The sequence below is a fragment of the Pan troglodytes genome, chromosome 10, assembly GCF_028858775.2.
Source record: "Pan troglodytes isolate AG18354 chromosome 10, NHGRI_mPanTro3-v2.0_pri, whole genome shotgun sequence".
NCBI lineage: Eukaryota > Metazoa > Chordata > Mammalia > Primates > Hominidae > Pan > Pan troglodytes.
In genome coordinates, this window is record NC_072408.2 from 130303918 (window position 1) to 130424715 (window position 120798).

Sequence of the window (120798 nt, forward strand, 5' to 3'; positions counted from 1 at the left end):
CCTGGCTAATTTTTTTGTATTTTTGTAGAGATGGGGTTTCACCATGTTGGCCAAGCTGGTCTTGAACTCCGGACCTCAAGTGACCCACCTGCCTCGGCCTCCCAAAGTGCTGGGATAGCAGGCCTGAGCCACTGTGCCTGGCCTCACCTAATGGTTTCTTAGCAAACTTCAGTAGAATGTTTAGAACGCGGCCCTGATAAACTTGAGTGCTGGTAGGAGGTGCTACCTCGCTCAATCTGTGAGCAACCAGCCCTGTGCCCTGGATGCTTGGTGGGTGGAGAGAAAGACAGTGTTATGTGGGCAAGCCTCCAACTCACCAGTTGCAGTAGAGCATCTGGCTCTGTCTGCTGCTATAGCCCTGTGAGTCAGCCAGACGTGTGGTCCCCAAGCCAGCTTCCCACCTAGCACCCTTGTTCTGCTACAGCTCCCCCACCTGCCCTCCTGCATTGCCTAGGATCCCACGCCCCGCTTTCAGTCTGCTCTGGGACATCTGTCTTCTTCTTTGCAGGGGACTAAGTATACGACTTAATGAATCCTAAAAGGAAAAAAAGATGTCAGGAAAAAAAAGTGCACACAAGAAATGTTGCAACATCTCATCCTTAGCAACTTTGTTTGGTTAGTACTGCATAACTCACAGCAGATTCCAAGGCACCTGCCTTGAACATTGCTACATGCTCTAGGCATTATCAGGAACGCAGCCAGGGCGCCTGCAAAGTTGTCTCCAGTTTCTGGGTAAGAGGACCATCATCCATATTGTCTGTGGCTTTGTGTCTGAGTTGGGCTACTGAGCCTGTGACTTCAGACCCCTTGTCTGCCTGATGGATACATTCTGTATAATACGTTACCATCACAATTTCATGAATGTAACTAATGAAGATCTAGCCCTTCCATGCCTCCTGCTGAACTATGTCACCTGTGATAATAAAACCTCTACACACAGCATTTTATACAAAGCAAGTCAAACAGCAATGATAGTGGCAAGTGATGTATTTGGCTTAAAGAAGCTTGTGTTACTGAAGTTAACGCAGAAGTCTGGCCTCCGTTTGTGGGATTATTAAATATATATCCTACGGGATCAGAGTCATCTATTAGAAACAGTGATAGCCCTGGGTATAAATAAACATTTCTTTAGAGTTTGGCGTCGGTTTTTCAATGTCCATCCTCAAATCAGACAGTCTGTTTGAGGGGTCAGTTTTCAGGGTGCGTCTGCACCGAGCGGCTTGAGGCAGCAATGACCCCTGGGCTGCAGTTCGGTCGCAGGCGCTGGTGGCGGGCAGTCCGGGTTGGAGGGTGGAGATGGGCCAAGGTCACAGATGCTGCAGGGCTTCCTGTCCTTGCTCTGTGTAACCGTCATCGCGGTGGGTGTTTGCCCACTGTCCAAAGGACTCCTGGATGTGCACGTTTCTCTGCGTGTTGGCCAGGCGCTTCTTATCTCGGGAGAAGAAGCTAAACCTTTGGAAGGGAAAGCAAACACAGAAATGAGAGCTGACCCTTTGCTGTGCACGTCACGTTTTTTGCAGTGCCGGAGACATATAGCAGCAAACTTAGAAGGGAGCAAATCAATTCAAGGTGTGAAAGACAAAGTTGGGGGTGCAGGTCAAAGTTATTCCAAGAAAGCAGCAGGGTATTCTGCGTGTCATTTGGACACGGTACGTTGGAGGTCACGCGGTATGGGCAAGGCATGCATGCTGATGTGATGTGTGAGGTGTCTTCCACGTTAGCCGCTATGGAGGATTTATCCCGTTACCAGTGGAAATCAAAAGCTGCTGAAACAAATCTTGGGTTTCTTTAATTACCCTAATGACGCAGAGAAAGGAATACTTGAAAACCGTGTGGAATATAAGAGGATTCTGTTGTAAACGGATGAGTATTTCTAATTTAAATAGTTCTGTATTTGTTTAATGTCAGTCAGGAAACTGTGGCCCAGATTTCATGGACATTACTGCTTAGATGAGGCTAAAGGAAGTACTTAAGAAAAATGAACAATAAAAAATATACTATGGGCTGAGCGCGATGGGTCACGCCTGTAACCCCAGCACTTTGGGAGGTCGAAGCAGGCAGATCACTTGAGGTCAGGAGTTCGAGACCAGCCTGGCCAACGTGGTGAAACCCCGTCTCTACTAAAAATACGAAAATTATCCAGGTGTGGTGGCACACGCCTGTAATCCCAGCTACTTGGGAGGCTGAGGCAGGAGAATCGCTTGAATCTGGGAGGCGGAGGTTCCAGTGAGCCGAGATCACGCCACTGCACTCCAGCCTGGGCAAGAGAACGAGACTCTGTCTAAAAAAATAAAATAAGTATATATATATAAGTAAAACATGGTACGCATGGTTCTCTGATATAAAATTAGGGAAACATCCATTTGCACTTTCAAAAATAGATCTAATGGTGAAAGCCTTTAGGCCGTATCACTGTAACCAGCTACACAGCCACAGTGAGTCTGGCCTCAGACTTTAACTGAGGTAGACAGAGGTCTTTTTAAAACAGCTGTGACTGTTGCATATTGATCAGAGAGAGCCATCAGGAACTTTCAGATGCCTGAAAGATAAAGGCAGAAGTCACAAGCATACTTGAGTTTGTTACCATAGAAAAAAGAAAGAAAAAAAAAGTCACAAGCAAAAAGCCTGCAAGGTAGTCCATTTATTTTTATTTTTATTTTTTATTTTTGAGATGGGGTTTCGCTCTTGTTGCCCAGGCTGGAGTGCAATGGCTCACTGCAACCTCCGCCTCCCCGGTTCAAGTGATTCTTCTGCCTCAGCATCCTGAGTATCTGGGATTACAGGCACCCGCCACCACACCTAGCTAAGTTTTTGTATTTTTAGTAGAGATGGGGTTTCACCATGCTGACCAAGGTGGTCTCAAACTCCTGACCTCAGGTGATCCACCTGCCTTGGCCTCCCAAAGTGCTGGGATTACAGGCGTGAGCCACTGTGCCTGGCCAAAGTAGTCCCTTTAAAACAAGGTCTGCTTTGAGGTCATGTAAACAAACTAGGACCCTGGTCAGTGAACCTGAAATTGGCCTACCTTGAGGAATTCCCAAAAGCTCTTCCTGAAACTGTCCTTTGATACTACCAGGCTCTATTAAGATTCCTTCTGTTGTCACCAAGTTCTACTCTTTTTTTTTGAGACGGAGTCTCGCTCTGTCGTCCAGGCTGCAGTGCAGTGGCTTGATCTCAGTTCACTGCAACCATTGCCTCCCAGGTTCAAGCGATTCTCCTGCCACAGCCTCCCAAGCAGCTGGGATTACCGGTGCATGCCACTGCGCCCAGCTAATTTTTTTGTATTTTTAGTAGAGACAGGGCTTCACCATGTTGGTCAGGCTGGTGTCAACCTTCTGACTTCAAATGATCCACTTGCCTTGGCCTCCCAAAGTGCTGGGATTACAGGCATGAGCTGCCGAGCCCGGCCATCACCAACACCTGGGATCACAGGCGTTAGCCACTATGTGAATTATGGCTCTGAACTTGGTAAGAGATATCATATAATAGCATGTTATGTTTCCTGGGAGGCAAGAATAGGAACAAAGCCACTGCGAAATCAAAGCTTTGGATAAACTATTTTTGGTTCCCTCTGTTTGCTGGTTGCTAGTGTTGCAGCCTCCAGAGTTTAGTTTTAATCACATCTGGGTGAAAATGATTTCACTCTTCTGTGGTTACTGGATCCTACAATCACTTTCTACCAGGAATAAACTGATCTTTCATTGCAGAGCCACGGCAAGCCAAGTTTATCTGATGAAACTCTCCCTAGCGACTAAGATGCCTTTTCTCTGTGACAGGTAAGTGTGCTGGTGAATGAAGGCACAATTCTCACACTGGGTTATTTGTGAGCTCCTTCCATAGGGTAATCCAGGCAATTAGCTGGCGAAAAATACAGCAGCAACACCTCACAGTTACGCTTCACCTCTCTCTGACTCAGGTAAACAGGAAGGCCACTTAGCACTTCTGACACAGACAGAATCAAAACACTGGTCCCCTCCTCTGCCTTTCTTTTTAAAACAAGATCAAATGGCTGACTTGAAGATGGCTTGGAAAACAAAGCAGTTTAGAAAGCTACAGGGTGAACATCAAAAACATAGGGTTAGTGTCACTCGGGGACCGCAGTGGGCGTTGATTACTGACCCGTCACTTAAAGGACCTTCTTTACTGGATCATGGGCAAGGTGGTTTTAAAACAGAAACAGAAGAGACAAAAAGAATTATCGGTGACAGAGCCGAGAATTCTGAGGCTTCGCTCGAGTAGACCGAGCGCAGCCAGTGGCACAGCTGAAATCACACTCAACATCCACGTCAAATGGAGCACACAGGTGGCGGCCATGCAGCTTAAGTGGCCAGGGGGAGACAGGTCAGCCCCAGCAGTAGCCGAAGCAGACATTCCAAGGGAGCAGCTCAAACAAAACCCAAAACACACACAGTGCCTACAAGGGAAACAAGTCGTCGGACAGGCTGCAGTGTGGGGTCATCTATTATCAGTCCCGCTGCTACCATGGGCATTATGGCTGTAAAGATCCTGGTTAGAGAAGTACAGATAGACACAGAGAAGATAAAAAGGGGAGGCATGAAAAAGAAACAAACTCCACAGACACCAGTGGAAGGGTTTGATTAGGGTCTAAGTTAGCGGTTGAATTGTGTCACCTGCCTCTAAATTCACTTAAAATTTTTTTTTTTTTTTTTTTTTTTGAGACGGAGTCTCACTGTCTCGTCCAGGCTGGAGTGCGGTGGCGCAATCTCAGCTTACTGCAACCTCCTCCTCCCGGGTTCAAGCGATTCTCCTGCCTTAGCCTCCTGAGTGGCTAGGGATTATAGGCGTTTGCCACCACGCCTGGCTAATTTTTGTATTTTTAGTAGAGACAGGGTTTCACCATGTTGGCCAGGCTGGTCTTGAACTCTTGACCTCAGGTCATCTGCCCGTCTCAGCCTCCCAAAGTGCTGGGATTACAGGTGTGAGCCACTGCACCTGGCTATTTGTAAAAAAAATTTTTGAGGCCAGGTGCGGTGGCTCATGCCAGTAATCCCAGCACTTTGGGAGGCCAAGGGGGGCAGATCACCTGAGGTCGGGAGTGCAAGACCAGCCAGATCAACATGGAGAAACCCTGTCTCTACTAAAAATACAAAATTAGCCGGGCGTGGTGGCGCATGCCTGTAATCCCTGCTACTAGGGAGGCTGAGGCAGAAGAATCGCCTGAACCTGGGAGGTGGAGGTTGCGGTGAGCCGAGATCGCGCCATTGCACTCCAGCCTGGGCAACAAGAGCAAAACTCCATCTCAAGAAAAAAAAGAAAAAAAGAAATAGGGTCCTTACAAATGTAACTAGTTAAGATGATGTTATGCTGGAGTAGGGTGGGTTCTAATCCAATATGACTGCTATCCTTATAAAAGGGGGACATCTGGACAGAGATAGCATGTGAGGAAGGTGGAAGTGGATATTGAGGTGAGGCTTCTGCAGGCCAAGGACTGCCAAAGACCCCCAGCAGCCACCAGAAATGGAGAGAGGTGTGGGGCAGATTCTCCCTTACAGTCCGAAGAAGGAGCTGACCCTGCTGATGCCTTTATCGTGGCCTTCTGGCCTCCGGAAGTGGGAGACAATACCTGACTGTTATTGAAGCCCCTGAGTCTACAGTATTTTGTTACAGCAGTTCTAGAAACTGATGCAGTATATGACAGCCAGCGAGGGATGACAGAGTGGCTCCCCAGGGCTAAAATGTAGGGCTGTGTGTGGGGAACGAAGAAGGCAAAATACGCTGTGGGAGGTGGTGGTGATGCCCTGGCAAGGGGGCCTTTCAGTGTCCTCCCCAACTGCGATGAGCTGCAGGCGCCATGACCCTAAGCGCCAGGCGAGAACCAGGAGAGACTGAAGCAGAGGGGCCAGGCAGGACGAGGGCTGAGGCAGAGCCTGCAGAATCATCAGATATTCTGGTCTAAGCCCACGGTAAGTAAATGCTCATCTGTTTCTCAGCTGGGCAGAGGAAATGAAGATGAAACTCCAACCATGCCACTACAGCTTATTTTGAAAAGCTATAATTTTTTTAAAAAGTTGGTTGGATAAAGATAAAATAATTGTCTCAAATGAGGTTTGGCGATGTTCCAGGTATTTGGATTACCTTTGATGTGCTTCACAGAGTAGCTAGGAGTTAGGAGTTGGTATCTTTTCTTTCTTTCTTTCTTTCTTTTTTTTTTTTTTTTTTTGAGACAGTCTCGCTTTGCCACCCAGGCTGCAGTGTAGTGGCACAATCTCTGCTCACTGCAACCTCCACCTCCTGGGTTCAAGTGATTCTCCTGCCTCAGCCTCCCCAGTAGCTGGGACTACAGGCGTGCACCACCCTGCTGGGCTAATTTTTGTATTTTTAGTAGAGACGGGGTTTCCCTGTGTTGGCCAGGTTGGTCTTGAACTCCTGGCATCAAGTGATCCACCCGCCTTGGCCTCCCAAAGTGCTGGAGTGAACCACCACGCCTGGCCAGGAGTTGGTGTCTTTGCAGAACCTCCTGGATGGTTTCTCACGATGACATGGAGAAGATGAGATGCCTTCTGCTAAGTGAATGGGCCCCAGAGGCCAGACTACCGGACACAGTTAGCTTTCTAGGGGCTCCAAGCAACACCATTTTGTACCCACCTTTGCCAGGACACCCAAAGAGGGTGCCCACAAAGATACAGTCATTGTGTGGGAAGTGGCCTCAAACACAGGGGGGACATTTTGCCTCAAGAGATGTTTACCACCGGGAATGCTGGACTTCATTTAGGGCCTTTTCAGGGGGTGACCGATGCTCGGGGGCCTGGGACACCTGGAGTGTTCTGACTGAGTTACTCCATCTGTATGTCTTTTTTTTTTTTTTTTTTTCAGAGACAGGTCTCGCTTTGCTGCTCAGCTGGAGTGCAGTGGCGCAATCTGGGCCCACTGCAGCCGCGACCTCCTGGGCTCAAGTGATCTTCCTGCCTCAGCTTCCCTAGTAGCTGGGACTACAAGCGTGTGCCACCATGCCCGGCCAATTAAAAAAAATTTTTTTTCCTCGAGATAGGGTCTTGCTATGTTGCCCAGGCTCATCTCAAACTCCTGGCCTCAAGCGATCCCCCCACCTCGGCCTCCCAAAGTGTTGGGATTACAGGCATGAACCACCGCGCCTGGCCCTGTCTGTGTCTTGCTGTGCTCACTGAGCAGATGGCCCTTTCCCTTACTATTCCAGGGGCTGCCCTGCAGAAGCCATCTCCTCTAGAGGTACAGCCATTTCCATAAAAAGATTGACTTGTTTTGGCCCGAAGTTTGTCTTGAATACCCTGTAGCTGGTTTTAACTCCCCGCTCCCCGCCAAATATTTCTGGAAGACTCAAACCAAATGAAGTTCTACCAGTGGCATTTCAGGCAGTGTAATGGGCGGCTGTGAAGAAGCTATTCCTGGGCTGGAGCGAGGGGGGTGGTGGGTGGGAGGACAGGGATAGAATGCACTGTCATTGCTACCCCTGGACACCTGGGTGGCCACCCACTCCAAAGCCAACCTTTCCAGTCCTCGAGGCCAGTTCTCATCCCTTGCTTCCCCGGTCCCCCCTCTATACCCACCTGTCTTCTTATCTCCTGATCAGCCCCTAGCCCCCGCCCTGCAAAAGGCAACTGTGTGTGCGTCCATGGGACCATGACTGAGAGACAGGGACCACGCAAAAGGGGGCACTGGTGCCTGGTGTTCACTGGGGACGAGGCTGAAGTCACTCCAGCACTCCCTCGTGACCTTCCTGGGCAGTGCCAGCCTGGCCTCTCTGGACAGCAGCTGCTCAATCACAAACTATTCTTGGAACATCTTCCGGGCACACTGTTTTGACTGGCAGCAAAACAGTTCCCTTGTCCGGTTCAGTCTAGAAATGTGAAGTCTGACGCCTGTGACTCATGGTGCACTGTGCAGACAAGGGGCCACCACCAGAGACTCGGGGAGGGGAGCGGGAAAATGGTGGCGGGGGTGGGAGCAGAAAAGGAATGGGTTCAAATCTGAAGACAGCCTTCCCAGCAGTTTGATCTAAATGTCAGTGGGCTTCTCTGGGCCTCAGTTCCCTCATCTGAGAAATGGGGATAATTACCCCAGCTCTGGGTCCCTGACAGGAGGGAAGATACTTTAGTTCAAGTGCTCTAAGCTGCCAAAGCCCCTGAACCCTCCTTGGCGGCTGTGAATTGCTGCAGGAGGAGGGGTGGGAAAAACCAGTTAACAGTGTGAAGCAGAGCTGAAGAGCCGCCCTGAGCAGACCGCATGGCTAATACTCCCTGGAGGAAGGACGGAAGAGACCCAGCAGACCAGGTAGGTGCAGGAGGAATGAAGGATGGAAGGACGCTCAGAACCGCCTCAGAAACTGTCATTCCCTGCGCCAGCCCAGGGAAGATCTGTCCCTGCCCAGGCCCCTCCCAGCCTCTGGGCTCACAGGCTGCACTGGTACAGCTTCCAACCAGCAGTAGAGGTGGACAAAGGCGACCAGTGTCCTGCCTGCACTGGTCAAAAGCCCTTTGTGCCAGTTTGCTCTCCCAGTTATCCCCCAGCAAGTGGGGCTGCCACGGGACTGGTCACCCGCACCCTGTGGCTGGGAGGTTCTGGTCTCGCTCTCTCGTCTTTCTCTGAGTCTGTCCCTGCCAGGCTCAGAGACCCACACTTTCCTGAGCAACCAGAAGCCAACCTAAGTGGGGAAGAGCTCTGAAAACAGGGCCCCAGGGTCCTTTCTGGAACAATCTGGAAAAGAAGGACAGACACCACAGCCTATTCAGGTGTGGGCAGAAGAACTAGTAGAAAGATTCGTTGGCTAATTCTGATAACTTTCCTCTGGATTTCACCCAATACGAAATTTGCAAAGCCAACTTAATTGTCTGTTTAGAGAAAGGGGCCCAGAGTAGAAAATTACAGTTAGAAAAACTCGGCTCTGGAAGGAATTTTTAGAATTACATATGACCGTGGGTGCTGGAGGCTCTGAATGCAGTACATTGGAAGTGAAAGTGAAGGTGCTAGAAAGGCTGATTCTTTTTTTTTTTTTTTTTAAATGGGGTATCGCTCTGATGTCCAGGCTCGAATGCAGTGGTGTGATCTCGGCTCACTGCAACCTCCGCCTCTGGAGTTCAAGCAATTTTCCTGCCTCAGTCTCCTGAGTAGCTGGGATTACAGGTGCCCACCACCACACCTGGCTAATTTTTTTGTATTTTTAGTAGAGATGGGGTTTCACCATGTAGGCCACACTGGTCTCGAACTCCTGACCTTGTGATCCACCCGCCTCAGCCTCCCAAAGTGCTGGGATTACAGGTTGAGCCACCGTGCCCGGCCTGAAAGGCTAATTCTTAACGACCTGGGAACAAATGGCTGAAGGATGCAGAACACAAGTCTCTTGATCTCCCCCTCCCTCAGCCCATGCAGAGACTATCTGGGCTCATGAAGCTTCTTGCAGTTTCTCCAGGCCTGAAACTCAAAAGCTGTAGCTATCAAAGCATACAAGATAGATTCTGCTCATCCTCACATAGGAGTGGGGCTGGCGAGTGAGTTGGAGTTTAAGCAAAGCCAGTCCCATTTCCTACCAAGCACTGGATGAGAAACCTTTCCTGGGCACTAAGTACTGCAGAGAATCAAGACTGAAGGGCTTCCTCCTCCCAACGTGAGGCTACCGTGGGCACCCCGTATTTCTGTCTATCTAGCACTCTGATATTGCTTGGGGACCCATCCCTTCCCCTACTTTCAGGCCACTTGAACTGGATGGAGGTAAAAGTGCTCTGAGCGTCAAGGGTGAGGAGTCACAGACCCGGACGATCAATGTGCTGTCCTGTGATTGGGTTAGGGATAGTCATGTGACCCAGCTGGAGCCAATGGGACTCATTTCTGTGACTGATGGAAATCTTGGGAACAGAGAATCTGCACTGGAGTTTCAGACAGAAGAAAATGAAACCTGGGCCGGGCGCGGTGGCTCACGCCTGTAATCCCAGCACTTTGGGAGGCCGAGGCGGGTGGATCACCTGAGGTCAGGAGTTAGAGACCAGCCTGGCCAACATGGTGAAACTCCGTCTCTACTAAAATTACAAAACTTAGCCAGGTGTAGAGGCAGATGCCTCTAATCCCAGCTACTCGGGAGGCTGAGACAGGAGAGAACTGCTTGAACCCGGGAGGTGGAGGCTGCAGTGAGCTGAGATTGTGCCACTGCACTCCAGCCTCGGCAATGGAGTGAGACTCCGTCTCAAAAAAAAAAAAAAAAAAAAAAAGAAAGAAAATGAAACCTGAGCCAAGGGCTGCCATGCTGCCATCCTCAGGCTGGACTGGACACCCAAGAATGGAGCCCACAGAGGAAAACCAAGCCAGGGGTGGAGGAAACAAGGCCTGGATCCAGCTGAGCCCCACGCTGTGGCAAGTTGGAACTTTTAGTTCCTTAGCCAAATTTGTTTTCTTTTTTTTTTTTTTTTGAGGCGGAGTTTCACTCTTGTTGCCCAAACTGGAGTGCAATGGCACGATCTTGGCTCACTGCAACCTCTGTCTCCCAGGTTCAAGCGATTCTCCTGCCTCAGCCTCCCAAGTAGCTGGGATTACAGGTGTGTGCCACCACGCCCGGCTAATTTTTGTATTTTTAGTGGAGATGGGGTTTCTCCATATTGGTCAGGCTGGTCTCAAACTCCCGACCTCAGCTGATCCACTCGCCTCGGCCTCCCAAAGTGCTGGGATTACAAGCCTGAGCCACCGAGCCCAGCCCCCAATTTTTTTGTTTTCTTTTTTCTTTTTTGAGATGGAGTCTTGCTCTGTCGCTCAGAGGCTGGAGTACAATGGCACAATCTCAGCTCACTGCAACCTCCGCCTCCTGGGTTCAAGCAATTTTCCTGCCTCAGCCTCCTGAGTAGCTGGGACTACAGGCATGTGACCACCACGCCCAGCTAATTTTTGTAGTTTTAGTAGAAATGAGGTTTCACCATGTTGGCCAGGTTGGTCTTGAACTCCTGACCTCATGATCCACCCACCTAGACCTCCCAAAGTGCTGGGATTACAGGCGTGAGCCACTGCGCCTGGCCTCCAAATTCGTTTTCTTAGGTTACTTTGAGTTGAGTTTCAATTGCAAATGGAAGTTTACTACTGAATCCATGATCTAAATGGTGTTGGGATCTAGAGGAAGCTTTTCTGGTGCCATGCTTCTTCCCTAGGAAATGTTTATCTCTAACCAGAACTGGGGCCACACTCCCTCCCCAGTGCATCAGGGACCTGGGGCCAAACTCCTAAGCAGCCTGAATGAAGCTGGAAGGGAGTCGTGCACCAGCCTGTACTCTCTAGCAACATCCGGCTAATTTTAAATTTTTTTGTAGAGACAGAGTCTCACTACGTGGCCCAGGTTGGTCTCAAACTCCTGGCCTCAAGTGATCCTTCTGCCTTGGCCTTTCAGAGTGCTGGGATTACAGATGTGAGCTGCCATGCCCAGCAAAGGGCATCATTTTCTTTCTTTCTTTTTTATCCCTCTCTCTCTCTCTCTTTTTTTTTTTTTTCGAGACAGGGTTTCGCTCTGTCACCCTAGCTGGAGTGCAGTGGTACAATCTTGGCTCACTGAAGCCTCAACCTCCTGGGCTCAAACAATCCTCCCACTTCAGCCTCCCGAGTAGCTGGGACCATACCCAGCTAATTTTTGTATTTTTTGTAGAGAGGTGGTTTCACCATGTTGCCCAGGTTGGTCTTGAACTCCTGAGCTCAAGTGATCCTCCCACCTCTGCCTCCCAAAATGCTGAGATTACAGGTGTGAGCTACCGCACCCAGCCCCAAGGGCACCATTTTCTAAGAGGAGAGGGCCCAGCAGTGACAAACCTGCACGGTTCTGCATTGTCTACTCACAGGGCAAGAACTAACCAAGAATTTCCAAACATAACTGGATTTTAAAGGTTGGGGTATATGGGTAACACTCCACTTCCTCTCCCTACACAATCCGTCTGGCTTTCCAACCCACACGCCCTGTTTTCACAAAGTTTCTTGTGGGTTTTGGAGGAAAGAACTGAAACCTCTTCTGTACTAAGCCTTGGATAGAACTGGAAGGCAGGCCCAGAGCCTGGAAGACCGTCTCAGGGGAGAGAATGCAGCTCCAACACTGCAAGCACAAGGCTGTCTTGCAGAGAGCTCACAGTGTGGGCTCTGGGGCCAGGCTACCTGGGTTTGAGCCCTGGTTCTGCCTCTTATTAGCTGAATGACCCTAGGCAGGTGCCTCTGTTTCCTTAACTATAAAATGGGAATGATGATGCTTCCACCCCACAACACCATGCTGAGGACTCAATGAGATATTCTGTGGGAACAGGACCCAGCACGTGTTAGCTTCTTAGTAGATACTGTCTAACAAAACCAGAGGTGTTAACCCTTTATCTGAAGAGTCTTAGGGGTCCATGAACCTCCTGAAATTGTTCACAAATTTTACAGATTTCTCTGGGGGAAATTTCAGGAGGTTTTATAACAACCTCAAAGGAATCTGTTGATGCCAAGAACCACTGAAGTAGCTTAAAGTCTAGTTGAGGGCAGGGACTAGGTCACTCTTTTTTGCGGGGTTCTCCTGCAGCAACCAAGGCCTGACTCTGCATGCGTTATGCAGTAACCGCTGCTTAATGGACAGAGGGCTACATGGATGAGTCATCAGAGAACTGCATAGATGGGGTGGACCCAGGGCCACCTGACATCTCAGAGCTGAAGTCTCAAGCTTCAGATGCACAACCCACCCCTACCTCGCTACCCTTATTTCCTGTCCTTAAAGGCCCAGAGATGCACCCCACCCCCATGAAACACACTGCAGCAAGCTCCTGAGTATCAGCCACTGGCCCAAGCCTCTCCCCTCTCGCCTCCCGCACTCCCCAAACCTCTCTGCCCAGAGACCCCCAGGAGGGACTCAGCATTCAGGAAGGGAGATGAACTCAAAGTCGGGGGCCAGGCCAGACGTCTCAGCAGGATGTGGTTAGTCATAAGCCTGGCCCTGGGAGCAGGTGCCAAGGAGGAAAAGTCAAAGGACACGTGAACCGCCAGGTCAGCCGAGCGCAGAAGCCGGCAGCGCATCACTTACAGTCGCTTGATGCCCGACTCCGGCTGGGGGGACGTCCTCGGGTGGGCGATGGGTGGGGGTTGGGATATTCGGTTTTCCTCTTCCATTTCTTCACTGGAAGGAGATGAGAGGCGTGAGATAAAAAAGTCAAAAGTTCCTTGAGAACTGGAACATTCCAGAAGAGAAGTGTCTGATGGTCTGAGAGGGTGCATGCTTTTTAGGGGACCCGCATCTGTATTTCCAGTTTATTCTGAAGAGTCCAGCCAAATAGAACCACTCCCCGTTTCCTGTCCTTACACAGGCTTCCCTGTCGCCACACCTCTGTGGTTTCTTCTACCCAGAATATACCCGTCACTCCTCAACATCTCCCATATCTAAATACTACCCTATCCTTTCAGGAAGGCCCAGTTCAAATGCTGCTTCCTCCAGGAGGCCTTCTGATTTCCACCCCATCCACAAACTCGAAGTGATCTCTCCCACTCTCCCATCTTTTTTTTTTTTTTTTTTTTTTGAGACAGGGTCTCATTCTGTTGCCCAGGCTCGAGTGCAGTGGCACAAACATACAGAGCTCACTGCAGCCTTGACCTTGGGCTGAAATGATCCTCCTGCTTCAGCCTCCCAAGTGGCTGGGACTACAGGGTGAGCCACCATACCTGGCTAATTTTTAAAAATTTTTGTGTAGAGATGGGGGTCCCACTACGTTGCCCAGGCTGGTTTCGAGTCCTGGGTTCAAGTGATCCGCCTGCCTCGGCCTCGCAAAGTGCTGGGATGACAGGCATGAGCCACCGCGCCCGGCCTCTCCCATCTTTGAACATCCAGTATACAGTCAGTAAACCTTTCAATAAAAATGTGTGGTATTATATTTTTTATGCATCTCTTATCTTCCCCACTGGAGCAGGAACCACCTCTGGTGCATGGGTCCTTCCTTCCAGCTTTCTATTCAACAGATATTTGTTGTGCACCTACTGTGTGCCAAGCTCCATTCTAAGTGCTGGGAACTTAGCCATGGACAAGATAAATAAGACTTCTGGTCTCATGTTGCTTGTGGTCTCGTGTGGAAACCTACAATAAAGCAAGCATGAGAGTGAACAGGATAATGTAGGAGGTGAAAAGGGCCACATAGACCATAACACCGGGGCCGGGTTTCATTCATTCATTCATTTAAAAAAAGAGATGAGGTCTCGCTTGGTTGCCCAGGCTAGTCTCGAATGCCTGGGATCAAGCAATCTTCCCGCCTCGGCCTCCCAAAATACTGGAATTAAAGGTGTGAGCTCTGGTGCCCGGCCTGGGCCCAAGAGTTTCAGAAAGGGGTTGTGAGCTTGTATGTAAGTTCTTTAGGCCAGAGAGGGTACCCAAAAAAACACTGATGAAATGCTTGTCTTCCAGGGGGTAAGAAGGTAACTGTACAGAAACTCTGGCTAACCTCAGTAAGGAGCCAGCTCGGGCCATCCAGCCCCAGGGACACTTGCCTCTTATAGTAAGCCAGCTCCTCCTGCAGCAAGAACACCTTGGACTTGAGCTCGTTCCTCTCGTGCAGCACATCCCGCAGCTCCTGCAGGGTGAACCGGGGGCGGTTGGGGTCCTTGAGATCCATGGCCACCTTCTCTGCGTCGGAGATGCTCTCCTCTCCAACCGGCTCCGTCTGGAGGAGGCAGAGATGCTGCTAATGAATTCTTGGCAGCCACTGCCAGCACCCACTCTCTATCCTGAAGGAGCCCAAATTCTCCCCCTCCCGGGGTGCCAACAGCCTGTGGAGGGTGCTATTTTCAGCACTCGCGGGCGGCCCTTGCTCACGTTCTGTACAGTTTCCCTCTGGAGGTGGAAGCCAGCAGCCACCTGTTCATTGTTCGCCTTCCCAATAGCCGAACCCACGGACCCCGCACCTCCCCACCCGACTTGGGGTTTCATTACAAACATGACAAGGCATCCAGGGAGGAGCTGTCACACCTCCCCTGCCCCCACCCTCATACATCTGCTGCTTCCCCCTTTCCAGGCCTCCTTTCATCTCCTTACTAAGACCATTGCTAATTTGGCCAGAGTGGCTGGAATCTCAGCCTACACACAATTCTCCATTCCTTTTTCATTTGACAGTAAGTCATATCCATTTTCCCTGTTGTTATGGGCCTTCTGGTTAGGTCCTCTCCTCCCCAGTGGCTTTGAGTATCTGGAGTTCAGTGGAAGCCCGGCGGGGGTGCACACTCGGCCATTTCTCTGTGATGCGGGTGACTGACAGATCCCAGCATCATGCTAAGTCACCTGCCCCAGGTCACACCCACACCCATCCTCTCACCTTCTTGCATAGCGAGGGAGCCTTTTTAGAAAAATGTGGTAAAATATACATCATCTAAAATTTACCATTTGAACCTTTTGAAAGTGAACAATTTGGAGGTGACATTTAGTAAACTCACATGTCACACAACCACCACCTCTGTCCAGTTCTAGAACATTTTCTTCACACCAAAAGGAAAACCCATACTTACTATTTTATTTTTTTCTGAGATGGAGTTTCACTGTCACCCAGGCTGGAGTGCAATGGCATGATCTCAGCTCACTGCAACCTCCACCCCTTGGGTTCAAGCAATTCTTGTGCCTCAGCCTCCCGAGTAGCTGGGATTACAGGTGTGCACTGCCACACCCGGCAATTTTTTTTTTTTTTTGAGACAGAATCTCTCTGTCACCCAGGCTGGAGTGCAGTGGCACGATCTCAGCTCACTGCAAACTCCACCACCTGGGTTCAAACCATCCTCCTGCCTCAGCCTCCTGAGTAGCTGGGATTACAGGCGCCTGCCATTATGCCTGGCTAATTTTTGTATTTTTAGTAGAGACAGGGTTTCACCATGTTGGCCAGACTGGTCTTGAACTACTGACCTCAAGTGATCCGCCCGCCTTTGCCTCCCAAAGTGCTGGGATTACAGGTGTGAGCCACCGCACCCGGCTGAAAACCTGTACTTATTAAGCAGTCACTCTCTACTTCCCTATCCTGAGCCCTTGGCAAATGGCAATGTAGTTTCTGTCTATGGACTGCCTACCATGGACATTTCCCAGAAACAGAATCATACATTAAGTGGCCTTTTGTGCCTGGCTCCTTTCACTTAGCACGGTGTTTCCAAGGTTCATCCACGTTGCAGCACACACCAGCACTTCACTCTTTTTTTTTTTGAGATGGCATCTCACTCTGTCACCCAGGCTGGAGTGCAATGGCACGATCTCAGCTCACTTCAACCTCTGCCTCCTGGGTTCAAGCGATTCTTCCGCCTCAGCCTCCCGAGTAGCTAGCTGGGAATACAGGCACCCGCCATCATGCCCGGGCTAAGTTTTGTATTTTTGTAGAGACGGGGTTTTACCATGTTGGTCAGGCTGGTCTTGAACTCCCGTCCTCAGGTGATCCACCCACCTCAGCCTCCCAAAGTGCTGGGATTACAGGGGTGGGCCACCCCGCCAGCTCACTTCACTCCTTTTGATGGCTGAGCCATATTCCACTGTACAGATGTACCACAGTGTGTTTATCCATTCTTCAGCTGATGGACATCAGAGTGGTTTCCACTCTTTGGCTAATGTGAATAGCAATGCTAAGAACTGTATTAGTGTGGACACTTGTTTTCAGTTCTTCTGGTTGTATACCTGGGAGTGGGATTGCTGGGTCATAGGCTAATTCTATGTTTAACTTGTTGAGGAGTTGTCAAACCGTTTCCCACGGCAGCTGCTCTATTTTACATTCCCACCAGCAATGCACAAGGGTTCCAATTTCTCTACATTCTTGCCAACAGTTATTTTCCTTTTTTTTCTTAATCACAAGGAAGCTTTTGCAAGTCAGCCAGTCAATCTACAGGTAGCCCACACTCTCAAAGGAATGGAGTGTCCCCAACACTCCTGAGCCACCAATGTCCCATGACCAACCAGGAGTAGACAGAGGTCAGGACAGCAGTGAAAAAGCTCCAGAACAGGGAAAGGGAGAGGAAACAGACGTCCCTCCCAACCTCAAGAAAAACTCCATAGGCCCGGCACCGTGGCTCACACTCCTAATTCTAGCACTTTGGGAGGCTGAGGCAGGAGGATCACTAGAACCCAGGAGATTCAGACCAGCCCGGGCAACATAGCAAGACCTCATGTCTACAAAAAAGAAAAGAAAATTAACTGGGCATGGTGGCTTGCCCCTGTAGTCCCAGTTACATAGGAGGCTGAGGCATGAGGATCACCTGAGCCCAGGAAGTGGAGGCTGCAGTGAGCCAAGACTGTGCCACTGCACTTAAGGCAGTGTCTCCAACAAAGTGAGACCCTGTCTCAAAAAAAAAAAAAAAAAAAAAAAAGAAGAAGAAGAAAAACCCCATAGCAGCACAGGGAGAAGGGGACTAACTCCAGCCTGAATGTGCCCTGGACAGGAGGCTGAGGGATTCCAGAAGGCAGAGCCGAGAGGCTTCACACCCTGGGGGAGGCTGCAACCGGCTGTTCTGGGAAAGGACGTGTGAAAGGAGACACCACCCACTGCTGGGGCACGTCAGGTGACAGCAGAGCCACACACAGCAGGCCCAGGTTGGGGGAGCAAGCTGACCCTGCCCAGCCTTGGGGTCGGAGTCAGCACGGGGCAGCAGAGGAGGGGCCTCCATGCAGTGGGAAACTGAAATCTGACCCCGGCCGCCCTCGCAAGCTGTCTGGGCAGCTGAGGGGCTTCTTCCCACCCAAGAACAAGGGGAGGAAATGTTGGAGGATTTAATTTCCAAAGAAAGTATTCTAGGCGTCTGCTGATGCCACAATTTAGGTGGGCTGTGTCCTCAGAGGACATCTTCAATGTCCGATCTCCTCTGCAGCGCCTCCAGGGATGCTCCGGAACCACCCGGCAGCCACACACTCCATGTCTCCACCCAAGACCACATACAACAGGTGGCGGATATGCGGCCGGCATTCAATCACGCCAGTTCTCCTCTTTCCCTGGCCCAGCTTCACCAAGGAGCAACCCTGGATGTCTAGTTATCCAACATTTACTGAGAGCTAACTTTGTAAAGCCTTGCTGGCCGTGGAGCTCAGCCCTGGGAACAGAGTCAGACAGATGGGGCTGAAGAGAAGATACACATAAATAGAAACTTAAGGCCAGGTGTGGTGGCTCACACCTGTAATCCCAGTACTTTGGGAGGCTGAGGCAGGCGGATCACCTGAAGTCAGGAGTTCGAGACCAGCCTGGACAACATGGTGAAACGCTATCTCTACTGAAAATACAAAAATTAGCTGGGCGGCCAGGCACGGTGGCTCACGCCTGTAATCTCAGCACTTTGGGAAGCTGAGGTGGGTGGATCACGAAGTCAGGAGATCAAGACCAGCCTGGCCAACATGGTGAAACCCCATCTCTACTAAAAAACACAAAAATTAGTCAGGCATGGTGGTGGGCACCTGTAATGCCAGCTGCTCGGGAGGCTGAGGCAGGAGAATTGCTTGAACCCAGGAGATGGAGGTTACAGTGAGCTGACACGGTGCCACTGTACTCCAGCCTGGGCGACAGAGCGACAGAGTAAGACTCCATCTTAAAAAAAAAAAAAAATAGTGCACAGACACAAGATCTAACTGGAGAGAATCAGGGAAGATGTTAATCAGATGTGGTCTCTATGCATGGGGTATTGACGAATGTGTAGGAGTTCACCAGGAACTCTGGGCATTAGTAGTATAGACCAGAGGTTGCAAACTAAGCCCTTAGACCATCCCAGTGCTGCTGGCCCACATTTTGTTTGGCCTTCACTGTGTTCTAAAACTCTGTTGAATTAGCTGCGAACTCTTTAAGATTAGGACATTTCATATTGAAGTTTGCATTTTGGGCTTCCTGTGGAAAGTGCGCTGGAAGATCAGGCCCCACTGGCAACACCGGGCTGTTTCCGAGCAGCAGCTGCTCCCTTTTCCATCCCCCTTCTCCTTCTCCTGCCTGGACCCTGCAGGCAGCAGTGGCCCCTGCTATGGACCCGAACCCCAAGCTCCCTCCGGTCCCTTCCTCCTCAGACAGCTCGGGTCCTGCCTTTCATAGCAGGTCAGGGCCTTGCCTCTCCTGTGTCTCTGGGAGGGACCATCTGACAGCCGTCCCCACACCCTGGGGAAAGAGCAAAGCCCTTCAAAGGAACTCCCAAACCCCCACCTCTCGAGAGGCCTCTGGGCAAAGCCACCCGCCCCTATGTCTGGGCTTTCATCTCCCTTGATAACTTTCATCTGGGCTTTCATCTGGGCTTTCATCTAGCCCTTGATAACCCAGAAATATTTCCAAGGGCCCTTCCCACCCAGGTACCTGGGGATTTCTGTGAACACACACTTTCAAAGCCACAGGAATTTCCTGCTCACCCCTATTGGGTTTTAACTGCCCAAGACATTGAAGGGCTTCCTTAGAACCTGAGTTCTTTTTTTTCTGGAGAAGGGACAGTTCATTTTTGGGGAGGAATGGTCTGATTCCTTTAGAGTTTGGGGAAATCCCAGCAAGGTATGCAAAAGTCCTTACTCTCTTTTTTTAAATTTTATTTATATTTCATTAGAGATGGGGTCTCACTTTGTTGCCCAGGCTGGTTTCGGACTCCCGGGCTTAAACAATCCTCCTGGCTCAGCCTCCCAAAGTGCTGGGATTACAGGCGTGAGCCATTGTGTCTGGCCCCAAAGTCCTGACTTTTTTTTTTTTTTTTTTGAGACAGAGTTTTGCTCTTGTTGCCCAGGCTAGAGTGCAATGGCATGATCTCAGCTCACTGCAACCTCTGCTTCCCGGGTTCAAGTGATTCTCCTGCCTCAGCCTCTCAAGTAGCTGGGATTACAGGCATGCGCCACCATGCTTGGCTAATTTTGTATTTTTAGTAGAGATGGGCTTTCGCCATGTTGGCCAGGCTGGTCTTAAACTCCTGACCTCAGGTGATCCGCCTGCCTCGGCCTCCCAAAGTGTTGGGATTACAGGCGTGAGCCACCATCCCCGCCCTGACTTCTAATACTATTGCCTGAAAGTACAGGCAGGACAGCCCTGGGCTCCAGCTTCTCGAGAGGCCACCAGGCAGTGACCGCAGGGCCACGGGCGGCCCAGGACTATCTGGTTCAGACCAGGAGGGACCAAGGAGGCTCTTTTCAAGATGGCAATCGAGCTCCATCGGCCGTGGTCCTCCTAGGCTTACTCCATGCGGGACCGGGAGGCGGCTCGGGTTAGCTGAGATAAGCTGCGGCCTTTTGTGGGTTGTCTGCTGATCCCTGGAGGTACTCTGGGCACAGCTTCAGAGCGATACCCTGAGGCCTCAGCTGCTTCCCAGGAAGGCCCAAGAGACCAACTAACAAGCCACGGGGCTGCCCAGAGGCCTTAGGGAGGCAGCATCCTGGGTCAGGGCCTCCATCCCGAGGCCTTAGGAATGCTCCTCACTGCCTGGGTGCCTCAAAGCACCCTGCCCTCCCACGGCAGCCCCTTCACAGTACTTCTGAGCAGCCCCTGGCCCAGCAATGGGGAACGACTGTGCTCTGGTCACACTTGGCACCACCAGGCCTAGCATAAATTCAATGCATAAATTCTGCCCGCCTTTCAGCCAGCATACGCCTGTCTGCTTTCCCTATGCAGGCAGCCTGCACTTTGCAAAACAAAAACAAAACCTGTTACGAAATCAAAACGTGTGGCCGGGCGCGGTGGCTCACACCTGTAATCCCCCCGGGAGGCCGAAGCAGGCGGATCATTTGAGGTCAAGAGTTCGAGACCAGCCTGGGCAACATGGTAAAACCCTGTCTCTACTAAAAATACACAAAAATGAGCTGGGTGTGGTGGCGCACACCTGTAATCCCAGCTATTCGGGAGGCTGAGGCACAAGAATTGCTTGAACCCAGGAGGCGGAGGTTGCAGTGAGCCAAGATCGTGCCATTGCACTCCAGCCCGGGTGATGGAGTGAGACCCTGTCTCAAAATAAATAAATAAATAAAATAAAATAGAGGCAGGCAGATCATTTGAGGTCAGGAGTTCAAGACCAGCCTGGCCAACATGGGCAAACCCTGTCTCTACTAAAAATACAAAAATTAGCCTATCATGGTGGCTTGAACCCGGGAGGTGGAGGTTGCAGTGAGCTGAGATTGTGCCACTGCACCCCGGCCTGAGACCCTGTCTCAAAAAAAAAGAAGAAAAAAAATATATATATATATATATATATATACACATATAATCTGTGAAAGGCAGGAAACCTTGAGTTGAAATATGAGAACCTGGATTAACAAGAAAACACGCTAAGTGAAAGAAGCCAGGCAGGACCACATGTTGTAGGATCCCACTGATGCCATGTCCCGAACAGGTGAATACACAGAGGGAAACAGCCTGCTGGTGGCCAGGGGCTGGGGAAGGTAGGAGGCAGCTACCGCAGGAGCAGGGATTTCTGATGGGGGTGATGGGCATGTTCTGGACAGTGGTGATGAGCACACAATAGCTGAAGTGCATGGCATATGAATTACATCTCAATAAGGAAGTTATAAAAATAGAAAGAGCCTTGTCTCCTGGTGATCACACTGCAATGACAGTGACACAGCTTAGAAAGAACTGCATGGCAATGATGAGATGTGGGGAAAAGCAAGAGAGATCAGATTGTTACTGTGTCTGTGTAGAAAGAAGTAGACATAGGAGACTCCATTTTGTTCTGTACTAAGAAAAATTCTTCTGCCTCGAGATTCTGTTAATCTATGACTTACCCCCAACCCCATGCTCTCTGAAACATGTGCTGTGTCCACTCAGGGTTAAATGGATTAAGGGCGGTGCAAGATGTGCTTTGTTAAACAGATGCTTGAAGGCAGCATGCTCCCAGAGACACAAACACTGCGGAAGGCCACAGGGACCTCTGCCTAGGAAAGCCAGTTATTGTCCAAGGTTTCTCCCCATGTGATAGTCTGAAATATGGCCTCGTGGGAAGGGAAAGACCTGACCGTCCCCCAGCCCGACACCCGTAAAGGGTCTGTGCTGAGTAGGATTAGTATAAGAGGAAGGCACGCCTCTTGCAGTTGAGACAAGAGGAAGGCATCTGTCTCCTGCCCATCCCTGGCAATGGAATGTCTCGGTATAAAACCCGATTGTACGTTCCATCTACTGAGATAGGGAAAAACCGCCTTGAGGCTGGAGGTGGGACATGCGGGCAGCAATACTGCTTTGTAAAGCATTGAGATGTTTATGTGTATGTATATCTAAAAGCACAGCACTTGATTCTTTACCTTGTCTATGATGCAAAGACCTTTGTTCACGTGTTTGTCTGCTGACCCTCTCCCCACTATTGTCTTGTGACCCTGACACATCCCCTTCTCGGAGAAACACCCACGAATGATCAATACATAAAGGAACTCAGAGGCTGGCGGGACCCTCCATATGCTGAACGCTGGTTCCCTGGGTCCCCTTATTTCTTTCTCTATACTTTGTCTCTGTGTCTTTTTCTTTTCCAAGTCTCTCGTTCCACCTTATGAGAAACACCCACAGGTGTGGAGGGGCAACCCACCCCTTCAATGAGACAGATTCCTTTCTAGCTCTGCAACCCTCCATAGCTCTCATGTCCTCCAAATCCTGCCCTGGGACAAACCCCTGACCCCAGCCACATGATGCACGTTCTCCGGCCTAGCTCACTGTTCCCCCTGCCTGGAATGGCCTGTCCATAGTCCACCCTGGGACACGCTACTCATCCACAGGACCCGGCCCAATGCCTTCAAGATCTGTCCTGAGGCCCTGCCTCTTTTTTTTTTTTTTTTTTTTGAGACGAAGTCTTGCTCTGTCGTCCAGGCTGGAGTGCAGTGGCTTTATATCGGCTCAATGCAACCTCCACCTCCCGGGTTCAAGTGATTCTCCTGCCTTCGCCTCCTGAGTAGCTGGGATTAACAGGCACCCACCACCACGCCTGGCTTTTTTTGTATATTTAGTAGAGACGGGGGTTTCATCATGTTGCCCAGGCTAGTCTCGAACTCCTGACCTCAGGTGATCCACCCGCCTTGGCCTCCCCAAGTGCTGGGATTACAGGTGTGAGCCACTGCGCCTGGCCCTGTCCCTGCCTCTTGACTTCACCAAGCCCTCCTCTGATCTTATACTCCTCTCTCCCAGCTGCGCGAAACAGTGAACCTACTGAGTCAAGCTCATTCCCCTCACTTGTCAGATGACGAAATTGACCACCAAAGAGAGGGACAGGCCCAGGTCACACAGCGGCAAGTGATGAAACCACCACAACCTGCAGCTCCCCTGTGTGACTGACAGGCATCCTGAACTCACAGAGCTCCAAGGGATAGATGCGAACCCAACAAAGCTGCCCCGAGCCTGGGAAAGCACACTGCAAAGCAGCCTGGCGGGTTCACATTACCGCAGCCTGATTTTACTCCCTCATTTCTTCCCTGCCCCATTGGCTGCCAGACAGGGAAGCTGAAACTGACAGGCAGTCGCGCCAAGGTGGTGTGAAATGTCCCTTGCTGCTAAAGAGTCCTGGAACAGCGCTGGGAGTCTCGATGTTCTTGAGACCCCGGTGTGGGCCAGGCCCTGCCTGGCCAGGAGACCAGCCTGAGCTCCTGTGGGGCCTGAAGGTTGGAAGGGGCGCACTAGGAGCAGGGAGCAGGGCAGAGGTGGCGACCGCCCCACCCTCAGCCTGGAGGTTGTCTTTGGCACCAGCTTCCTTCCCACTGTCATAGATTGAGTTCAGCCCTCACATTCTCACCTGGGTTATTGCAAAGGGCTCCTGACAACCATGTCTGCCACAAGCTCCTTCCCTGTCCTCCAGTGAAACAGCTGAGTGTATCGCTCGCCTGCTGAACCCCTGCGAGGGACCCGCACCCCTACTACTCAGAACTCTGTGTGGTCCCTGGGTGCCGACTCCCCAGCACTGCAGACGACAGCTGTTGTCTCTGCCTGGCCTTTATCCTTCCCTCAGGTCTTTGTGCTAAGTCACTGCCGTTTTCTTCTGGAGAAAGACCTCCCTCCCACTTTTAGTCCATGTGGCTTGAGTCGCAGCCATGTGACTCAGGAATAAACATGCATATTCTAGGTCTCTGGCCACAGTAGTTGTTTCGGTGATAGCCCAATGAGGATTTCCTGAGGCTTTTGCTGGGACTCTAGGGAAAGAGGCCATTTCTTTTGACTGGGGTTGCTATGCTGGTCAAATACTAGTGGCAACTGTAGGCAAGAGCCTGGCTGAGAATGACAACAGCACAGAGGAAAGCAGGGCCTGAGAAGGTCAGAGCCACATTCCTGAGAGCAGCTCATGGACACCTGGAGCCAGCTGTACCTGAAGCTACCCCTAACTCAGAGCTTTTAGTTACAGTCAATAAATTTGTTTTTTCCCTCTTAAACATTTTTTTTTTTTTTTTTTTTTTTTGAGACAGAGTCTCACTCTGTCGCCCGGGCTGGAGTGCAGTGGTGCGATCCCGGCTCACTGCAAGCTCCGCCTCCCGAGTTCACGCCATTCTCCTGCCTCAGCCTCCCGAGTAGCTGGGACTACAGGTGTCCGCCACCATGCCTGGATAATTTTTTGTATTTTTAGTAGAGATGGGGTTTCACCATGTTAGCCAGGATGGTCTCAATCTCCTGACCTTGTGATCCGCCTGCCTTGGCCTCCCAAAGTGCTGGGATTACAGGCGTGAGCCACCGCACCTGGCCCCATTTTTTTTTTTTTTTTTTTTGAGACAGAGTCTCGCTCTGTTTCCCAGGCTGGAGTGCAGTGGCACAATCTCAGCTCACTGCAACCTCCACCTCCCAGGTTCAAGCTATCCTCCTGCCTCAGCCCCCCTAGTAGCTGGGATTACAGGCACGCACCACCATGCCCAGCTGATTTTTGTATTTTTAGTAGAGACGGGGTTTCGCCATGTTGGCCAGGCTGGTCTCGAACTCCTGACCTCAGGTGATCCACCCACCTCGGCCTCCCAAAGTGCTGGGAATACAGGAGTGAGCCACCACACCCGGCCATTTTTTTTTTTCTTGAGACAGAATTTCACTCCGTTGCCCAGGCTGGAGTGCAGTGGTGCGATCTCAGCTAACGGCAACCTCCGCCTCCTGGGTTCAAACAATTCTCCTGCCTCAGCCTCCCGAGTAGCTGGGACTACAGGCGCACACCACCATGCCTGGCTAATTTTTTGTATTTTAGTAGAGACGGGGTGTCGCCACATTAGCCAGGCTGGTCTTGAACTCCTGAGCTCAGGAAATCGGCCTGCCTTGGCCTCCCAACTCTTAAACCATTTTAACTTAGGCTTATGTCGTTTTTAGCCAAAAGCAGCCCTTAACCACTCCTTTTTCTTTTTTTCTTTTTTTTTTTTGAGACAGAGTCTCACCCCTGTCGCCCAGGCTGGAGTGCAGTGGCGTGATCTCAGTTCACCACAACCTCCACGTCCCGGGTTCAAGCAATTCTCCTGTCCCAGCCCCCCAAAGTAGTTGGGACTACAGGTGTGCACCACCACGCCTGGCTAATTTTTGTATTTTTAGTAGAGATGGGGCTTCACCATATTGGTCAGGCTGGTCTCGAACTCCTGACCTCAAGTGATCTGCCTGCCTCAGTCTCCCAAAGTGCTGGGATTACAGGTGTGAGCCACCATGGCTGGCAACTACTCCCTTTTAAGACTTCTCTCCCTGACCTTCCTCATTTGTATCCCAGATGCCTGTCCTGTCCTACAGCAAACCTGGAAGTAACTACCAAATTCACAGGATACCTAATGACTACTGGGACTTGAACCCACCTGACTGTGAGCTTGTCTGTCCTACCTCCCCTACCTGTAACTCAGGTTACTAGTGCAGCATCTGCAAACTTTCAACAGCTCATAAACATCTGCTGGGAGAAAACACAAGCCTGAGTGTGTCCCTAAAGTTCACTATACTTTTCTGAAACAGCATCTCCATTGTCCACATTTCTATCTGTCAAAGTCTCAGCGTTGTTAACACTGACGCCCGGCTTCGGGAACAGCTCTTCCCTGAAACCCCACCTCCCCACCTCTGCCAGGATGAACGATCTCACCCTCTGTGTTCCTGGCACAGTCTGGGGGCACATTTAAGGAACAGACACCGCTAGTGCCCACTTTGTAGCCCTGGGCCTACCTGGATGTTAGCTGCAGCTGTGATGGACAGCTCTGGCCACACGGACAGTAACATGCACAGTGTTGTGCGACCATCACCGCTCTCTAATTCCGGATCATTTCCATCGTCCCCAAAGGGAACTCCATGCCCATCGGCAGTCACTCCCCATTCCTCCCTCCCCCAGCCCCATTCGGACACCAGTCTACTTTCTGGCTCTATGGATTTGCCTGTTCTGGGACATTTCATGCAAATGGAGTCACACACTGGCCTTTTGGGCCTGGCTTCTTTCACTCCGCGTGATGTTTTTGCAGCTCATCCGTGCTGCCGCGTGGCCAGGGCTGCATTCCTCTTTAGAGCTGAATCATATCCCCCTGTATGGAGAGACCACTGTTCACCCATTCATCTGCTGATGGACATGTGGGTTGTTTCCACCTTTTGGCGACTGTGAATAGTGCTGCTATAGGGTCTCACTCTGTTGCCCAGGCTGGAGAGCAATGGCTCAATCATGGCTCACTGCATCCTCAAACTCCTGGGCTCAAGTGATCCTCCTGCCTCATCTTCCCAAGTAACTGGGACTACAGGCATATGCCACCATACCTAAGATTTTCTTTTTTTGTTTTTTGAGATGGGGTCTGACTCACTCTGTTGCCCAGGCTGGAGTGCGGTGGTGCTGGAGTGCGGTGGTGCAATCTCAGCTCACTGCAACCTCTGCCTCCGAGGTTCAAGCAATTCTCCTGCCTCAGCCTCCCAAGTAGCTGGGATAACAGACGCCCACCACCACACCCAGCTAATTTTGTATTTTTTTTTTAGTAGAGACGGGGTTTTACCATGTTGGCCAGGCTGATCCTGAACTCCTGACCTCAAGTGATCTCCCACCTCAGCCTCCCAAAGTGCTGGGATTACAGGTGTGAGCCACCATACCCAGCCCAAAAGCAAGTTTTTAATTTTTAAAGAATTTTTTGTAGAGATAGGATCTCGCTATGTTGCCCAGGCCAGTCTTGAGCTCCTGGCCTCAAGTGATCTTCTTGATCCCCTTGCCTCAGCCTCTCAAAGGGCTGGGATTACAAGTGCAGGTGACCACACCTGGCCTTCATATAAAAGTTTGAACACCTGCTTTCAATTCTTTTGGATATGTGCCTAGGAGTGGAATTGCTGGGTCATATGGTACTGTGTGATTAATGACTAAGGTCTGGACTAACTAATGTCTGCCTCCCATACTAAACTGTAAGCTCCATGTGGACAGGGATCATGTCTGTATTTTGCTCGCTATTTTATCCTCTGGGCCGGCTACACAGTCAACAATCATTGGTATGAATGAATAAATAAATGGCAGGTGCCTAATAACCATCACTGAGATGGGAGAATGCTGGGAGTCTGGGGTTCCAACCCCTCAGCTGTGTGTCCTCAGGCCAGTAGCTTGTTCTCTCTGAGCCTCTCGTTTTTTCTCTCTCTCTCTCTCTCTTTTTTTTAGACAGGTCTGGCTCTGTTACCCAGGCTGGAGCGCAGTTGTGCAATCATGGCTCATTGCAGCCTTGAACTCCTGGGCTCAAGTGATCCTCCTGCCTAAGCCTCCCAGGCAGCTGGTACTACAGGTGTGCACCACCACGCGTGGCTAATTAAAAAAAATGTTTGTAGAGAATTGGGGTCTTGCTATGTTGCCCAGGTTGGCCATTTTCTGAAGTATAATGGGGAAAACAAGGCAACCCTGCCTGCCTTAAGCCAACCCCCAGACTGACCCTCTGCTACCACCTCTGCACCCAGCTTCCTGCTCACCTCAGGCTCCTCCTCCCCATTCTGGCTGTGCTCCCCCTGCAGCCTCTCTCGCAACTTCCCCAGCTCTGCTCGCAGGCTGCCCATCTCCTGCTCCTTGGTCTGCAGGTCTGCCTCCAGCTCCACCTTCTGTTCGATCAGGGCTTTCCCCTGGGCCTCCACCACCGTGACCCGGTGCCGAAGGTCATGGTTGATCTTCATCAGCCGTGTCTGCTGCTGCTGTAACTGTAGAAAAAGGGAGACCATTGTGCGGGGCTGCCACCTGCGGTAGCTCAGGTTGTGCACTGCACAACGGCAAACCATCCATAGGTGTGCCATTTACATTGCAGACATCTTTGTTTGAAAGTTGTTCGTATTCTTATAGATGATGATGCTAGAGATGGGCAATTTGTGTATTTACTATGATAATTTTATGGCAGATGGAAGGGTGTCTTGCTAGAATTAATACATTATGAAAATTTCCCAACAAATGGAAGAAACATGCCTTCAGAAAGGGGCATTTTTTTCTGATTTACACAGAGACACTGTATGGGTTCCTGGAGCACGCTGGACCCTGCTAAGTCTGCTCACAGAGGGGCATGAAGTGGTGGGGCTGGAGGAGGCCTTGGGGTCAGAGCAAAGTCTGCCCAGGCCTCGGGACCTTCCCAGGAGGCGGGAGGAGCCTGCTCACCGGGCAGTGCCACGTTTCCTCCTGCTCTGCCAGTGAAGACTTGAAGTTTCCAGGCTGGGCCCGCCAAGCCATGAGCAGGATCCACACCCCACGGAGCCCCAAGAATGAGAGTGAGGGAGAGAAGGGGCCTGCTGAGTGGAGGGTCTGGTCTCTGGCTGGCACCTACTGGCTGGGAGGGTGGACACAGGTCAGGGGTGTGTCACTCACAGCCTCAACGTCCTCATTTTTCAGGCCCAGCTCCCTGTCCTTGGCGCGGATCTCGTCGCGTTGCTTGTCCACCACCTCCTTCAGCTTCTTCATCACCTGTCGCTCCCGCTCTGACATGCCTGGGTGGGCAAGTGAGACCGGCAGGTGAGCCCGCCTTACTCCTATGTTGAAATCATCCACCACTTCTGCTGAGGATGAAACTGAGGTCTTAGTGGCCCCCGGCCTCCTCCCCAGCCTCATCCTCTACACTCTCCACTCACGCCCTTCGCCCTCCCCAGTGCCTGCTTTTATTCCTTGATTCCCCCCGAGGTCATTCCCACCTTGAGGCCTCTTCCTTGCCCATCAGTCCCTTCCTTCTCATCTCCCTGTGGCTGGCGTGCTTCATTTTTCAGGCCTCAGCCCAAACGTCACCTCTTCACAGAGGCCTCCCTTCCTCTGACCACTCAATGACAGCCTCTACCTCCCACCCACCTCATTCGTTCGCTTCTCTCCATCCCTGACCCACCATGTATTACCTTTTTTTTTTTTTTTTTTTTGAGATGGAGTCTCGCTCTGTCACCCAGGCTGGAGTGCAGTGGCGCGATCTCGTCTCACTGCAAGCTCCTCCTCCCGGGTTCACACCATTCTCCTGCCTCAGCCTCCTGAGTAGCTGGGACTACAGGGCCCACCAACACGCCCGGCTAAATTTTTGTATTTTTAGTAGAGATGGGGTTTCACCATGTTAGCCAGGATGGTCTCGATCTCCTGACCTCGTGATCCGCCCACCTTGGCCTCCCAAAGTGCTGAGATTACAGGCATGAGCCACCACGCCCAGCCTCATGTATTACCTTTATGGCACTTTTTACAGTTCCTATGTGTACCTTACTTTTTTTTTTTTTTTTTTTTTTTTGAGACAGATTCTCACTCTGTTGCCCAGGCTGGAGCTTAGTGGTGCAATCTTGGCTTTCTGCAACCTCTGCTTCCTAGGCTCAAGTGATCTTCCCACCTCAGCCTCCCAAGTAGCTCGAGGCAACAGACATGTGCTACCTCGCCTGGCTAATTTTTGTATTTTTAGTAGAGACAGGGTTTTGCCATGTTGACCAGGCTGGTCTCAAATTCCTGACTTCAAGTGATCCGCCCACCTCGGCCTCCCGAAGTGCTGGGATTACAGGCGTGAGCCACCGCAACCAGCCTCTTACATTCTTTTACCTGACGAAAGATGACACTGCACAGGGATTCAGGCTGGGCTCAAGCTCAGACACTGGCTCTCCTATTTATCAGCAGTTTGGTTTGGAGCTAGCCTCTTTGTGCCTCAGTTTCCACCTCTATAAAGTAGGGTGATAACAGTCCCCACAACTCATAGGGCTGTTGTGAGGGTTGATTATGTCAACCTAAATGATGAACAGAGAAAGGTTCTCTAAAATAAGATGGGCCAGGCGTGGTGGCTCATGCCTGTAATGCCAGCACTTTGGGAGGCTGAAGCGGGTGGATCACCTGAGGTCAGGAGTTTGAGACCAGCCTGGCCGACATGGTGAAACCCTCTCTGCTAAAAATACAAAAAAAAAATTAGCCGGGTATGGTGGCGGGCACCTGTAATCCCAGCTACTCGGGAGGCTGAGGCAGGAGAATTGCTTGAACCTGGGAGGTGGAGGTTGCAGTGAGCCGAGATCGTGCCATTGGACTCCAGCCTGGGTGACAACAGCAAGACTCTGTCCCAAAAATAAAAAGTAAATAAAATTTAAAAATAAAATAAAATAAAAGATGTCCATGCATCTTGGCTCACGCCTGTAATCCCAGTGCTTTGGGAGGCTGAGGCAGGAGGATCGCTGAGGCTAGGAGTCTGAGAGCAGCCTGGGCAACATAACAAGACCCTCTTTCTACAAAAAGATTTTTTGTTTTTTAACTAGCCAAGTGTGGTGGTGTCCACTTGTAATCTCAGCTACTTAGGAGGCTGACGAGGGAGGAACACTTGAGCCCAGGAGTTCGAGGCTGCAGTGGGTTCTGATTGCACCACTGTACTCCAGGCCTGGGTGACAGAAGAAGACCCTGTCTCAAAACAAACAAACAAACAAACAAAAAACCTCAGGCTGGGCGCCGGTGGCTCATGCCTGTAATCCCAGCACTTTGGGAAGCCGAGGTGGGCGGATCACAAGGTCAAGAGATCGAGACCATCCTGGCCAACACTGTGAAACCCTGTCTCTACTAAAAATACAAAAATTAGCTAGCCCTGCTGGTGAGCGCCTGTAGTCCCAGCTACTCGGGAGGCTGAGGCAGGAGACTCGCTTGAACCCGGGAGGTGGAGGTTGCAGTGAGCCAAGACCACGCTACTGCACTCCAGCCTGGGCAACAGCTCGAGACTCTGTCTCGAAAAAAAGAAAAGAAAGAAAGAAAAAACAACCCCCAAAAAACAAACAAAAACTGTAATCCTAGCACTCTGGGTGGCCCAGGCAGGCAGATCACCTGAGGTCGGGAGCTCGAGACCAACCTGACCAACATGGAGAAACTCTGTCTCTACTAAAAATACAAAATTAGCCAGGCGTGGTGGCACATGCCTGTAATCCCAGCTACTCGGGAGGCTGAGGCAGGAGAATCACTTGAACCTGGGAGGCGGAGGTTGTGGTGAGCTGAGATCATACCCCTGCACTCCAGCCTGGGCAACAAGAGTGAAACTTTGTCTCAAAAAAAAAAAAAAAAAAAGGAAAAGCTATTTATTTGGGAGTAGAGCGTTGCAATGGGAATCCGCCTGCCATAGTAAACTATGTGTATTCAGGGAGGTAAAGGAAGACAAAGATTTTTAAAGGAAAAAATAAGGAGGGTTACATAATTGTTTTGAAATATTAATAATTATCCTTGGCTACAAAGATCAATAACAAGGGTGACTGTAGTCTGAGGCTGGACCGGCCACTGCCGGGCAGACGTCCTAGCAGAAGTCTTTTTGTGTAAGGTTACAAAGGCCTTTGTGCAAAGCTGTCGTTTTTCCAGAGTCTTTTTTGTTATCGGGCATGCAAGCGTGAAAACCCTCTCTTCATGGCTTTCCCGGGTTCCATTTGTCAGGGTTTTGGGTAACATTGGTGACCCCATTTTGATTCAGACAACTTTCACAGTTAATACACACAGAGCCCTGAAGATGGTGCCTGGCACACCGCAGGCGGGCGAGGCCCACCCCTCATCCCTAACCCTAACTAGACTGTCAGCCACAGGAGGGCAAGGCCCTGTCTGCCCTAGTCACTGTTACATTCCCTGGGCCCCACATGGTGCCTGGCACACCGCAGGTGCCCGTTAAGTTATTGCTGAATTAATGACCTGTGAGGATGGGTGCTATGTCAGTTTCCTGCACCTGCTGTAACAAATGACCAATAATTGTGGTATCCTAACACATCAGAAATTTATTTTCTCCTAGCTCTAGAAGCCAGAAGGTCCAAATGAACCTGAAATCAAGGTGTTACCAGGGCCATGCTTCCTCTGGACCTCTAAGGGAGATTTTTTTTTTTCTTTTTTGAGACAGTCTCACTGTGTCACCCAGGCTGGAGTGCAGTGGTGAGATCTCGGCTCACTGCAGCCTCCCCCTCCTGGGTTCCAGTGATTCTCCTGCCTCAGCCTCCCAAGTAGCTGGGACTACAGGCACCCGCCACCATGCTCGGCTAATTTTTTGTATTTTTAGGAGAGTCAGGTTTCACCATGTTAGCCAGGATGGTCTCGATCTCCTGACCTTGTGATCCACCTGCCTTGGCCTCCCAAAGTGCTGGGATTTACAGACGTGAGCCACCACGCCTGGCCGTTTTTTTTTTTTTTTTTTTTTTTTTTTTGAGACAGAGTCTCACTCTGTAGCCCAGGCTGGAGTGCAGTGGCGCGATCTCAGCTCACTGCAACCTCTGTCTCCCGGGTTCAAGCGATTCTTCTGCCTCAGCCTCCCAAGTATCTGGGATTACAGGCACCTGCCACAACCTGGCTAATTTTTTTGTATTTTTAGTACAGATGGGGTTTCACCACGTTGGCCAGGCTGGTCTCAAACTCCTGACCTCAAGCGATCCACTTGCCTCAGCCTCCCAAAGCGATGGGATTATAGGCATGAGCCACCGTGCCTGGCCCAGGGAGATTTCGTTCCTTCCCTCTTCCAGCTTCTAGTGGCCACCAGCACTTCTCGGCTTGTGGTGACATTTCTCCAGTCTCTGCCTCTGTGGTCCCGTGGCCTTCTCCTCTTCTGTCAGTGCCAAATCTCTCCCTGCCTCCATCTTACAAGGACACCTGTGATTACATTCTGGGCTCACCCAAGTAAGCCAGGATAACATCCCCATCTCAAGATCTGGCCGGGAGTGGTGGCTCACGCCTGTAATCCCAGCACTTTAGGAGGCTGAGGCGGGTGGATCACGAGGTCAGGAGATCGAGACCATCCTGGCTAACACGGTGAAACCCTGTCTCTACTAAAAATACAAAAAATTAGCCAGGCATGGTGGTGCACGCCTGTAATCCCAGCTACTCGGGAGGCTGAGGCAGGAGAATGGCGTGAACCCAGGAGGCGGAGCTTGCAGTGAGCCGAGATGGCACCACTGCACTCCAGCCTGGGTGATAGAGCGAGACTCTACTCAAAAAAAAAAAAAAAGAAAGATCTGGAATGAAATAACACAACTGCAAAGACGTTACCACATCAGGTGACATCCACAGGTTCTAGGAACTAGGACCTGATATTTTGGGGCCATTATTCAGCCTTCCGTAGGTGCTGGGGCTGCCAGTGCACACCTGCTCCATGAAGCCTGGGCTGGCCTGCAATGGCCAGGCTCAATCCCAGGTGAACGAGGGGGAAACGTCCCTCCTTAGCCCCCGGGACTCAGGACATGCAGCCAGATCTAATCCCATGAGGAGAAAGCACAGAGGCGACCCCTCAGCTATTTCTTTGGCATGACTTTCCCCCCCGGGTGCGCCATTGCATCAGAGTCCTTGCCGCTGACCTCCTCTCTCGTCTTGGTGGTCACCACCATGAACAGGCATCTCTGGTGTGTTTCCAGAACAGCAGGCGACGCTGCCAGTGCCACAAACCCAGGTAAGGCCTGGGTCCTGAGCTTGAGCTTGGGATTTTATATGATCGTCCTAGAGGCATCAGCCTGTCTCATTCGTCTCTGTGTTCCAGGGCCCCACACATGGCAGACGCCTGAGGCTGGCCAGTGAATGGGAACTGGTTCTTCTTCTGCACTCCCAAAGTGCAATGTACTCCTGCCAAGCCCAGGAAGGATAAACTGCTTTACACCCTGGACCTTATTTCATTCTCATTCCCAACCACTGGAAATGGGTCTTATTATCATTACTGTTGTTTCTAACATCAGTCTCATTTTACATATATGAAAAACTGAGGCCCAGAGATATTTTTTTTTCTCAAAGTCTTACAGCCAAAAACTCAAGCCCAGGTTTTCTGACTCCAGATCCCGTGTCTTCTCCGTGATACCAAGCTGCCTTGTCACCAGGACACGAGATGCAGAAGGCTCTCTTAAGGTCACCAGAGTGTGTCACCACGGGGCAGACTCTAGTCCCCACTTTCTCCCAGACAGAGCCACCTTCTGGGGGTGCCCTCACCTATTTTTGCATATGTGTACCCCCATCAGAATGTTCACCCCTCAAGTTTTTTTTTTTTTTTTTTTTTTTGAGACGGAGTCTCCATTGCCCAGGCTGGAGTGCAGTGGCACAATCTTGGCTCACTGCAACCTCTACCTCCTCAGTTCAAGGACTTCTCCTGCCTCAGCCTCCTGAGTAGCTGGTACTACAGGCATGCGCCACCATGCCTGGCAATTTTTGTATTTTTAGTAGAGACAGGGTTTCACCATGTTGGCCAGGCTGGTCTCGAACTCCTACCTCAAGTGATCTGCCCTCCTCGGCCTCCCAAAGTGCTGGGATTACAGGCGTGAGCCACTGCGCCCAGCCTGTTTGTTTGTTTAGAGACAGGGTCTTGCTTTGTCACCTAGGCTAAAGTGCAGTAGCATGATCACAGCTCACTGCAGCCTTGACCTCCCAGGCTCAAGTGATTCTCCCATCTCAGCCTCCCCAGGACCTGGGACCACTGCGTGCACCACCACACTTGGCTAATTAAAAAAATTTTTTTTTTAAAGTCTCACTGTGTTACCCAGGCTGGTCTTGAACTCCTGGCCTCAAGCAATCCTCCCACCTGAGTCCCACCAAGTGCTAGGACTACAGGTGTGGGCCACTGTGCCCGGCCACCGAGTTTTTGTTTTCTGTTTTTTTTGACCCGGGGTCTCTGTCACCTAGGCTAGAGGGCAGTGGCAGGATCACAGCTCGCTGCAACCTCCGCCTCCTGGGCTTAAGTGATCCTCCCACCTCAGCCTCTGAGTCGCTGGGACTACAAAGATGCACCACTACAGCTGGCTCGTTTTTGAATCTTTTTTCATAGAGACAAGGTCTTGCCACGTTGCCCAGGCTGATCTCAAACTCCTGGGCTCAAGCGATCTTCCCACCTCGGCCTCCCGAAGGGCCCTGATGGCAGGCATCAGCCACCACACCTGGCCATCAAGTGTTTATTGAGCACCTTCTGTGTACATGACACCGAACTAGTCATGAGGGTCAGCGTGGTGAATAAATGAAACCTGATTCTGCTCTCACTGGTTTACAGATGTCAGACAGGCACGTGCCATTACAGACAAGTTGAGCGCCGTGAAGGATGTGACAGGGGCTGAGAAAAGTGACCAGAGAGACCCCATGCAGACCATGGGCGCAGGGCAGGCCTCTCAGGCAGGGATCATTTCCACTGAGACCAGAGGCCACAGAGGAAGGGAGGCCTGGTGGCAAGGACAGTGCAGCGCAGGCAGCAGTGAGTGCAAAGGCCCTGGGGGAGGGGCTGCATCGGGGGCTGAGGGCAATGCGGGCTGAGGCGCAGAGGCCATGGGGGTGATGCACGCATGAGCTAAAACAAGCCCAGGCCACACAGTGCCTTAAGGCTTGGGTCAGGGGTTGGATTATCCCCTGCAGGGACAACAGGAGCCTCAGGGTCTCAACATGTAGGGGCTGTGCAAGGCAAGAGGGTCAGGCGGAGGAGACCAGGAAGGGGCAGCCAGAGAGGACAGACTTCCAGACTTCCAGCAGGGGTGGGCGTCCTCTGTATGCACATGACATGGCTGGAGGGAAAGGACCCTGCAGTGCAGGGGATTATGGGAAATGTGGACAGGGCACCAAGGCACTGGGAGGCCCCGGAGAGCGGTACAGAAAGCTGAGCTCCACCACCTGCTGCCATCGAGCCTCACGGCTTATGACTTCTGAAGTGATGCTCACCTCTCTGAGCCTCTATTCACTCATCTGCAAAATGGGCACGTGAATTATTTTTCCATTCTCCACCTTTCTGATGATGCTGTTCATGTAAAGTACATATAGTAGAAAGCTACACAAAGCCATGAAACTGGATGGTGCATCCTCCCACCGATGGCCATGGGGGGCATGAGTGCAGCCCTTCAAGCTGAATGACCACTCGGGTTTCTTCTACTACCTCCTGGGTCCTGCTCAGCTCTGAGGCAGAGAGCTGCACAAAAGCCCTAAGACCCCACAGAGACATCAGCCCTGGCTGGTGTGCGGAGGCAGGGATGAAAAGAAGGGGCAAGAATCCATTTAGCCACCAGAATGGTTAAAATGAGAAGGACTGACACCACCAAGTGCTGGTGAGAAAGTGGGGCAGCTGGAAGACGTGTGCCTTGTTGCTGGAAGTGCCACTATGGAAATTCGTTTGGCCTTACCTGCTAAAGCTCACACACGCACTCTAGCAACTGTATCGTGGGGGGCCCTCAACAGGCAGGTGTGCCCACATGCCTCAGGAGGAAGATGGTGAAATTAACCACTGTACAACCCACACTGTGCAGCTATTTGAAAGACTGAGGCCAGGCACAGTGGTTCATGCCTGTAATCCCAGCACTTTGGGAGGCCAAGACAGGAGGACTGCCTGAGCCCAGGAGTTCGAGACCAGCCAGGGAAACATAGGGAGACCTCGTCTCTACAAAAAATTAAAAAATACTAACTGGGTGTGATGGCACACGCCTGTAGTCCCAGCTACTCAAGAGGCTGAAGCAAGAGGATTGCTTGAGCCCACGAGTTCGAGGCTGCAATGAGCTATGTCGTGCCACTGTATTCCAGCCTGGGTGACAGAATGAGATACTGTCTCAAAAAAAAAAAAAAAAAAGACAGGTAATACGATGTATGTGTGTATGTATGAGGATTTGGAGAAATTAGAACCCTTATGTACTGCTGATGGGAATGTAAAATGGTACAGCTAGGCCGTGCACGGTGGCTCACGCCTGTAATCCCAGCACTTCGCGAGGCCAAGGTGGGCGGATCGCTTGAGGTCAGGAGTTCGAGACCAGCCTGGCCAATGTGGTAAAACTCCGTCTCTACTAAAAATACAAAAATTAGTTGGGTGTGGTGATGCATGCCTGTAATCCCAGCTACTTGGGAGACTGAGGCATGAAAATTACTTCAGCCTGGGAGACGGAGGTTGCAGTGAGCCAAGATCTCACCACTGCACTCCAGCCTGAGCGACAGAGCAAGACTCTGTCTCAAAAAATAAAATAAAATGGTACAGCTGCTGTGGAAGACGGTGTGGTGGTTAAACACAGAGTTACCATTTAACCCAGTAATTCTACTCTAGGTATAGACCCCAAAGAACTGAAATCGCATGTCCACATAAACACCTGTACACAAACATTCACCGCAGCCTTATTCATAATAGCCAAAAGGGGAAACAACCCAAATGTCCCTCAACAGATGAATGGATCAACAAAAAGTGATACATCTTTTTTTTTTTTTTTTTTTCCTCGAGACGGAGTCTCACTCTGTGCCCCAGGCTGAAGTGCAGTGGCATGATCTTGACTCATTGCAATCTCCACCTCCCGGGTTCAAGCGATTCTCCTGCCTCAGCCTCTTGAGTGCTGGGATTACAGGCATGTGCCACCAGACCCGACTAGTTTTTGTGTTTTTTAGTAGAGATGGGGTTTCACCATGTTGGCCAGGCTGGTCTCGAACTCCTGACCTCAAGTGATCCGCCCACTTTGGCCACTTTGGCCTCCCAAAGTGCTGGGGTTACAGGCATGAACCACCGCGCCCGGCCATGATACATTTTTACAACAGAGTATTATTTAGCCATAAAAAGGAATGAAGCACTAATTTATGCTACAACATGAATAAAGCTTGAAAACATGATGCTGAGTGAAAGAAGCCAGGCACAAAGGGCAAATGTTGTACGACTCCATTCACATAAAATGTCCAGAATAGGTCAGTCCACAGAGGCAGAAGGAAGACCAGTGGCCGCGCTCGGTGGCTTAGGCCTGTAATCCCAGCACTTTGGGAGGCCGGGGTGGGTGGATCACCTGAGGTCGGGAGTTCTAGACCAACCTGACCAACATGGGGAAACCCCGTCTCTACTAAAAATACAAAATTAGCTGGGCGTGGTGGCGCATGCCTGTAATCCCAGCTACCCAGGAGGCTGAGGCAGGAGAATCCCTTGAACCCGGGAGGTGGAAGTTGCGGTGAGCTGAGATCACACCACTGCACTCCAGCCTGGGCAAAGAGAGTGAAACTCCATCTCAAAAAAAAAAAAAAAAAAAAAAGAAAAGAGACAACCAGTGGTTGCCTAGGGCTGGGGGGAATAGGGGGAATGGGGGATTGCTTTTGGGATGACAGAAACTTCCAAAGATCAGACCGTAGTGATAGTTGGACAACTCTGTGAATACTCTAAAAACCACTGAGTTGGACCAGGCATGGTGGCTCATGCCTGTAATCCCAGCTACGTGGGAGGCTGAGGCTGGAGAATTGCTTGAACCTGAAAGGTGGAGGTTGCAGTGAGCTGAGATCGTGCCACTGCACTCCAGCCTGAGTAACAAGAGCAAAACTCCGTCTCAAAAAAAAAAAAAAAAAAGGAAGGAAATCCTGTCACATGCTGCCACATGGATGAACCCTGAAGACCTTATGCTTAGTGAAAAAGCCAGGCACAAGGGACAAACGCCGTGTGATTCCACTTCCAGGAGAAGCTCCCTAGAGAAGTCAGACCACAGACGCGGACGTCGTTTTCGTCAGCAAGATGAAAGGGGTCCAGCGCCCTGCTGCCCACCCTCTTGCACACAGTAAACACCGCTGCCCTGTGCACTCACACAGGTTACAGAGGGGCAATTCTGCGACGTGTTTTCCACCAGAATGCTTAAAAGGAAAAGATAAGAAACACTAGCTGGCCAAGGGCCCTACTGGTACAATTCATCTCTGCCTGCTGATGGGGGAAGATGAGGACAGCCAGTCCCTGGAGCCGAGGCCTGGCATGTGTGGGGCAGGGGCTCCCGATGAGGAAGATGGGGAAGACAAGGGAAGGCCCCCCCGGACCCTTGGGGAGCCCGGCGGCAGGGCAGGGTGTCAGCAGGTGGCCGCAGGAGTTGCTCTGCGTCCACTAAGCACAGAACCGGCGACCAAGCCGGGCCCCCTGCTTGCAGTTGTGAAGTGGACCCTCTCCCCGTCAGCTCTGCTCTCCTGCCTCCGGCTGTGGGTCCTGTGAGGGATTCCCGGGCCATGTGGGGGCCCGCCTGTGCCCTCTCTCCTCTCTATGCCCCAGGGCCACTGCTGCAGAGCAGTGCTGGGTTTAGCTGGTGGGACCTGGGGACACGGCTAACGCTTCCCAGAAAGGCGACCCTTGGGCATGTGGGGGGTGTGGTGTGAGGTGTGAGGTGTGAGGTGTGTGTGGTGTGTGAGGTCTGTGTGTGGTGTCAATGTGAGGTCTGTGTCTGGTATATGTGTGAGGTCTGTGTGTGTGAATGTGGGGTCTGTGTGTGTGTGGTATATGTGTGTGATGTGTGTGTAGTGTGTGAGGTCTGTGTGTGTGTGGTGTGTGAGGTCTGTGTGTGGTGTGTGCGTGAGGTCTGTATGTGTGTGTGTATTGTGTGAGGTGTGTGTGGCGTGTGTAAGGTTTGTGTGTATGTGATGTGTGAGGTCTGTGTGTGTGTGGTGTGTGAGGTCTGTGTGTGGTGTGTGCAGTGTGAGTGTGTGTATGTCTGTGTGGTGGCATCTGTGTGTGTGTGGTGTGTGGGGTCTGTGTGTGTGTGAGGTCTGTGTGTGTGTGGTGTGTGTGTTAGGTCTGTGTGTGTGGTGTGTGAGGTCTATATGTGTGTGTGTGAGGTATGTGTGTGTGTGGTGTGTCTGAGATCTGTGTGTGGTTGTGTGAGGTCTGTGTGTGTGTGGTGTGTGCAGTGTGAGTGTGTGTATGTGCAGTGGCATCTGTGTGTGTGTGGTGTGTGAGGTCTGTGTGTAGTGTCAATGTGAGGTCTGTGTGTGGTGTGTGTGTGAGGTCTGTGTGTGTGGTGTGTGAGGTCTGTGTGTGTGAGGTCTGTGTGTGTGTGGTCTCTGTGTGGTGTGTGTGTGTGGTGTGTGAGGTCTATATGTGTGTATGTGGTGTGTGTGAGGTCTGTGTGTGGTGTGTGAGGTTTGTGTGTGGTGTGTGAGGTTTGTGTGTGTGGTGTGTGAGGTGTGTGTGAGGTCTGTGTGTGGTGTGTGAGGTTTGTGTGTGTGTGGTGTGTGAGGTGTGTGAGAGGTCTGTGTGTGGTGTGTGAGGTTTGTGTGTGTGTGGTGTGTGTGAGGTCTGTGTGTGGTGTGTGAGGTTTGTGTGTGTGGTGTGAGATCTGTGTATGTGTGAGGTCTGTGTGTGGTGTGTGACGTTTGTGTGTGTGTGGTGTGTGTGAGGTCTGTGTGTGGTGTGTGAGGTTTGTGTGTGTGTGTGTGGTGTGAGATCTGTGTATGTGTGAGGTCTGTGTGTGGTGTGTGAGGTCTGTGTGTGGTGTGTGAGGTTTGTGTGTGTGTGGTGTGTGTGAGGTCTGTGTGTGTGGTGTGTGAGGTCTGTGTGTGTGTGGTGTGTGAGGTCTGTGTGTGTGGTGTGTCTGAGGTCTGTGTGTGGTGTGTGTGTGGTGTGTGCAGTGTGAGTGTGTGTATGTGCGGTGGCATCTGTGTGTGTGTGGTGTGTGAGGTCTGTGTGTGGGGTCTGTGTGTGTGGTGTGTGAGGTCTGTGTGTGTATGTATGTCTGAGGTCTGTGTGTGTGGTGTGTGAGGTCTGTGTGTGTGAGGTCTGTGTGGTGTGTGTGTGTGAGGTCTGTGTGTATAGTGTGAGGTCTGTATGTGTGTGAGGTCTGTGTGTGGTGTGTGAGATCTGTATGTGTGAGGTCTGTGTGTGTGTGTGGTGTGAGGTTTGTGTGTGTGTGGTGTGAGATCTGTGTGTGTGTGAGGTCTGTGTGTGGTGTGTGAGGTTTGTGTGAGTGTGTGGTGTGTGTGAGGTCTGTGTGTGGTGTGTGAGGTTTGTGTGTGTGTGTGGTGTGAGATCTGTGTATGTGTGAGGTCTGTGTGTGGTGTGTGATGTTTGTGTGTGTGTGGTGAGTTCTGTGTGTGGTATGTGAGGTTTGTGTGTGTGTGGTGTGAGATCTGTGTGTGTGTGAGGTCTGTGTGTGGTGTGTGAGGTTTGTGTGTGTGTGTGAGGTCTGTGTGGTGTGTGAGGTTTGTGTGTGTGTGTGAGGTCTGTGTGTGTGGTGTGTGCAGTGTGAGTGCGTGTATGTCTGTGTGGTGGCGTCTGTGTGTGTGTGGTGTGTGAGGTCCGTGTGTGTGTGGTGTGTGTGAGGTCTGTGTGTGTGGCGTGTGTGAGTGGGTGTGTGTGTCTGTGTGGGTGTTGTATGTGTGTGACGTGTGTGTTTGGGGGCTGAGGTCCCATGTAGACAGAAGTCAGTGCCAAAGCCACAAACTCCTCCCGACCCCCTGCCTGCCGTTTGAACACTTGTCCCGACATGCCCTGTCCTGGGGCGCCAGGACCTACTCACTCATTTACTCCTTGCTGGGGCTGCCTTGGCTCCCCGAGAGGTGGGCGGGAGGCGAGCATGAGGAGAGAGGGGCGGCTGGGTCTATGCGGAAGCCCGGCAGCCTCATCACCTTCCTGGGCGGCAGCCGTAGGAGCTGTGAGACCGAGGCAGGAGCCTGGCGCCTGACTCCTATCCCGGCTTCGCCTCTTAGTTGCTTTCCCTTCAGGCCTCGGTGCTCTCGAGAGGCCTGTGCATGCTTCATCCATGTGAAGTGCTCACAACAGAGGGGCCCAGGGCCAGAGTGTCTAAGTGTCTCTAAGTGTCGGCTGTCATTTTATCCTGATACGGAAAGACCGGGCCTCCCCGCTTCACAGGTCACTGCTAAGAGAAAGTACAAGAGTGCTTTGGAAAACTAAGAGAAGGCCAAGTATTCTTAACAGACACTGTTAAAAGCTGGGAGGGTTGTGAGCCATCATACACACCCAGCAATTCAGGATCTAGGGACCTAGATTTTAAGAGACACTTGGGCAGGGGCACCATGGAGAAGCTCGTCCGTGGCCAGCCACAGCAGCCACACGTGTGGGAGTGAGAATCTGGCAGTGAGCTACTGTCCACCAGCAAGGCACTGTCCAGGCAGTGGGACACCATGAGACACGATGTGCCGTCGAAAACACTGAGATAGACTGTTAAGTGACAAAGTTCACAGCAGCACTATCTGTAGCAGATGAAAGATGGAAGCCACCCAAATGTCCCCCCGCTGAGAATGGATAAGCACAACGTGCTCCGTCCACACAGTGGAGGACAATTCAGCCATAACGAGGAAAGCAGCTCTGACACGCCACAGCACGGATGAACCTCAAAAATGATGTGGGGTCTAAGACCAGACCCCAAGGTTGCATACAGTGTGATTTCATCGATAGGAAATATCCAGAACTGGCAAATCCACAGAGGCAGAAAGCAGATTAGAGGCTGCCAGTGGTTGTACCTGCAGGGAGGGAGTGCAGAGACAAGAGGCTGGGGAGAGACCTGCCAGGTGCAGAGTCACCTCAGGAAGGTGGTGAAAATGTTTTGGAACAAAACAGGTGATGGTTTTAAAACACTGTCATAATTTAAAAAAAAAAATTTTTTTTTTTTTTGAGTCTCACTGTCACCCAGGCTGGAGTACAGTGGCGCAATCTCAGCTCACTGCAACCTCTGCCTCCTGGGTTCAAGTGATTCTCCTGCCTCAGCCTCCCGAGTAGCTGGGATTACAGGCATGTGCCACCATGCCTGGCTAATATTTGTATTTTAGTAGAGACGGGGTTTCACCATGTTGGCCAGGCTGGTTTCCAACTCCTGACCTCAAGTGATCCACCCACCTCAGATTCCCAAACTGCTGCGATTACAGGTGTGAGCCACCGCCCCCAGCCCATTATGAGTAAATTAAATGATATACTACATGCTACTGAATTAAATGATATACTACATGCTACTGAATTAAATGATATACCACATGCTACTGAACTGTGCACTTTAAAATTGTTATCTGTATGTTACATGAATTCACCTCAATTAAAAAATAGACAATCCAAACAATAAATACATAAATACTTTTTTTTTTTTAAAGAGACAGGGTCTCGCTCTGTTGCCCAGGCTGGAGTGCAGTGGTGCAATCAAGGCTCACTGCAGCCTTGACCTTCTGGGCTCAAAAGATTCTCCCACCTCAGCCTCCTGAGTAGCTGGGACTACAGGTGTGCACCACCATGCCCAGCTAATTTAAAAAATTTTTTGTAGAGACAGGGTCTCACTATGTTGCCCAGACTGGTCCCAAATTCCTGGTCTCAAGCAATCCTCCTGCCTCAGACTCCCAAAGTGTTTAATTTTATAAATAAAAATACAGAATTTTAATTAAAATACATAATTTTAATTTATAAAAAAGGACAAGTAATTCATAGCACAATTTCTTTTATTTTGAAAACAAAATAAACAAATTTGTGTGTAGATAGATAGAAAGGGAAGGTTTTCCCTCTGGCAGCGCAGTGGGGGTGAAGCAAAGGGGAGTGTCAACGTTTTGTGCTTAGTTTTATCTGACTCTCACGCAGTAAGAGTGAATATATACTACAGTGTTTTTTTTTGTCTGTCTGTTTTTTGAGACAGAGTCTCACTCTGTCGCCAGGCTGGAATGCAGTGGCGCGATCTCAACTCACTACGACCTCTGCCTCCCGGGTTCAAGAGATTCTCCTGCCTCAGCCTCCTGAGTAGCTGGAATTACAGGTGCCCGCCACCATGCCCAGCTAATTTTTTTGTACTTTTAGTAGAGACGGGGTTTCACCAGGTTGGCCAGGATGGTCTTTATCTCTTCACCCCGTGATCCGCCCGCTTCGGCCTCCCAAAGTGTTGGGATTACAGGTGTGAGCCACCGAGCCAAACACCAGGCTGGGCATGGTGGCTCACGCCTGTAATCCCAGCACTTTGGGAGGGTGAGGGGGGCGGATCACCTGAGGTCGGGAGTTCAAGACCAGCCTGACCAACATGGAGAAACCCCATCTCTACTAAAAATACAAAATTAGCCAGGCGTGGTGGCACAGGCCTGTAATCCCAGCTACTTGGGAGGCTGAGGCAGGAGAATGGCTTGAACCCAGAAGGCGGAGGTTGCAGTGAGCTGAGACTGCAGCACTTCACTCCAGCCTGGGCCACAGAGCGAGACTCTGTCTCAAAAAAAAAAAAGAGAAAATGCCCCGAGATGATTGAGCAACTTGGCCCAAATCTCACTGCTAGTTAGTGGTCATGTAGGAGCTGTAATCTGGGTCTCTTCATATCAGACCAGTGTGTTTCTCAGCCCATCAGAGGTAGCAAAGCACCTTCAACATGGGAATGATGATGACCACAGCTCACATTTCTCACGAAGTTGGTCTCGGATCACCTGGGGCCGTGTTTACACCACTGCTCTTTGATGTGCCTTTGCTACCTCAGACATCCTGGCTGGCAGGCTCTGCACTAGAAGTCCAGCTCCTCGCCTAAGGGCAGGAAAACCCTGAGGTGTAACTTACATTCCAGACTTCCCAGGCGCTCAGGCTGAGGCCACCCTGCCGGACTCTGCTGAGACCACGGCCCTCTGCCGGACCCTGCTGAGATCACAGCCCTGCTCCCCTGCTCCGCTTCGTCTTGCTTTCCCTGTCCTGCTTCCTCCACTCCCTCCCCTCTGGGGGCACTTCTTTCATAAGTCAGTTGCGTGGGAATCCCTGTCTCAGATTCCCTCCTGGAAGAATCTGACCTAAACAGTGCTGGGCATGGTGGCTCTAGATGGCTGTAATCCCAGCGACCCAGAACCTCGGAATGCGGCCTTATTTGAAAACAGGGTATTTGCAGATGTAATTAGTTAAGACGAAGTCATGGTGGATGAGGGGGGATGAGGGGTAGGCCCTAAATCCAATACCTGGTGTCCTTATAAGACAAAGGAAGTTGAGCGCTATGCCTCATGCCTGTAATCCCAGCATTTTGGGAGACTGAGGCAGGCAGATCACTTGAGCCCAGGAGCTTGAGACCAGCCTGGGCAACATGGTGAAACCCTATCTCTACAAAAAGTACAAAAATTAGCTGGGCATGGTAGCACATGCCTGTAGTCCCAGCTACTTGGGAGGCTGAGGCAGGAGGATTACCTGAGCAGGAGGTGAGAGAGGCGGAGGTTGCAGTGAGCCAAGATCGCACCACTGCACTCCAGCCTGTGGGGCAAAGTGAGACCCTGTCTCAAAACAAAAAACAAACAAAAAAATCCCATTAAACAACAAAAGATAAAGGAGAGGGAGCTGAGACACACAGACACGGAGGAGAACGTTTGGCTGCAGAGGAAGAGACTGGGATGGTGTAGCCACAGGTGAGGATGCCGACAGCCCCCAGAGGCAAGGAAGGACTCCTGCTGAGAGGCGCTGGAGGGAGCATGGCCTTGCTGATGCCCGACTATGAATCTCTGGCCTCCAGAACTATGAGAATAAACTGTTTTTGGTCACCCAGTTTGTGGTCATTTATTATGACAGCCCCAAGAAGCCAACATGGCAAACATACGGAGAAAGGCCCAGGGAGAGGGCACAGCAATTTTGTTATTGTTTTTTTTTTTTTTTTGCGAGTCTCGCTGTGTTGCCCAGGCTGGAGCGCAGCGGTGGCAATCTTGGCTCACTGCAACCTCCGCTTTCCGGGCTCAAGCAATTCTTGTGCCTCAGCCTCCCGAGTAGCTGGGATTACAGGTGCACACCACCACACCTGGCTACTTTTTGTATTTTTTGTAGAGATGGGGCTTTGCCATGTTGCCCAGGCTGGTCTCAAACTCCTGGCCCCAAGTGATCCACCCGCCTCAGCCTCCCAAAGTGCTGGGATGACAGGCATGAGCCACCGCGCTTCTGAGAGCACCGTTGAGCTCAACGTATCCAATTCGGTAGCCACCAGCAGCCACTGAGCACTTGAAATGGGGCCTCTCCAAATGGACATATGCTGCAAACATAAAACACACATTGCCATTGTCAGCTGATGGATAAACAAATGTAGGGCCTGCACACAATGGAATGTACTCAGCCTTAGAATGGAAGGACATTCTGACATGGGCTACAAAATGGATAAACCTCGAAAACATGTTAGGTGAAATAAGCCAGACAAAAAAGGAAAAATACGATATGACTCCACTTATAGGAGACGCCTCAAGTAGTTAAATCCATAGAGACAGTAAGTAGAATGGTGGGTGCCAGGGGCCAATGGCGTGGTGGGTGGGAAATTAGTGTTTAATGGGGACAGTGTTTCAGTTTTGCGAGAGAAAAGAGTTCTGGAGATGGATGGTGGTGGTGGCTGCACAAGACTGTGAATGTACTTAATGCCTCTGAACTGTACACTTAAAAATGATTAAGACAGGGCCGGGTGCGGTTGCTCACACCTGTAATCCCAGCACTTTGGGACTCCAAGGCAGGAGGATTGCTTGAGGCCGGGAGTTTCAGACCAGCCTGGGCAACATAGTGAGACCCCCGTCTCTACCAAAAAAATTTAAAAATTAGCCAGGCATGGTGGTGCACACCTGTCGTCCCAGCTACTTAGAAGACTGAGGTGGGAGAATCTTTTGAGCCTGGGAGGTTGAGGCTATGGTGAACTATAATTGCGCCACTGCACTCCAGCGTTGAAGACAGAGCCCCGTCTCAAAAAAAAAAAAAAAAAGGAGAGTGGCGGTTAAGATGGTAAATTTTATGTAAAATGTACGTTAGATTTTTTCACAATAGAATATGAATATATACACATATACACACATACATACATATGTATTCTACCAGATTTCAAAGACTTAATATGAAAAAAATGCAAAATATCTCATTGATAGTCTCATTGATAATTTTTATATTGATTACATGTTACAAGGATACTTACTGTTTTGGATCTACTGGGTTCAGTAAAATATATTATAGAAAATACTTTCATCTGGCCGGGCGCGGTGGCTCATGCCTGTAATCCCAGCACTTTGGGAGGCCGAGGCAGGCGGATCATGAGGTCAGGAGATCGAGACCATACTGGCTAACACGGTGAAATCCCGTCTCCGCTAAAAATACATAAATTAGCTGAGCGTGGTGGCACGTGCCAGTGGTCCAGGCTACTCGGGAGGCTGAGGCAGGAGAATCACTTGAACCTGGGAGGTGGAGGTTGCAGTGAGCCGAGATTGCCCCACTGCACTCCAGCCTAGGCGACAGAGCGAGACTCCATCTCAAAAAAAAAAAAAAAAAGAAAAAAGAAATTACTTCATCTGTTTTACTTTTTTGAATGTGCCAAGTAGAAGAATGACAATGACTTCTCTTTTATTGCAGTGTTGTTCTGTAATGCCCTTCAGAAAATGACAACGTGGTCAGTTTTCCTCTTCCCCTCGTGACTAAGCTGTTCCTTTAGAACCCAAAGATTTTTTTCCAGACCCATGAGCAAATCTTCACACCCCATCCCCCGGCGCGATGGCTTGCATACCTGTCATTCATTTCTGCCTGTGCTAACAAGTTTCTGCGCGCTGCCCTCCAGCTGACAAACTGGATTCCCACAAACAGCTGGGAGCAAAGTGCTTTTTAATCTGGAGACTTCCGGGGGTACAGGAGCCTGCCAGGTGCCTCTGAGCACAGTGTCCCAGTTGAACTGCTGGGAAGGCCACACTGTTCCATGCGGGGCTGGTTCCTCTCAGCACCCCCTCACCCCCCACATAGGAATCGGACGACTGCACACCCCCAAGTCCTCGGTCTACCCCTGGCCTCTGCCCAGCACATTCTCAGCCCTCACTTCCCGGGCTCCACCTTCTCCCAAAGACCCTGTCTGTCCCAGGTCTGTTCCTCTAGCAGGTGGAAGACATGCTTTCTCCTTGTTGTGTTCCCATGGTTTCCCATGCAAAATAAAAATAACCACGAAAGGCATGCCTGGCATCTGCCCCGTCTCTCCACTCAGGCGGGAGGGCTGCTGCCGTGCTCCTCCTGAGCTAACCCTTTGGGAGCCGGACCCACGCTAGATGCCATTTAAGTGTGTCTCAGATTGCTCACGTGTGGGCTGATTCATGACAAGCCCAGCAGGGATCTGGAAGGCTGTGGAAGCAAAGTTCCCTGGGTGGAGGGCGCTGCGAGCGTGCATGCACTGATGCACAGGGAAGCGGCTCAGAGCCCTCAGGTCCAGGCCCTGTGGGTCCGAGGCCTCCAGGCGCCCTGCAGAAGTGTCGGAAGTTTAACATAGTTTCTCTATGGCCCAGCAATTCCACTCCTAGGTATACACCTCAAAGAACTGAAAACATAGGTCCACACAAAAGCTTGAGCACTATGTTCACAGCAGCACGATTCACAACAGCCAAAAGGTGGTGACGTCTCACAGGTCCATCCACAGATGAGTGGGCAAACGACATGCGGTATGGCCATAGAACGGAATATGATTCAGACAATTCGGACATGAAAAGGCAAGGCTGGGCGTGGTGGCTCACGCCTGTAATCCCAACACTTTGGGAGGCCAAGGTGGGCAGATCACCTGAGGTCAGAACTTCAAGGCCAGCCTGGCCAACATGGTGAAATCCCGTCTCTATTAAAAATACAAATATTAGATGGACGTGGTGGCACACACCTGTAGTCGCAGCTACTTGGGAGGCTGAGGCAGGAGGATCACTTGAACCTGGGAGGTGGAGGTTGCAGTGAGCCAAGATTGCGCCACTGCATTACAGCCTGGTCGACGGAGTGAGACTCCGTCTCAAAACAAACAAACAAACAACCAAACAAAAAAGTCCTCCTTCTTGGGCTGAAGGAAATTGGGATAGGGTTCCGGGGTCCTCCAGGCCCAGGCTTACTTTGCTGCTAGAAAACTTTCTAATGTCCAAGTCACCACGGCAGGGAGACGCAGGCCCCAGAATGTGCCTCCCTGCCCTGCCTCCAACCTGGCAAAGCCCAGAACAGGCACAGAGTGGGCACTCCATCAGAGATAAGGGTGAGCAAAGGAATGCATGGCAGGCCTCTGTCTGGAATCGTAAGCTCTTGGGCAGTGGAACACCACGGCGGATCAATCCATGGTGCGCGTGATTTCAGTCTCCCCACCAGCCTTAACCACAGGGTCTCCAGCAGCCCTGGGTCAAAGGGTCCCAGAGAGACAGAGGCCTTCCTTCAGGGAGCTGATTTCAGCTGATCTGGGTTCACTTCTGACTCTGCCACTAACTTGCTGTGTGACCTTGAACAAATCACTCTCCCTCTCTCAGTCTAAACTTTTCTCATCTGTTCAATCAGTAGGTTGGACTGGATAATGATAACCCGTAGTAATAAGAGCTAATACTTGCTGAGTGTTTTCTACGAACCAGGTAAGATTCTAAGCGGTCTGTACAGATTCATTGATTTTACCCTCATGACAAGCTTATGAGGGAGGTATGGTCATTTCTTCCATTTTTACATGGGGGTGCAACTTAGGCACATGAAGGTCACGTGACTTGATTAAAGTCACATAGCAGGGAGGTTTCAGGGTCAGGACTGAAACCTGGGCCGCCTGGCTCCAGAAACTGCTTAGAATCATGAGAACTTTTGTTTTCATTGTTACTAATCAAATCTCAACAAAGGAAATCCAAGGAAAAGAGAATCCAGACCTGGATCAAACTTTTCCTTTTTCCTTGGTTCCCACAGTCCTTTTCAGTGCCATATATGTTTTTATAAATTTTTATATATATATAAATATATGTATATATGTGTATATATATTAATACATATACATATATATGTGCATATATACACACACACATATATAAAAATATATATGTACACATATATGTATATATATAAAAAATATATATATTTATATATATATATACTTTTTTTTTTGAGACAGAGTCTTGCTCTGTCGCCCAGGCTGGAGTGCAGTGCTGCGATCTCAGCTCACTGCAACCTCCATCTCCTGGGTTCAAGCGAATCTCCTGCCTCAGCCTCCTGAGTAGCTGGGACTCTACAGGCGCCCGCCTCCAGGCCTAGTTAATTTTTGTATTTTTCATAGAGACGGGGTTTCATCACGTTGGCCAGGCCTCAAACTCCTGACCTCAAATGATCCACCTGCCTTGGCCTCCCAAAGTGCTGGGATTACAGGCGTGAGCCACTATGCCTGGCCTTTACTGCCATACTTGATTCTGCAGAGTGGTCACCACACATTCTGAAGTTGGGCACCCACCCCAGGTCCGTCCCCATTCCATCAAACATGAGGAAGAGGCTCATGTGGGGAGCTAAGGAGTTTCTCAGAAGTATTGACTCTGAGCTTTCCTTGGGGTGAGCTGCAGGAGGCACCCCTGCTTTAGCAGGCAGGAAGCTGCAGGGCTGAGCAGAGCAGATGCCGCTCACAGCCCCGCCTGGCCCGAATCTTGCGGCCCATTTGTCCTTTTCCCAGCACCAGCAGAGGCCCTGCATGAAGGTTCTAGACAAGTGCTTATTGGATGAGTGACAGTTCAGGGGCTCCAGTGCCATTCAGGTCTGGGATGCCATCCCGGGCTGCTCACTGGTAAGCGTTTGCCTGTGATAAGAGCCTCCAATCTCTTCCCAGCACACTTAGAATAAAATCCAAACCTCAGCCTCTAAGGAGCTACATGACCTGACCCCTGTGACCTCATTTCCAACCTCCTGAGGCCTCAATCATCTTCTGACACACTAGCCTTCTTTATTTTTTTCATCTTACTGTCGCTCAGGCTGTAGTGCAGTGGTATGATCTCAGCTCACTGTGGCCTCGACCTCCTGGGCTCAAGTGATCCTCCCTCCTCAGCCTTCAAGTAGCTCAGACTACAGGTGTGCACCACTGCACCTGGCTTATTTTTTTAAAAATCGTTAGTAGAGACGGGGTCTATGTTGCCCAGGCTGGTCTCAAACTCCTGGCCCCAAGTGATCTTCCTGCTTCAGCCTCCCAAAGTGCTGGGATCACAGGTGTGAGCCACTGCACGCAGCCTACACCGGCCTTCTTGGTTTCCCTCAAATGCTCATGTCCCAGGGCCTTTGCATGACTGCCCCTGCAACCCCCGACCCAACAAATGCAGATATTTGCGTGGCTCACTCTGTTACTTCATTAGGGTTCAAATGTGACCTCCTCGAAGGCCTTCCCTGATGACTGTATCCAAAGATGTCCCTACCAAGTCACTCTATCACACGCCCCACTGCCGCTGTCCCAGAGCACGGCCGCCCCCTGGAACTATGGTGTCTGTGTGTTTACATGTTAAGCCCCTTTCTCCTCTGCACAGCACACAAGCTTCCCAAGGGCAGGGTCTCTGTCACGTTTAACACATATCCCAGGGCCAAGAGAGGAGCCTGACAAACAGAGGGGAACCTGTGACAGTTTGCTGAAAGGACCTCTGTGTTACCATCTGTAGACTGAGGCTACGTGATGTTTCTCTGGCAGGGTTATGGTGCAAATCAACACAATACAGAAGGCAAAGGGCTTTGGGAATCAGCCAGCACCGCATCAGCGTCCAGGGGTGGTGGCGACAATCGCTGATGTGGGCAATGAGCAAAGGAATGGCCGGCCCCCTTGCATCGGCGCCGACCCCCACTTACCTTCATGCTTCTGGAACTCCTCCTCTGAGAAGTTGACATCCTTGTGGGAGAGGTTGGTCATGAGCTGCTTGTTCTCCTCCTGCAGCTGGGCGATCTGGGAGAGGAGATCCTGCGCCTCCCCCCGCCACACATCCTCCACCAGCTCCAGCTCCTGCCAAGGCAAGGGGACAGCATGGGGTCACTGCCTGCCCAGAGCAGCCGCCCCACCCACTCCGACCCTCAGGGGCAGCTTGGGTTGCTGGGACTTTGGGCCATCCCCTTCCTCATGAGAACTGGGCCGGCAGGGCCACCACGAGTCCCATATGGCACCTCTGCAAGAAACAGAAGCCACCCTTCTTTGGGGCAGATGCCTGTGTTTATGCTGTTAGGACCTGGCTCAGTTAGAACTGCCCCAAGGACAACCACAAAGCTAATGCCGCATCTTGGAGCTCTCTTCAGAGTAGACAGAGCAGCCCCAGGATACGGGGGTCCGAACGTTCCTAACCTCTGGGGGGCACACCCCCTGATCTCTGGACAGACAGTTGGGACAAACCTTTCTCCAAGGGAGCCAGAGGCCTCGAGAATCCTGGGGATGCCGAGGCAGACGGGGCCCCCTGCCCCAGCGTTCCTTAGGTATCTGATCCAGGTATCTCTCCATGGGGCCTTCAACCACTGACTCGATCACCCTGAGCCTCAGTTTCCCTCAGTGGTGGAACCAAAACAAAGGCTCACGAAGCGAATGTGAGGATAAATAAAATCAGTCTATTAAAGTTATTTTGTGGGTGGCTGCAGTCAAAGAAATAGCCAATAACAAGTGCTGACAAGGATAGGAAGAAACTGGAACCCTCCTACACTGCTGGTGGGAATGGAAAATGGTGCGGACATTTTGGAAAACACTCTGGCAGTTTTGCAAAAACATTAATACAGAGTTACCACAGGACCCAGCAATTCCAGTCCTTGGATCAGCTCAAGAGGTATGAACACAATGTCCACATGAAAACGCGTGCAGGTGAATGTTCCTCGCAGCATTATTCCTAGTAGCCAAAAGGAGCCAAGTGTCCATCAACTGATGAATGGCTAAATAAACATGGCACATCCATACAATGGAACATTATTCGGCCATGAAAAGGAATGAAAGCCTGACATATGCTACAACATAGGTGGACCCTGAAAACATTATGGAAAGAAGCCAGACACAAAAGGTCACATGTTATATGATCAGTTTTAGAAAATGTCTAATATTGGCAAATCCATAGAGATAGGAAGCAGACTGGTGGTTGTCTAGAGCCAGAGTGCTAGAGGGGAGACGAGGAATGACTAGGAATAGGTATGGAGTTTCTTTTGGGGGGTGACGAAAATGTTCTAAAATTGATAGTGGCAGGGCGTGGTGGCTCATGCCTGGAATCCCAGCACTTTGGGAGGCCAAGGCAGGCGGATCACTTGAGGTCAGAAGTCCATGACCAGCCTGGCCAACATGGCGAAACCCCATCTCTACTACAAATACAAAAATTAGCTGGGTGTGGTGGTGGGCACCTGTAATCCCAGCTACTCGGAAGGCTGAGGCAGGAGAATTACTTGAAGCTGGGAAGCGGAGATTGCGGTGAGTCAAGATTATGCTACTGCACTCCAGCGTGGGTGACAGAGTGAGACTCTGTCTTGGAAAAAATAATAATAATAAATAAAATAAAATTGATGGTGATCGTGATGACGGCTGCAAAACTCTAAAAACCACTGAAGTGTACATCTTATTATTTTTAGAGACAGGGTCTTGTTCTGTCACCCAGGCTGGAGTGCAGTGGCACAGTTATAGCTCATTGCAGCCTTGAACTCCTGGGCTCAAGTGATCCTCCCACCTCAGCCTCCCAGTAGCTGGGACTACAGGCACACGCCACCATGACTGGCTAATTTTTTTTTTTTTTAGAGATGGGGTATTGCTGGCTGAGCGTGGTGGATCATGCCTGTAACCTCAGCACTTTGGGAGGCCGAGGTGGGCAGATCAGTTGAGGTCAGGAGTTCGAGACCAGCCTGACCAATATGGTGAAACCCTGTCTCTACTAAAAATACAAAAAATTAGCCAGGTGTGGTGGCAGACACCTGTAATCCCAGCTACTCAGGAGGCTGAGGCAGGAGAACTGCTTGAATCTCAGAGGTGGAGGTTGTGGTGAGCTGGGATTGTACCACTGCACTCCAGCCTGGGTGACAGAATGAGACTCTGTCTCAAAAAAAAAAAAAAGAAAGAAAGAAAGAAAGAAATGGGGTATTGCTATGTTGCCCAGGCTTGTCTCAACCTCCCGGGCTCAAGCAATCTTCCCACCTTGGCCTCCCAAAGTGCTGGGAGTACAGGCGTGAGCCACCGTGCCCAGCCAGAAGTGTACACTTTAAATGAGTGTTATGGTATCTGAATTATATTGATAAAGCTGGTAGCCCTCCACCCCCGCAAAAAACAAACAAACAAACAAACAAAAAAACGGTACTTGGTAAAACCATAAGCTAGCTCACAAAGCAGGGTTGCTGTTGTCTGTATAAAACAGTGGTTTAAGGGCCAGGCGCAGTGGCTCACACCTGTAATCCTGGCACCTTGGGAGGCCAAGGCAGGCGGATCATTTGAGGTCAGGAGTTTGAGACCAGCCTGGCCAGCATGGCAAAACCCCGTCTCTACTGAAAATACAAAAATTAGCCGGGCATGGTGGTGGGCACCTGTAATCCCCGCTACTTGGGAAGCTGAGCCAGGAGAACTGCTTGAACCTGGGAGGCAGAGGCTGTAGTGAGCCGAGATCAAGCCACTGCACTCCAGCCTGGGGCACAGAATGAGACTCCATGTCAAAAAATAAAATAAAATAAATAAAAAATAAAATAAAATAGTGGTTCAAGGCATGGACACTGGAGCCTGCTGCCCTAAGTCTGAATCCTGTTTCTGCTGCTTACTAGCTGACCTTGGCGAGTTATTCAGCCTTCTGGTGCCCCACAAATGAGGAAACTAGTGTGGTATCTGCCGGGAAGGGTGGGTGTGAGGATTAAATGGTTACTATAAGTAAAGCGCCTGGAACATGCCCGGCACCCAGAAAGCACTAACAATGTGTGTGCTGATCTCTGTCCCATCCCTACAATCCATTACAAGCGGCCAGGTGGCCGGATGCTAGGCATGGCCTCTGTCCATCTTCTAAATAAGTTCTCAGACCCACCTCCTTTGTCAGAAGCCTGCCGCATTGGGGAAAAGAGGAGTAATAGCCTAGTATTTGCACAGAGGGCGCAAGGTCACCAGGGGAGGTGAAGGGCAGGGCCGGGGTGGAAGTGGTGGTGGAGGGATGGAGAGGGAATGTTGACCTCCCATAAGCAGATGGGGCCTGGAAGCAGAAAGAGGCTCATCCAGCCCTGTTCCTCTCTGTTTCCAACTGGCATAGGCTGGGCTCACACGGGGCTCAGAGAATATCAGTCAAGTGTAACTGGCTGGGGCAGGGAGAATAATGGCTCTTAAAGTCATCCAAGTCCTAATCCCTGAGAATATGTTACCTTACATGGCAAAAGGGACTGTGCAGAGATGATTAAGTTAAGGATCTTAGGCATGGCACGGTGGCTCATACCTATAATCCCTGTAATTTAGGAGGCTGAGGTGGGAGCATTGATTTAGGCTAGGAGTTTGAGAACAGCCTGGGCAACATGGCAAAACTCTGTCTCTACAAAAAATACAAAAATTAGCTGGGCGTGGTAGTGCATGCCTGTAGTACCAGCTACTTGGGAGGCTGAGGTGGGAGGATCACTTGAGCCCAGGAGGTTGAGGCTGCAGTGAGCTGTGATTGCACCACAGCACTCCAGCCTGGGTGACAGAGCAAGACCCCAACTTTTTTTTTTTATAAAAAAGGCTCTTGAGGCTGGGCATGATGGCTTACGCCTATAATCACAGCAATTTGGGAGGCCAAGGCAGGAGGATCACTTGAGGTCAGGAGTTCGAGACCAGCCTGGACAACACAGCAAAACTCCGTCTACTAAAAATACAAAAATTAGCTGGGCATGGTGGTGTGCACCTGAAATCCTAGCTACTCAGCAGGCTGAGGCATGAGAATCACTTGAACCTGGGAGGCAGAGGTTACAGTGAGCTGAGGGAAGCAGAGGTTGCAGTGAGCCGAGATCATGCCACTGCACTCCAGCCTGGGTGACAGACTGAAACTGTGTCTCAAAAAAAAAAAAAGAGCTCGTGAGATGGGGAGATGATTCTGGATTATCTGGCTGGATTATCTGGTGGGCCGATGTCATGCCAGGGTCTTCATAAGAGGAAGGCAGGTCAGCATCAGAGGAATATGAGGGAGATGGGAAGAAGCTACGCTGCTGGCTTTGAAGATGGAGGAAGGGGCCACAAGCCAGGGAATGCAGAGTCCATAAGTTGGGGAAGGCAAAGAAATGGATCCTTCTCCACAGCCCCCCAAAGGAGTGGAGCCTTCCCAACACCTTGATTTGAACTCAGTGAGAGCCATTTCCGACTTCTGACGTCCAGAAATTTCTCCAGTATTATTTATATTGATAATTACACATATGCCTCCATAATACTGTATGACATTGTATCCATAATATTGGATTATCCAGTTCAATAAGACAATACAAGGCTGGGCGCGGTGGCTCACGCCTGTAATCCCAGCACTTTGGGAGGCCGAGGAGGGAGGATCACAAGGTCAGGAGATCGAGACCATCCTGGCTACCACGGTGAAACTCCGTCTCGACTAAAAATACAAAAAAAAAAAAAAAATTAGCTGGGCGTGGTGGCGGGCGCCTGTAGTCCCAGCTATTCGGGAGGCTGAGGCAGGAGAATGGCGGGAACCCGGGAGGCGGAGCTTGCAGTGAGTGGAGAGCGCGCCACTGCACTCCAGCCTGGGTGACAGATCGAGACTCCGTCTCCAAAAAAAAAAAAAAAAAAAAAAAAAAGACAATACATTTCTGGCCAGGCATGGTGGGTCACGCCTGTAATCCTAGTACTTTGGGAGGGTGAGGCAGGAGAATCACTTGAGCCCAGGAGTCTGCGGCCAGCCTGGGCAACATGGCAAGACCCCATCTCTGCTAAAAATTAAGCCGGGTGTGGTGGCACATGCCTGCAGTCGAGCTACTTGGGAAGCTGAGGCGGGAGGATTGCTTGAGCCCAGGAGGCTGAAGCTGCAGTGAGCCATGGTCACGCCACGGCACGCCAGCCTGGGCAACAGAGTGAGATGCTGTCTCAAAAAAAAAAAAAAGATAACACATTTCTGCTGTTTTGAGCCACTAAGTTTGTGTTGATTTTGTCGTTGTTGTTGTTGTTGTTTTTTGAGACGGAGTCTCACTCTGTCACCCAGGCTGGAGTGCAGTGGTGCGATCTCGGCTCACTGCAAGCTCCGCCTCCCGGGTTCATGCCATTCTCCTGCCTCAGCCTCCGAAGTAGCTGGGACCACAGGCGCCCGCCACCACGCCCGGTTAATTTTTTGTATTTTTAGTAGAGACGGGGTTTCACCGTGTTAGCCAGGATGGTCTCGATCTCCTGACCTTGTGATCCGCCCGCCTCAGCCTCCAAAGTGCTGGGATTACAGGCTTGAGCCACCGAGCCCGACCAGTTTGTGTTGATTTGTTACAGCAGCCACAGGGGATGAATACAGACTTTAACCCTAAGTTCTTTTTTTTTCTTCTCTCAATGAACTGAAGTTGATGCTGGGGTTGCTGATTCTTGCCTCTGAGTTGACCACTCAGAATCTCATGCTGCCTCCATACCAGCCCAGTGGCTCTCTGGAGAAGTCAGCCCTGATCAATCATCTCCTTCACGTTCTTCCCTCAGCACCAAGAGTCCTCAAATTCCTCATCTGAGCCTACAAGCCCCGGCACCTTCCTGATTCATCTCCCAGTCCTCTTCCTCACTTGCTCTGCTCCAGCCACACCAACTCTGTGTTCTTTGAACATGCCAAGTGCATTCCTACCTCAGGACCTTTGCACTAGCCACGTCTTCTGCCTAGAATGCCTCTCCCCCAGATCAATCTGTGGCTGGATCCTATCCTTCATTCAGATCTCAGCTCAGATGTCACCTCCTCAGGGAAGACTTCCTGACTGCCCCATCTGTTAGACCACCACCCTAGTCAGTCTCTTTCATGTCTCCCAGTTTTATTTTCTTTATGGCACTTATTATAAGCTGATTTTTTTTTCTGAGACAAAGTCTCACTCTGTTGCTCAGGCTGGAGTGCAGTGATATGATCTCGGCTCAACGCAACCTTCACCTCCCAGGTTCAAGCGATTCTCCTGCCTCTGCCTCCTGAGGCGTGCGCCACCACACTCAGCTAATTTTTGTATTTTTAGTAGGGATGAGGTTTCGCCATGTTGGCCAGGATGGTCTTGACCTCCTGACCTCAAGTGATCCAGCTGCCTCGGCCTCCCAAAGTGCTGGGATTACAGGTGTGAACCACTGTGCCCAGCCTGAATTTTTTTTTTTTTTTAATCTATCCTGGCTAAGCACAGTGGCTCAAACCCGTAGTCCCAGCACTTTGGGAGGACAAGACAGGAGGACTGCTTGAGCCCAAAAGCTCAAGACTAGCCTGGGCAACATAGTGACACCTTGTCTCTAAAGGAAAAAAAAATTACAGTGTGCCTGTAGTCTTAGCTACTCAGGAGGCTGAGGCAGGAGGATCACTTGAATCCAGGTGTTCAGGGCTGCAGGGAGCCGTGATGCCATCATTGCTCTCTGGCCTGGATGACAGAGTACGTCCCTGACTCAAAAAAAAAAAAAAAAGGAGAAAAAAAATCTCTATCTCCTCCTCATGCTAGAATAATTGCACCATCCCATGGAAAGTCAGTAGCCACACGTGGCTGTTGAGCATGTGACATGTGGCTGGTCTGAGTGGAAATGTGCAGCAGGGGTTAAAGACACACCAGATTTCAAAGATGTAGTAGGAAAAAAAGAGTGCAGAATATCAAATGATAAGTTTTTATACTGATTACATGTTGAAATGAAAATATTTTGGATCTACTGGGTCCCATAAGATATATTAAAATTAACCTCACTGGTTTGTTGTTGTTGTTGTTTTTGAGACAGAGTCTCACTCTGTCACCCAGGCTGGAGTGCAATGGTGTGATTTCGACTCGCTGCAATCTCTGCCTCCCGGGTTCAAGCGATTCTCCTGCCTCAGCTTCCTGAATAGCTGGGATTATAGGCACCCGCCACCATGCCCGGCTAATTTTTGTATTTTTAGTAGAAATGGGGTTTTGCTATATTGGCCAAGCTGGTCTTGAATTCTTGACCTCAAGTGATCCACCCGCCTTGGCTCCCCAAAAGTGCTGGGATTACAAGTGTGAGCCACCGCGCCCGGCCAACTTCACTGTTTTTTATTAACATGGCAAAGCTGCATAATATTTCTATGGTATAGCACTACACTAAAAAGTCAGGCTCATCAGGGCCAAGGCCTCATCTGTCATGGTCATTACTGTCTTCCCAGTGCCCAGAACAACGCATGGCACACAGTAGGTTCTCAGTAAATATATTCGCTGAATGAGTGAATGAATAGCATAGTCTGGTATGTTACACGCAAGTGTATCAGCCCAGCCATTGCTTTCTAGAATTTATTTGTGTTTTCCCTTTCTTCCCTGTTACCCGCCTGCTGCCTGACATGAGACTTTGCTTTTCTCTGCAGAGCCATGGTACCAAGAAGGGCACTATGCTCGCTATGGCCTGTCATCAGAGTTGCAGACTGAGTAATGAGACAGAACATGACACAACTGTGGCCTGCATCTGAGATGAGTGGAAGTGAGTGAGTGCGTCTACTGGGAGGAGGAGTAGGGGGAAGAAAGCGTATGTCCTTTACTGGAGCCATAATTGCTGAAAGCGAGAGAGACAAGGAAGAAGGGGGAGGGAAGAAGAAGGGGAAAGGGAAGAGGAATGGAGGTGGACAGACTAAACCAGGACATGCCAAAAAGATTTTTGTGGAAATATCACCTTGAAGAGCCTTTGAGACTCTGCAGGAAAAAAAAAAAAAAAAAATCATACAAGTCTCTCTCCATCCCAAGAATGTGAAGTAAACGGGTCTGGGGCTGGGGTGGGAAAAGAACTGCATCCTTGATTTAGCGAGGTCATCCTCAATGTAAGTCAACAAGCCCTGGCCCTGAGCGCACGGTGTTCACTTCCCAGCTGAACATGTTCCAGAGGCAACAAGTGCAGCTGCTGACAATTCCATGTGACTTCAGACCTGGTGGCCTCCGATGGCTTCCAAGGATTTCTCCCAGCTCCCCCGCAACAGAACTAAAGAGCCCCAGTTGGGGGACAGTATAGGTGCCAGGACTTCTGTGTGATCTGGTCAAAGCCCCTTGGTCCCTGTTAATAAGAGGCGCCACACGAGAGAATTTCCAAGGTCCCTTGCCTCCTTGACCCTCTATGAGAGATGGAGGCCTCTAGGGTAGGAGTAGAGGTGCTTGGGGTGGGGACGGTTTCCTAATATGAGCCTGTGAGCACCTCAATGAATGTCTCTCCAGGCCTAAAAAGAATTTTAAGACTTGCAAAGCCCTTGCTATGGTGAGGCTCTGTCCTGAACACTTTATATGTATTTATATTAACTCTTTAAACCTCATCACATTCTAATCGGGGTACTATTACTATCCCATTTTAGAACTGAGGAAACTGAAGCACAGAGATGCTGGGTGATTTGCCCAAGATCACAGAGCCTGCAAGTGGTAGGGTTTGAAACCAGGCTGTCTAGCTCCAAAGTCCCAGCTTCTAGGAGTCTTGAAATTAATTACAGGTCAAAGCATTTTCAGGCTCCCAGAGTGACCTTGGAAATGCTGCTCAACTCTTGGGAGCCTGAGTTTCCTTCCTGCCCCTAGGGCATAGGGACCCATGAGGACGAGCACAGTCAAACATGGCAATGGTGCTGTTACCTACCTGTGGGTCTGCCCTCAGGTAAAGGGTTCAGACCCAGCTTTGGCTATTTTACTCCAAAACACAGAGATCCATCAAAGTACACAATAAGGGATGGCCTGCCCCTGAGGTTCAGAGAGGCCAACTGTATTTCCTGAGGCTGAACAGCAAGCCGGAGACTGCTCAGGCATCCTGATCCCTCAAGGAAAGGTGTTTCCTCCCATTCTCAGTCTGAAGGGGCTGCCAAGAGCATCCCTGGCTGAGGTTAGGGCAGGAAACCACATGTCTTTCACTTCCTTTTCTCCAGAAACCTCGTCTGAACTCCAGGCCCAGTGGGGAGGCCCTGATTCAGAGAGACTCCTGATCACAGGGCAGAGGCTTAGCCTTAAAGCCACCCCAAATCATCCCTTTCCCCCAATTCAAACAGGGTGGGGAGGAGACACGGGGGCTGGGACTCTCTCACCACTAATTTGGGACAAATTCCTCCTCCCACTGTGACCCTCGGTTTCTTCATCTGTAAAATGAAGATAGTCTCTATAGAGTCCTGTGAGGATTAAGGATAAAATCAGAGGAGAGAACAAGGGCTACCACAGGTTCATAAGCTAGGGGAGTCCCGGGAAGAAAGTTGCAAATATGAACCCGAAGACTGGGGGTCACGAAGCTCAGTGGCTGGAGGTCACATTCCCTTTGCTCTGGGGAGACTGGGGGTGGGGGATGAAGAAAGGGTCCTGGGCCTGATGTCACATCTTCTTGGGTAACTCGGGAGGGCAAGAGGCTTATTTCATGTCTGGAAAAGAATAATACTGTCTAAGCACTTAGCTTATATGGTCCCATTTAATTCTTCTAAGGTGGGTCCTATTATGATTACCATTTGACAGGTAAGGAAATAAAGCACAGAGAGGTTAAGTAACTTACCCAAAGTCACACAGCTATTAAACGGTAAAGGTGGGATTGGAACTCCAGAGAACAGCTCTTAATCTCTCGGGTGGTATCTGCCAGCCACCCCTGGTCGGGCAAAAGAAGGCCAGGGCCTCCCTCCCTCCCCACGTCGGGTCTCCTCTGGTCCGGTCCCTGAACACACACACGTGTGCACCCACAGCTGCCCAATGCGGAAGAGCCCTTGGGTCCCCGCGGTCCCACTGCCCGGACGGACAGACCGAGGCCGCCGCCCACCTTCTGGTGCTTGCGCTCCTTCTCGATGCGGTCCATCCTCTCCAGGCGCAGGCGGTCCAGCTCCAGACGCAGCTCGTCCAGCTCGGGCGCGACGTGGTGGCGGCTGACCAGCACCTCCAGGATCTCCAGGACGCGCACGACCTTGGGCATGAGGCGCGCGATGGCCTCGCAGCCGTGCTGGTCGATGACCCGCTCGAACTCGTGGCCCACAAGCGACGCGATGTCGTACACGTCCATGACGGTCAGCTCGGCCACGTTCTTCTCCAGCGCCGACTCGGCCGCCAGCGCCGACCCCCGCTCCTCCTCCATGGCCGCCCTCCTGGCCTGTCCCCCGCCCCGCAAACTCGTGCAACTCCCAAACTTGCCGCTGTCGAGGGCCGGGCCGGCCGGGCCCAGCCTGGGCCGCGGGCGGGCGCGCTCAGCGGGCGCTGGGGCGAGGGCGCAGCGGGCAGCGGGCGGCGGGCGCGGGCACGGGCGGCGGCGCGGGGTGTGCGGGCCCGGGGTCTGGGTGCCCGGCTCGGCCCGGAGCTGCTCCCGAGTGGGCGGCGGCGGCGGCGGCGGCGGCAGCGGCGGCGGCGGCAGCGGCGGCGGCGGCGGCAGCGGGGAGGGCGCGCGCGTGCGCAGGCCCGCGGCGCCTCCCAAGTTGGGATCCGAGTTGCGCTCAATGGAGCCGGGCCGGGCGCCCCGGGGCGGTGCGGGCCTGAGGGGCGGCAGCGCGCGGGGCCGGAGAGGAAGGGCGGCCCGCGGCTCCTCCGGGAAACTTTGGCGGCGGCGGCTGCGAGGCCGGCTGACCGCTTCCCCACAGGGAGGCCGCGCGCCCCGCCCCAATCCCGGCCTGGCCAGAGGCGCGCCCGCTTTCCGCCGCCCGGGGGCGCCCCGGGGTCCCCCCCCAGCGCCGACTCCGCGGCCTGCACTCCGGGCCACCCTCTCCAGCCGCCGGACCCGCCGCGCCCCTCACCCGTGCCCCGGCCGCCCCTCCCCGGCCCGGCGCTGACTCCTCCCACCACCCGGCCGCCGGGAGGGGTCCAGGCCGCCCCGGGAGAAGGGGCCGGGGGCGCTGGTCTCGCGGGACGATTCGCTGCTCCGGGGAGCGGCCCCGGCCTTGGAGAGGGATGGAGGGGTCACGAGGAGGTCCCCGGGCTGGGGCTCATCCCAGGAAGAGAACGGGGACCCCCCCGGCCCGCAGACACTCCGCGCAGACCCGGCCACCAGGCGGACTTGCAGAGGCGCCCGGAGAGGGGCCGACGTGCCGAGGAATGCTGGATCCCCGGAGCCCCAGGGCGCTCCTCCCCGAGCCACATCCATCACTGGCTCCTTGTGACATGAACGCCACTTCACAGTAGAGCGAAGCCCGCTTGGCATTCCAGCACCACGAGTTCTCTTGTCCCAAGGCCCCCTGTCCATTTGGGCTGGCCAAATCCACTTGTCCATCAGACCCCCTCCCACTCCCGGGAGAACCTTTCCTGAATCCAGAACCCCATCCACCCTCCCCGCCCCCCACGCAGGAGTTAAGGACCCCCTTGCAAACTCCCTGCTTGCCCCATCAGAATTGCTCTTAGCATCCGGAGTTTTCACCGTGTGGTTGCAGATAGGTTTCCACCGTCAGATCTTGGCTCCTTGAGGGAAGAAACCTTAATGCCCTTGTAGCCATAAAGCGCACCCCAACGTGGCACGTATTGATTAAAAATCTAAAAGTTGGCCGGGCGCGGTGGCTCACGCCTGTAATCCCAGCACTTTGGGAGACTGAGGTGGACGAGGTCAGGAGTTCAAGACCAGCCTGGCCAAGATGGTGAAACCCCGTCTCTACTAAAAATACAAAAATTAGCCGGGCATGGTGGCGCATGCCTGTAATCCCAGCTACTCAGGAGGCTGAGGCAGAGAGTTGCTTAAACCCGGGAGACGGGGGTTGCAGCAAGCCGAAATCGCGCCACTGCACTGCAGGCTGGGTGACAGAGCGAGACTCCATCTCAAAATAATAATAATAATATAATACAATAAATAAATAAATAGTAAAAAAAAAATTAAGGCCAGGCGGGGTGGCTCACGCCTGTAATCCCAGCACTTTGGGAGGCCGAGGTGGGAAAATTTCTTGAGCTCAGGAGTTCGAGACCAGCCTGGCCAACATGGTGAAACCACGCCTCTACTAAAAATACAAAAATTAGCCAGACATGGTGGCATGTGCCTGTAATCCCAGCTACTCAAGAGGCTGAGGCGCGAGAATCATTTGAGCCTGGGAGGCAGAGGTTGCAGTGAGCCAAGATCGTGCCACTGCACTCCAGCTTGGGCAACAAGAGTGAAACTCCGTCTCAAAAAAAAGTGAAATAAAAAAATTAGCCAGACGTGGTGGTGAGAGCCTGTAGTCCCAGGTATTCGGGAGGCTGAGGTGGGAAGATCCCTTGAGCCTGGGAGGCAGAGGTTGCAGTGAGTTGAGATCACACCACTATGCTCCAAACTGGGCGACAGAGCGAAACTCTGTCTCAGAAAAATAAAAAATAAAAATAAATACTCCTGGCCACAGTGGCTCATGCTTGTAATCCTAGCACTTTGGGAGGCCAGGGCTGGAGGATCACTTGAGCCCAAGATTTCGAGACCAGCCTGGGCAGCATGGCAAAACCCCGTCTCTATTTAAAAAAAAGTCTGGTTGCAGTGACTTATGCCTGTAATCCCAGCACTTTGGGAGGCCAAGGGGGGCAGATCAATTGAGGTCAGGAGTTCAAGATCAGCCTGGCCAACATGGTGAAACCTCATCTCTACTAAAAATACAAAAAAAAAAAAAAAAAATTAGCCAGGCGTGGTGGCAGGCACCTGTAATCCCAGCTACTCAAGGAGGCTGAGGCAGGAGGATCACTTGAACCCGGGAGGCAGAGGTTGCAGTGAGCTGAGATCGAGATCGTGCCACTGCACTCCAGCCTGGGTGACAAAGCGAGACTCTGTCTCAAAATAAATAAATAAATAAATAAATAAATAAATAAAATAAAATAAAATAAAAATTACCCGACGGTGGTGGCAAGTGCCTGTAGTCCCAGCTACTCGGGAGACTGAGGTGGAAGGATGACTTGAGTCCCAGGGAGCAGAGGTTGCAGTGAGCTGTGATTACACCACTGCACTCCAACCTGGGTGACATAGGGAGACCCTGTCTCAAAAACAACAAAAAAACTCATACGTTATCTAGCACGGTGGCGTGAGCCTGTAGTTCCAGCTACTCCAGTGGGAGGATCCCTTGAGTTCAAGAGTTCGAGTCTAGCCTGAGCAATGTAGGTAGACTGTCTCTAAAAAAATAAAAAGTTAAAAAAATTTATGTTAACGTGTAATGTGTTTACTAATTTTTTTTTTTTTTTGGAGACAGAGTCTCCCTCTGTTGCCAGGCTAGAGTGCAGTGGCTCGATCTCAGCTCGCTGCAGCTTCGACCTCCCAGGTTCAAGCAATTCCCCTGCCTCAGCCCCCCAAGTAGCTAGGATTACAGGCGCACGCCACCATGCCTGGCCGATTTTTTTGTATTTTTAGTAGAGAGGGGGTTTCACCATGTTAGCCAGACTGATCTCGAACTCCTGACCTCAGGCAATCTGCCTGCCTCAGCCTCCCAAAGTGCTGGGATTACAGGCATAAGCCATCCGCCCGGACTATTTTTTAATTAATATTTTTTAAAGCATCAGTTTAAATTTCTTTTCTTTTCTTTTCTTTTCTTTTCTTTTTCTTCTTCTTCCCTTCCCTCCCCTCCCCTTCCCTTCCTTCCTTCCTTTTTTTCTTTCTTTCTTTCTTTTCAGGGTCTAGTTCTGTTGCCCAAGGTAGTGCAGTGGTGCGATCATAGCTCACTGCAGCCTCAAACTCCTGGGCTCAAGCGGTCCTCCCATTTCAGCCTCCTGAGTTAGCTGGGATTATAAATTTCTATTTACAGTAGATATGAGCAGATATAACTCACCTAACAAAAGCTCTTTCAAGGCTAGATACAGTGGCTCACACCTGTAATCCTAGCACTTTGGGAGGCTGAGGTGGGCGGATCACCTCAGATCGGGAGTTTGAGACCAGCCTGCCCAACATGGTGAAATCCTGTCTCTACTAAAAATATAAAAATTAGCCGGTGTGTGGCCCATGCCTATAATCCGAGCTACTAGGGAGGCTGAGGCACGAGAATTCCTTGAACTCAGGAGGCGGAGGTTGCAGTGAGCCAAGGTCATGCCTCTTCACTCCAGCCTGGGCAACAGAGTGAGACTCTGTCTCAAAAAAACAAAAAAAAACCCAAAAACAAACAAACAAACAAAAACTCTTTAAATATTGTTTTAGTGTAAAGGGGTTCTGAGGCCAAAAAGTTTCAGAACTTCTGCCTTATAACATCCTAAGAGGTAAATTTTATTATCTTATTTTACAAATGAGGAAACTGAGGCACAGAGAGGTTAAAAGGCTCACCCAAAGCCAGGCAGCTGGTGAAGGTAAATTCAGGGTCAGACCTGCGCAGTCTGGCCTCGAGTCTGTGCCATAACCTTCTCATCCTTGTTTCTTACACGTGCTAAGCACTCTAAACCTTCTGGATCCTTCCAACAACCCAAATGAAGCTGACATATTATTGCTGTCCCCTTTCTTTTCTTTTTTCTTTTATTGAGACGGAGTCTCGCTCTGTCACCCAGGCTGGAGTGCGGTGGCAAAATCTCAGCTCACTTCAATCTCTGCCTCCCAGGTTCAAGCAATTCTCCTGCCTCAGCCTCCTTAGTAGCTGGGACTACAGGCACCTGACACCATGCCCAGCTAATTTTTGTATTTTTAGTAGATACAAAGGTTCACCATGTTGGCCAGGCTGGTCTCGAACTCCTGACCTCAGGTGATCCACCCACCTTGGCCTCCCAAAGTGCTGGGATTACAGTGTGAGCCACTGTGCCTGGCCAGTGCTGTCCCCTTTTTCTTCTTCTTCTTCTTTTTTTTTTTTTTTTTTTTTTTGAGACGGAGTCTAGCTGTGTTGTCAGGCTGGAGTGCAGTGGCGTGATCTCGGCTCACTGCAACTTCTGCCTCCAGGGTTCAAGCGATTATCCTGCCTCAGCCTCCCAAGTAGCTAGGACTACAGGCATGTGCCACTACACCTGGCTAATTTTTGTATTTTTAGTAGAGATGGGGTTTCATCATGTTGGCCAGGATGGTCTCGATCTCTTGACCTCGTGATCTGCCCCCCTCGGCCTCCCAAAGTGCTGGGATTACAGGTGTGAGCCACGCCTGGCCTTGCTGTCCGCTTTCTAAGTTAAAGACAGGGAGGCAGGGAAAGGTGTGCTAATTTCCTGTAGCTACTATAACGAATCGCCACAAACTTGGTGACTTAAAACAAAACTAGCTGGGCACAGTGGCTCACGCCTGTAATCCCAACACTTTCGGAGGTTGAAGAGGGAGGATCACTTGAGCCCAGGAGTTGGAGACCAGCCTGGGCAGCGTAGTGAGACTCGATCTCTATAAAAAAAGTTTTTAGGTCAGGTGTGGTGGCTCAGTCCTATAATCCCAACACTTTGGGAGGCCAAGGCAGGTGGATTGCTTGAGCTCAGGAGTTGGACACCAGCCTGGGCAACATGGAGAAACCCCATCTCTACAAAAAATACAAAAAAATTAGCTGGGCATGGTGGCATGTGCCTGTAGCCCCAGTTACTTAGGGGGCTGAGACAGGAGGATTGCTTGAACCTGGGAGGTCAAAGCTGCAGTGAGCCACGATCCTGCCACTGCACTCAAGCCTGGGGGACAAAGTGAGACCCTGTCTCAAAAAAAAAAAAAAAAAAAAAAAACCATTGTTTTAAATTAGCCAGGTGTGCTGGTGTTCACCTGCAGTCCTAGCTACTTGGGAGGCTGAGGTGGGAGGACTGCTTGAGCCTGGGAGGTCGAGGCGCAGTGAGCCATGATCGCACCACTGCCCTGCAGCCTGGGCAACAGAGTGAGATGCTGTACCAAACAACAACAACAACAACAAAAACAAAAACCCAAAACAAAAAACAAAAACCCAGAAACGTATTCTCTCACAGTTCTGGAGTCCAGAAGTCCTAAATCAAAGCATTAGAACTACCACGTTCCCTCCGAAGGCTCCAGGGGAGGACCCTTCCTTGCCTCTTCCAGCTTCTCGTGGCTCTAGGTGTTTCCTGGCTTGTGGCCGCATCACTCAATTCTCTGCCTGTTTGCTTTCTTTTTGTTTTTGAGACAGGGTCTCCCTCTGTCGCCCAGGCTAGAGTGCAGTGGTGCCATCTCAGCTCATTGCAGCTTCGAACTCCTAGGTTCAAGCGACCCCCTTGCCTCAATCTCCCAAGTAACTGGGACTACACGCACATGCCACCACACCCAGCTAATTTTTGTGTTTTTGTAGAGATGGGTTCTTGCCATGTTGCCCAGACTTCTCCTGCCTGTTTTCACATTTCCTTTGCTCTGTGTGTCTTCTCCTCTGTGTCTCATATAAGGACACGTGTCATTGGATTTAGGTCCCACACAGATAATCCAAGATGATCCCCTCATCTGGAGATCCTTAATTTAATCACATCTACAAAGACACTTTTTTTTTTTTTCAAATGAAGTCTCGCTTTTTTTTTCTGAGACGGAGTCTCGCTTTGTCACCAGACTGGAGTGCAGTGGCACAATCTCGGCTCACTGCAATCTCCGACTCCCTGGTTCAAGTGACTCTCCTGCCTCAGCCTCCCAAGTAACTGGGATTACAGGCACGCGCCACCACGCCCAGCTAATTTTTGTATTTTTAGTAGAGATGGGGTTTCACCATGTTGTCCAGAAGGGTCTCGATTTCCTGACCTTGGGATCTGCCTGCCTCAGCCTTCCCAAAGTGCTGGGATTACAGGCGTGAGCCACCGTGCCCGGCCTAAAGACCCATTTTTCAAATGAGGTCACAGTCACAGGTTCTAGGAATTATGACAAGGATGTACCTGTTTTTTTGGCCGGGGTAGGGGTTCACCATTCAATCCACTACAGAAGGATTAGTAACTTGTCCCACAGCTGGAAGGGATAAAGCAGGGAGTTGAACCCAGTGTGTGCCTGTGGTGAATGAAAGAATAAATAGTAAATACCCAAATTGGGCAACTTTGCCCTGAAGGCAACAAAGATGTATTAAGAGTCTGCTGGAAGGAGGAATAAAGATTAAGAAGGACAGTGGCACCCTGCAGCCTGCGCCTTAGGAGGGGGTGGGAAAGGGATGGGAGGGTGTGAGAGATGGAAATTACTTTAAGGAGGGAAAGGGGAGGCAGGAGTCCATCTGAGTCCTCAGGAGAATGGTGACAAAATAGGGTGGGAGAGTAGTTGAGCCTAGTGGGTAAGCTTCCAGAGCCACCCCTCTGTTTTCTTTTCTTTTCTTTTTTCTTTTCTTTCTTTTTTGTTTTTGAGACAGAGTCTCACTCTGTCGCCCAGGCTGGAGTGCAGTGGCTCGATCTTGGCCCACCGCAACCTTTGCCTCCTGGGTTCAAGCAATTCTCCTGCCTCAGCCTCCCAAGTAGCTGGGACTAAAGTGTGTGCCACCACACCTGGCTATTTTTTTTTTTCTTTTTTTAGTAGAGACGGGGTTTCACCACGTTGGCCAGGCTGCTCTTGAACTCCTGATCTCAGGTGATCCGCCCACCTTGGCCTCCCAAAGTTCTGGAATTACAGGCGTGAGCCACTGTGCCTGGCCTTATTTTCTTTTAAGAGACAGTGTCCCGCTCTATCTTCCAGGCTGGAGTGCAGTGGCGCAATCATAGCTCACTGCAGCCTCGACCTCCTGGGCTGCACTTCAGCCTCTCCAGCAGGTGGGACTACAGGCATGCGCCATCACACCCAGCTAACTTTCTTTTCATAGAGATGGGGTCTCACTGTGTTGCTCAGGCTGGTCTCAAACTTCTGAGCTCAAGCCATTTTCCCACCTTGGCCTCCCGAAGTGTGGGCCTCTACCCACCTCTACCTCCCAAAGTGCTGAGATTAAAGGAGTGAGCCATCGAGCCCAGCCCTACCTGGCATGTATTAAGAGCTAAATATTGGCCTGGCTTGGTGGCTCACGCCTGTAATCCCAGCATTTTGGGAGGCAGAGTCAGGTGGATCGCTTGACTCAGAAGTTCAAGACCAACCTGGCCAACATAGTGAAACCCCATCTCTACTAAAAATACAAAAAAATTAGCCAGGTGTGGCGGTGTGTGCCTGTGGTCCCAGCAACTTGAGAGGCTGAGATGGGAGGATCGCCTAAGCATGGTAGGTGGAGGTTGCAGTAAGCCGAGATGACGCTACTGCACTCCAGCCTGGGTGACAGAGTGAGACCCTGTTTAAGAAAAAAAAAAGAGCTAAATATTTACTCTATGAATGAAGTCAATGTAGGTCGAATCACAGGTTCTTTAGTTCTGAACTCAATTTCCACATTTCCAGCTGTCAGCTGGACATTTATATCTACACCCAGGAAGGATACATCCTCTAGGTTTCGGCAGTAATAATAGACCCTGTGAGTGGCTCATGTCTGTAATCCCAGCACTTTGGGAGGCCCAGGCGGGCGGATCACGAGGTCAGGAGATCAAGATCGTCCTGGCTAACACGGTGAAACCCTGTCTCTACTAAAAATACAAAAAATTAGCCGGTTGTGGTTGCAGGCGCCTGTAGTCCCAGCTACTCGGGAGGCTGAGCCAGGAGAATGGCCTGAACCCAGGAGGCGGAGCTTGCAGTGAGCAGAGATCGCGCCATTGCACTCCAGCCTGGGCAACAGAGCAAGACTCTATCTCAAAACAAACAAACAAACAAACAAACAAAAGAAACAGCCCAGTCAGAGTGCATGTACCGTTTTTCTCTCTCAGACTTGAAACAAACTAAAATAGACCTAGATAAATTCTCAGATAACCCTGATGGCTATATTGATGTTTTATAAGGGTTAGGGCAATCCTTTGATCTGACATGGAGAGATATAATGTTACTGCTAGATCGAACAGTAACCCCAAATGAGAGAAGTGCCGCCATAACTGCAGCCTGAGAGTTTGGTGATCTCTGGTATCTCAGTCAGTTCAATGATAGGATGATAATAGAGGAAAGAGAATGATTCCCCACAGGCCAGCAGGCAGTTCCCAGTGTAGACCCTCACTGGGACACAGAATCAGAACATGGAGATTGGTGCTGCAGACATTTGCTAACTTGCATGCCAGAAGGACTAAGGAAAACTAGGAAGAGGCCTATGAATTATTCAATTATGTCCACTATAACACAGGGAAAAAAAGAAAATCCTATTGCCTTCCTGGAGAGACTAAGGGAGGCATTGAGGAAGCATACCTGTCTGTCACCTGACTCTACTGAAGGCCAACTAATCTTAAAGGATAAGTTTATCACTCAGTCAGCTGCAGACATTAGAAAGAAACTTCAAAAGTCTGCCTTAGGCTTGGAACAAAACTTAGAAACCCTATTGAACTTGGCAACCTTGGTTTTTAATAATAGAGATCAGGAGGAGCAGGTGGAATGGGACAAACGGGTAAAAAGAAAAGCCACCGCTTTAGTCATGGCCCTAAGGCAAGCGGACTTTGGAGGTTCTAGAGAAAGGAAAGGCTCAGCAAATAGAATGCCTAATAGGGTTTGTTTCCAGTGCAGTCTACAAGGACGCTTTAAAAAAGATTGTCTGGCCGGGCGCGGTGGCTCACGCCTGTAATCCCAGCACTTTGGGAGGCCGAGGCAGGTGGATCACAAAGTCAGGCGATCAAGACCATCCTGGCTAACACAGTGAAACCCCTCTCTACTAAAATTACAAAAAATTAGCTGGGCGTGGTGGCGGGCGCCTGTAGTCCCAGATCCTTGGGAGGCTGAGGCAGGAGAATGGCGTGAAAATGGGAGGCGGAGGTTGCAGTGAGCCAAGATTGGGCCACTGCACTCCAGCCTGGGTGACAGAGCAAGACTCCCTCTAAAAAAAAAAAAAAAAAAAAAAAAGATTGTCTGAATAGAAATAAGCCGCCCCCTCGTACATGCCCCTTATGTCACGGGAATCACTGGAAGGCCCACTGCCCCAGGGTACGAAGGTCCTCTGAGTCAGAAGCCACTAACCAGATGATCCAGCAGCAGGACTGAGGGTGCCTGGGGCAAGCACCATCCCATGCCATCACCCTCACAGAGCCCCAGGTATGCTTGACCATTGAGGGCCAGGAGGCTAACTGTCTTCTGGACAGTGCAGGCTTCTCGGTCTTACTCTCCCGTCCCAGACAACTGTCCTCCAGATCTGTCACTATCCGAGGGGTCCTAGGACAGGTAGTCACTAGATACTTTTCCCAGTCACTAAGCTGTGACTGGGGAACTTTTTTCATATGCCTTTCTAATTATGCCTGAAAGCCCCACTCCTTTGTTAGGGAGAGACATTCTAGCAAAAGCAGGGGTCATTATACACCTGAACATAGGAGAAGGAACACCCATTTTTTGTCCCCTACTTGAGGAAGTAATTCATCCTGAAGCCTGGGCAACAGAAGGACAATTGGACGAGGGAAGAATGCCTGTCCTGTTCAAGTTAAACTAAAGGATTCCGCCTCCTTTCCCTACCAAAGGCAGTACCCACTTAGACCCGAGGCCCAACAAGGACTCCAAAAGATTGTTAAGGACCCAAAAGCCCAAGGCCTAGTAAAAGCATGCAATAGCCCCTGCAATACTCCAATTTTAGGAGTACAGAAACCCAATGGACAGTGGAGGTTAGTGCAAGATCTCAGGATTATCCATGAGGCCATTGTCCCTGTATACCCAGCTGTACCTAACCCTTATATTCTGCTTTCCCAAATACCAGAGGAAGCAGAGTGGCTTACAGTCCTGGACCTTAAAGATGCCTTTTTCTGCATCCCTATACATCCTGACTCTCAATTCTTGTTTGCCTTTGAAGATCCTTGGAACCCAACATCTCAACCCACCTGGACTGTTTTACCCCAAGCGGTCAGGGATAGCCCCCATCTATTTGGCCAGGCATTAGCCCAAGACTTGAGCCAGTTCTCATACTTGGACACTCCTGTCCTTTGGTATGTGGATGATTTACTTTTAGCTGCCCGTTCAGAAACCTTGTGCCATCAAGCCACCCAAGCGCTCTTAAACTTCCTCGCCACCTGTGGCTACTAGGTTTCCAAACCAAAGGCTCAGCTCTGCTCACAGCAGGTTAAATACTTAGGGCTCAAATTATCCAAAGGCACCAGGGCCCTCAGTGAGGAACGCATTCAGCCTATACTGGCTTATCCTCATCCCAAAACCCTGAAGCAATTAGGAGGGTTCCTTGGCATAACAGGCTTCTGCCGAATATGGAATCCCAGGTATGGCGAAATAGCCAGGCCATTATACACACTAATTAAGGAAACTCAGAAAGCCAACACTCATTTAGTAGAATGGATACCTGAAGCAGAAGCAGCTTTCCAGGCCCTAAAGAAGGCCCTAACCCAAGCCCCAGTGTTAAGCTTGCCAGCGGGGCAAGACTTTTCTTTATATGTCACAGAAAAAACAGGAAGAGCTCTAGGAGTCCTTACACAAGTCCGAGGGACCAGCTTGCAACCTGTGGCATACATGAGTAAGGAAATTGATGTAGTGGCAAAGGGTTGGCCTCATTGTTTATGGGTAGTGGCAGCAGTAGCAGTCTTAGTATCTGAAGCAGTTAAAATGATACAGGGAAGAGATCTTACTGTGTGGACATCTCATCATGTGAACGGCATACTCACTGCTAAAGGAGACTTGGGGTTGTCAGACAACCATTTGCTTAAATATCAGGCCAGTCTATTACTTGAAGGGCCAGTGCTGCAACTGCACACTTGTGCGACTCTTAACTCAGCCACATTTCTTCCAGACAATGAAGAAAAGATAGAGCATAACTGTCAACAAGTGATTGCTCAAACCTATGCCACTCAAGGGGACCTTCTAGAGGTTCCCTTGACGGATCCCCACGTCCCCACATCAACTTGTATACTGATGGAAGTTCCTTTGTAGAAAAACGACTTCGAAAGGCGAGGTATGCAGTGGTGAGTGACAATGGAATACTTGAAAGTAATCCCCTCACTCCAGAAACTAGCGCTCAGCTGGCAGAACTAATAGCCCTCACTTGGGCACTAGAACACAGGAGAAGGAAAAAGAGTAAATATATATACAGCCCCTAAGTATGCTTACCTAGTCCTCCATGCCCACGCAGCAATATGGAGAGAAAGGGAATTCCTAACTTCCGAGGGAAGACCTATCAAACATCAGGAAGACATTAGGAGATTATTATTGGCAGTACAGAAACCTAAAGAGGTGGCAGTCTTGGCCGGGCGCGGTGGCTCACGCCTGTAATCCCAGCACTTTGGGAGGCCGAGGCGGGTGGATCACGAGGTCAGGAGATCGAGACCATCCTGGCTAACACGGTGAAACCCCGTCTCTACTAAAAATACAAAAAATTAGCCGGGCGTGGTAGCGGGCGCCTGTAGTCCCAGCTACTCGGGAGGCTGAGGCAGGAGAATGGCGTGAACCCGGGAGGCGGAGCTTGCAGTGAGCCGAGATCGCGCCACTGCACTCCAGCCTGGGCGACAGAGCGAGACTCCGTCTCAAAAAAAAAAAAAAAAAAGAGGTGGCAGTCTTACACTGCCAGGGTCATCAGAAAGGAAAGGAAAGGGAAATAGAAGAGAACCACCAAGCGGATACTGAAGTCAAAAGAGCCGCAAGGTGGGACCCCCCATTAGAAATGCTTATAGAAGGGCCCCTAGTATGGGGTAATCCCCTCCAGGAAACCAAGGCCCAGTACTCAGCAGGAGAAATAGAATGGGGAACCTCATGAGGACATAGCTTCCTCCCCTCAGGATAGCTAGCCACTGAAGAAGGAAAAATACTTTTGCCTGCAGCTAACCAATAGAAATTACTTAAAACCCTTCACCCAACCTTTCACTTAGGCATTGATAACACCCATCAGATGGCCGAATCATTATTTACTGGACCAGGCCTTTTCAAAACTACCAAGCAGATAGTCAGGGCCGGTGAAGTGTGCCAAAGAAATAATCCCCTACCTTATCGCCAAGCTCCTTCAGAACAAAGAACAGGCCATTACCCAGGAGAATACTGGCAACTAGATTTTACCCACATGCCCAAATCTCAGGGATTTCAGTATCTACTAGTTTGGGTGGATACTTTCACTGGTTGGGCAGAGGCCTTCCCTTGTAGGACAGAAAAGGCCCAAGAGATAATAAAGGCACTAATTCATGAAATAATTCCCAGAGTTGGACTTCCCCAAGGCTTACAGAGTGACAGCAGCCACGCTTTCAAGGCTGCAGTAACCCAGGGAATATCCGAGGAGTTAGGCATACAATATCACTTACACCGTGCCTGGAGGCCACAATCCTCAGGAAAAGTCGAGAAAATGAATGGAACACTCAAACAACATCTAAAAAAGCTAACCCAAGAAACCCGCCTTGCATGGCCTGCTCTGTTGCCTATAGCCATATTAAGAATCCAAAACTCTCCCCAAAAAGTGGGACTTAGCCCATACAAACTGCTGTATGGACAGCCCTTCCTAACCAATGACCCTGTGCTTGACCAAGAGACGGCCAACTTAGTTGCAGACATCACCTCCTTAGCCAAATATCAACGAGTTATTAAAACACTGCAGGGAACCATCTGGGCGCGGTGGCTCATGCCTGTAATCCCAGCACTTTGGGAGGCCGAGACGGGCGGATCACCTGAGATCAGGAGTTCTAGACCAGCCTGGCCAACATGGTGAAACCTCATCTCTACTTAAAATACAAAAAATTAGCTGGGTGTGGTGGTACGCACCTGTAATCCCAGGTATTCGGGAGGCTGAGGCAGGAGAATCACTTGAACCCGGGAGGTGGAGGTTGCCGTGAGCCGAGATCGTGCCACTGCATGCCAGACTGGGGGACAAGAGTGAGATATCATCTCAAAAAAAACAAAAACAAACAAACAAACAAAAACAAAAAAAAAAAACACACATTACAGGGAACCTGTCCCGGAGAGGAGGGAAAGGAATTATTCCACCCTGGTGACATGGTATTGGTCAAGTCTCTTCCCTCTAATTCCCCATCCCTAGATACATCCTGGGAAGGATGCTACCCAGTCATTTTATCTACCCCAACCGTGGTTAAAGTGGCTGGATTGGAATCTTGGATACATCACACTCGAGTCAAACCCTGGATAGTGCCAGAGGAACCCGAAAATCCAGGAGACATTGCTAGCTATTCCTGTGAACCTCTAGAGGATCCGCGCCTGCTCTTCAAGAGACAACCGTGAGGAAAGTAACTAGAATCGTAGATCCCCATGGCCCTCCCTTGTCATATTTTTCTCTTTACTGTTCTCTTTCCCCCTTTCACTCTCACTGCACCTTATCCATGCCGCTGTACTGCCAGAAGCTCCCCTTACCAAGAGCTTCTATGAAGAATGTAGCTTCCCAGAAATATTGATGCCCCGTCGTATAGGATTTTTTCTAAAGGAAACCCCACTTTCACCGCCCACACCCGTATGCCCCACAACTGCTATAACTCTGCCACTCTTTGCATGCATGCAAATACTCATTATTGGAGAGGGAAAATAATTAATCCTAGTTGTCCTGGAAGGTTTGGAGCCACTGTCTGTTGGACTTACTTCACCCATACTGGTATGTCTGATGGGAGTGGAGTTCAAGATCAGGCAAGAGAAAAACACGTAAAGGAAGTAATCTCCCAAGTGACACAGGTACATAGCACCCCTATCCCCTACAAAGGACTAGACCTCTCAAAGCTACATGAAACCCTCCATACCCATACTCACCTGGTAAGCCTATTTAATACCACCCTCACTGGGCTCCATGAAGCCTTGGCCCAAAACCCTACTAACTGTTGGATGTGCCTCCCCCTGCACTCAGGCCATATATTTCAATCCCTGTATCTTTAACCTCCTTGTTAAGTTTGTCTCTTTCAGAATCGAAGCTGTAAAACTACAAATAGTTCTTCAAATGGAGCCCCAGATGCAGTCCGTGACTAAGATCTACCACAGACCCCTGGACCGGCCTCCTAGCCTATGCTCTGATGTTGATGACATCAAAGGCAACCCTCCCGAGGAAATATCAACTGCACAACCCCTGCTACACCCCAATTCAGCATGAAGCAGTTAGAGTGGTCATCGGCCAACCTCCCCAACAGCACTTGGGTTTTCCTGTTGAGAGGGGGGACTGAACAGGACTAGCTGGATTTCCTAGGCCGACTTAGAATTCTTAAGCCTAGCTGGGGATGGTGACTGCACCCGCCTTTAAACATGGGGCTTGTAACTCAGCTCACACCCGACCAATCAGGTAGTAAAGAGAGCTCACTAAAATACCAATTAGGCTAAAGGCAGGAGGTAAAGAAATAGTCAATCATCTATCACCTGAGAGCATAGGGGGAGGGACAATGATCAGGATATAAACCAGGCATTCGAGCCAGCAGTGGCAACCCCCTTTGGGTCCCCTCCCATTGTATGGGAGCTCTGTTTTCACTCTATTAAATCTTTTTATTTATTTATTATTATTATTATACTTAAAGTTTTAGGGTACATGTGCACAATGTGCAGGTTAGTTACATATGTATACATGTGCCATGATGGTGTGCTGCACCCATTAACTTGTCATTTAGCATTAGGTATATCTCCTAATGCTATCCCTCCCCCCTCCCCCCCCCCACAACAGTCCCCAGAGTGTGATGTTCCCCTTCCTGTGTCCATGTGTTCTCATTGTTCAATTCCCATCTATGAGTGAGAACATACGGTGTTTGGTTTTTTGTCCTTGCGATAGTTTACTGAGAATGATGATTTCCAATTTCATCCATATTATTACAAAGGACATGAACTCATCATTTTGTATGGCTGCATAGTATTCCATGGTGTATATGTGCCACATTTTCTTAATCCAGTCTATCATTGTTGGACATTTGGGTTGGTTCCAAGTCTTTCCTATTGTGAATAGTGCCACAGTAAACATACGTGTGCATGTGTCTTTATAGCAGCATGATTTATAATCCTCTGGGTATATACCCAGTAATGGGATGGCTGGGTCAAATGGTATTTCTAGTTCTAGATCCCTGAGGAATCCACTCTATTAAATCTTGCAACTGCACACTCTTCTGGTCCGTGTTTGTTCCGGCTCAAGCTGAGCTTTCGCTCACAGTCCACCACTGCTGATTGCCGCCGTTGCAGACCCGCCACTGACTTCTAGCCGTCCGGATCCGGCAGGGTGTCTGCTGTGCTTCTGATCCAGCGAGGCACCCACTGCTGCTCCGGATGGGGCTAGAGGCTCGCCATTGTTCCTGCGTGGCTAAGTGCCCGGGTTCGTCCTAATCGAGCTGAACACTAGTCGCTGGGGTCCACGGTTCTCTTCCGTGACCCATGGCTTCTAATAGAGCTATAACACTCACCGCATGGCCCAAGGTTCCATTCCTTGGAATCCGTGAGGCCAAGAACCCCAGGTCAGAGAACAAAAGGCTTGCCGCCATCTTGGGAGTGGCCCGTCGCCATCTTGGGAGCTCTAAGAACAAAGACCTGTTGGTAACACTAGTACTCAACCTCCCCTCTAAATAACCTGCAACAACTATGTAAAGACTGGGCTTACTAAAATATTTCTAAATATAATAATATAATGTCTGGGAATTACTTTAAAATAGTCTGCTGGGGGCTGGGCGTTGTGGCTCACACCTGTAATCTCAGCACTTCAGGCGGCTGAGGTGGGTGGATCGCCTGAGGTCAGCAGTTTGAGACCAGCCTGACCAACATAGTGAAACCCCGCCTCTATTAAAAATACAAAAATTAGCCAGGTGTGGTGGCACATGCCTGTAATCCCAGCTACTCGGGAGGCTGAGGCAGGAGAACTGCTTGAGCCGGGGAGGCAGAGGTTGCAGCAAGCCAAGATTGCACCATTGCACTCCAGCCTGGGCGACAGAGCAAGACTCCGTCAAAACAAACAAACAAACAAACAAAAACTATGGACTTGAAGGAGTGACAAAGTATTAGCATGTCTGGAATGACCACAAGACTTACTTTTACCATGGATAAAAGAAGAAAGACCTCTCTGGATGTGGTGACAAGCGCCTGTAGTCCCAGCTATTCAGGAGGTTGAGGGGGGGTTGGGGGATTGCTTGAGCCCAGGAGTGAGCTACGATCACCGCTGCATTCCAACCTGGGCAACAGAGTGAGACAAAAAAAAAAAAAAAAAAAAGAAAGAAAGATTAAGAAAGAAAAGAGAGAGAAGATTTGATGCCACCAACAGAGAAGATCTGTTGATTTCTCCAACAGATTTGGAGAAAAAAATGAGCTCTAAGGGACAGCACTGGGGATCTCAGGGCTGGATGCAGGGGACCACCATGGTTAGGGGCAGGAGGAAGAGCTGTGGACAGATGACAGATGGTTCCTCCCTCTGTGAGGCACTGGGGCAGGGCATGTGGCAGAGAGAAGCAGTGATTCTGTGGAAGGAGAAGTCACTGCTTCCTGGAAAATCAGGCCACAGGGGCCTGAGAAACCACATTAGGAATAGAAAGACGACGGCAGGTACTTGAGTGTAGCTTGCCTGTGCTGTGGCCAGTGGACTCTTTCTTCCTGTTGTTTTATTTTTATTTTTTTGAGATGGAGTCTCGCTCTGCTGCCCTGGCTGGAGTGCAGTGGCACGATCTTAGCTCACTGCAGCCTCCACCCCCCGGGTTCAACCGATTCTCCCTGCCTCAGCCTCCCAAGTAGCTGGGACTACAGGCATGTGCCACCATGCCTGCCTAATTTTTGTATTTTTAGTGGAGATGGGGTTTCACCATGTTGGCCAGGCTGATCTTGAACTCCTGGCCTCAAGTGGTCTGCCCGCCTCAGCCTCCCAAAGTGCTGGGATTACAGGAGTGAGCCACTGTGCTTAGCCTCCTTTTTTGTTTAAAATTTATTTATTTATTTGAGACAGGGTCTTACTCTGTCTCCCAGGCTGGGGTGTGGTGGTGATCATGACTCTGCAGCTTCAAAGTCCTGGGTTCAAGCGATCCTCCCGCCTCAGCCTCCTGAGTAGCTGGGACTACAGGCATGTGCCACCACACCCTACTAATTTTTAGATTTTTTGTAGAGACAGGGTCTCGCTTTGTTGCCCAGGTTGGGCTCAAACTCCTGGGGTCAAGCGATCCTCCCGCTTCGGCCTCCCAAAGTGCTGGGATTACTGGCAGGAGCTACCGCGCCTGGCCAGGGGACTCTCATGAGCACCAACATTTCTCAGGAGTCTGAGCAGTCATCAGGCCACCTGCCTTACCTGTCCTGTCCCAGGGCTAGATTACAAGGCCTGGCAATCTGAAATAGCTGCCCACCCACACACTTCTTCGTGACTTTTCACAGTTGCTGCTGCGGCTCTTCGTTTATTCTCTTCCATCTCCTCCTCCTTTTCCTCCTTCACTTTGACCGTCTTGCGGGGGTCGTGACTAATTTTGATGTCCTCATTGCATTGTGTTTTTTTGTTTTTTGTTTTTTTTCAGACAGAGTCTCACTCTGTCACCTAGGCTGGAGTGCAGTGGCACAATCTCAGCTCACTGCAACCTCCACTTCTGGGGTTCAAGTGCTTCTCCTGCCTCAGCCTCCCGAGTAGCTGGGATTACTGGCACGCACCACCATGCCCAGCTAATTTTTGTATTTTTAGTAGAGATGGGGTTTCACCATGTTGGCCAGGCTGGTCTCAAACTCCTAACCTCAAGTGATCCACCCGCCTTGGCCTCCTAAGATGCTGGGATTCAGGCGTGAGCCACCATGCCTGGCTGCATCGTTTTTTAATTTTTAAAAATTTTTCATAGGGACAGGGTCTCACTATGTTGCCCAGACTGGTCTGGAACTCCAGGGCTCAAGCAATCCTTCTGCCTTAGCCTCCCAAAGTGCTGGGATTACAGGCGTGAGCAACCGCGCCCGGCCATCACGGCATCTTTAAGCACCAGAAATGTCATTTAGCACTCACGGTCTGTTCTGTGCTTCCTTCTGCTTAGTTGCCAGACCCCATCCCCAAGGACACTGTGTGAGAGATATGATCAGACTCCCCAAAATCCATCTTGGGAAACAAGAAACTTAGCAACTGGATTTTACCTGCATTGGGCACACTTGCTGAATTTCAATGTCTGCTTCTTTCTGAAGAGAGATTACCAGTAAATGCTAATGCTACATTTGTGTAGATTTTTCCATAACAGTTGCATTAACCTGGTTAATGCAACCTGTGCTTCTGTGCTTCAAGAATCTCATCCCGTAATGGTTGAGTTCTTTTTTTTTTTTTTTTAAGACAGGGTCTGGCTCTGTCACGCAGGCGGAAGTGCAGTGGTCTGATTTTTTCTCACTGCAACCACTTCTTGGGCTCAATCCATCCTCCTCACCTCAGCCTCCTGAGTAGCTGGGACTACAGGCGCATGCTACCACACCCAGATAATTTTTGTATTTTTAGTAGAGACGGGGTTTCACCATTTTGCCCAGGCCGGTATCGAACTTGTGAGTTCAAGTGAGCTATCCGCCTCAACCTGCCAAACTGCTGGGATTACAGGCGTGAACCACCACGCCAGGCCAATGGTTAAGTTCTTAATTTAAACAAATATTGGCCAGGTGCAGTGGCTCACGCCTGTAATCCCAGCATTTTGGGAGGCCGAGGTGGGCAGATCACTTGAGGTCAGGAGTTCAAGACCAGCCTGGCCAGCATGGCGAAACCCTGTCTGTATTAAAGATATAAAAATTAGCCAGACATGGTGGTGGGCGCCTGTAGTTTCTGCTACTTGGGAGGCTGAGGGAGGACAATTGCTTGAACCTTGGAGGCAGAGGATGCAGTGAGTCGAGTTTGAGCCACTGCACTCCAGCCTGGGCGACAGAGAGAGACTAAGTAAGTAAGTTAGTAAATAAATAAATATATATTTATTTATATATAAAAATAAATAAGTAAATAAATAAATATATATTAAATATATAAAGAAAAAATATATAAATATATATAAAATAAGTAAGTAAATAAATAAATAAATATATACTTATTTTTTGAGACAGTCTCGCTCTGTTGCCTAGGCTGGAGTACAGTGGCACGTGATCTCAGCTCACTATAACCTCTGCCTCCTGGGTTCAAGCGTTTCTTCTGCCTCAGCCTCCCAAGTAGCGGGGATTACAGGTGCCCACCACCACGCCTGGCTAATTTTTGTATTTTTCTTAGAGACGGGGTTTCACCGTGTTGGCCAGTCTGGTCTCGAACTCCTGACCTCAAGTGATCTGCCCGCCTCGGCCTCCAAAAGTGCTGGGTGTGAGCCATTGCACCTGGCCAAGAAAAAACATTTAAAGAGAAATATTTAAAAAGTAGAAATCACCCATGCCTTTGTTTTGGTTCCCTAGAAAACAGGGCCTGAGGTGAAGATTAGGAGCTAATGCTTTATTGGAGAAGAGAATGCCAGGGAGGTGAGGGTGAGGGAGAAAGGGAAGGAGGCACAAAAGGAGGGGGAGCAGGCCGGGCACGGTGGCTCATGCCTGTAATCCCAGCACTTTGGGAGGCTAAGGCAGATGGATCACGAGGTCAGGAGATCGAGACCATCTTGACCAACATGGTGAAACCTTGTCTCTACTAAAAATAAAAACAATTAGCCAGGTGTGGTGGTGGGCGCCTGTAGTCCCACTTACTTGAGAGGCTGAGGCAGGAGAATCCCTTGAACCTGGGAGACAGAGGTTGCAGTGAGCTGAGATCACATCACTGCACTCCAGCCTGGGCAACAGAGAGAGACTCCGTCTCAAAAAAAAAAAAAAAAAGGAGGTAGTGTAAGTTCATGACAGAGTATCCCAGAGGCAGCCCCAACTTCACACCAGCACTCAGCCAGTTGCTGGTCTTCTGGGGTGTCTCTGGAGAGGATGTAGGAAAGCAGTGAATCTCAGAATGTTCTGTTAGTGCAGAGTGTAGCAATGGGAAGTGTGTGGTGGGTATGGGGAGGGAGGTGAACAATTTATCCGCCAGCTCCTTCATGTCCTCATTTGTTCTCCCCCTGGGGCATTAGCCTCCCCCCATTTGCAGGTGGAGCCCCTCTTGGGGGGTGTTGGTCTTGGATGCAGAGGTGGCTGCAATTCTTTGCCCCTGACCTTCAGAGACAATCGGAAATGTTAGGAGCTGAAATGACTGTGGCACTGGGCAGAGCTTTATAACCATGGAACAGTGTGAGCCGTCGCTGATGCTGTCTGCGCCAGAGAGAAAGGTAAGTATGTGATTTCTGGGGGTGAGGGGCGCAGGTGGGATGAATGGATTTGGATTTGCCATTTCCATAATCCAACATGAGAAAAATTATGTATTTAAGCTGGGCGTGGTGGTGCACACCAGTAGTCCCAGCTACTCTAGAGGCTGAGGTGAGAGGAACACTTGAACCCAGGAGTTTGAGGCTGCAGTGAGCTGTAATCAGGCCACTGCACTCCAGCCTGGGTGACAGAGGGAGACCCTGTCTAAAAACAAAAAGAAAGGCATGGTGGCTCGCGCCTATAATTCCAGCACTTTGGGAGGCCAAGACGGGAGAATCGCCTGAGCCCAGGAGTTTGAGACCAGCCTGAGCAATATTGTGAGACCCCGTCTCTACAAAAGATACAAAAATTAGCTGGGCATGGTGGTGTGCACCTGTAATCCCAGCTACTTGGGAGGCTGAGGCAGGAGGATCGCTTGAGCCCAGGAAATCGAGGCTGCACTGAGCCGTGATTGTGCTACTGTACTCCAGCTTGGGAGACACAGGCTGGAGTGAAAACAGAGAAAAAATAATGTATTTAAAAGAATCCCTCCCATCTAATTTCTACTCCTAGGTAACTACTGTTGACAGTTTGGTCCATGCTTTTCCTGATAATATAAATATTTGCATATCTGTACACACTGTATGTCTAAACATACACTTAGTTTTAAAATGGAAACACAACATACAAACATACAAAAAAAGCAGCTTGCTTTTTTCACTTAATAATACCCTATAATCATTTTTCCAGCTCAGCACATATAGATCTACCTTATTTTTTAAAAATAGATAATTCCTGTTTCATTCTTTTATTTTTTATTTTTTTTATTTTGAGATGGAGTTTCACTCTTGTTGCCCAGGCTGGAGTGTAGTGGTGCAATCTTGGCTCACTGCAACCTCTGCCTCATAGGTTCAAGTGATTCTTGTGCCTCGGCCTCCCAAGTAGCTGGGACTACAGGCAGGTGCCACCACAGGCAGCTAATTTTTTTTTTTTTTTTTTTGAGACGGAGTCTTGCTCTGTTACCCAGGCTGGAGTGCAGTGGCCTGATCTCGGCCCACTGCAACCTCTGCCTCCCGGGTTCAAGCGATTCTCCTGCCTCAGCCTCCCAAGTAGCTGGGATTACAGGTCCCACCACCGCACCCAGCTAACGGGGTTTCACCATGTTGTCCAGGCTGGTCTCGAACTCCCTACCTCAGGTGATCCACCCACCTCAGCCTCCCAAAGTGCTGGAATTACAAGCATGAGCCACCATGCCTGGCCTAATTTTGTATTTTATTAGAGATGGGGTTTCACCGTGTTGTCCAGGCTGGTCTCAAACTCTTGACCTCAGGTGATCTGCCCACTTCATCATTCTTTTAAATGATTGTGCAGTCTTTTGTTTTATGTATGTACTGCAATTTGCTTGATCATTGTTCCCTTGGTGGTCATTCACTCTGTTTTCTGGTTTGGACTATTTTAAACAATGTTGCAATGCAAGTTTACACTTAATTTTTGGTCCCCTCAACTTCATGAAAAGTGGCCAAAACATGTTACCTACTCATCTGCCCAGTGCCTTGGTTCCTGCCTATAAATTGGCCACAGGGGAGAAAGGCTAAAGGCAACAGCTCACTGCCGCTGAGAGGAAAGCCCAGAGCATGCTGGGGGCCCCACCCGCAGCCATGCATCTTTGTTTTTTTTTTTTTTTTGAAACGGAGTCTCCCTCTGTCACCCAGGCTGGAATGCAGTGGTGCGATCTCGGCTCACTGCAAGCTCTGCCTCCCGGGTTCCCGCCATTCTCTTGTCTCAGCCTCCCAAGTAGCTGGGACTACAGGCGCCCACTACCACGCCTGGCTAATTTTTTGTATTTTTAGTAGAGACGGGGTTTCACTGTGTTAGCCAGGATGGTCTTGATCTCCTGACCTCGTGATCCGCCTGCCTCGGCCTCCCAAAGTGCTGGGATTACAGGCGTGAGCCACTGCGCCTGGCGCATCTTTGTTTAAAAAAATTTTTTTTTGAGATGGACTCTCGCTCCGTCTCCCAGGCTGGAGTGCAGTGGCACGATCTGGGCCCATTGCAACCTCCACCTCCTGGGTTCAAGTGATTCTCCTGCCTCAGCCTCCCGAGTAGCTGGGATTACAGGCATGCGCCACCACACCTGGCCAATTTTTGTATTTTTAGTAGCTATGGGGTTTCGCCATGTTGGCCAGGCTGGTCTTGAACTCCTGACCTCAGGTGATTCGCCCACCTCGGCCTCCCGAGATGCTGGGATTGTAGGCGTGAGCCACCGCGCCTGGCCCCACACTAGCCCTTTTTCAGTTTTCCAACTTGTCAATGTCAGTACCCTCATACAATGCTAGTAGGAGTGCAATTGGTCAAACCACTTTGGAAAACTGGTGTGAAAGTTGTCAGAATCAAAATGGAGTCATCTGTGTTACAAAACAAAAACCAAAAACACCTTGACGAGCAGAGCCAGGGAAGGTGATGAAGGGAGGATTCTCATGCATGAATGCCGGATAACAAAAACTATCACAAAAGCCTGCAAAACCCACAACCTTGCACAAAGGCCATCAAAATCTTACGTTAAAAATACTCGTTAGAAGACATCTGCCCAGCAACTGCCTATCTAAACTTGGACTGGTGCACTTTTGTTATTGATCTTTGTAGCCAAAGATAATTATCTCAAAACAATTATGTAGTTCTCCTCATTTTTCCTTTAAAAACCTTTGTCTTCCTTTATTTCCTTGAATACACATACACTTTAGTATGGCACACATATTCCCATTGCAACGTCCTATTCCTGAATAAATATCATCTTCTTTTAGAAAGACTCTCTGTTACGGAGATCGAGGCCATCCTGGCTAATACAGTGAAACCCCGTCTCTACTAAAAATACAAAAAATTAGCCGGGCGTGGTGGCGGGCGCCTGTAATCGCAGCTACTCGGGAGGCTGAGGCAGGAGAATGGCGTTAACCTGGGAGGCGGAGCTTGCAGTGAGCCGACATCGCGCCACTGTACTCCAGCCTGGGCTACAGAGCAAGACTCCATCTCAAAAAAAAAAAAAAAAAAAAAAAAAAAAAAAGTAAGCCTCTCTGTTACTTAGGCTGACACGGGCAGTATCTACTAAGTCTAAGCATACACCTCCCCTATCACCCTGCAATTCTGTTGCTAGGTTTAAACCCAGCAGAAATCAGAAAATAATGCGCACAACAACTTTGCTCAAAATCACCCAAAACAGGAAATAAGGGGAATGTCCATTAGCAATAGAATGGATAAATAAATTCTTACAGCGAAATGTTATGCAGCAATGAAAAGTAACAAGCGATTCCCAATGCAACAGTAGGAATGACTCTCACAGCTATAACATTGTGAGAAATTAATCAGGCACAAAGGAGTCCACACTGTATGGCTCCTTTTGTATGAAATTTCTGAACAGGCAAAACTAAGTTCAAGGGATTGAAAGCAGAGTAGTGGTTGCCTGGTAGGAGGTGGGAGTGGGGACTGACTGCAAGGAGGCACAAGGAAGCTTTTCTAGAGTGAAGGAAATGATTCTATCTTGATTGGAATTGTGGTTACACACCTGTATTTTTTGTTTTTGTTGTTGTTGTTTGAGGTGGAGTCTCGCTCTGTCTCCCAGGCTGGAGTGCCGTAGTGTGATCTCAGCTCACTGCAGCCTCCACCTCCCGGGCGATTCTCCTGCCTCAGCCTCCCAAGTGGCTGGGATTACAGGTGCCTGCAACCGCACCTGGTTAATTTTTGTATTTTTAGTAGAGACAGAGTTTCTCCATGTTGGCCAGGCTGGTCTCGAACTCCTGACCTCAAGTGATCCACCCACCTTGGCCTCCCAAAGTGCTGGGATTACAGGCATGAGTCACCATGCCTGGCCATACACATGTACTTCTTAAAATGCAGTTAATCTGGCTGGGTGTGTTGGTTCATGCCTGTAATCCTAGCACTTTGGGAGGCCGAGGCGGGTGGATCATTTGAGGTCAGGAATTTGAGACCAGCCTGGGCAACATGGTGAAACCCCGTCTCTACTAAAAATACAAAAAAAAAAAAAAAGAAAAAAAAATTAGCTGGATGTGATGCTGCACGCCTGTGGTCCCAGCAACTTGAGAGGCTGAGATGGAAGGATCTCCTGAGCCCGGGAGGTTGCAGTGAGCCAAGATCGTGCCACTGCACTCCAGCTTGGGCAACAGAGGGAGACGTCATCTCAACAAAATAAAAAAAAATTTAAAAAAATTAGCTGGACATGTTGGCGCATGCCTGTAATCCCAGCTACCTGGGAGGCTGAGGCCAGAGAATCACTTGAACCCGGGAGGCGGAGGTTGCAGTGAGCTGAGATGGTGCCACTGCACTCCAGTCTGGGTGACAGAGTGAGACTCTGTCTCAGAAAAAAAAAAGAAAAAGAAATCTTTTCTTATTATACTTCAATTTTATCTTCATGTTCTGGACTATCCTTTTCTTTTCACTTTAATTTCCTAAATCTTTCTTTAAGTATTGTTTCTCCCTCTTCACTAATATTCTCTCCCATGGATCCAATAATCAAGAATGCCCCCTTCCAGAGGTTGCAGTGAACCAAGATCGTGGCACTGCACTTCAGCCTGGGCAACAGAGAGAGACTCCGTCTCAAAAAAAAAAAAAAAAAAAACCAGGCTGGATGTGGTGGCTCACGCCTGTAATCCCAGCACTTTGGGAGGCCAAGGCAGGCAGATCACAAGGTCAGGAGTTCGAGACCAGCCTGGCTAATATGGCAAAACCCCATCTCTATTAAAAATACAAAAATTAGCCGGGCGTGGTGGCACATGCCTGTAATTCCAGCTAATCAGGAGGCTGAGGCAGAAGACTTGCTTGAACCCGGGAGGCGTAGGTTGTGGTGAGCTGAGATCACTGGAGCCACTGCAAGCCAGCCTCAGTGACAGAGCGAGACTCCGTTAAAAAAAAAAAAAAAAAAAAAGGAATAACCCCCTTGGCTGGGCGAAGTGGCTGGCACCTGTAATCTTAACACTTTGGGAGATGGAGGCGGGAGGATCACTTGAGCCCAGGAGGTCAAGACCAGCCTAGGCAATGTAGGGAGATCCTATCTCTACACATAAAAAAATAGAAAATTATCTGGGCATGATGGCTTGCACCCATAATCTCAGCTACTCAGGAGGCTGAGGTGGGAGGATAGCTTGAGCCTGGGAGGTTGAAGCTGCAGTGAGCTGTGATCATGGCACTGAACTCCAGCCTGGGCAACAGAGTGAGACCCTGTCTCAAAAAAATTAATAATAACAATAATATTATTAATAATAATAAAGAATGCCCTCCCTTCAATACTCTTGTAGCATTCTCTCTGTCTCTCTTTTTTTTTTTTTTTTGAGATGTTGTCTTGCTCTTGTCGCCCAGGCTGGAGTGCAGTGGTGTGATCTTGGCTCACTGCAACCTCTGCCTCCCAAGTTCAAGTGATTCTTGTGCCTCAGCCTCCTGAGCAGCTGGGATTACAGGTGCACACACCATGCCCGGCTACCAGGCTGGTCTTGAACTCTTGACCTCAGGTGATTCGCCTGCCTTGGCCTCCCAAAGTGCTGGGATTACAGGCATAAGCCCCCGGGCCTCGCCCTCCTGTAGCATTTTCTATCTGGATTACACCATTCAGTCTGTGTTCGTTACTTCCCGGCTCAGAGCCCATCCCAGAGGCCTGGGGATCCTGGGAACCTTCCTTTACCTTCAGTAAATGCCTCACATTTAGACCTTTCACTGTTACAGACAGTTACAGACTCCCCACTATTGATATTGAAAGAAAGTAGTGATGTTACCTTTAAATCTGTGTTCCCTTACCAGACCATACTGCCCATGAATTAACATTTTCCAGAAATCCCATAATTATCTTGTGACTAGCACAGTTACACTGTATCGCATTTTAGTGTTAAAAGTGTTAATTTAGGCTGGGCATGGCTCATACCTGTAGTCCTAGCACTTTGGGAGGCTGAAGCAGGTGGATTGCTTGAGCTCAGGAGTTCAAGACCAGCCTGGGCAACATGGCAAAACCTTGCTAGAATAGAATAGAATAGAATAGAATAGAATAGAATAGAATAGAATAGAATAGAATAGAATAGAATAGAATAATCAGATTCCAATTGATGGTAATTTAATTGTTTCCATTTTTTTAGTTGTCATAAAAAATGCTGCTATGGGCCAGATATAAGTAGCTCATGCCTATAATCCTAGCACTTTGGGAAGCCAGGGTGGAGGATTGCTTGAGCCCAGGATTTCGAGGCTGCAGTGGACTATGATTTCACCACTGCACTCCAGCCGGGTGACAGAGTGAGACTCTGTCTCTTAAAAAAAAAATGCTGTGTGGGGGCGGTGGCTCACGCCTGTAATCCCAACACTTTGGGATGCCAAGGCAGGTGGATCACCTGAGGTCAGGAGTTGGAGACCAGCCTGGCCAATGTGGTAAAACCCCATCTCTACTAATAATACAAAAATTAGCCAGGCATGGTGACACATGCCTGTAATCCCAGCTACTCTGGAGGCTGAGGCAGGAGAATTGCTTGAACCCAGGAGGTGGACGTTGCAGTGAGCCGAGATCACGCCATTGCACTCCAGCCTGGGTGATGAGAGTGAAACTCCATCTTGGAAAAAAAAAATGCTGCTATGAACCTTCCTGCCCATATACCTTTGGGCATATTTTACTGTATTTCTTTGTAATAGATTCCTAGAATAATGGAACTTGCTGGTTAAAATCTACATAGATATTACCTAAAAGCCTCCAAAACGATTTCTAATGCATTCCCCCACTGATTGGGTATGAAAGTACCTGTTTCCCCCATTCCCATCACTGGATATTATTAGAGATTTAAGTTCTTGCCAATTACATGGGTGAAGAAATGTGATTTCTTTTCCTTCTTCTCCTCCTCCTCCTTCTTCTTCTTTTCTTTTTCTCTTCTTTCTTCTTTTCATAGAGACAGGGTTTCACTGTGTTGCCGAGGCTGATCACGAACTCTGGGACTCATGCAATCTGCCTGCCGTGGCCTCCCAAAGTGCCAGGATTACAGGCATGAGTCACCGCTCCCAGCCAGTGCTGATGTTTCCTGTCACCTGCAGAGTTTTAACAGAAAGTCATTTCTTTGATGTGTCGCACATCCACACATCTTAATTTCATGTTATATGTATCTATAACTGGATCTAATTTTTTTCTTTCCTTTTTTTTTTTTTTGAGACAGGGTCTCATTGTGTCACCCAGGCTGGAGTGCAGTGGCATGATCACGGGTCACTGCAGCCTTGAGCTCCCCAGCTCAAGCAATCCTCCCGCCTCAGCCTCTCTAGTAGCTGGGACTATAGACACGCACCACCACATCTGGCTAATTTGTGTTTTTACAGAGACAAAGACTCGTCATGTTGCCCAGGCTGGTCTCAAACTCCTGTGCTCAAGCAATCCACCTGTCTTGGCCTCCCAAAGTGCTGGGATTACAGGTGTGAGCCACTATGCCTGGCCTTTTTTTTTTTTTTTTTTCTTTTTTTGAGACAGGGTCTCATTCTGTGGCCCAGGCTGGAGTGCAGTGGCACAAACACAGCTCACTGCAGCCTCAACCTCCCGGACTCAAGCAATTCCCCTATTTCAGTGGCTCAGAGGCCCCCACACTCAGCCTCCTAAGTAGCTGGGATCACAGGCACTCACCACCACGCCCAGCTAATTTTTGTATTTTTTGTAGAGACAGAGTTTCACTATGTTGCCCAGACTTGTTTCAGACTCCTGGGCTCAAGTGATTCTCCCACCTTAGCCTCCCAAAGCACTGGGATTATAGGCATGAGCCACCGCTCCCAGCCACCATCTTCCATTTTAAGAGATTCTATTCCCTTTCTTATAAATCCTGAGTGGTTCTATTCCCCTAAACTGTAGCTCTTTCCTCCTGAGCACATGCTGGACTCCATTTCCCAGCCTCCTTTGCTGCTACGAACAGTCATGTGATTGAGTTCTGATCAGTGGAATGTAGGCAGATGGAATACGCACCACTTCTAGGTCTGGCCACCCCCAAAAAACTCTTACATGAACTTCTACTCTCTTTCATTCCTCACTTGCCAGAGGGATGCAATGGCTCTAATGGAGAACACTGATATTCTCCCTTAGGGAATAGTGGAGCTACTGAATCACTGTGAGAAAGGCTTAAGGTCGACTGTGCATGGACTGTGATGCAAGCCAGAAATGAACTTTTATTGTGCTGAGCCACTGAAATGCTGAGGTCATGGTTACAGCAGCTCGCCTAAGTATTAGTCAGGCTAAGCCTAGAATATGCTTCAGTAACAGCCTCCCCTCAAAACCTGAAAACAATAAAGATTTACTACTCCATTTTGTCTGTGTTCTTCACGGTCATTCAGGGACCCAGGCTGAGTGAGGCTCTATTTTGACACATGCTTCAAAGCCACCAAGTTAGGGGCTGGGTGTGGTTGCTCACGCCTGTAATCCCAGCACTTTGGGAGACCGAAGTGGGCAGATCACTTGAGGCCAGGAGTTTGAGACCAGCCTGGGCAACATGGTGAGACCCTCATCTGCACTAAAAATACAAAAAATTAGATGGGCGTGGTGACAGGTGCCTGTAATCCCAGCTACTCAGGAGGCTGAGGCAGGACAGTTGCTCGAACCTGGGAGGTGGAGGTTGCCATGAGTGGAGATTGCGCCACTGCACTGCAGCTTGGGTGACAGAGTGACACTCTGTCTCAGTTAAAAACAAAACAAAACAAAACAAAACCCACCAAGTTGGGAAAAGCGAAAGGTTAGAGTAAAACACGGGAAATTAAATGCTTTGTCCTAGGAGTGATGCATATTACTTCCATGACAACAGATTGACAAGACCTCATCACATGGCCCTGTTGAATCTGGAAGTTCTGATTCCCCTGTGTTTGGAAGGAGACGAGGAACCACTGAGAAGCTCTAATGACTGTCCTGACAAATGGTCCCTAAAGCAGGTGTTACTTCTACTGGAGCAGCCTCTCTTCTTCCTCTCTGTAACAGATGTTGGCTGTTTTGGCCAGCCCAGCATCCATTTCCCCTTCCTCTGGGAAAAGCACCTCAGTTTTCCTTGGAAGAAATATCCCTCCCTTACCACCTTAGTTGCTGTCAATCAATGTGCCCTGCACATTGCTGTCTTAGATGTAGGCACGTGACTTGCAATTGACTAATCAGATTCTCTTATGGGAGTTTGGGACTTGAGCAGGTTGATCAAGGATGGGAGCGTTATTTGGAGCTAATTTGCCAAACCCAAGAGACTAAACATTACCTCATGTCTATACCTTCCAGAGTTTCACTCATCACCTCATTCCTCCCCTATCCTAAGTTGAGTTGGTCAACTTTCCTTTGATTCTATGAGCAGAATCACCTTTTAGAATATTATTTATTTTCCTTATTTAGCCACAGTTGATTTCTGTTGCTTGCAATCAGGGAAGTCTGTCAATACCTCATAAGCATTGTTGGCAAAAATGTTCTAAGTCAGAGTTCTGATCATGTCACTTTTTTGCTAAAAATCTCTTGATGGCTTCCTGTTTTCTGTAGCTGGAGTCAGTAAACATTTTCTGTAAGGGGTCAGATAGTAAATATTTTTTGTTTTGTGTGGTCTCTGGTGGTTACTCGCTCTGATGTTGTATCATGAAAGCAGCTACAGACAATAGGTAGACACATGGATATGGTTGTGTTCCAATAAAACTTTATTTACAAAAAAGTCATTGCTGACCTGTGGTCTCCAGAATAAAGTGAAACTTACTGTGGCGTAGAAGACCATATGTCGGTAGGGTGTGGTGGCTCACGCCTGTAATCCCAGCACTTTGGGAGGCCGAGGTGGGCTGATTACCTGAGGTCAGTAGTTCGAGACCATCCTGGCCAACATAGCAAAACCCTGTCTCTACTTAAAAATACAAAAATTACCCAGGTGTGGTGGTGCATGCCTGTGGTCCCAGCTACTCGGGAGGCTGAGGCAGGGAGGATTGCTTGAGCCTGAGAGGCAGAGGTTACAGTGAGCCGAGATTGAGCCACTGCACTCCAGTCTGGGCAACGGAGTGAGATTCCATCTCAAAAAACCCAAAACAACAACAAAAAGAAGATCTTATGTCTGGCTGCAACAAAAAGAAGATCTTATGTCTGGCTGCAATTTTTCTTTTCTTTTTTTTTTTTTTTTTTTTTGAGATGGAGTCTCGCTCTGTCACCCAGGCTGTAGCGCAATGGTGCAATCTCGGCTCACTGCAATCTCTACCTCCCGGGTTCAAGCAATTCTCCTGCCTCAGCCTCCTGAGTAGCTGGGATTACAGGCTCTGGTCACCATGCTTGGCTGCTGGGATTACAGGCTCCGGTCACCATGCTTGGCTATGCAATTTTTCTAATTGTACATTTCACTCTACTTCCCTCCTCCTGGGCACTCTGTGCTCCAGTACCTTGGAATGCCCTGCCTTCCCCAATCACTCCTAAACTGCCTGTTCCCTTACTTTTGCTTGCACCGTGCCTCCTGACTGCAAATCCGTCTCCATCATCTGTCATTGTTTGCTGAAATCCAATTATCTTTCAGCATCAGCTCATTGCCACCTGTAGTGCACGTTGTATTTTTGTTGCTTTCCAGCTGTTAACTGCATCCTGACTTTGCTTTGCAGAGTCACCTCTCTCCCACTCAAGCCATGTGCTTTGGGTGCTCTTGCCATCTGCAAACGTGTCCCCAGTACTGCAGGGGTTGGCATGTTTCTCCTCTGGTCACAGTGATTAGGGGTGGCATGTGACCCAAACTGGCCCAAGGAGGCCAATCCCAGGACTTTTTGTGATAAATATTAGGAAAAATGTGCTCTCTTTCAACTGGGATTACTAGGCTGCTGGGGCATAAGGAGTAAGATAAAAATCGTTGGCTGGGCACGGTGGCTCATGCCTGTAATCCCACCACTTTGGGAGGCCGAGGTGGGTGGGTCACAAGGTCAAGAGATCAAGACTATCCTGGCCAACATGGTGAAACCCCCGTCTCTACTAAAAATACAAAAATTAGCCAAGCATGGTGGTGCTTGCCTGTAGTCCCAGCTACTCAGGAGGTTGAGGCAGAAGAATCGCTTGAACCCGGGAGGTGGAGGTTGCAGTGAGCCGGGAGGCGGAGGTTGCAGTGAGCCAAGATCACGCCACTGCACTCCAGCCTGGTGACAGAACAAGACTTTGTATTAAAAAATATATATAAAAAATAAGTCATTGTCATCCATCCTGCCACTGAAGGGGAAATTGCTTCCTGAGAATGAAATCAAGAGAGAGAGAGAGGGGGGAGTGAGAGAGAGAGAGAGAGAGAGAGAATCATAGCATCCTTTTTTTTTTTTTTTTGGGATAGAGTCTTATTCTGTCATCCATGCTGGTGTGCAGTGGTGTGATCTCGGCTCACTGCAACTTCTGCCTCCTGAGTTCAAGCAAGTCTCCTGCCTCAGCCTCCTAAGTAGCTGGGATTAAAGGTGCACCACCATGCCCGGCTAATTTTTTGTATTTTTTAGTAGAGCCAGGGTTTCACTATGTTTGCCAGGCCGGTCTCCAACTCCTGACCTCAGGTGATCCACCTGACTTGGCCTCCCAAAGTGCTGGGATTTCAGGCGTGAGCCACCGCACCGAGCCCGATAACATCCTTTAAGCCCCTGGATTCAGCTATACCTGAACATCTACCCCTTTTTAGCTTAAGCCAGGCTGAGTTCTCCTAGGATAACTCTCATGATGTCTTCCCATGGCCTTGCTCACTCCTCCTTTGGAAGCAGAATTAGCTTAATCTGAATGCTCAGTTTGGAAGGACAAACTGGGCATGCTTTACCCAGCCACTTCCCCTCCCCTTTCTCTTGGGAACCAGCTCTTCTGCCCCCTTCTACCATAGTTTTATATGATCAGGGTCTGCCCACAGAAGCCCACTCTCATCCTGAAGTATCTGTGAGGGTACATCACAAAACCGGCTCGGTATGTGTAATTCTGTGCTTCAGTATTCTGTGCAACCATATTTGGCTACATCTATAAGCCACATTCCCAACATTCACTTACAAGTCATCCTTATAATACTGTCGTGCACCGCATGACAATGTTTCAGTCAACGATGGACCACATATACAGCAGCGGTCTCTTGAAATGATAATACCATATTTTTACTTTACCTTTTCTATGTTTAGATACACAAATGCCTGTGTGTCACAATTGCCTACAGTATTCAGTACAGTCACATGCTGTGCAGGTTTGTAGCCTAGGAGAAATAGGCTGTACCCTATGGCCTTGGTGTGCAGTAGACTATACTGTCTAGTTTTGTGTAAGTAGATGCTGTGATGTTTGCACAACCACAAAATTGCCACCCATATGTTTCTCAGAATGTATTGCTGTCATCAAGTAACACATGACTGTATTTAGATATTCCATCTTCTTTACTCTTTTTTCTTATTTTTTCACTCTTGGTTTACAATTCAGGACAGGAGTTTGTATCAGTCAGAAAAATAAAACACACTTCAGGTCTTTCCAACAGAAAGGTTTTAATGAAGGAAACTGGTTAAAATATGCATTAGTATCTATTGCTGTGTAAGAAGTTAGCTCAAAACATAGTGACCTAAAACAGCAATAATCATTTATTGTCTTTCATGGTTTCTGCAGGTCCAGAATTTGGGAGCAACATGTCTGAGCAGTTCTGACACGTGGTTTTTCATGATATTGCAGTCAAGATATCAGCTGGGGCTGTAGTCATCTGAAGGCTCGACTGGGGCTGGGGAATCTTGCATGGCTGTTGGTGAGATTCCACAGATTCTAGCCACAGGGGGTCTCTCCCAGAGCTGCTTGAGTGTCCTCATGACATGATAGCTAGTTTCCCAGAGAAAGTGATTTGAGGGAACAAGGCAACAATGCCTTTTAAAAAAAGTGATGCAGGCTGGGTGCAGGGGCTCATGCCTATAATCTCAGCACTTTGAGAGAACAAGGTGGGCAGCTCACTTGAGGTCAGGAGTTTGAAACCAGCCTGGCCAACATGATGAAACACCGTCAGTGCAGTGGTGCGATCTTGGCTCACTGCAAGCTCTGCCTCTCGGATTCAAGCGATTCTTGTACCTTAGCCTCCTGAACAGCTGGGATTACAGACATGCACCACCATGCCTGGCTATATATTTTTAGTAGAGACGGAGTTTTGCCATGTTGGCCAAGCTGGTCTCAAACTCCTGCCTCAATTGATCCATCTGCCTCAGCCTCCCAAAGTGCTAGGATTATAGGTGTGAGCTACTGCACTCTGCCAAATGTGTATAGCAGCATTAATAATAGCCAAAATGTGGAAACAACTCAAATATCCGTAGACAAAATGTGGTGCACACATACCATGGAATATGATTCAGCCACAAAAAGAAATGAAATCCTGACACACACTACAATGTAGATGAACCTTTAAACATCATGCCAAGTGAAGGAAGCCAGTCACAAGAGGCCACATATTGTATGATTCTACTCCAAATCCATAGAACAGAAAGTAGACAGTGGTTGCCAGGGCTGGGCAGAGGAGGGATTGGGGAATGACTGCTAATGGGTACAGGGTTTCTTTTTTGGGGCAATAAGATGTTTTGAAATTAGATAGTGGTGATGTTTGAACAACTCTGAGAATATACCAGAAACCACTGAAGTATAACACTTTATTTATTTATTTTGAGATGAAGTCTCGCTCTGTTGCCCAGGATGGAGTACAGTGGTGCAATCTCGGCTCACTACCACTTCCACCTCCCGGGTTCAAGTGACTCTCCTGCCTCAGCCTCCTGAGTAGCTAGGACTACAGGCATACACCACCACGCCTGGCTAATTTTTTTTTTTTGTATTTTTAGAAGAGATGGGGTTTCACCATGTTGGCCAGGCTGGTCTCGAACTCCTGACCTCAAGCAATCCGCCCGCCTTGGCCTCCCAAAATGCTAGGATTACAGGCATGAGCCACTGCATCTGCCATATAACACTTAAAAAGGATGGATTTTATGGTATATGAATTGTATCTCAATAAGGCAGGATGAAAAGGGAGGGAAGCAGAGAGGGCCCAGTTTATGTTGCACCTCACTGACCACTGATTACCACCTGGTCAGTTCTGGGCCAGACGGCAGTTAAGAGGTTCATTCATTATCCATCAGATATGTATGGAGTACCCACCATGTGCCAGCTGTTTGTCCTGTTGGATGTATTCATGCACCTGATGGCACATGAGTTCATGCCAATCAATCTGTGGTGATAACCTTAAAAATGCACATTTGGCCAGGTGCAGTGGCCCATGTCTGTAATTCCAGCACTTTGGGAGGCTGAGGTGGGTGGATCGCCTGAGGTCAGGAGTTCGAGACCAGCCTGGCCAACATAGTGAACCCACGTCTCTACTAAAAATACAAAAAATTAGCCAGGCATGGTGGTAGGCGCCTGTAGTCCCAGCTACTCAGGAGGCGGAGGCAGGAGAATCGCTTTAACCCAGGAGGCGGAGGTTGCAGTGAGCTGAGATTGCGCCATTGCACTCCAGCCTGGGTGACAAGAGCAAAACTCCATCTCAAAAAAAAAAAAAAAAAAAAAGTATACATTTAAGGCTGGGCATGGTGGCTCACATCTGTAATCCCAGCACTTTGGGAGGCCAAGGCAGGTGGATCACTTGAGGCCTGGCTGACATGGTGAAATCCCATCTCTACTAAAAATACAAAAATTAGCTGGGCATGGTGGCAGGCACCTGTAATCCCAGCTACTTGCGAGGCTGAGGTACGAGAATTACTTGAACCCAGAGGCAGAGGTTGCAGTGAGCCAAGGTCGCACCACTGCACTCCAGCCTGAGTGTCAGAGTAAGACTGTCTTAAAAAACAACAAAAAAAAGGCACCTTTACTGTGGGTGACCTGTCAAGTCCTAAGAGCCTGGGATCCTCTGGGTAAATTTGACTGCAGATCCTGAAACAGTAATGTTGAAAAACACCTGATGAGTAAATATGGCTACAACAATGCTAACCAAAAAACCAATGAACAAAAAACTAGAGCCGTCAAAAGAACTACGTCAAGCAGTTGATAGCAATCATTTTACAGTACTGTGATTGAGTTACCTTTGTCTCTTTTCTGATTTCAGATAACATAGTCAATTACATTTATAACGTAAACCATGAACATAGTGACTTCTGGCTGCATCTTTGGTTTGGCTACCAGTGTGTTTTCAGACATTGGAATTGAATGTATTTAGGTATGGCATCCTATGATCCAGTTTGCCACAGCCCTCCCCGCTCCTACTGCCTATGCTAGTGCCATCTCCGATTCATATAAACTGCCTGATCCCTGAAGGCATTTGAATTTGAGTCCCCTGATTTATATAATAAAACCCTACAATATACAATTCACTGTGTTCCACCGAGATCCTAAAAATGTCCACTATTTATTTATTTATTTATTTATTGGAGACAGGGTCTCACTCTGTCACCCAGGCTGGAGTGCAGTGGCACTATCACAGCTCAGCTCACTGCAGTCTTGATCTCCCAGGCTTGGGTGATCCTCCCACCTCAGCCTCCCAAATAGCTGAGACTACAGGCATGTGCCACCATGCCTGGCCAATTTTTTTTTTGTATTTTTTGTAGAGATGGGGTCTTGCTATGCTGCCCTGGCTGGTCTCGAACTCTTGGACTCAAGCAATCCATACCCTTTGGCCTCCCAAAGTGCTGAGATTACAAGCATGAGGCACTGCGCCCAGCCCCGCATTTTAATTCCTTGATAAGTGGACTTAGAACTATTATTTAATCAGTTCAAAGCCGAAAATTAACATTGAATTTCTAGATAAAATCAAAATTGTTCTTGACCTTCTTCTGCAGCTGGGTTGCTTGGGAAGTCAAAAAGGGTTGTATCAAAAAAAAAAAAAAAAAAAAAGCCAGGAGTGGTGGTTGACGGCTGTAATCCCAGCACTTTGGGACTGCTTGAGCCCAGGAATTGGAGACCAGCCTGGGTAACATAGGGAGACCTCCATCTCTACAAATAGTTAAAAACAAAAACAAAAACAAAAACAAAAAAACTAGCTGGGTGTGGGTGCATGTGCCTGTGGTCTCGGCTACTGCAGAGCCTGAGATGGGAGGATTGCTTGAGCTCAGGAATGTGAGGCTGCAGTGAGCCGTGTTCATGCCACTGCACTCCAGCTTGGGTGACAGAGCCAGACCCTGTCTCAAAGGAAACAAACAAAAATAGAAAACAAAAGGGGCTGCATCCATTGGTTTAAGAGGAAACCTCTGTAGATATTATCAGCAGAGGCCAGGCGCAGTAGCTCACACCTGTAATCCCAGCATTCTGGGGAGGCTGAGGTGGGCAGATCACCTGAGGTCAAGAGTTCGAGACCAGCCTGGCCAACATGGCAAAACCCTGTCTCCACTAAAAAATACAAAAACAAAATTAGCTGGGCATGGTGGCATGCACCTGTAATCCCAGCTACTTGGGAGGCTGAGGCAGGAGAATCACTTGAACCCGGGAGGCGGAGGTTGCAGTGAGCTGAGATCGCACCATTGCACTCCAGCCTGGGAGTCAGAGCGAGACTCCATCTCAAGTTAAAAAAAAAAAAAAAAAGCCTGGGCGCGGTGGCTCATGCCTGTAATCCCAGCACTTTGGAAGGCCAAGGCGGGTGGATCACGACGTCAGGAGATCAAGACCACAAGACCATCCTGGCTAACACGGTGAAACCCCGTCTCTACTAAAAATACAAAAAATTAGCCGGGCGTGGTGGCGGGCGCCTGTAGTCCCAGCTACTCGGGAGGCTGAGGCAGGAAAATGGCGTGAACCCGGGAGGCGGAGCTTGCAGTGAGCAGAGATCGCGCCACTGCACTCCAGCCTGGGCGACAGAGCAAGACTCTTGTCTCAAAAAAAAAAAAAAAAAAAAGATATTATCCGTTGAAAGAGACATCTGGGAAACAGGCGTATCAATGTGTTGTTAAGGATGGAGGAAGAGGCTCTAGGCTGTCTCCCTCCAGTGACGGCACTGGAGTCACATTACAGAACTGACCTGCCAGGGAAAGCAGGATGTCTGCCAGTCTGGAAGATGGGGAAGTAGGGGATCACCAGTAGAACTCTTCAGTTCAATAATACAGTTAACCCTTGAACAACGCAGGTTTGAAATGCATGGGTCCACTTATATATGGATTTTTTTCACCTGGCCGGGCACCGTGGCTCACGTCTGTAATCCTGGCACTTTGGGAGGCGGAGGCAGGTGGATCAGTTGAGGCCAGGAGTTCGAGACCAGTCTGGCCAACATGGTGAAACCCTGTCTCTACTAAAAATTCAAAAATTAGCCGGGCGTAGTGGCCGGCGCCTGTAGTCCCAGCCACTTGGGAGGCTGAGGCAGGAGAGTCTCTTGAGCCTGGGAGACAGAGGTTGCACTGAGCCGAGGTTGAGCCACTGTACTCCAGCCAGGGCAAAAGAGCGAGACTCCATCTCAATAAAAATAAATAAATAAATAAAAGTTACACCAAGTATGCCTGCCTCTCATGCCTCTCTCTTTCCACCTCCACCACTTCTTCCACTTCTGCCACCCCCGAGACAGCAAGACCAACCCTTCCTCCTCCCCTCCTCTTCAGCCTACTCAACATAAAGATGACAAGGATGAAGAGCTTTACCATGAGTCACTTCCACTACATGAAGAGTAAATATATTTTCTCATCCTTATTATTTTCTTAATAACAATTTCTTTTCTCTAGTTTATTGTAAGGATACAGCATGTAATATATATAACATACAAAATATGCTAATCAGCTGTCATTGGCCAGGCACAGTGGCTGATGCCTGTAATCCCAGCACTTTGGAAGGCCAGAGTGGGTGGATCACTTGAGGCCAGGAGTTCGAGACCACCCTGGCCAACATGTTGAAACCCCATCTGTACTAAAAATACAAAAATTAGCCTGGCATGGTGGCGGGTGCCTGTGGTCCCAGCTACTTGGGAGGTTGAGGCAGGAGAATCACTTGAACCCAGGAGGCAGAGGTTATAGTGAACCGAGATCACATCACTGCACTACAGCCTGGGCAACAGAGCGAGATTCCATCTCAAAACAAAAACAAACAACAAACAAACAAACAAAATGCTAATCAACTGTCATTGGTAAGGCTTCTGGTCAACAGTATGCTGTCAATAGTTACGTTTTTGGGCTGGGCGCAGTGGCTCACGCCTGTAATCCCAGCACTTTGGGAGGCCAAAGCGGGTAGATCACCTGAGGTCAGGAGTCGAGACTAGCCTGGCCAACATGGCGAAACCCCGTCTCTACTAAAAATATAAAAATTAGCCAGGCGTGGTGGTGGGCACCTGTAATCCCAGCTACTCAGGAAGCTGAGGCAGAACTGCTTGAACTGGGAAGTGGAGGTTGCAGTGAGCCGAGATCGTGCCATTGCATTCCAGCCTGGGCGACAAGAGCAAAACTCCATCTCAAAAAAAAAAAAAAAAAAAAAGTTGTTTTTGGGGAGTCAAAAATGAGGCCAGGCGCAGTGGCTCATGCCTGTAATCACAGCACTTTGGGAGGCCGAGGCGGGTGGATCACCTGAGGTCAGGAGTTCGTGACCAGCTTGGCCAACCTGGTGAAACCCCATCTCTACTAAAAATACAAAAATTAGCCGGGCATGGTGGCGGGCGCCCGTAATCTCAGCTACTTGGGCGGCTGAGGCAGGAGAATTGCTTGAACCCGGGAGGCAGAGGTTGCAATGAGCTGAGATTGCGCCACTGCACTCCAGCCTTGGCGACAGAGGGAGACTCCATGTCAAAGAAAAAAAAAAAGACCCCAGGATTTTGGACTGTGCAGGGGTCGGTGCCCCAAATCCCCACGTTGTTCAAGGTCAACTGTACACTGTCATAGTCGGGAAAACTTCATCACTGCAGCTGCTCTTGTTTCTTGAACCCTGAAGCGGGAAACTGGATCCTGGGACACTACTGCCCCCTATCGCCTGTTGGTCTTCAAAGAAATAATCCCTTCAATTTTGCAAGGCCTGTGGTGTCATTCCCTTTTAACAGATAAGGAAACCGAGGCCAGGACGTGGTGGAAAATAATCAAGGTCACACAGCTATGTGCAAAAGTGGAGTAACAACCCAGGCTCCTCATTCCCAGGTCAGTCCAGTGACCTCAATTGACATGAAATGTGTGAGGTCCTTCTGTGGCCCTGTGGCAGGGCCTGAAAAGGACAGTGTATGTAAATCAAGTCTTGTGCCTTCACGAGTGAGGCAGAGTAGAAAATAACAGTAATTCACTAGGACCGAATCTGCATTGTAAACAGAGAGGAAGGGGCTAGTATTTGGCAGAAGGATGTCAAGGAACATTTTAGAGATAAGAGGTGACATTTGGGTTCTGAGGGATGAGTAGGAGTGTGCCAGGGTGCAAAGGATGAAAAGACAGCTCTAGCAGCTGGTAAGGGCTAAGGGGCATGGAGAAACAGCAAGACTTTGGGGAACTGGTAGAATTCTAACTTTGGAAAATTTGAACAAGGTAATTTTTTGTGTGTGGTTAAGGTATTACATACATACAGTAAAATAAAATGCAATAGTTGCTGGGTGTGGAGGCTCACGCCTGTTAATCCCAGTACTCTGGAAGGCAGAGGCGGGTGGATCATCTGAAGGTCAGGAGTTCGAGACCAGCCTGACCAACACGGTGAAAACCCGTCTCTACTAAAAATACAAAAATTACCTGGGTGTGGTGGCAGGCGCCCGTAATCCCAGCTACTTGGGAGGCTAAGGGAGAAGAATAGCTTGAAACCCGGAGGTGGAGGTTGCAGTGAGCTGAGATTGCGCTATTGCGCTCCAGCCTGGGTGACAAGAGTGAAAAGCTGTCTCAAAATAAAATAAAAATGTAATAGTCTAATTGATTTTTTTTTAAAATGTAGACATCCACGTATCTACCACCTAGGTAAAGATACTAGAGATTCCAGCAACCTGGGAGGATCCCTCGTGCCCCTTTCAGGTCTATATGAGCCTCCACCGTTCCCCAGTCCCCTGGAAGGAGAGGGGGTGGGAGAGACAACATGAAACCTAAAAACCAGTGGGGTTCGTGCCTGTAATCCCAGCTATTGGGTTGGCTGAGGCAGGAGGATCACTTGCCCAGGAGTTGGAGGCTGCAGTGAGCTATGATCAAGCCACCGCACTCCAGGCTGGGCGACAGATCAAGACCCCGTCTCTAAGCAAACAAACAAATAAACACCCCTCAAAACCCATGGCTTCAGGCCTGGCGCGGTAGCTTACTTCTGTAATCTCAGCACTTTGGGAGGCCGAATCACTTGAGGTCAGGAGTTCCAGACCAGACTGGCCAACATGGCGAAACCCCGTCTCTACTAAAAAATAAAAAAAAAAATTGGCCGGGCGCGGTGGCTCACATCTGTAATTCCAGCACTTTGGGACGCCGAGGCGGGCGGATCACGCGGTCAAGAATTCAAGACCAGCCTGACCAACATAGTGAAACCCTGTCTCTACTAAAAATACAAAAAATTAGCCGGGCGTGGTGGCGGGCGCCTGTAATCCCAGCTACTCAGGAGGCTGAGGCAGGAGAATCGCTTGAGCCCAGGAGGCGGAGGTTGCAGTGAGCCGAGATCGCGCCACTGCACTCCTGGGCGACAGAAAGAGACTCCGTCTCAAAAAACAAACAAACAAAAAACACAAAAATTAACCAAGCGTGGTGGCTCACGCCTGTAATCCCAGCTACTCGCGAGGCTGAGGCACGAGAATCTCCGGAACCCGGGAGACGGAGGTTGCAGTGAGCCGAGATCGCGCCACTGGACTCCAGCCTGGGCGACAGAGCAAGACTCCGTCTCAAAAACGAAACAAAACAAAAGAAAAAAACCTTAAGTTTCAGCCCGCACATTCCCTCAACTCCTATCGCTGCCTGCAAATGTTTCGCCATCTTCTTGGACAATCCTAAGAGGGCATTACAGAGGCTTCCGGACACTGTTGATTTCCTGGGAAGTCCACAGGAACTTTAGCTTGGACGAGAAAGGACTAGGGAAAAATTTTTGGTCCTTCGGAGCCGCCGTCCAGGCTCGGGCCGCGCAGAGTCGCTTGTCCCTCGGCGGCTGCCGTGCCTCCCTTTACGTGGCAGCTGCGGGAGCCCGCCAATCCACTGCGCCCGCATCAGCCCCCACTGGTGGCGCAGGCGGAAGGGGCGGAGCCTAGGCGGCGGCGGCCGAGAAGGCAGCGGGGCGGCGGCGGCGGCGGCGGCGGCGGCTGTGGAGGCCGCAGTCCGGGTCCTGGCTTCGGCCTCAGCCCCACCATGGTGACGCTTGCTGAACTGCTGGTGCTCCTGGCCGCTCTCCTGGCTACGGTCTCGGGCTATTTCGTTAGCATCGACGCGCATGCTGAAGAGTGCTTCTTTGAGCGGGTCACCTCGGGCACCAAGATGGGCCTCATCTTCGAGGTGGCGGAGGGCGGCTTCCTGGACATCGACGTGGAGGTGCGGGCTAGCTGCCCGCGGCTGAGGCTTGGTCGCGTGGCCGCTCGGGGATTGGTGGCACCTGGGGCCGGCGCGGGGCCTGTGTGGGGAGTGGGCTTGGAAGTCGCTGTCCGAGTCCTGGAGAAGCCCAGGCCGCCAGCCCCCGCCCCGCCCCGGCCACGGCGACCTCCTGACGGCCCCTTTTCCCGCGACTTGCCTGGATTCCGGGATCCCTTGGGGGCTCCTTCGGCATGCTTGGTTGCTTTGGGTTGTCTCCTTGAACGACGGGTTCCTGTTGGAACCTCTCGCTGAGCTTTGTGAATCAGGCGCCGCGTGTCAGTCCGGGCCCCAGAGGCGCTTCTCAGTCACAGTTAGCTGGTGGCGGGTCTCGATCCAGTTAGCACCTGCCTTCCTTCGTGTTACGGATTAATGCTGGAACGTGGCACGGAAACTTTTCCAAAAAATTGATTAAAATCGATTGAGGATTAAAAACCTATTGAGTGCTAGGCATACTTTCGCGTTGTGTTTATTTTTCATAGAAGCAACCTTAAGGTTCTACTCTCACGGCTCCAGCTACCTCGTTTAGTCTCCTCTGCCAAGGAGAGATGGGGAGTTGGGTCATGTGTTTTAGGAGTAAGCAGTGCAGTGAAGTATCAGGAGAAGACAGGAATTTAAGAAACTAGCAGTCCCTAAATCTCCACCCGTGTTTTGTAAACCAAAAGAATGATGTGTTGCTAGTTTTTATTTTAATTCACCTGCTAGCATGATTAATTGGGTCTAAGGAGTTTCCATTTGACAGTGTACTCAGTAGGGCTGGGCACAAGTTACACAATACAAGTGAAATCCAAAAATAAGGGGATAACGGAAGGGAGAGACTCTTACACTTAGCTAAGAATTTAGCGATCAACTATTACAGTCTCGAAGTTATGCAAGTGACATGCACTTTGAAAGAGCGACTGACTTGATCACAGCCTAACAGCTGATTTGTAGCAGACTGGGATGAGAGTTTGGGTCTTCTCATTTCCAGGCTAGTCCTTTCCCCTAAGCCTTCAGGCATCTCAGATAAAGCAGAATTCCTTCACTGTTTGGCAGTAATCTGGAAAACCTTGAAATGTGATAAAAATTCATTTTGTTTGTATTTTAAAAAACCACAAACGTTTATTACCTCATGGTTTCTGTGGCCATGAATTATGGAGAGGCTTAGCTGGGTGTTTCTGGCTTGGAGTATCTCATGAGGTTGCAATTAAGATGTCAACCAGGGATGCAGAAATTCTTTATTTTAAAGAGATTTCTTTTTTCTTGAGTTTTGCTATCAGTCACAGTTGCATGTTTTTTGGTGATATTAGGCCAGTTAGAGACCACATTTAAGGTGAGCTTTCTGCTTCTGAGGGGTTTAATAAGGATAAATAAGACATAAATGTCAGGACCTAAAGGTGTTTTAGAGAGCCATGAAGTCAACCCTTATTTTATAAAGTGGGAGAATTGCAGCCCAAAATGGTTATTATCACTTACCGAAGTGAAGCTAAGTGAAAGTTACATATTCTTGGTGAATTTCTTTTTTTTCCTTTTTTGGACGAAGTCTCGCTCTGTCACCCAGGCTGGAGTGCAGTGGCACGATCTTGACTCACTGCAACCTCTGCCTCCCGGGTTCAAGCGATTTTCCTGCCTCAGCCTCCTGAGTAGCTGGGAATACAGGCGTGCGCCACCATGCCCGGCTAATTTCGTATTTTTAGTAGAGACGGAGTTTTACCATGTTGCCCAGGCTGGTCTTGAACTCCTGACCTCAAGTGATCTGCCTGCCTTGGTCTCCCAAAGTGCTGTGATTACAGGCGTGAGCCACCATGCCCAGCCATATTCTTGGTGAATTTCTTACTGCCATTAGACATTACTTATAAAGTCTATGACTTAATCTTTTGTGACATTTTATGCATTTCTCTCTTGCCTCCAGATTACAGGACCAGATAACAAAGGAATTTACAAAGGAGACAGAGAATCCAGTGGGAAATACACATTTGCTGCTCACATGGATGGAACATACAAATTTTGTTTTAGTAACCGGATGTCCACCATGACTCCAAAAATAGTGATGTTCACCATTGATATTGGGGAGGCTCCGAAAGGACAAGATATGGAAACAGAAGGTGAGATGAACATTCAGAAGATTTACATCACATTCCAAGAGCTAATTTTAGTTCTATACATTTTTACCTGAGTGGGGTACTTATTTTTTTTTAATTTCTTAACCAAAACCTTTTTGTGAAATATGCTTTTTATTTTTTGCAAGTCTCCTAATTAATAAAAAAGTTTCTTGAGGCTAGTGTTTGTTTTTTTGTTCTTCTTTTTTCTTTTATTTATTTATTTTAAGATGGAGTCTCGCTCTTTCGCCCAGGCTGGAGTGCAGTAGCGTGATCTTGGCTCACTGCAATCTCCGCCTCCTGGGTTCAAGCGATTCTCCCAAGTAGCGTCAGGCGTATGCCACCATGCCCAGCTAATTTTTGTATTTTTGGTAGAGATGGGGTTTCACCATGTTGGCCAGGGTGGTCTCAAACTCCTGACTTCAGGTGATCCACCTGCCTCGGCCTGCTGAAGTGCTGGGATTTTTTTGTTCTTTACATTTGTCCCTTCTAACAGATTTTCTTAGTCATTTTGTGCTCTTGTGAGCATGTAGGTTCCATGTGTCTTCGGTTATTTTTTCTGTTTATTTGCTAATCCTGGCATATACTTTATTTGCTCATTTGTATACATGACTAGTTTAGCTAAACTTTTTGTTGGTTCTTTTTGTGTTAAGATATCTTAACTTTTCTTTAGGTGGTGGAGATACCTGGGATGGTATGTGGATTGCTTTTTGACAGCATCCTTTTTGCATCTTTTTGTTTGCTAATGTCTAATTTCTGCTTTCTTTTTTCTAACCTCAGTTTGTTGGCATGAGAGTGTTTTTTTTCTCTTAAAAAACCCCTACAACTAATTGGATTGATTATTTTTTTGGTGGTTTTTTATTTAGTTGACAGGAGGTATAGGTTAGGTTATTTTAAACTAATAGCACTGAAAACACAGTTGACATTTTAGTAGTAACATTGTTCTTTAAGATGAATGCTGAAGAGTGGAAATTCAATGATAAGGGAACAAAAGTCCCAATTAAACATAGCTCATAGCAAATGGTGCCTTTGACTTTGTAGAAAGTCATTTTGTAGACTTCCTAACCTGAAGCTTGGTTGGATATGAAATGCAGTTCTAGGAGCCATATGTTGATACGAAGACAAGAGTTCTTTTAGCCATATGTTGCAGTCAGAGTGTTCATTGCTCAGGTTACCAGTAATAAACCCTGATTGGTTCTTGGTGGTTCTGGATAAATTGCTTACCGGGAGCCAGCACATTTGGTGGTGTTTTTTTTTTGTTTTTTTTTCCCCCACAGTGCATGCCAGAGTTTTTGAAGCTAGTCGTTGTTTCACACATTTCATAGTATACTATTAGCGTGGTGATATTTGTCCCAGATATTCAGTATCAGTAGAGTGTTAACATCATAAAGAAGCTGAGTTGTTTGGCTAGATTTTGAAATCTATAGAATTTAGAGAGTCCTACTATTTAGTAATTCTTGCACTCATTTTTCAGGGCCACTTATAGGGTAGGACTTGACTAATTTTCAGGGAGAATGAGGAGTTCTGAAAGGCTTTTTTGGTTTATTTTCTGGAGATTGATCCTACTTAAATAGTTTGAAAATGTTGGTTGATGAATGTGAATATTGAACTTCTTAGATAATTTTTTAACATATATCCAAAATTCTTGCTTTTGCTTGTTAATGTCAGTGAATGGCAGCTGTCAAATCAAGCCTTCCTCTAAAGCAGTGGTTCTCAAGTGAGGATGCCCAGGGGATATTTGGCAATATCTGGAGGCATTTTTTATTCGGAAGACTGGGGGTAGGTGCTACAGGCACCTAGGACTGGAGGCCATGGAGGCTGCTAAATACCCTATAGTGCATCATATAGCGCCCCACAGCATAGAAAAGCATTTGGTCCAAAATGGAGACAATGCCACTGCTGAGAAACCCTGCTCTATCAGTTCCATGTGGTGCATGGGGCTTCCAAAGGGAAATTTCGAGTGAGGGACGGTTTGACATTCCAATTCAACTGCCTTCAATGGTAGAGGCCCTTGGTTTCTCCTAAGAAACTTGGGGTTGTCTGCGAGAATCTGGAATCCCAGAAGAGACCCAGTCTTGGGCAGGGATGAAGAGATCCCCCTTTCCCAGGAATGTTTCCTGGTGCTGTTTCTCTCCTGCCTGTCTGTTCATTCTCATAACGTGGCACTACCTAGAAGCACATGCTTACTCTTCAGAACAGTGCCTTGTGTGTATTTTTGGTTCAAGAGGGATGCCTGGTTGAAAACTTGTGCCGCTAAGGGCTTGTCTCTCTACTTACATTGCCTGCTGTTCCCCACTATAGTGAAACTATTACCTTGTCAAAGAAGAATGTTTGAGTTGGTGTGGATTTTCCTAAGAGCGTTTTAACATTTTTCTCTGCTCAGCTTCATAGAGATTAAGAGTCTGTTTTGGTGCTGCTCCTGCTTCTTAATTAATATTAGAGTTACATGACTCTTAGACTTTATTTGTAGGATTACATTTTAAAAATACAGGTATTTATTTTGTGCTCTTAGTCCCCTCTCCTCAGTGTTTTACTACTTTTGCTGTAGTTAATAGTCAGTATAGTGAACTTCACATAACAACATTTCATTAGAAGAAATTTCCTGGGGTTGTTTTCCTTTCCTTAGTAAGCATTATATAGTATGTTTCCTGCCCTGAAAGAGGTTTCTCTACTGGGAAGGGACTTTTAAAAATGCTTTGAGAATTAAATTGACATGATTCATATCAGTGGTCCAAATTGATGTTTGAACCATTTCAAAAGTAGCTTCTTTTGCAGGCCTTCTCTGAGGATTTTGAAAAGTTATTTTATATTATTTTATATTTTATATTTATTTTATAAGTGTTTTTCAAAAAGAGATTGCCTCAGCCTGGCAACATAGCGAGACCCCGTCTCTAAAAAATAAAAATAAAATGGTAGTCAGGCATAGTGACGCACCCCTCAGGAGGCTGAGGCAGGGGATTGCTTGAGCCCAGGAATTTTAGGTTACAGTGAGCTATAATTGCACCACTGTACTTGAGCCTGGGTGATAGAGTGAGATCCTGTCTTGAAAAAAAAAAAAAAAAAGATGGCTGGGCGCAGTGGCTCACGCCTGTAATTCCAGCATTTTGGGAGGCTGAAGCAGGTGGATCACCTGAGGTCAGGAGTTCGAGACCAGCCTGACCAACATGGTGAAACCCCGTCTCTACTAAAAATACAAAAATTAGCTGGGTGTGGCAGCGTGTGCCTGTAATCCCAGCTACTCTGGAGGCTGAGGCAGGAGAATCACTTCAACCTGGGAGGCAGAGGTTGCAGTGAGCTGAGATTGAGTGCCACTGCACTCCAGCCTGGGCAACAGAGCGAGACTCTGTCTCAAAAAAAAAAAAAAAAAGACATTGACAAATGTGTTTTGTTTTCAAATCCTTCTGTAGCTCACCAGAACAAGCTAGAAGAAATGATCAATGAGCTAGCAGTGGCGATGACAGCTGTAAAGCACGAACAGGAATACATGGAAGTCCGGGAGAGAATACACAGAGCCAGTAAGTGAATGCCGTCACTTTGCAGCAGTGTCTGATGGTGAAGGTTGTTTTACTCAACAGCTTGCTCGTATTTTCCTCATTTGGAAACTTTGCAAATTTTATGTGAAAGCATTGGCTTTAAAAGTGTACCTACGCGAGATATTTTTTGAGCATACACGTGTGTGGAGCTTTGTAGTTTATTATTGAGACATTCATTCTAAACTAGAAAATGCTATTAAGATTTAGTACAAGTTTTTAAGGGTTTGGTTTTCTGGCCGGGCATGGTGGCTCACGCCTGTAATCCCAGCACTTTGGGAGGCTGGGGCAGGTGGATCACCTGAGGTTGGGAGTTCGAGACCAGCCTGGCCAACATGGTGAAACCTCGTCTCTACAAAAAATAAAAAAATTAGCTGGGTGTGGTGGCGTGCACCTATAGTCCCAGCTACTCGGGAGGCTGAGGCATGAGAATCACTTGAACCCGGGAGGCAGAGGTTGCAGTGAGCTGAGATTGGGCCACTGCACTCCAGCCTGGGCAATGGAGCTAGACTCTGTCTCAGGGAAAAAAAAAAAAAAAGTTTGGGTTTTAAAAAATGTATGGTGAGCTAAGGAATAAGCTAATTGTTTTCTTAAATCAGAAGGGAAAAATGTTGTAAAATTCATATTGCATTGGTTTTTAATCACATACCTGAAACTTATGTACCAGTGGGATTAATATTAGATGCTGAGATTTAACCTTTTTACTAAAATGGAAAGCTTAATATAGTTAGACTAGAAAACACCAAAACATGAGTACAGGGAAGTCACCAGGTGAAGATCAGTTTGGGTCCTCAAGTTTGTAAGTTGGGAATTTGGAATGTATTTTTCTGTGGAAACAGTGATGATTGAAATCTTGTGTTAGGCTGCAAAAGTCTGTTTAGAACTGGATAGAGCATTAAAAATTAGGCTTTTGCATTTAAAATTAAGAGGTACTATATTGACAGACAGACCAATTCCATTGATTAGGTTCAGGGCCACACCATTGTTCAGTGTTTTCATCCTCCAGGTAGTTCTTGGGGAGATGAAAAGAGCAAGGTGGCTGGGGGCAGTGGCTCACGCCTGTAATCCTAGCACTTTGGGAGGCTGAGGTGGGCGGATCACAAGGTCAAGAGATTGAGACCATCCTGGCCAACATGGTGAAATCCCATCTCTACTAAAACTACAAAAATTAGCCGGGCATGGTGGCACGCGCCTGTAGTCCCAGCTACTCAGGAGGCTGAGGCAGGAGAATCGCTTGAACCCGGGAGGCGGAGGTTGCAGTGAGCTGATATCATGCCATTGCACTCCGGCCTGGCGACAGAGCGAGACTCCGTCTCAAAAAAAAAAAAAAGGAAAAAGAGCAAGGTATAGTGACGCATCTCTGTAGTCCCAGCTACTCAGGAGGCTGAGGCGGGGGATTGCTTGGGAGCAAGCGCTTGTCTTAAGGGCAGTGATTTTATGTCAGGAATCTTTGTTCTGAGACTGGAGTAGGAAGTGAAGAGTGACTCAAAGAGATAAGCACAGCTTGAATTTCTTCCAGATGTGCTTTCTGTTTTTCCTACCCTTAAATCTATTCTTGCTACTTATGGAAACAAATCTTCAGCATCTAGAGCACAGACATCAGCTTGTGTTGGCAGGAAGGTGTGTAAATGTAACAGCCTGGAGAACTCCCCTCATCCCCACTTGTTTTAGGAGTGGAGTGGGGCATATTATGGACCAAGGCTTGTCTACAAGTACTCCAGCCTCTTGCCTCACAATTTTGTCTCCTTGCCTCCACTCTTAATCTCACCAGCTGGGATCTTCACTTTTTCTCTCTTATCTTGTTGGGACCCATATGTTGGTTACCTTGTTCCCAGATGGGGAAACAGCCCATTCTGGAGTTGGAAGGGCACTGAACTAACTCAGAGGGCAAGTTCCTCTACTTTGCAATTTTAACTGGTTCAGACCAGATGGCTTTCAAGTTATAGAAGTTCTTGGGAACATAGTGGCCAGAGGAAGCACATGTCTTCCAGTCTTTAGGGTGTCCAACCTTGTTCTCTCACCCATGATTTGAGTGGAGATACTCCTATATTTGTTTCACAAATAGTGAGCTATGTGTTCATATTTAAAAGTGTTAGCAATTTCTAGAATTGAGTTTATAGGTATTCAGTTTAAATTTACAAAGCAAATGGTTCCCATAATGTTTTGTTTTTGTGAGTCTTCCTATAGGACCCACTCCTCAGCAGTGAACATAATGAGACCCTTTCACTACAGTGTTGTAATAATAATGTGTTGCTTCTAGATCAGGCTGATATATGAGTGGCATGAGGACAGTGTCCCAGGTCACTACATTCTGATGTTACTGTGCTTCAGTGTGTTCTATTTAAACTTAAAGGTGCATTTTTCTTTGGGAGGCTGAGGCAGGTGGATCACCTGAGGTCAGGAGTTTGAGACCAGCCTGGCCAACATGGTGAAACCCCGTCTCTACTAAAAATGGAAAAATTAGGCCGAGCGCAGTGGCTCATGCCTGTAATCCCAGCACTTTGGGAGGCCGAGGCAGGCGAATAACGAGGTCAGTAGTTCGAGACCAGCCTGGCCAAGAGAACAGCCTGGCCAATATGGTGAAACCCCATCTCTACTAAAAATACAAAAATTAGCCAGGCACATGTAATCCCAGCTGCTTGGGAGGCTGAGATCACTTGAACCCAGGAGTTGCCTAGGCTGGTCTTGAACTCGTGGGCTTCAGTGATCCACCTGCCTCTGCCTTTCAAAGTGCTGGGATTACAGGCCTGAGCCACTGTGCCTGGCCTATTTTCTTTTTATCAGACTCTCTGGTTTTTTTTTTTTTTTTTTTTTTTTTATTAGATGGAGTCTTGCTCTGTCGCCCAGGCTGGAGTGCAGTGGTGCTATCTCAGCCCACTGCAATCTCCACCTCCTGGGTTCAAGTGATTCTCCTGCCTCAGCCTCCTGAGTAGCTGGGACTACAGGCGCCCACCACCACCAAATTTTGACATTGTAAATAATTGCATTTTGGATAACTGTGATTTTGAAATAATTCCTTAATTTTTTGTAGAAGTCAGTTTTCTGATTCAGCAAAATGGATAGTAATATAGGACGTTTCAATGGTGAGGGAGAAAGATGGTTGGATTGGGTGTTAACCGTAGAATTATGACCTTGGGCAAGTCACCTTTTCTTCTCTGCTCCCTGTATACAAGCGGAATGGACTTGGCTGTACCCAGTGAATCTTTAAGCCCAGCTAATTTTTGTATTTTTAGTAGGCGGGGTTTCACCACGTTGGCCAGGATGGTTTCGATCTCTTCACCTTGTGATCCACCCGCCTTGGCCTCCCAAAGTGCTGGGATTACAGGCGTGAGCCACCACGCCCAGCCCTATTTTCTTTTTAGAGACACAGGGTCTTACTCTGTTGCCCAGCCTGTAGTGCTGTGCTGACAATACAGCTCACTGCAGCCTCAACCTCCTGGGCTCAAGTGATCCTCCCGCCTCAACCTCCCAAGTGGCTGGAACTACAGGCATGTGCCACTACACCTGGCTAATTTTTTTTTTTTTTTTTGGTGTTGTAGAGACTGGGTTTCTCCATATTGCCCAGGGTTGGCCTCTGACTCCTGAGCTAAAGCAGTCCTCCTGTCTCGGCCTCCCAAAGTCCTGGGATTATAGTGTAATTGTTTTTAATGTTGGCCATTTGCAGAAAAATAAAACACTACATAGAATTTTTTTTTTTTTTTTTTTTGAGATGGAGTCTCGCTCTGTTGCCCAGGCAGGAGTGCAGTGGTGCAAACTTGGCTCACTGCAAGCTCCGCCTTCCAGGTTCACGCCATTCTCCTGCCTCTGCCTCTCGAGTAGTTGGGACTACAGGTGCCCGCCACCACGCCTGGGTAATTTTTTTTATTTTTAGTAGAGACGGGGTTTCACCGTGTTAGCCAGGATGGTCTCGATCTCCTGACCTCGTGATCCACCCGCCTCGACCTCACAAAGTGCTGGGATGATAGGCATGAGCCACTGTGCCCGGCCTACATAGTAATTAAAAGCTGAGGCTATAGAATTTGACTGGAGAGTTAGACACAATGTCTTGTACCTGTACTCTTAGCTGCTTCAGAGGCTGAGGCAGGAGGATTGTTTGAGGTCAGGAGCTTGAGACCAACCTGGGCAACACAAGACCGTTTTTTAAAAAAATAAAATAAATTGGCCAGGCGTGATGGCTCATGCCTATAATCCCAGCACTTTGGGAGGCCGAGGCGGGTGGATCACCTGAGGTTGGGAGTTCAAGACCAGCCTGACTAACATGGAGAAACCGCACCTCTACTAAAAATACAAAATTAGTCAGGTGTGGTGGTACATGTCTGTAAGCTTAGCTACTTGGGAGGCTGAGGCAGGAGAATCACTTGAACCCAGGAGGTGGAGGTTGCAGTGAGCTGAGATCGCGTCATTGCACTCCAGCCTGGGCAACAAGAGTGAAACTCTGTCTCAAAACATAAAAAATAAAAAATAATAATAATAAAATACGTTTAAAAATAAAAATAATTTGGCTAGGCGTGGCGGCTCATGCCTATAATCCCAGCACTTTGGGAGGCCGAGGCAGGCAGATCACCTGAGGTTAAGAGTTCAAGACCAGCCTGGCCAACATGGTGAAGCCCTATCTCTACTAAAAATACAAAAATTAGCCGGGCATGGTGGTGTGCACCTGTAATCCCAGCTACTCAGGAGTCTGAGACAGGAGGATCACTTGAACCCAGGAGGCAGAGGTTGCAGTGAGCTGAGATTGCGCCACTGCCCTCCAGCCTGGGTGACAGTGAGACTCTGATTCAAAAAAAAATAAGTAAAAAGAATTTGATCAGAAACTTGAATGTAACAAATAGAGTATAGTAAATATAGAGTAGGTGTGGATTTTACTTTAAGGATCAAATCCTTAGTTTGAGAGCAGGACAGATGAGCATAGTTTGTCTTGTATTTGATGGTCTGGTAGTAACTGTCAGTATGGATCCATATAACTGAATAACCTCTTCCATTGAGAACAATTGACAAGTACACAGGTGCTCAACAAATATTTTTAACATATTTGGGGAAAAAGACACTCAGACTGCCATATTTTGACGTTGTAAATAATTGCATTTTGGATAACTGATTTTGAAATAATTCCTTAATTTTTTTAGAAGTCAGTTTTCTGATTCAGCAAATTGGATACTAATACAGGACGTTTCAATGGTGAGGGAGAAAGATGGTTGGATTGGGTTTTAACCCTAGAATTATGACCTTGGCCAAGTCACATTTTCTTCTCTGCTCCCCATATACAAGCAGAATGGACTTGGCTGTACCCAGTGAATTTTAAGGTTTCTTTTAAAAATCTTTGCTTCTACTTTGGGAGGCTGAGGCAGGAGGATCAGTTGAGGCCAGGAGTTCAAGACCAACTTGGGCAACATAGCAAGAGCCTTTCTCTACAAAAACAAAAAAAATTAGTCAAATGGGCTGGTGCATACCTGTACTCCCAGCTACTCAGGAGGCTGAGGTGGCAGGATTGCTTGAGTACAGTTCAAGGTTGCAGTGAACTATGATTGTGTCATGGCATTCCAGCCTGGGCAACAGAGCAAACAAAAAAGTCTTTGCTTTGGAGTATGTTGAGTTGCTTGGAGACAAAAGTATTTAGAGTATAGGTGACCCACAGGTTACAATGACTTCACTTAGAAATTTTCAGCTTTATGATGGTGCAAAAGTGATGTGCATTCAGAAGAAACTGAGCATCAAGTACCCATGCAACCATTCTGTTTTTTACTTTCAGTGCAGTGTTCACTAACTTGATAAATAAAATAGAAAATAATAATAAAATGCAGTTTAACTTGTATGAGATATACAACACTTTATTATAAAATAATCTTTGTGTTGTTAGATGCTTTTGCTCAACTGTAGGCTAATGTAAGTGTTCTGATCGTGTTTTAGGTAGGCTAGGCTAAGCTATGATGTTTGCTAGGTTAGGTGTATTAAATATATTTTTGACTTATGTATTTTCAACATAAGCTGGGTTTATTGGGATGTAACCCCATCGTAAGTTGAGGAACATCTATTCTATGAGTGGTGTACACAATATTACTTTCACATAGAGGGAAGACTAGAATATTTATGATGCCTATGTCTTTTTGGGGGAGAATTGTTAAATTTTGTTTGTTTGTTTTGTCCTCAACAGTCAACGACAACACAAACAGCAGAGTGGTCCTTTGGTCCTTCTTTGAAGCTCTTGTTCTAGTTGCCATGACATTGGGACAGATCTACTACCTGAAGAGATTTTTTGAAGTCCGGAGGGTTGTTTAAAAAGCCTCTTCCTGATGATCCCAACTCAGAATTCACTGTTTACCAAACACCTTGGTCATAATAATGTCATTAGTTTCTCCATTTTTATTTTCTGAACTGTACATTCACAACTTATGTTTCTTTGTGATTAATAGATATTGGGGGAAAAAACGCCTTTTTAGGAAAATTATAGTGAAAATCTGACAGTTGATTGGCATAATTTCTTGTTTGAATGCTGCCTCCATTATATAGGTCCTTCCAGGAACTCAAACACTGTAAGTGAAATATGGGAGTATAGTTTTTATTATTTCTTCTTTTCCTTTTGTTTTCATAATATAATGCAGTTTGTTCAGGAAATCAGCACAAAGCCTGATAGTACTTTACTAAAATGACTGCATTCTTTGGATTCCTTCAGTCTATGGTTCAGGTCACTAAAGATTCATTTTTGTTGAGTCCTTATGAGAAACAGCAGTATGAATCTTGACGGTTTCTGCCCGTCCTAATGGCAGAGCTCTCTGACTTGGGTGTATGCTGCCAGGCTGGGTACTTTCATACTTTGTTTTCTTGTTTTGCTTTAAAACTACGACTCGGCATACATTTTCCCACATACATTTTTACATTGTACCTTAGGACTCAGTCATCTCCACTTAAATTGATGACACAAGCAGCTAATAACCATTTTTGGGTTTCTGCCTAACCCCCTAATTGTCTGTTAAAGCCAGTTCTCTGGGTGTCCCAGTGAGTGGTGGCTTTTTTTCTTTCCACATTGGCACATTCACTTCTCCCACTCTTGGCATGTAAGAAATAAGCATTTACATAATTGGAAAAATCCGGATTTCTGATGCCAAAGGGTTAAAGCTTCTTGGATTTCATTTCATTGATATACAGCCACTATTTTATTTTTGATCAGTGGCCTTTGGGCCACTGTTTAGGGTACTGACCATCAGTGTCAGCATTAGGGTTTTGGTTTTTGTTTCTTTTGGGTCTTTCTTTTTTGGCACATGTGAATCTTGTTTTGTGTAAAATGAAATTACTTTCTCTTGTTCTCTGATGATGGGTTTAAAATTAAAAGAGCATCTGGTTTTGGTATGGGGATGATCCAGGATTATGTTGTGACTGATACATATTAGTTACTTGTACTTTTTTTTTTTTTTGGATCTTTGCAAGGGCAAAACTACAAGTAACGAGTTTTATATAATTAATTTAAATTTGTTACAGGTTTTCATGTTCAGGATAAACCATACTTCCACCTTGGGTGAGAACACTTGCAACAGTTTATTAATGAGGTGACTTTCACCTTAGGACAACTGTTGCATGCCAAGTTTTTTTTGTGTGTGAAACACTTCAAAACTGATTTAAAAGATGTAAATTTAAAATTGGTTGTATCTAATATGCCCCAGGTTCGGTAAATAAACAATTCTTTTTAAAAACAGTATTCTGTGTTTTATATATTGACAGCTAATCCACATTTTTTACACACCAACTTTCTGTTCTTATTTGACATGAGACATGTTCATGTTTTCTGAGTATTTATACCTATTACGTCTGTTACTTTTTAATTCTATAAACTTGAGGATAGTGAATGGTACCAAGTTTTAGTTTCTGCATAGGTTTTCCAGTGTGGCTTCTCTGATGGATCAGTGCTAAAATCTTAAGTATTTTTCTATTTGGGAAAAAAGGGTTGAATTATTTTCACTTGCCCACGTAGTTTATGAATGTGGGAAATAGCTTCAAAGACAGATTAAATGATTTGCCCAAGGCCACAGAAAAGAGAGTGAAAGGTGGAACCGGAGACTAGATCACCACCTGTAGAAACTGTTCTTCCTCTGTGAAACTAACGGCCTGCTGGTAATAAAAGTAGCTACCATTTTTTGAGTACTGTGTAATGTCTCGATCTAGTACTAAGCACTTTACTTGGTCTGTCTTATTCATGCTTCAAAACTGCCATTACCTTGGGTAAAACCATTTTGGAAGTGAGGAGGAAAACAGGCTTGGAAAGGATCTTAAGGTCAGAAAACTAGTAGGTAGTAGAGCCCAGAAGACACACACAGATATGTAATTTCCCTGTGCCTTTGCTTTCAGAACTGTCTGTGAAGTCCCCCACCTTTTCTTTTTCTGGAGACAGGATCTCACTTTGTTCCCAGGTTGGCTTGATCTCTGCTCACTGAAGCCTCAACCTCCCGGGCTCAAGTGATCCTACCACCTCAGCTCTCCAAGTAGCTGGGACTACATTTTTTGTTTTTTAAAGACAGGGTCTTGCTTTGTTACCTGGACTGGAGTGCAGTGGCACAAACATGGCTCACTGGAGCCTTAACCTCTCAAGTGCTCCTCTCATCTCAGCCTCCCGAGTAGCTGGGACCACAGGCATGCACCACCACGCCTAGCTAATTAAAAAATTATTTTTGTAGAGGCAGAGTCTCCTGTATGTTGCCCAGGCTGGCCTCATTCTCTTGGGCTCAAGTGATCCTCCTGCCTCAGCCTCCCAAAGTGTTGGGATTGCAGACATGAGCCACTGTGCCTGGCCGAAGTCCCATTTTATAAAAGTTGTCAAAGGTGTTTTGAGAATGTGATGATCATTTCATTGAAAATGTGGCTTCAGGCTGTTGTCTTTTACTTAATTTGAGATGACTGCAGTCTGCATGAGTTGTATTCCCATTTATTAATCCCACAAATATTTGAGTGATTGCTGTGTGCTACAGTGATAGTCCTTGGGATAAAGAAGATAGAGAAAAGACCCTATTAGTGTGGGTTTTACATTTTGGTGGCAGAGATGAACCTAATAAGTTTTGTGTGTGTGTGTGTTTGTGTGTGTGTGGCGAGAAAGAGATAATGGTAAATGCTAAGAAGGGAACATAAATCAAGGTAGGAGTTTCAGTGCTACAGAAAGGAAGGTAACAGAAGGTGATTTCAAAAGTCCAAGTGGAATGTAAGGGAGTGTAAGGGAAAACTTCCCCTTGGCTCTCAGGTTTCTCTAAAAATTCAACTGAAAAAAGGCAGATTAATAGGAAAGTGATACAAATTTATTTGGTCATGCTTTTACATGACAAAGGAACCTTCAGAATTAAGACCCAAAGTTACAGGGAAAACTATTTTTATGCTTAGGCTCAACAAAATATGCACAGCTGAGTAGAAATAGGACTGGACAAGAAGAGCATGATCTAATGCTCATAGACTGTGTGGGGAAGCCCAGCGAGGCCTGTCTGGATTCTTTCCTTCTGGGTAGGGGAAAGAACCCTTCCTGGAATGGGGTCTTACAACCTACAAGCAAAACAAAGGAGGTCAGATACATTTTTTTTTTTTTTTTTTTGAGACAGTCTCTCTTTGTCACCCAGGCTGGAGTGCGGTGGCGCGATCTTGGCTCACTGCAGCCTCCGCCTCCCGGGTTCAAGCAATTCTCCTGCCTCAGCCTCCCAAGTAGCTGGGAATACAGGCACACGCTGCCACATCTGGCTAATTTTTTTTTGTATTTTTAGTAGAGACGGGATTTCACCGTCTGGTCTCGAACTCCTGAGCTCAGGCAATCTGCCCGCCTTGGCCTCCAAAAGTGCTAGGATTACAGGCGTGAGCCACCATGTCTGGCCTTTTTTTGTTTGTTTGTTTTTTGAGACTGAGTCTCACTCTGTCGCCCAGGCTGGAATGCAGTGGTGCGATCTAGGATTACTGCAGCCTCCACTTCTCAGGTTCAAGCGATGCTTGTAGCTCAGCCTCCGGAGTAGCTGCAGGCACCTGCCACGACACCTGGCTAATTTTTTGTATTTTTAGTAGACAGGGTTTCACCACGTTGGCCAGGCTGGTCTCAAACTCCTGACCTTAGGTGATCCGCCTGCCTCGGCCTCCCAAAGTGCTGGGATTACAGGCATGAGCCACCGCACCTAGCCCAGATAATTTCTTTTTCTTTTTCTTTTTTTTTTTTTTTGAGACTGAGTCTCGCTTTGTCACCCATGCTGGAGTGCAGTGGCGCAACCTCCACCTCCCTGGTTCAAGCGATTCTTCTGCTTCAGGCTCCTGAGTAGCTGGGACTACAGGCATGCGCCACCACGCCCGGCTAATTTCTGTATTTTTAGTAGAGACGGGGTTTCACCATATTGGCCAGGCTGGTCTCGAACTCCTGACCTTGAGATCTGCCCGCTTTGGCCTCCCAAAGTGCTGGGATTACAGGCGTGAGCCACCGTGCCAGGCCAATAATTTCTTTATGGCCAGTTTTTTCACAGAAAGGTGGAGAGAGAGTAATATTTTTAGGTTTTATGGCTGACTGTGGAGAAAAGGGATTCCCGTTTCTATGCTCCGTCATGGGCAAGAGGGATTCTTGAGTTTCTATGGCTAGCCTCAGAGAATCAGAGATCAGAGAGGGAGCAGAAGGTCAGAGAGAAACTTGCTTCTGAGGCTGCCTCTGGGGCCTTCACTTTGGGGTTTCGTTTTCAGAGCCTCAACAGGAGCAAGCCATGCACATAGGTGGAGGAGATAGGCCCTCATAGAGGGCACATAATGAGTGGTCAATAAAAGTTTGCTGAGTTAAGGCCGGGCGCGGTGGCTCACGCCTGTAATCCCAGCAATTTGGGAGGCCGAGGCGGGCGGATCACGAGGTCAGGAAATCGAGACCATCCTGGCTAACACGGTGAAACCCCATCTCTACTAAAAATACAAAAAATTAGCCGGGCGTGGTGGTGGGCGCCTGTAGTCCCAGCTACTCGGGAGGCTGAGGCAGGAAAATGGCGTGAACCCGGGAGGCGGAGCTTGCAGTGAACCGAGATCGCGCCCAGCCTCCAGCCTGGGCAACAGAGCGAGACTCCGTCTCAAAAACAAACAAACAAACAAACAAACAAACAAACCAAAAACAGCTTTCTGAGTGAAGTTGTATGTGGACATGAATGGCCCAGGCAAACAGTGAACAGAGGAATGGGACAGTGTTCTTAGTTAGGACTCTGACCCTAACTTCCGGGAAAGTAAACCAACATTCAGGACGTACCGGCCATCGGACCCCAACATTCAGGACGTACCGGCCATCAGCGGGTGCCTGTTTTGCAGGGCTGCTAACCCGGGTCCCCGACA

The 120798-nt window shown here is 48.9% G+C and overlaps 2 protein-coding genes across 12 annotated transcripts; one reads left to right on the forward strand and one right to left on the reverse strand.

Annotated features, from left to right (window-relative positions):
• Positions 1–593: 593 nt before the first annotated feature.
• Positions 594–62337, reverse strand: RILPL1 (Rab interacting lysosomal protein like 1). 10 transcript variants are annotated; one of them, XM_063785238.1, is made up of 10 exons: positions 61398–62337; positions 51401–51551; positions 28609–28727; positions 27735–27956; positions 14449–14621; positions 13946–14041; positions 13001–13093; positions 4419–4506; positions 4120–4143; positions 1407–1452 (listed from the first exon to the last, which is right to left on the reverse strand). In XM_063785238.1, the coding sequence occupies exons 1-9, from the start codon at positions 61704–61706 to the stop codon at positions 4141–4143; spliced, it is 1254 nt and encodes a 417-aa protein (XP_063641308.1). In that variant the 5' UTR covers positions 61707–62337; the 3' UTR covers positions 1407–1452; positions 4120–4140. The 10 variants fall into 10 exon arrangements, 8 of the variants coding, with proteins under 8 accessions (XP_016780032.2, XP_016780039.2, XP_016780033.2 ...); XR_010147838.1 differs by lacking the exons at positions 4120–4143; positions 4419–4506 and adding an exon at positions 13633–13814 and having other exon boundaries at positions 594–1452; XM_016924543.3 differs by lacking the exon at positions 4419–4506 and having other exon boundaries at positions 594–1452.
• Positions 62338–103453: 41116 nt separating this feature from the next.
• TMED2 (transmembrane p24 trafficking protein 2) lies at positions 103454–117179 on the forward strand. Of its 2 annotated transcripts, XM_016924553.4 has the most exons (5): positions 103571–103850; positions 105778–105970; positions 106638–106658; positions 109372–109479; positions 115646–117179. In XM_016924553.4, the coding sequence occupies exons 1-5, from the start codon at positions 103671–103673 to the stop codon at positions 115768–115770; spliced, it is 627 nt and encodes a 208-aa protein (XP_016780042.1). In that variant the 5' UTR covers positions 103571–103670; the 3' UTR covers positions 115771–117179. The 2 variants fall into 2 exon arrangements, with proteins under 2 accessions (XP_009424809.1, XP_016780042.1); XM_009426534.5 differs by lacking the exon at positions 106638–106658 and having other exon boundaries at positions 103454–103850.
• The last annotated feature ends 3619 nt before the right edge of the window (positions 117180–120798 follow it).

What these genes read in the sequence shown, in the direction of transcription:
- RILPL1 (XM_016924543.3), bottom strand. Translation starts at nt 61,706, where the DNA reads ATGGAGGAGGAGCGGGGGTCGGCGCTGGCGGCCGAGTCGGCGCTGGAG. An exon ending in ATGGGGAGGAGGAGCCTGAG is followed by an intron (nt 14,622 to 27,734) that starts GTGAGCAGGAAG and finishes TGCCTCCTCCAG; the next exon opens with ACGGAGCCGGTTGGAGAGGA. An exon ending in AGAATGGAGCTTGGCACACA is followed by an intron (nt 13,094 to 13,945) that starts GTAGGTGCACAA and finishes ATCTCCTTCCAG; the next exon opens with TGAAGAAATGGAAGAGGAAA.
- TMED2 (XM_016924553.4), top strand. Translation starts at nt 103,671, where the DNA reads ATGGTGACGCTTGCTGAACTGCTGGTGCTCCTGGCCGCTCTCCTGGCT. An exon ending in TCCTGGACATCGACGTGGAG is followed by an intron (nt 103,851 to 105,777) that starts GTGCGGGCTAGC and finishes TCTTGCCTCCAG; the next exon opens with ATTACAGGACCAGATAACAA. An exon ending in ACAAGATATGGAAACAGAAG is followed by an intron (nt 105,971 to 106,637) that starts GTGAGATGAACA and finishes ACTTTTCTTTAG; the next exon opens with GTGGTGGAGATACCTGGGAT.